The following is a 128,521-nucleotide window of genomic DNA, read 5'->3' as shown; positions in this document are numbered from 1 at the left end:
TTCATCTCCAGATACATCTCCATCAACACTATAGCCGTCCATGGTATCATCATTTGTATAAGGTGCCTCGTCACTTGATCCATCACCCATTGGATCAATTTCATCATCATGTTGAACATGGACATCTTCGTTATCTTCATCATCATCGTCATTGTCTTCATCATCTTCGTTATCTTGATCATCTTCGTTATCTTGTGGCTGGTTACTCCCTTGATAAAAACATTGGCTTTGAGTCAAGCTTAACAACTGGTTTGTAAAAGTAGTCTCGAACTTCACTTCAAATTGCGCTTCACCCAGATGATAAATCATTGCCAAAGTATTATCATCCGTAATTAAATTCCAAAAGGGAACACCCTTAAATTCATACCATAAATATAATTGTAGTTTGAAGTCTTGTTTTGAAACACCAAAACAACTGTAAGTCATATCACAAATTTGTGAATATTTCATTACATGAAACAGAAGAAAACTTCTTCTCGATGGATCTGCATTTTGAAGGATCCCATTTACGAATGATACACAATCATCCCATATTAACTGAACTACAATTGGGTTGAAAGATAAAGAAGATGCCATTTTTTGGAGGTTTTTTTTTGATTATTGGTTTTTGATAATTATTTGAAATAGATTTAGTACTGATAAAATGCTTGGAAAAACATTATCACATCTACATATTATATATATAAATTTATATGACATTAGGTTTCACAAAAGCTGTATTCCCACTGCCGGTCTCGTTCACTTTTTTTTTTAGAAAGAAAGAAAGAGAAAAGAAGGAGAGATGTATCAACAAAAATGCAGTCTTTATCTAAGTTAAGTGTCTTTGTTTGATTTTATTTGTATATATAAGCAAAAAGCAGTAAAAAAAAAAGATTCGAATGCACCCTCTCGTCCTCTTACCTGCACCTCGTCCTCTTCCTTTGTCGTCTTTAAACCGAGGCCGGCAGTGGGAGTGCTGGTCTCGCTAATCAAACTGAGTCCGACATTGCCAACGACGGTCTCGTGTGAGAATAGCGAGTCCGGCATTACCAGAGCCGGATTACCCACTTTGACAAAAAAAAAATTCCAAAAACTGGTTTGACAAAATGTTGATGAAATGACACCATTTCAAGAAATTTTTCGTCTAATAATATGTTTTGATTAGCGTCATACACTCATATTTCAGATTAATATTTCAAGCATTAGATTTTTTTATTTTATTAATCCTCTTAACCCTCATGTGTCCTTAACATGAAATTAACTAATGAAGTTTGTCACTAGACAATTAGTTAACACGTTTAAACTAATAATGCTTCACTTGAATCCTTGTTGATTAGCACTTTTTTTTTTAATGAAGTCTAATATTTTATGTTTAGTTTGTTTGCTTTTTTAATTACTTGAATGTATATACGTATTTATATATATAGAGTGGGAGGGTAATACTATTTACTTCATGCTAATAAGATTGTTTGTATTGTATGTAGTTAATAAAGAATCAATGAGAAATAAAATAAAACCGGTATGATGTACGGGTTTCATCTAGTTTTGATATATACGAGTTTGAAATAGATTTTGATTATATATTAGATAGATATAACATGCATGTGAGTTGGAAAAGGATTATGTTAAAAGGTAATTGAGTTTTTAAAGTCTAGTAAATGAAAAAGAATGTTGAGATTGTCTTACGGAAGCAAATCATATCAAATCATCAAAATAGGTTTATACACGTACTGAAATCAGGATGGTGCCACGTGCACGGTCCATGCATTATTTCATTAATAAAAATTAAAAAGTACTGGTAATAAATATAAGACAGATATTTGTATCCTTTTTTGAATCTAGTACTCCGTCCATCAAACATATATACATCAACCATCTGTATACATTACATACCTTTCCCTCTCTTTTTGTTTCCAAATTAAATTAAAGTAGTAGTATATTACGAGTACATTACATAACTATATATTTTTGTTATTAATCAAAAAGAAGAAAAAAGGAAGACATATATATAGTCTTTAAGTTATTGTTTCTGATCAATCTCTTCGGATTTCAACTACTCCAAGAGAGAGCCGGGGGGATTGATACAAGCGATGACGCAAGCAAAGAAGGTACGTATATCTTTCCATTTCAATAGATGCTAGACATATATATTATGAGAGAATGCGTGACAGAGAGAGAGAGACAGAGAGATATCTAATTTGTAATTTATTGATTTAGGCGGAAGCGGTCGAGAAAAAGGTTACTGCGATGATATTGGAGGTTGATCTGAAATGTTATTCCTGTTACAAGAAGGTCAAGAAACTCCTCAGCAAATACCCCCGTACGTTCTCGATCGATCTTTTCTTTCATATATTTTAATATTTATCTAGCTATCTCTATATATAATTAGTCTATTCATTTCACTACAAATCATATTGCATTTTTTCATACTTTTAAGTAAGTATAAACAAATTAAAAATTTTGTCACACTTTTTAGTGTATAAAAATATATTAGATTAAAAGTGTGTGAAAATTTCTCCACACTAAAAAGTGTGTAGAAATAAAAGTTCACACTTTTTAGTGTGAACTTTCATAATTATTTTATCACACTCCATTTGTACACAGTAACTAAAAAAGTTATCGTGAACAAATGAGGTGTGACAAAATAACTATGGAAGTTTACACTAAAAAGTGTGAACTTTTATTTATACACACTTTTTAGTGTGGAGAAAATTTTCATACATATTTAATTCAATATATTTGTATCCACTAAAAAGCATGACAAAATTTTTAATTTGTTCCCACTCACCAAGTGTAAACAAATGCAATATTGTATATATCGACCTCTCTTTAGTTATTAGATAGAAGTAAAATTATCTAAATGTGAACATGCATCTACTATATACTGTGGAAGACGGTATTTTAACTCGATTGTAACTTGAATTAGTTTTACTTTTACTTTATTTAATTTCTCCACTACTTTTGATCACGTGCCCATAGTATTCCATTCATTCATGCATGTGCATTTTTATACTTATTCTTTAAGATGATCATCATCATGACAATGGATGCATGGTGGTTATGCATGCATGATTATAACATTGAAATGGTGCCATCTAGTTTGGTTTACTATCCGTACACCGTACCACTACAAATTAAGCTCTACTATCCTCGACTTCATTAGAGCCACCTCTGGCAATAATTTATTACATGCATCACCAATAATGTATATATTGAACCAGAGAGTACGTTGTTGTTGTCCATACTCACATAATTAATTAGGAAATATTAAGTATAATCTGGTACTTATATGTGAACGAATTTGTTAGAATATATGAGCATAGTGTCTGCGCGTTGCAGCGGCTAGAAGGCGAGGACAATATAAAAGGGAGGCGGTGGTGGAGATCGAGGGCTGTGGTGGAGAAGGAGGGCGGCGGCGGAGGGTGATAGAAGGCCGAGGAGAGCGTGTAATGATTAGAAAGAAGGTAGGGGTGTAAGGGTATTATGAGAATACTGAAAAAATGCTTAATTTCCAAAAATAAAAAAACCAATATGCTTTATAGAAGAGTATATATATGGGAGATGGTAATATAAGGCTATAGGTTTCTAAGCTTAGGTGTAAAACACTCGTATAATGTTTTTCTAATCCATAAAATTCATGGGGCGCAAACATTTATTCATTAATAAAAAAATATTAAAAAATTTGTATGTAAGGGTTTCACACCTGACCTTAGGTGTCGGACAACCTTATATATTCATTTTTTCTCATATAAATATACATATAATCATATATCATCTAGTAATAACTTTAGATTTTCTCATAATTCTCACAATTAAATGGTTATCATATGAACTTTTTCATATATTAATATATATGTAGGGAGCCAATCAAATAAGAACTTAGTCTTTTACTCCTCTCACATACGATTTCTAAATCGAAAAAACTTTGAGCCATATATCATAATTTAGAGGATGTCGATAATATTGTTTGATAGTAGTGATAAATCTTTGAGAATATGCTAATTCCAAGGAGTCGATAATATGTGTGATATAGTAGTATAAAAACTTTTAGAGATATGGTCATTCGAAAGATGTCGATATTATTGTGTGATAGTAGTAGTGATAAATCTTTGAGAGATATGCTAATTCAAAGGATGTCGATGATATTGTTTGATAGTAGTGATAAAGATGGTGTTATGTGGGACTCTGCAATATATATTTCAATTCATTTTCTTGTGGGTGAAAAAGCCTTTATAAAAAAGTGGTATCTTCTGGTAAACGTCGGCGAAAATAACATATAAAAAAGAGACCAGTAAAGAGGCTAAAGTCTTTATTAGGCAAGTATTAATTTCCTATTTTGTCCCGGTCCTCGGATCATAGATAAATATAAATGGCCAGTTCGCCCGGCCTGGCCCAGTTGTTGAGATATTTTTGTGGGCTTTCTTTTATACCGGCGCGGGCTAGTTCTGTTTCTTTAATACTCGGACTAATTTTCTTTTCGCGATAATAAACCTTTTCGTTTTCTTTTAGTAATAATAGAAAATTTTCATATATACCCTATATTAACAACCTAATTACATATGTAGTGCCACTAAATTGGCTAATTGACAAGTTTGACAAGCTATCGGCGAATCATATACCGCCACGTGTCGTTGCCAAAAACTAGCCAAAAAGTAGACAAAAACTAGTTAAAACATATGGTATAGTATACGAAAAGTAACCAATTTGCCAATTTCAAAACTAAGAAAGGGTTTGCCGGAGAACCGACGCAGCATACAAGACCACAGGAAGAAGCAACAGGAAGCACATCGGAAAACCGGAAACCCCAAAAAGGGATCGCCGGAAAATCGAAGGAACAAGTAGTAACATAGCCAACTACACCCTTGTCAAAGCCAAACATAGTTTCGGCCGTAAAAGTGAACGTTTTTGGCCGTTGACGACCAGAAACCCCAAAAAGGGGTTTCGGATCTCACCGGAGTGGTGATATATCACGTTAGGAGCATCGGCAAGTTTTATCGGCACGTATTCCGACAATAGAAGCCAAGAAAAACGTAAATCGAGCCTCAAAATCGAAAACCCCAAAAAAAAATTTAGGTTTCCGGCGAGCACAAGAACCCAAAAAAAAGACGGTTACAAAGTACACGCTCCCAACGTTCACAAGGATCGGCCAAAACTAGCCGATATATATAGCCAATATTAACCGATTAAACTTACCGATACAAGCCGATGGAGAGATGTTATAGTGTAGCCGATTAGCCGATGCTTGCCGATAGTTTTTGCCGATAAAACTAGCCGACTACACCTCTCCCCCTAATAATGTCATATTTACCCAATTTTAGTATAGATTTTATCATATATATACCAAATAACAAATTATATTAGGATTAAAACTTTTAAATAATCTATATATATCTATTCACTGGTATACTTTTGAGAGATTGGGTTTTTCGAAGTTGATGGAATGGAAGGCAAAACTTATTTTGTTTAGATATACTTACTTCAACATGTTAGACCAAAATGTGATGTCCCAAATTTGGAATAAACATTGATCATAAATAATGTCAATGGTGGTATTTTTTATTGGATTTGGTCATGCCGTTCTTTATCACACATAAGGCTTACTCGCTAGATAAAGAAACTTAATACTCGTGTGCAGTTTTCATGCCCATCTGACGTCGTGAAAAATTTGAACATACTGATAATTATTCTATTTAGGTGGTTCATATGGTGTTGGGTAACTACACAAATTGGAAATTTAAAAATTTTGGGTGAGGTTTGAGTTTTGACACCTACTTACGTAAAAAATTTAACAAGTTATAATCTAAATTTGATCATTATGGCCTTGATTGTTAAATTTGCTTATTGTTTTATTATTTTTTTTAGAAGATTTAATCCGTGCATAAATACATATAAAAGGAACTAGATTTAGACCCGTGTCAAATACAAGGATTGTTTATGACATATCAAAGATAAAATTAAATATATTTAATAATTCAAAAAACACTGGGAAATAGTAAAACAGTTAACTTAAATATAAAGAATGTAACTAAAATCATGAAATAACAAACGGTAAATTCAAATAATAAATAATGTAATGAAAATCAAAGTAACAGAATGTAATATTGTAACATTGATGAAAGAGTTTAACTTATTCGTTTATTAATATCATGTCTTGATGTTGTAAGGATTTTATTAATATTTACCATTAAAGAAAATTTTTGTTGTGGTATTTCTTTTTTATGAAAGTTTTGGATTATATATTTGTTGTTTATTAGATATATTATATATTTTTTTAGATATAATCATTGATAATTTGATAAATTATAATTATAGATGACTTGAATAAGTTATAATTAAAATAAGATGAAGCAAAATTAATTTTTTTATTTATGAAAAAGTTATTTTTTTAATTAGTTAGTTGGATATTTGGGATAAATATGAGTTTTATAAAGTATTTTATTATTTTATTTCAATAAAATTATTATTTTAAGAAATAAGTTCAAAAGGTAAATTGGTGATAAAATATTAAAAATATAGTTAAATTTTATTAAGGATGATTACGTGGGTATATGTATATTGTGGTTTATATTGGGTTTCTTTTATATAGTTTTTATATATAGTTTGATTACAATTATATTTTTTTAAATTATAGCTATAAATTTAAAGATTAATATTAAAAATTATAAAGATGAAGTTATTGATACGTTTGGATAAACATTAATAGATGTTCTTGAATCCAAAGAATTTAATTACGTGAATTGTAAACTATTCATTAATTTTATATACTGTGAAATGTTCATTCGAAAACTAAATTTTCTATGAAAACTAGAAAATTGGTCAAAACACACTGTGATTCGAATTTAACACAATATGTTTTAATTCTGTTTTTATAAAACACAATGTGTTTTTATTGTGTAATCTAAAATACGTTGTGTTTAGTTTTAAATCACAATGTTTTTTTTATAGCGTTGTAAATCAGAAAATTGTTCAAACACACTGTGATATGAACTTAACACAATGTGTTTTCGAAAAACATATTAAAAACACATTGTGTTAATTCAGATCACAGTGTGTTTTGGTCAGTTTTCTAGTTTTCATGAAAATTTTAGTTTTCAGATGATCAAAACCCTTTGTATACTCTTAATGATAAAAAAAAATTGGTCGAATAAGTTGTATTTATATCTATGTTTTTTATTATTAAATAATATAATTTAGTCACATGTTTAATAACTTAACTTTGAGAAATTGAGAGTTGCGATTGGTCAATTAAGGTTAGGTCAGTTGCTTTTGAGAAATTAAGAGTTACGATTGGTCAATTAAGGTTAGGTCAGTTGCTTTTTAGTATATATAAAGATAAAGATTTTGATGAAACATTTGAGAGAAACTTTTTATAATAGATGGAGTGATATGATAAGATCTAGATAAATATTGGGTAGATATATAATTATTAAATTTAATTTAGTATATATATAATTTTTAATTAAATTGGATAAATATGTAATTAAGGTATTAATAAAGGGCATATATGAAATTCTTTCATAAAACATTTACCTTCCATATCAATGGAACATATGCGAATACTAATATCTGACGTAGCAAATTCGAAATTGACCACGACGCACGCTTGGATGTCGTACACGGTTCAATATTCTATATTCGAACTTTTAAGCTTCGTTTTTTTTTCAAAGTTTTTTTCCTTTGTTTCCACGACATTGTTCCATGTTTTGACTTTCGCCATGTCACATCCCGCTTTATTTTTCTTTCGCATTTTTTTCTTTTTCGTTTCAAACTAATATATTGAAAACTTTTATTTAACTTTTTTGTGTTTCCATCGTTTTTAAGCTTTAGTTTTCTTGTCCCACTTCCGCTGCTCGGATTTTGCCACATTACATAATTTTGGTATTGTTTTTAAACATTTATCTTTTACATAGTTTATTTGATGGTTATCAATTGCTATTTATATTGAAAAAAAAAATTTTTTTCCCAACGTTTTTAATTTTTCGTTTTCTTGCACCGAATAAATATATGTATTTGACATAAGAAACATTTAGACGCGGTTGTGTTATTGTTATTAAAATAATATCCATCTTTTTTTTTAACGTCAAACTGATGTTACAAAACATCAATAACAAAAAGTAATCGCATTTATTGAAACTCTGCTACGTGTAGATGAAAACTAATGTGGTATTGCTATTAGATAAATCTATATTTGATATGACAAACTTTTACATAAACATATCCAATGATACACCATCACAAATCATGCATTTAGCCGGCATTAGCAGAAGGATAAAACGTTAATAAATCCAGACCTTGTAAACAAAGACCCAGACAAAGGTGTGTAGGGTCGAGAGTCCCGGTAAGCTTACGGACAGGGTCTGGATGCCGACAAACCGTACATACACTGATTAACGGTACGGACAGAAGGACAGACTTTGTCCCGTGCTAGACACTATAGGGCAAACGTTTAACCCCACTCTCACCGGGTCGTACAAGGGATTGGGGGGGGGGGGTAGTCTCGATCCTATATTTACATAAATAACCGCCCCAAATGACAGTGTTCACACACCCAGAGTACTTGGTGGCGTGGATAATGAGTCCATCATCGTAAGGGAATTGCCAGTAAGTATCTGAACTCTCCACGTCTTATCCTCATTGAGATCTTTTGCTTAAACACTATCCTTGAAAGAATAGTTTTCAATGTTGGTAAATGGCACTTGTGTAAAGTGTTATCACACAAGATGGAAGTTTTTGAGACCATTATGCTACATTAGTAGGATTTGAGCACAACAACTTCTAGCAGCAAGACATTTAGCTTTAGACGTTCAAGTTGACACTTAACATTGTTTATTGCTAGCTAAGCTTACCAATATGTTTCCTAACATTTGAAAACTTCATGTATTACTTAATCTATTAATTCTACAACCTGCAATGTTAGAATCTGAATACCGAGTTGTTGGGATACCAAAGACCCAGATTGAGTATACCCTTGAGGTACCTAAAAATTCTTTTCATTGAAGATGGGATTCCTTTAGACATGTTTGAAATCTAGCACAAATGACTGTCGCACACATGATATCTGTTTTACTACATTCAGATAAAGCAAAGAACTTACCATGCCCTTATCAGTTGTGATTTCAACTGGCTTACCATTGATATCTTCACTCAAATTGGTGGCGGTACCTATAGGTATTTTCATGGGAGACTAATTGTCAATATTAAATTTTTTGAATAGATCATTCACATATTTTTCATAAATTATAAAAATATGAGTTTTAAACTGTGACTTGAAGAGGAAGAAAATAAGTTAATTCTCCCAACAACTCATTCCATAGATATTACTATATTAGACATCATCTTAGATAACTTTCACTTGATTTTTCACTTTAACCAGCCTAGACTGTTCCTTATTATATTTTCCTTTTCATCCAACTTATTCCTGAAGAGCCAATTGGCACCAATGATGATATTACTGGATGGCTTGGGAACCAGTTTTCACTACTTGTTCCTTTTCACTCAGTCCATTTTCAACTCTAGTTAGCTCACTCTTGCTTAAAAAGTTCACAAACATACATTTGTTACTTGTTGCATTTCTCCTCATTTAGATTCTTGCATGAGAATCAACAATAATCTATTACATTAGGTGACTTCTAGACCATTTTGTAGCATAAAAAGGGATCATCAACAACTTCCTCTGTGATCACAACAAGAATCTTAGGCTGATCATCTTGGATGGGTGACTAGTCAGCTTGAGGATCATGAAGATCATGGACCATAGAGTTTGCAGCACTTCGGACATCACCAACTTGAATATGCTCAAAGATGTTGTGGGAGCTTCGTTCTCTTGTTGCTATTGTGACTGAACACGAATCAGAGGCAAATCAGCTTCATCATCCAAATATTTAAAGATATGAATTTTCCTTTCAGCTTGAGCATCCACAGGTTGATTTGTAAGATCGGATACATGCTCATTCTCGGGAATAGTAAGCTCTATAAAATTGAAATCTTCATCTTCTTGGGTTGAGTTGGCTATGCTGGGAGGGGGTTCCCTCAAGTTCCATTACATGACTATGACTAGTCATGTTAGGAAATCTAAACCCTTATATTAGAATCAAAGGTCAAGGTTTAAAAATTATTTTTGAATCTATACTCTTGATTTTAATCTAAGAGTCTAAATTCTTCTAACTTGAACCCTCAAGATGGAAATAACTTGATGGAATCCCTCCTGGCTTACTAATAGAAGATTCAATTATCTTTAAGTGAATGGAAGCTTTGATAGTGTTTGTTCTCTTATTATGTAGTCTATATGACTTCCTGAGAGTAGAGTAACCCAATAAGATTTCTTTATTCACTCTTGAATGAAATTTGGCTAAGTAATCTCATTGATTCCAAATGAAACAAAGCTACTAAACATTCTTAGAAAGCTAATCTCTAGTTTTATGCATTTCAAAAGTTCATAGGTAGTCTTCTAGTGTCTTCTCACAATAGGTGAAACAGGCCATGTGAATGGCCTAAGCCCAAAAGTATGACTAAAACTCATTTTGAGCTAAAATGGACCTTACACCTTTAATAAGAGTTATGTTCCTTTATTAATGCAGAAAGAGTATAGAGTTTGATATCTGAATTCAATCTCCTTGTCACTTCTAAGTTGCATGAATGGCTTTCTATAAAGGACTTCTACATTCTTGATAAAGTTGATGATTGCTTTAAAAACTCCAATCTTGTCCTTGCGGTAGAATAGCCATGTGAATCTTGAATACTCATCTACAATAAACACAATCTCCTTTTCCAAGTAAAGGATGGGTACTTTATGGACCAAAGAGTTCCATATAGGCAATAATCAAAAGTTCAACAAGTACTTGATTTGAAAGTGGCCTAGTGTTGTTTTTCCTTCTCACAAGCACTGTACAGCTTGTCTTTTTCATACTTCATCACTAAAAGCCCAAATGCCAACTCATTTTTTCTTGACTTGTTGGGGTCTTTAAAATCCATATGAGAAAGTCTTTTGTGCCACAACCAGTTTAGTTCATCCTAGGTGTTAGACATGAGGTGTCATTCTGTTTGCAGAGTTGGAGTCATCGTATCAAAAAAGTATGGATTGTCATCCCTTTTGGCTACTAAGCCAACTCCCTTTATTAATAAGAAATCTTGTCTCATAGCCAGCATCACGTAATTCATTCACACTGATCAAATTGTGCTTCAGACCACTGACATATAAGACCCTTTCGAATTTAAAAGGACCATTTGTGAGCACACCATAACCTTTAGTTGTGAATCATCACCAAAGGTGACCATAGGACCAATGCAAAACCTAAATTCACATAGAAAGGATTTACATCCATCGTCCAAATACCAAATAAATGCATTGTGATTTCTCTGCAAAATGAATAGAGTTAGTAATTTTTGGGAACCCATCCTTACTTGAGATGAATGAAGTGTCAAACTTAGCTTTAGTAGAAGAAGAACTCTTATCATTTTATTTGTAGACAAATTGTTGTTTTAAGTGTCCATTTCCACTATTCTTTAACTCAGACTATTTTAATTATACTTTGCCAATCCAGCTTTCTTAGACTCAGCTTGAAGTTCCTTTGATCAATGGATGAAAGATTTGACAGAAAAGGCACTTCTTTTAAGATATCACTAAGTCTATACTTAATAAGTCTAGAAATTAATATTTCTTAACCAGAATTGAGAGGTTTGGAAATTGAGATTTTGTTCATCAAACTGACTCTTCTTTGCTCATTTTTTTTTTTTAACTTGTTAAACCTTGGGTTTGTATTTTTTTTTCTTTGCCGGCTTAGCTATTCTTGGACCTGGAATTAACAATTGACTCAGCAGGAGACACAGTCAGCTTAGAGGGGTCCAAGTTGACTTCAGGGTTTACTAAACTTGAACACTTAGCTGAAGTCTTAATTTTCTCCCACTGGATATATAACTAAGAATACGTGACTAAGATGGATTTTTAACTCGTCATCTGAACGTACAACTAGTGGGGTAATAGGCTGATAACATGTTGCATTGCACAGACCTCATTGATGGCAATTGCAATATCATAGTCCCCTTGAAATATAGCTTAAACTTGCTATGAAATCTATTCATTGGCACACTTGTCATTAGACTCTTTATCTTCTTGTAAAAGTGCAATATTCACTTGTTTTAAAGATTTGATTACTGATCCGAGGTTGTTCACTTACCTCATTTCTTAAAAACACTATTTGAGTTTTGTGTTGCTTATCGAAATGTTTTTTTAAAAAGAATTTCATTACAAAGTTTGTTCAACTTCTTAAGTTTTTCTTAATCAGTTTAAGAAAGGGTTAAGTATCTGGAAGTGTAACTAACTTTTATATTTTTTCTATTGTGTGAATATAACTTTCATTTGGTTCATTGTATGTAACTAACCCGCTAAATTTGAATTATTAATGTAAAATTTTTACGTTGACCAATCAAAAACTTCTACAGCTGCCACGTATACACTTTTACATTAATCGTTCAATTTAGCGAGTTAATTACATATAATGAACCAAATGAAAGTTACATTCACACAATAGAAAAAATGTAAAAGTTACTTACACCCCCAGATACTAAACCCGTGCATGTAGATGTTGCTTGGGTTGACTAGTTGTTTTGCTCTCTTAGCTTAGTCATGCCATTAAGAATTTTTCTATAGCTTCCTTAGCTATAAAGCATTTGGCATCTTCATAAGTTTCATCATCAGATGAAGTTTCATCTTAGGATTTAGTCACAAGACTCTTCTCATTCAGCTTGGCAACATGTGCTTTCAATATATTGTATTTTAGCTTTAGTTACTCATTTTATCTTTGGGAGCGCCTGAAGGAATTCAGGACTCAGCTTGGGAGATTGGTTTAGCTCTGCAACCATTTGTCATATGACCACTTGTAGAAAATGAACTTAGGCATATCCAAATGCTTTCTGGACTTGTCATTTAAGGGTCCTTTCACTTTCCTGTAAAACTTCGAAAACCTCTTCATTCTCAATCTCTTTGCCAACAAGGCACCTCTTTAGCCTACCTCTCAATTTCATCACTGGAGTAGTAAATATTTTCAGAACTATCTTGCTCAGGTTATGTTCACTGCAAATGGAATTTGGCTGGTCAAAGTGAGATGCAACCAGTGTAGAGCCTGAGCCACCCACAACATCACCCATGGTTATAAGCTTTTCTACTTCAGTACATATATGGTTACGGAGTAAACCATAAGACTTGGCAAGTGAAGTTCCATATACGTTGGACTTTATTTGACATTGGCAAGATATTTATTCCATGTAGGAAACAAAGACTCTAGAAATTTTCCTTTGATGAAACCTTGCTCTATATTTATATCAATCGAAGTTAAGTCATTCACTAGTTCATTGAATCGAGTATCAGTGAGGGATTCATTATTAACTAGTCATTGTAGTTTTGGTAGACTCTATAAAAATTGCACAACCCTCAAACATGATAGTCATTGTTTCCTATATTTTCTTAGCACTAGGACAACGTTTGATGGCCTAATAAATGACCATTCTTGTATCATTGCCCACCCAATCAGATTTGGGCTTAAAAAGAATCCTGACATTGGGTGGACCAGGATCCACACATTCTGTTATTACACTCCTTGGTGTTACAACTGTATTAGTTGGGACATAAGGTCCATCCACAAGGATGTCTGGCATATCATTGTCAATATACTTGAGAAAGAAAGACATTCTACCTTTCTAACTGACAAAATTATTTTTTGTCAAATATGAGTGGTCTAGTAGAAGAGCTATTATCTATATCTGAGACATTATAAAACCGCAACTTGATATCACTTGTGACTTGTTGTCATAATGTATCTTTGAGTTGTAGAGAATACTAACTATTTCATACTTTTAAGTATTTAAGGAAGATTTTAAAACCTAAGTTCCAATATTGAGCTTAGTGATTTATATAAATTAAGATTGTAACCGTAAACAGAATATATGAAACATAAAATGCAAAGCAACATCCAAGAACATTAGCTTATATTTAGTTATTACTTATATTGATAAACAACAACAATTACAAGTAGTTGTGCAACAAAAATTCCAATGGAAATTTAACTACTTTGTCGAATACAAGTTAGATTATGTCTCTAATTCTAAGTCTAGATACTAACCTAAGTTGAGGATAAACACACAACATGGATCCAAACTGGCTGCTTTAATCCTTGTGAGAATTAGAAATGATAATGATGCACACACTTTATGATACACTAAGACATGTACATATAAGCACCATACCTTAGATGCCTTTCATTCCTTCCATGCATTTTGAACAGATGGTCTACGTTTGGGACCTAACATGATAGTGGCATCATCCTTCTTGTTTCCCAGATTCCTTCCTATGTATTGTGTAGCCAATGAAACAACGGACACCTTATACAATAAGACAACTACTAACAAAAGCATTTGCAATTGTACCTCGTATCTTGTAAAGTTCTGAGCTCACAATGCAGGAACCAAGCTGACTTCCACCCACCAACTTGGTATTCTATCCATGATCCTCACTTTTTGACTTCCAACCAAGTGCTAATCTTCTTTGTTGATGCAGCATGGAGAGAATCACCTTCTTAAACTTATTTCAACAGAACATAAGGTTTTGAGCTGACTCAGCTTGGACACACCCAAACTGACTCAGTTGAAGAACCAAAGACTAGAGTATTTTGAGTGTGTTTGTCACTTTTAAATATAGCCTGGCTCAACTATACTCCAAATCATATCATGAGTATTTCTTATTTATCATCAAAATTAGTTTCAGTGTGTTTGCCATATTCAAACTAGCAAAAACCTCTTCCAAATTCAATAGGTAGTGGGTTATAAATTCAATTAACCTATGTCATTTACATGCACAATTTCTACTACTAATCCAATTCTGGGTGTGGGAGGAAAGCTTATCTTTAGCACAAGAAAACATATCGTTAAATATTGCATAAGAATCCTAAAATGAACTATAAAGATCAAAAAGCAATGGACATGGTTGATGGCAAATAAAATTCTGCAATTCTAAGAAACATTTCATGAATCAAATTATGGACGTAACAAGATACATCTTTGATTGAATGTTCTAATGAAACCTAATATCTATTATGTGTGAGTCCCATACAATACTAGATTGGGATACATTTTAAGGAATTCAAATTGATTCCTTAAAAGTATGTGTTAAGGTTAAGTGTGAAAGTCATTTGATGTGACGTTTCACACTTTATTCTCAACCTTTTACTCAATCTATCACTCTTTCTTCAGTCTTCAGTGTTCAGTCTTCGACTCTCGAATGAATGTCTTCAGGTTGGGCTGATCTTGATCTAAAGCGAAGCTTCAGTGAACTTATTTTGAATGATTTCAAAATTCTGTACAAGTATTTTTCACTGAATTTCAGTTTTTTCTGAACAAATTATACTTGGTCGATTTTCGACCCAACATTATCTGAGAATATATTAAGGGTGTTCGATCCCAAGAGTATTTGTTGACATCTAAAACTCTTTTGAAATCAAATTCATTACTAATAGTCTAATATAAGTTATATATATATATATATATATTATCAAATAATTGAGAAAGGTAACAGATAATCCAAATCATTAGTGATGAATTATCTGAAATCTTGAAAAGTGACAAGTCAATCTGTTACTAAATGGATTATTAGACCTTAAACTTCTTCAAATATAAACATAAGAGAAGTGGTATGGCTTTCCCTTGAGGCGACTTTCAAATAACTTGTTATCATCATAAATAGATGCTTACTCATAACTATCGTCGCCTAAAATCCCTTGGGCCGAATACCGGGTCATCGTTGAAGTAAAAGCGCATCGATCAATAGCTTGTTTGCCTTGTGTCAATGACGTTGAACCGATCTTCTTCTAATAATTAATCGGGTCACGAGCGTCCACTTCTTCCTTGTTTTCTTCTTGAGCGACTTGTATCATCATAACGGGTCAGCGCAACCGCACTATCGATTGCCTAATCTAAGTTGATAGTACCACTTGAGGAAGAACCGAAACTAGATGATGCTCAAATTTTCAATATCATCCATAGTATATGTATGTGTGTATGTGGTTTTTGTGGTGAAAAGGTATGAATATGTGTATATAAAATGTGTGTGTAAAATAAGTTGTAAATTATGTTTGCATATATAGGGAAATAGAGTTATTAAAAAAAATGTCCCTTTAACTTCTAGTTGGGGAATGGGTTTTTTATGGTCAAAACTGTGAAGCATCTTGAATGGATTGCTCAAAAATAGCGGCCTGGTGAGGGTAGTGTTTCCGGCCACTAGCCAGCGATTAGCGGTGGAACGTCTAAGCTAGCAACCTCAATCCTTTTAGCCTTAAGGCTACATATTTTGTATCTTAAGATAAACTATACTACCTTGAAAATTAATGGAAAGCAAACAAATCATCGATATTAGCTTCTCAAAAATTTTGGTAAATTTTCATACGTGGGTGTCATGACGAAATGAGTGACTCTTCTTCACTCTTATATAATTCAAACTGCCATTCGTCCCTTCTCAACTTTCATTATTTTAAATACCTCAGCTTATTTAATAAATTATATACCTCTTCACATAATATACCTATAATACTCTTAATAAAATTAATTACATCCATCTTTGAAAGAACTACACGACCCCTACTTATATAAATTAATTTTAGATTAATAACTATACCACCCCCTGTCACCTCCACCGCGGTCAGCCGCCACCGCCGCCATCAGCGTTGTTGCATTGCACGGTTATTAATAAAATTGATCGACTGCTTGAGTCTTTCTCGTATTTTACTTTTGTCGATTTTATAATGACTTTCAACTTCAGGCTATAATCTGAGTGGCACGAATAAATAGAGTAGGAAAATACCTTGGTGGATTAAATATAAAGTTGGAGTGATTGTTGATGTTTTTAACTAATTCATTCTTATGAGAAGAAATCTCCTGAGAGTTGATAATTTTTGTAAGTGGCAGCGGATTATAAAGTGTCGAAATGTGCGCATCTATATTGTGTTGTAATCAAGTGTGTCGTTTTCATTTTTTTTATATGTTATATGGATCACTTGATTACTTATGATATTATTAATTGTTCTTAAAAGACGTGTATATATATATATACTAGAAATTTTACCCCGTGCGATGCACGGCTAGTTAAAAAAGTTATTTTATGCATTAGTAAATAGTTAATCTACATGTTTATCTTGTGGAAATCAATTATGTTATAGTTCATGCCTTCATGGTTAATTCCTGAAATATTCTGATTACCTTTTATCTTTTCTGACATCACAATCGATATCACAGTCACTTAACCTTCTTTGGTGAACAATTAATAACTAATAACTCAATTAATCTTAAAATTACATGTTTTTGTTAAATCAATTTGAGAACTTACACAACAGTTAATTCAACCATGATAACGGTTAATAATTAATAAGTCAATTAATCTTAAAATTACATGTTTTTGTTAAATCAATATGAGAACTTACACAGCAACTAATTCAATCATGATATACTTGTAAAAAACAGTTTAAAAAAAATAAATAAATGAATTAAAAACTTACAGATTTCGAGCAAAAAAGAGATACGGAAGGAGAAGATAATTTCAAAAACTCTTGATCGATATATATATAAGATGAACATTGATGTGTTTTTTGCGTAAATGATATCATATTCCTAATTATGAAGATTTGAATTCCTATAATATAAGAGTTTATATAATTTGAAAGATTAGATCTTATGAGAAAAGAGGATATATATGTGATGAATATATACGGGATATAGATCTATGAATATGTATCTATGCAATTAGAATTATATCTATTTTTTTATTTTAATTTAATTTAATTTATGATTATTAATATTGGTACATTGAAAAAGAAAATAATTGCCAAAGAATATGATACAATGTATAAAAATGCTGAACTACTTTGTCGCCTATGGTATACTACTTGTTCGCCGTTTTCTTTTTGGACGGTTTGTTTGTCTTTTGTTATTTTTTAACCTTTTTTTAATATATAATCAAATTTATCACTTTTTTATCATGAAATAATGAGAAAAATGTATTTGAATGACACATAAGTTTTAATCCTAGGTGGCATTTTTATAAAATAGGTTTTATTTTTTAGACCCTTTAGAATCCATAGGATTCTTACTGTTTTAATAATTATATAGATATATATGTGGTTGAGAATATGTAGATGTCATGTACCTAACTTAAGTATTGAACCCCAAACATGATAAATCCATAAAAAAAAAATATATGGAAGATCAATTATTTATTTATTAAACAATAATTACCAAAATATTAGTATGTGATAGGGTTCTAAACATAGCTTAAGTACATGATATACCCTCACTTTTCCCTATATATATATATATATATATATAGGAGAAAGATCAAATAAGAAGGTGTCTTAAAAAGAGAAGAGAGAGAAGATCTTATGAACCAATCAGAACGTGACATGTGGATTTAAAAAAAAAACGCGGTAGCATTTTTGTAAATCAATCAAACTTTTGTCAGCCTGGTTCTGGGTCAGCTTGGGTCTGGGTCAGCTTCGGTTATGATCAGCTTGGTCTGTCAGCTTGGTTGGGTCAGCTTGGTCAGCCTGGGTTATGGGTCAGCTTGGTCAGCCTGGAATATGGGTCAGCTTAGGATCTACATTTGTGTAGATTATGTGTAGTTTTGTGTCAAGCTGACCCAACCTAAGCTGACCCAACCTGACCCAGACCCCAAGCTGACCCAACCCAACCCCAAGCGGACCCAACCCGACCCCAAGCTGACCCAAAACCCATAATCTACATTTGTGTAGATTGTGCCAAGCTGAGCCAACCCAAGCTAACCAAGCTGACCCAACCTGAACCAGACCTCAAGCTGACCCAACCTGACCAAAACCCATAATCTACATTTGTGTAGATTAATCTACATTTGTGTAGATTGTGTCAAGCTGACCCAACCCAACCTGAACCAGACCCCAAGCTGACCCAAAATCCATAATCTACATTTGTGTAGATTGCGTCAAGCTGACCCAACCCAAGCTAACTAAGCTGACCCAACCTGACCCAGACCCCAAGCTGACCCAACCCAACCCCAAGCTGACCCCAAGCTGACCCAACCCCAATCTAACCGAACCTGACCCAACCTGCCCCAAGCTGACCAAACTGATCATGCTGACCAACAAAGCTGATTAGAACCCAAGCTGACCCAGACCAAGCTGACCAACCAAGCTAACCCAGAACCCAAGCTGACCAAACCAAGCTGAAGCTGACCTACCAAGCTGACCCAGAACGCAGGCTGACCAAGTTTCAAAAGAGTTTGATTTATTTACCAAAATGCCACCGCGCATTTGTTTTTTTCATTTTGACACATGTCGCGTTTTAATTGGCCTATAGGACCTTCTCTCCATTTTCTCCTTAAGACACCTTCTTTCAGGATCTCTACCATATATATATATATTGAAAAGTTTGGTAAGGAACCATAAAAACAATAAGATCGTTAGAATTTTTACAAAGCAAGCTCAACCATTGATTATTCTTCATATGGTAATTGTTTTTACAGTAATTTAGGTCCAGTTTTGGATTTTATAATTATGTGGAGACATGAATTTATGAGCATACGTGCATGAGTAGTTTTACGAACATGTGTTGCAAGTCGAGCATGCGTATGCATGTATTTTGTAAATCAATATTATAGAAAAAGGTTCAAGTGAGAGCCATCTCAATCAGAAAAATCATGAGAATATTTAAATTATAACTTGATAATATGACATGTTTATATGTGAATGACATATGTCAACACATTCGTTCATATGAACAGATCAAGCTATACGTAATGTCTTTGACCAATTTTTTTATTCTCATATAAATCTTTATTATGCTTTGACATGTGAACGAAATAGTTTACATATAATTTAATATATAATTTTAATATCCTCACGGTTCTCGTAAATAAAAATGTTTTCACAAGAAACTTCTCATATATACAGGGTAACGGGGGAACCTTAGTCCCGGTACTACAATTGGATACTAATAGACTCACCCCGAGAACCCTAGCCCCGGTACTACAATTGGATACCAATAGACTCACCCCGTATGAGTCATCTTATGCCGGTATAATACATCCATCCTAATCCTCACATGATATGGTCACCCCGAAAAATGGAACCCGAGCCTTTAGAACTTCATATGTGGATATAGGCTTGATTGGTAACAGATACATCAAAGAAACTTATTTTTGTGATCAACGGGGATTGAACCTAAGACTTTTAAGTTCACCAAGTGCTTCCATTACCACTAGGCTAACTCCTTGTATACATATATATATATAATGTTATAATTGTTTGTTGATTTGATAATCCCAACAGAATGTACAGTTGTATTATTTGATGATCGTTTTGATGATGAATGGATAGATTTTATATATGCTTTCAACTCAATTAAATGCTCTTGTGATGCTTATCTTATTCTTTCTTGTATGCAGAAATAAGAGATCAAATGTTTGATGAGGATAAAAATAAGGTGATGATCACTGTTGTATGCTGCAATCCAGAAAAGATTAGAGACGAGCTTTGTTGCAAGGGTGGGAAGGCCATCCAGACCATTGAGATTCTTAAACCTAAACTTAAAAAAAAATCTCATTTCAACGGCTCCTCCCCTCCAACTCAAGATCCTGAAATTGTTGGGAAAAAAACTGGACCTCCACCTGTAGACCCCAACCATGAGAAGATTGAGACAAAAACTGGACCTCTTCCTTTGGATGACAACCGTGAGAAGCTTGAAAGAAAACCAAGTGGGAAAACTGAGAACCCTTCTATTTGTTGTCAAGAGTGCTACGAAGGCCGTGGTGGAGGACCATGTCATTATGGGTACATTGGGCACGGACCCGCTCCTGTTTCAATATGTTGCCTTGAATGCTCCGAAGGTCGTAGTGGAGGTCCATGTCATTATGGGTATGGTAGTGGCGTAACAACCTCACAAGGCCCATACTTCGACACTTATAGGTACCCATACCCCGTAAACATGCCATATTGTATCACTAGATGTGATGATTATTTTAGTGAAGAAAATCCACAAGGCTGCTCAATTAGCTAATCCCAAATGCCCATGATTAAGATCATGGAAAGGTATAAAACTGGGACACGACAGTAAGTTATTCTTTTACATATATATAAATACCATACGTATACATACATATATACATAAAAGTATACTCAACTTTATTCAGTTTGTTATGTGTGTACTCACTCCAAAATTTTGAACCTAAGACTTCTCAGTCTAAGGCTCCACTATATATCAATTTATCTATTGATGATTGGTTGTATTGTTAAGCTCTAATTTTCACTATTTATGTCCCAAACTTAATTACAACCTCTGTTGTATCATTTTTGCTCTTTTTTCACTACTTTTTTAATCTAATTTTGGTCATTTTTGTTATTGTGGGTATCATTTTTTAACCTAGATAACTTGATACATCATTGTGAAAAAGTTAATAGTTGATTACATATTATAGGCATTTACATCTTGATGGCTGGAGGTCTTTATGAAAGTTGTCTCTCTACCTCTAGGTAAAGGTAAGACTGTCTACAGTTCACCTCCCCATACCCCACATAGGGATTGGGTCCTATTGTTGTTGTTGTTGTAGTATATTATAGACATTTTAAAGTTTGAATACATACAACTGGAAATTCATAATATTAAATGTTACGTATGTTGCTATTGTGTGTATTCAACTTTAAAAAAATGTCTACCCTATGTACTCAGATTTATTTTTTCACATTTTTATCTAGGTTTCATAAAAGATGCACTATACACAATACATAGACGGAATATATATATAAAAGAAAAGGTTGAGGGTAAACTTGGCACCCCTTAAAGCTCTTTTCAAGTCTAAAACTCTTTCCTATTTACTCTAGAGCTCTCTCATTTTTTCTAGATATTTTTATTTTTTTAATTGCTTATTAAATAAATAATTATATTTAAAAACTCTATCATAAATTTTTGTTTTCTATCAAAACAAATCTTTTAAATTTTAAAAATATATGATATTTCTTAAATTTCGTCCAATAAATTATTATATATACAAACAAAAATTTTATTAATCATTCTCATTCATATTATTCTCTTTTTTTCATCTTTAATAAATAAATCAAGTTTGAAAAATTCTTCAAAAAAAATAAAACATACAATTTCTTTTATATCACTTTAATTTTATTTATTGTATTTTGTTCATATTTGTTTATTCTTTGATATTGAATTGATATGTTATAATTATTTTTCAACTCTTTTAATTTAGTTTTTTGTCAATTGTAGTTTGATTATGACTTTTTCTTCTACTAAAAAACGGTTTATTCTTTATAATTTGTTTTATTCATGTTTTGTTACTTTTCACCTGTTTTGTTATTTATTATTTTGATATTACTTTTAATATATATATATATATATTTAAACTATCGTCCATTGGACGGGATGAAGACTAGTATCTTTATACTAAATAAAAGAAGATTGTTATTACATCACTATTCTATATAAATAGCTTATTTCGCATGTTCAAATTCATTCTTAAGAAGAATGGTCCCCGTGGTTTGTCAATTTTTGCAACGACAGTCCCTTTCTTGATTTTTTTGCAACCGTGGTCCTTGAAGATATGTTTCAATTGCAACGGCGGTCCCTCACTAACAGAATCGTTAATTAGTGTCGTTAAGTTTCCCATGTGAGTAGCACATGAGGGGTATTATAATGTCCTTCCACCTACACAAACATAGGGGTGTTCAAAAGTATTTGTATCCAAACACTTTATTTAGAATGTCAGATATTCAAGTTTCGATTCAGATTTGGATTTAGATTTAGGTAAAGATTTTTGAAAACTTTGGATATTCAAATATCCAAAAGTCGGATATTCGACTAATTTCAGCTATCCAAAAATCATATCTTGAAAATTTTAGATATTTCGTATATTCAAATCCAATATCCGAAATTTTGAATATATGAAATTTTGAATATCCGAAATTCGGATAGCCGAATTATAAGAAAAAAAATAAGTATCCTAGAAAAAAATACTTCAAGTATCTGAATTTTAGAGAAAAAATAAATATCATAGATATTTTCATATTATTAGATATTGAGACTAACGTTTTGGATACTTTCGGATATTGAAACTAGGATTTTTCGATATCTTTTGATATTTTTGAATTTTAAAAAAATGATATTGAAATTTAACAAAAAAAACAAATTCTAGATATTTTTAGATATTTAACTTTTCAAAAATCACAGAATTTGAATCCAAAATTTATTGTATCCAACTTTTCAAAGAAAATCAGATCGAATTTTGGGATCATGGTTCAGATACGGATAATTTTGAACACCCTTCTGTTTATGTTGGAGGAAGGACATTAATACCTCTCATGTGCTACTCACATGAGAAACTTAACGACACTAATTAACGATTTCGTTAGTGAGGGACCACCGTTGCAACTGAAACATATCTTCAGTGACGAAGATTGCAAAAAAATCAAGAGAAAGACTGCGGTTGCAAAAACTTACAAACCACGGATACCATTCTTGCATTTAACTCTAAAGTTTTTTTTCTATTTTACTTTATTTATTTATGATGGCATAAACACTTTCCATTTTTAAAATTTATTGCCTTTTCATTTTATTTTTTTAATTTTATGATGTTATCTTGTGTTACTTTTTTTAGAAAATATTTTTTATTTTTTTTTAAAAACTCTAATAATTTATACATGGTCTTTTAAGTTCAATCATTGAAATAATTTTGTCATAATAGCTAATTTTAAGATAGACTATTTCGAGGTTATGAGTACTGTTGAATTGTCGCAACTTTAGTGGCGAAGATACGTTTTTTAAAAACTTTTATTAATATGTGCTATTTGAACCAGGTTAATTAGCTAAAGTTGAACATCTATTTTATTTCGAGGTATTATTTTTTTCATTCACTCATACTTTCTGATGAGATCTTACATTTTGGTTCCTTGAGAATCTATTTAAGTTATCATAATACTTTTATGGTGTTGATAATTTCATTGTATTTAGCCTCATTAAATAATTTGATTCATCTCCGTCCTTGATGAATCTATAATTTTAATTTTATATTGATTCAATTTGAACATCTATTTTATTATTGTCACTTGAAATTATACATTTGTTTCATTGTATGTCATTTAAAATGAGTCAACGCTAACTAAGATTAATCCATGCAACGTACGAGTATATGATTAAAAAGGTTATGTATTGGTACAGCTACTGAAGTTCTATATAAAAAACTCTCAAGCTGTTGTACAAACTATAAATTATTGATGTGGTTGTAACTATCTGTCTTGGTGTCTGATTCATTAGCTGCTACTCGGTTCCTATATATTAAAGTCTTTCCAAGTTAAATATCGTTGGGTGTTTCTAAATAACATAAGAATATTAAATCTTTGTCAAATGGTCAAATTTTATTGCTATAGGCCTATTCTAAATTGATCTCCTCGATATGAACTTGAAATATGATAATGTTGCAAGGGGGTAATCTTAGTAGTAGTAGTAGGACTAGAATTAGGGGTCATTCAGAAAAATAAAATGAAATTCAAGTTACTGATAGAATAGTAGGTTTTGTGCTCTAGGCATGGCTGCTTAAACTTGAAGTTTTTTCTATTTTATTAATTGATAGAATGCATTGTGTGATTTAAGACAATAAAAGATCATGACTATTTGAGTTACTCAATGTTTAGGATTTGTGTAATTATGCAAGTAGCATAATTTTATACCTATGGATCTTAGGAGGTATTGGGTATTGTTCACACTCCCGCTAGATGCAAGTAAAATTTAACGGATTATTGTTTTTTATTTAAGTTCCAAGGATTACCATATTCGTTCGGTGAAACAAATTTCGTGTTAAACTAAACTTGAAAATAATATATGATTTATGCAGCCTTAGATGCCCTTTTTGATCAAACACAACTGCATGAACCTAAGAACTATCAAACAAGAATATTTTAAACACTAACATGTTTTTATAATGAAAACATACTTGGATTGTTAATGGTTGGGAATGGTTGGATAGTTCAATATTTACTCCCTCATCCCTAAGTCTGACAACTTTGTTATATGCATCTTGCAGATCTTAAGTTTATGTGGTGTTGATTGGGGCCGTATTTTAGATGTTGTTGTGGCGCAGCTGAGATTGGATATGTATTAGAAACAACATGTAGCTTCTTTTAATAGCTTTGGTATTTTAAGATCATTGAATGTAAATCAAATAAGGTTCGGCTTTGCCAATATATTAGAAGTACATTCATTTTGTGGACATTATCAAATCTGAATTATTTTTATTGTTCAATTCATAAGAACATCTATCTTCATATATATAACTATTCACTTTTCTTTATAACAATTTTTTTGTTTCATGCCATTTAAGATGAATCAAGTAGAAATAAAACAGACCGGTGCAAAGTTTATTAATATGTGCCGTTTGAACCAGGTTAATTAGCTAGTATTAAATTAACATAAATAATATAATTATATATTTTCTATTTCGTTTAAAATAGCATACATGTGTTTATTTTAACTCAATTATTAATAAATTAAAACATGAAATGTGACTTGAACCCGCGCACATCAATTTACGATACCAAACACGTAACCAGTTGATAAGAAAACGGTTTTTGTTTGATTAGTTGCAAACTATATTTGATATTGGTTTTCGTAATCTCATGGATATTCAATTATCCTTCTAAGATAATGGATACTATGATAATAAACTTTACATCAAATTTTATGGAAGTTAAATCTTATAAGCTTTGATGATCAAATTATACTCGATTCTGAATCACACTCTCTCGAAGATCGGCTGGTATTTTTGTTTTATATCAAATGCTTTTTATGTGTTAATTTATTTACTCTGTACGTGGGGTTTACTTTGATCGGTGTTTATTTGTTATCAATATTAACATTATAAATGATTTGTATAATATTAAGTAGTTTGGAATCATAAATATCTACTAATAAACTAAAACAAGATTAACATGTTCTTAAGCGACACGTGGTGTGATAAATATATATTATATTTATTAGTACTTTTTATTATAATTTAACTTCAATCATTGATTTACTTTAACCATAATTTATTTCATATTTTCGAATCATATTCGAGTTTCCTTATAATACAATCTATATAGCTACCGTAGATTGTATACGAGTATTAGAACTAGTCTAATACTATCTTATAAAGCATTTTTCCATTTTTCAAATCTCAATTAAGTAATTGAATTACCTAAATTACCCCTCTTCTTTATTCACTAATATAAACATCTTTACCTAATATACCTATAATACCCTTAAATCTCAACCATTCATTTTTTTCCCTCTCTCCTTTAATGTCAACCACTCATTTTTTCCTTTTCATCCATAAATCATTTTATTCTTTTAATTCATTCAAAATCTTTTATCTCAAAAACCGTATATCGATAAATTATAAAAATTGTATGGATATTCTTAAAATTTCATGCTCTTTCATTAGAGATGTCATTCGATATACTTTTGACGAATTTTTAAATCCGAGAGCAGAGCCCGTACGGGGTACTGTTAAAGCATTTGACTATCATACTCTATGACTTGACCTATCACCCCATCATCTCACCGCCGCAATGCGCAGACACTATTATCTCTCGTAGAAATATAAATAAGAAAAGGCTTATGGGGAATGAATCTCTTATTAGCCGTATCCTGGTGTGTTTGACTGACATTGGATACGATTGAAATCGTTGCAATCATCATGATACCATATCTCGTGCACATCATATGGTGTTCTTTTTGCTCATCAGCATATCAGATGTTGCGGGTACCTTTTTTTGGTAATCATGGGTATCTTACTCGCTTAGTTAGCAGTCAAATCCCAAAAGCTGACTTGTTTTGCGACCCCGTTAAAGCAGGTGAATTCTGTTCAGTTTTACAAGGTGTAGACACTTCTATATATAGAATATTTCCTAACCATTGTGACTCTTCATGGAAGGTTACAACCTTCCATACATAACTTCTATTGTGACTTTTTCCTAAAAGTCACACCCTTACATAAATAAACTACCTATAACCACCAATAACTACCATGCGGTTATTAACTTTAATCTTGACACGTTAGACCCCTTAACTTATACACTTTACATACACGACACTAAATACATAAACTATCAACATAACGACCTTTCACATGGATTAATGAATTATCATTCAACACCCCCGTCCCCCTTAATTTGATAATCCATGCCTTCAACGTCTTCATGTCTTTAACTCGATCGTGTTTTTCTCGAACATGTTGTAGCGGGTCTTGGTCGCATCTTCATCTTCAAATAAATATCAATTAGGCCACTAGCCTTTATTCCCTTTGACAATCAGCCCATTTTTTCATTTTGAACCAAAGGCCCAAAACTCCTTCTCATGTTTTATTATTTATGCCCCTTCCAAATATTGTGGCCTACAAAACAATTTGCACACCCAATAGCTTTTTTCTTCTGGTCTTCGAATAACAAAGTAGGGAAATGGGTTTCCTGTTCTCTCTTTGATATTTCTGGAATCCTGGCACACGATCGATCAAATGGCACCAAGTCACCAACAACCTCTTTTAATCTCCAATTCACGACCACCCAACAACCATGGGTTTGATATTTCGCTGCAAGTGCATCCTGGTGGTGGTTCTTTTCTTCTCTATTGATTGCTCCTGCAATCCATCTTCTCTCTAGTCCGCGTTTCAACAGTAACAAACAGTTTACTTCCTTTTTTTTCTTTTGCTTTTCTGTAATTTATTCTTCTATAATAAATCCAATTTCTGAATCAATTCTCTTCACTGATTTCAAAAACGGGTTGCATCCTTTCTTCTTTCTTTTCTGGCGAGCGCACGCAACGGTGGCGGTTCCTCCTTCGCCCAACGGTATGCCTCTTTTACTTCATTTACGCTTTTATTCAATATTTCTTTGATTGAATGTTTTCTTGAATTTGATCCAATCTGGATGACTGAATCAAAATTGTCTTCGTCTCTTCTTTGAATCGATTTGACTGTAAACCGATTCCGTCTCTTTTGTTAATTGATTCCCTGAATCAATTCCTTCTTGGTCTTTCTCTGATTTCGCTTCTTCTCTTGATTGATTCCCTGAATCAATCGGTTCTTTTTCTGTCCCTAAATCGTCGGTCTTCTTTTGATTGATTCCCTGAATCAATTTATCTCTTTCTCTGAACAATTCCTCTGAATTGTTGGTCTCTGGGTTTCTCTAACCCGCTCTGACCGGACTGCTCATGGTCGCTTCATCTTTCAATTGATTCCCTGAATCCATTTGTCTATCTCTCTATTGATCGTCTCTTGATCAACTCTTCTTTCGACGATTCCCTGAACCGTCTTTCAATTTTTCTCTCTTAAACAATTCCTCTGAATTGTCTATCAATTTGATACTTCTGATCAAATTGTTCTTCTCTTGATTGATTTCTCTAAATCAATCTGTCTCAGTTAATCTTCTCTTGATCAATATCTTGCAGAAACGATTCCCATGAATCTGTTTCTGTCTCTAATCTAACTCGTTCTTGCACTCTTGCAAAACGAATTCTCTTTGTTTGATTCAAGCCCCTGACGCTCTGATACCACTGTTGTCCCATTCGTATCATCTCGGGCTCGAATCAAACATTTCTATGAACAAAACTCACACACACAAACTCACACTTTGTATATATGAATTATGTTCAGTTTTACAAGGTGTAGACACTTATATATATAGACATATTTCCTAACCATTGTGACTCTTAATGAAAGGTCACAACCTTCCATACATAACTTCTATGGTGACTTTTCCTAAAAGTCACACCCTTCCATTAATAACTACCGATAACCACCAATAACTACCATGCAGTTATTAACTTTAATCTTGACACGTTAGACCCCTTAACTTATACATTTTACATACACGACACTAAATACATAAACTATCAAAATAACGACCTTTCACATGGATTAATGAATTACCATTCAACAATGCAAATTTAAAGCAAGTCTTTCCATTGATTTTTACTCCAAAAATCAGTGAACGCCTATGCAACTTACTAACGGTAATATGTTAATGTCGGGTGATATCTGTTATTTGAGATCCTAGTAGGGATATATATTTGGTAAACAAAATTACATTATTTGTGTAATTAAGATGACATTATTTGCGTAGACAAGTTGACATTCTTTGTTCTTACAAGATGACATTATATGTGTTATTTATTTTGTGTGGTGGTTTGTTCATGTGTACAATGATTAGTGTGATTCCATGAGCAAACTTATTGTAAGTAATTTCTATAGCTATCATTTGTAAAGACGCAGAACATGATTTCAAGATCATTAACTTATCAAATCACCAACCTCGTGTAGTCATGTTTGACATATTCTAGTATACTTTTCTAGTAATCAAGTAAATTAAAGGAAACTAGGATTGACTAGGTAGCTAGAGTTTGCTGGATCAATGGCTTGATTTTCCATAGTCTACGACCTGTATACTCCCATATTTGGTGATGGGCATTTGTATTGAAACAGTTGGTAGTAGATTGCCTGTAAAACCTCTGATTTCTCTTTTTAAGTAATTTATTGATGTTTTGGATTGCTTAATATCACCTCATATAGTGTATCTCTAGCCGGGCTTGAATTTTTGGACATTTGGGCCTCTATTTAGTATAATTGTAAGCCTACTCAAAAACAAGAGCCCTCAAACGAAAAAAAATATTTGTTCTTGTTCCCACCAATTCCTTTTACCGAGATAAGGATTCTCTAAAGTTACTTTAACTTTATAGGTAAAGTTGAATCAACTTGAATTATTGGATTAAAATCAATAGTTGAGATTCAAACTTGAACTTTTGATCTCAACCATTGATATTAATCCAATGGTTTAAGTTGTTTCAACTTTACCTATAAAGTTGAAGCAACTTTAGGGAATCCTTTTCCATTTTATTATCTGTTATATTTTCATTTTTTATGATTTTTTTCCTACTAAACACCCTTAAGAGATAGGGCTATCATGGAATTAAGTTTACTGTCGCTCCAATGTGCTTAAATTTGATTAGTCTATTCACTTCCAAAGTTCGATAACTCATTTATGTTCTTAAATTCTTATGCTCAAAAATTTTGTTATGGTGCTCAATTTTCTATAGACTACAAACTAAATCAAACTGTGAACTAGCGACAACACTACCAGTGTAATTTATAATAATTTGTAAATCTGTTTTCTGCGATTCAGTTTTATTTAGTTTACATCTATGATTTCAATTCATTTAAACGACGGTTTTTACATATTTTAAAAGTGTATAAAAAATGTTTTAACTCCACCATTTATATGTTTTAGTTTATTATTAAACGTTTGCAAGCTCGAATAAATGAGTAGCATTTGCTAGAGACTTTAAATAAAACCCTTTAAAAAAGTTCGGCCTAAAGTCACCAACAAATTTAAGCTCGTGTGTATCTTTATATTATTATACGAGAAAAAGGTACCCGCGTGTTGTAGCGGTGATAGAGGTGATGGCGAGGTGGTAATGTAATGTTGGTGGCGGTGATGGGGTGATCTACTTGACGGGCACCGCCCTTAGCCGTACGGGCTCCGTCCTCGTATTTAAAAATTCGTCGAAAGTATATCGAATGACCATTCTAATGAAAGAGCATGAAAATTTAATAACAGCCATATAATTGTTATAATTTATCGATGTACGGTTTTATAGATAAAAGATTTTGAATGAATTAAAGGAATAAAACGATTTATGGAGGATAAGGAAAACAAATGAGTGATTGTAATTTAAGGAGAGAAAAATAGTATTATAGTTATTTTAAATCTATACTATATTATAAAGTAGATTTCCCTTGTCTAAATTTTAAGTTTCAACATTTACTTTCCCAAAATGCTCATTCTATCTATTCTATATTTATCTAAAATAACTATATTACCCTTTTCTCTCTCCTCAAATATCAACCAATCATATTCTTTCTCTCTCCTCCATAAATTATTTATTCCAAATCATTCAAAATATTTTATCTTAAATTAAAATCGTACATCGATAAATTATAAAAATTGTATGGGTGTTCTTAAAATTTCGTGCTCTTTCATTAGAGATGTCATTCGATATACTTTCGACGAATTTTTAAATATGAGGGGGGAGCCCATACGGCTAAGATATTTGGCTATGACTCTCTTTGACCTATAACCTATCACCCCACCATCTCACCGCCACAACGCGTGGGTACTTGCTCTCGTTAATATAAAATGGATAAAATGGGCATTTTAATTGAAAAAATAATTGTTGAAACTTAAAATTTTAGACAAGACCTATTGATTTATAATATAGCATTAACAATATTCATGTCAACATAATTGGATATGACATTTGGTCCTTCTGTAAGGTTGTTACACTAGGGGTGTTTGGTATGATGAATGGAAAGGGGAGTAAGAAATAAGAAACATTTCTTTTGTTTGTTTATAACGTAGAATGAGAATGGAGAAGTGAAAATTATTTTTATTCGCTCAATTCTTTATAAATTGTACAGAATGAGTTATAATGATAAAAAAAATATTTTATTGGAAGATATATGTTATATGTATTATTTTTATTATTATTTAAAGTTATGTAATTTTCTTTTTATATTTATTCTTTATTGGTATCAAATAAGAAAATTCATTTTCTATCTAAATATTCGTTCTCCTTCGGAATTCTATTTAAAATTATATTTTCATTCTTTATAATCACCCTACCAAACACCATCGTGTGAGTATACTGTTCATTACTTTTCCTTGTTACACCAATTAAGTTGACTATCAAGAAATTCTCCCACTACTCTTAAAGATATATTTAATTACTTTGATTATAATAGAATAACCACATCATTGCGAAGAAATGTCCATACCAAAGTTAGCTTCACCGGTAATATTCCTATATTTAATTAAAACCGCGTTACCTAAATATACTATGTAAAATGCTTTTCATAATAAATTATGGTCAAAGGAACCTCAAATTTATACTAGAGATTACTTCAAAAAAATAATAACAAATTCTGAATATAAAAGTATAAATCAATGTAAATTGAAGAGTTTGATAAAATTTAGAAGCTATTTCATTTTTGAGAAATGTTACACTTAAACAAATACTAGCATGATATCTGCACAATGTTGAAACTATAGTGGTGGTGGTAGCAACTGATAATGGTGGTGGAGGTGGTGTCGTGGAGACGAGGGAGAATATTGTATGTAATTTATGTAAAGGGATGGTGTATGTATTTTAAAAGTCAAATAATATATGGTGTAAATATGGGAGAAGCATATATCTGTCATTTCGCACATCTTGAAAGTATTAGTTTTCAACATGGAGTCTATGTATTTTATGTTACTAGAATGGTACAAACACGATGCGGCCTTGTAACGGAGGCAAAGGTTACGGGTGATGATGTGCGGCAATAGCAGTGATGGCGGTGGTGTGCAGTGGTAGCAGTGGTAGGAGTGGTGGTGGTGGCAAAAGTCGTTATGTAATGACAAAGATGGTGGTGGCGATGACAGGTGGTGGCGGCGGCATGCAGCGGTGGTAGTGGCGGCGACGATTGTTGGTGATGGCGGTGGAAGGGACGATTGCTGGTAGTGGTGACGGTGATGGCGAGTAGAGTAGGTTATTGATGTAATTTAGTTTTGACGAATTATTATAACTTAAAACTCAACAAAAAAAAAATATTTGTTTTAGGGGCAAGGGTATAGTGCCACAAATTGGCAAATTGGCAAGTTTGGCAAGTTATCAGCGAATCAAAAATCGCCACGTGTCGTTGCCAAAAACTAGCCAAAAACAAACCAAAACTAACCAAAACTAGTGGTGTAGTAAACAAAAACTAACAAATTTGCCAATTTCAAAACTAAATAAAAGGTAACCGAAATTTATAATCTAGTTGTCAAAAAACTATAAAAAGTGACCGTTTTTTGTAAAAAATAAAACTTGGGCTCAGAATTTGGGGGTCGGAAATTTCGGAAGTCGGAGACGCCATGGCTGCTAACCCGAAAGGTTTACCCCGCCAAGATACGCCCCGGATCATCCGAGTCCCATTTTTACGAACATTTGTATCATCATCGCTCATTTTTACCAGCAACCTAAAAAACTGTTCAACGATATCATCATCGGCTAAAAACTACCTTTTTCTGGCTACCTATTGCTTTAATGGAACAAAATCCGGCAACGCCGCCAAGGAAACATCCGGCAACGCTACCGTAACACTACCAAGGAAAAATCCAGCAATGTAAATATAAATATACATAAATATACGTATATAAGTAGGAACAGTCTAACCGGAAACCCAATAAAGGGCTCGCCGGAGAACAACCCGCAGTAGCAGCAGCAGCAGTAAACCAAGAACCCAAGAAAGGGCTCGCCGGAAAACCACAAGCCGTCGTAGCAACAGCAGCAGCAGTCTCACCGGAAAACCCAAGAAAGGGCTCGCCGGAAAACCGATGCAACATGCAGGAGCAACAGGAAGCACATCGGAAAACCGGAAACCCCAAAAAGGGATCGCCGGAAAACCGAAGGAACAAGTAGTAAAAATAGCCAACTACACCCTTGCAAAGCCAAACAAAGTTTTAGCCGTAAAAAGTGAATGTTTTTGGCCGGTGACGTCCGGAAACCCCAAAAAGGGGTTTCGGATCTCACCGGAAAAGGTGATATCACCTTAGGAGCATCGGCAAGTTTTATCGGCACGTATTCCGGCAATAGAAGCCAAGAAAAACGTAGATCAAGCCTCAAAATCGAAAACCTCCAAAAAAAATTTTAGGTTTCCGGCGAGCACAAGAACCCAAAAAAAAAAGGTCATAAAGTACACGCCCCTAATGTTCACAAGGATCGGCCAAAACTAGCCGATATATATAGCCAATACTAACCGATTAAACTTGCCGATACAAACCGATGGAGATGCTATAGTGTAGTTGATTAGCCGATGCTTGCCGATGGTTTTTGCCGATAAAACTAGCCGACTACACCCTTGCTCCTTATACTCCGGTATAGATCGTATAGATTTACTAATAATCGTTATCTTTATTCCCTTATAAAACAAACCACCCATATCTTATTTTCAACTTTCAGTCTTTAACATAAATAATCTACCCTTCTTCTTTACTCACTAACTTAAATATCTCTACATAATATACCTATAATGTCCTTAAAAGAATTATTTATAAGATATGTTCCTTGGCATTTAAAAATAACTACACTACCCCAATAATAAATTTTACGTACATTGATAACCAAATTGCTACCCCACCGCTACCACCGCCACCAGCAGCCGCCACTGGCACCACCACCACTCACCACGACCGCAACATTGCACAAGTATCTCTCTAGTGCTACAAAAACATATGATATATAAATCAATACAAATATTTTTCCTTTTTCTTTATTCATTATCTCGGTTCACATATCTTTGAAGGAAAATGATAAATCTTCGTAAACAATCCTCTTAAAATTCCTCCTAACTATGAATTATGTCACTTGGTAATATCAAAGGATGTGATAAACAAAAAAAATTATTGGATTACACTTGTCAAATTTAAAAGTTTTATGAAGATTATAAGACTATTTATGGGGATTACACTTCTCATATTTAAAATTATTCGATATATCATCTCCATTTTTTATACATTGTTTATAAGCATTTCTTTGTAAGTCATCATTTTTTTTCTATGAAAAGTGAAGAAAATAGACTTGAACTTTGGTCGAATTCACGGAATAAGAAAAGTACTTTAAAATTTACCTTTTTTGGAAACAATATTTAATATATTCACACAGATAGCACAATTTTGGGTAACCGGCTGACGTGGCAATTTTGATTTTTAATTCATGAAATTAACAATATTATTATTTTTATAATAATAATAATAATAATAATAATAATAATAATAATAATAATAATAATAATAATAATAATAATAATAAGTAATAAATAATACCAATAATAGTCTATCATATAGCTAAAAAAGGATGTTGGAGATACACTTGGCACCCGATCTATCCTTTTTTAGGTATTAGCAAGGTTGTAAAACTCCCCCGAGTTTTAAAAATAAACTCCTGACTCCCCACATCGTCGAGTCGAGTCCGAGTCACGAGTTTTCCAACTATGATACGGGACAGATGATGATGAAGTTTGAACTTATCAACTAATCTAACATTTATTTTTCAAATTTGAATTATTATGTTAATTTTCTTAAACAATTATGATTAAATTTGAAGTTTGGAATATGTTTTCAAAGTTTTATTACATATAATTTCAAAAATGCTTATGTTTCTATATAAAATTCTAATCCGAGTTATCCCCGAGTCGGGTCCAATTCTCCAAAAACTCCTGACTCCCCCCCCCCTTCTCGCCGAGTCGAGTCCGAGTCACGAGTTCCCCAACCTTGATTATTAGATAGAGTAAGTTCGAACTTGATGGTAATCCTGAATACACCTCTATGTTGATAGTAAGTTATTTACAATAAGTTCACTAGAGCTCGATTGTTGCCAGCTTAGTAAGTTATTTACAATAAGTCCACTAGAGCTCGATTGTTGCCAGCTTAGTGAACAGTATACCAGGTCACTTGTCAGATTACTTATACAATAATGTAAATAATTAAAGTAAATTGGTGAGACACTGTGTAAATTTTCAACTGTATTTTAATTTATTAATGTTAAATAAAATACAAGGTTGTTGCAGATTCAAGAAAAATACTAGTCAATGTAAATATCCTAACAACCTATGAAATACTAGTAATCTAATACTTGAAAATTCTCTTTTACAATCCGAACAATTAAAGTTATTAGGTGTTCATTTTTTTGATTAAGATAATATTGCCCAAGTTCATCAAGAGAACAAAGTCTTAGAGTTGCAAAGATAAATTTTTGGCTGTGCGTGGACTTCTAATTATAGGTAAAATAAAGTATTAGGTTGATACTTTAGCCTTACAAATATGGTTGTGAGTATTTAAGGATGTGCATTTAATTGCTTAACATGCTTGTTTAAAGTAAAGAATAAAGTCACATAGAAAGTGACACGTCTTGCCTTTACACACACATATAAACAAAAGATATTGTCCGAATAAAAAAAATGGTAAAAATCTTACTCGTAATAAATGTAAAAATTTGTAAGTACTTTATACTGATGGATACTCGAGTCTTGATATGGGTAAAACATTCATTGGGTTGTGTCGTAGAGAATGTTTTCTTTCTTCCAATCTCTATCTTCGAATTCAATTGGAATGTATTCAGTTTCACTGGTAGATCTCAACTGAAGTGACGTTCCAGTGACATCAACTATACACTGGTCAATGGGCTTCGGATTATATCAGACAAATCTTCTAGGCTCCGGTTTTCACTAGGGCCGGTTCGTTGGACTGGACTAACAGAGAAATTATTATTATTATTATCCCGCGTAATACGCGAGATATCATATTTAATTAATGACATGTTATCATTCTATAATAATGTTAATTGAATACATAAACAAAAGATATTGACAATAAATTAATTAGTATCGTGATGCAAAAAAATGTGAACTAGTATCTTGCTTACAAATAAACATAGTTTCAGTGAAAACTATTGCATTTACAATCAAAGTTTAGATATGTCTCTATATAGAGAAAAAAAAACATAAAATTTCATGATTTCATGTTTTTATACTAAAACTTAAATTTATTGTATCAAGTGATAGTTTAAAATTCAAGATAACCATATTTGTTTAGCGGATTATAATTAAACACTAAATATAGATTTACCTTCTCTTAAGTCGTGTAAATATATTAGTCTTTTTTTATAATCTTTCACGTAGTTTAATGCTTATATAGTTACATAAATAAAGAAAAGCTAATAAAACAAAACTAACCTTATATAAAACATCAAAGCATCATAGCAATTTCTAAGGTGTACATTTACATTTAATATTCATTTGATTACTCTCAAGCGAACTTATAAATACCATTTTTTTTTGCTCGAAGTCGTCGCGAGCCTTACATTTTTAAATTATACTAATTAACTTTTAGATGTGTATTTTTCATTAATTATAATAAAAATTTGTGTACTAATAGAAGCATCTAACTATAGATATAGTTGATATCTATTCAGTTTTTAAATAATTATATATTTTTTGTAATAGATTATGATTTTGTAAATTACTTTTTATGATCTTTTGAGTTCTGAGTAGTACAAAACAATTTTAGTGGTTCGTATTTCCACGCAATACATGAAGTATTACAAGTTCAACATACAAACAAAATTAAAGGTAACAATGTTTGGTTCCTTCTACAACCGGTGACCTATATTGAAAGTCTTAAAATTTAAATTTGATTAATTAGAATTGTCATGTCATGAATTTTCCAAAGTCTAACTGATGTGCAAAATCGAGCTTTAAGTTTATAAACTAAAACTATCCAAAAACTCACTACTACGCACTCACGGTCAGTGGACCCGATCGTTTGTAATATAGTTGAAAGGTAAGTTTGAGTTCGTTCTCAGGGACTGTGAAATGATTAGTTGCTTGTAAAATGATTTGGAAAACGGGTGTTGGTTCGAAATTCCATTTTGACAATTAAATAAATTGGTTTTACAAAATGTTTGCATAAATTTAAAAGAACAGTTCAGACAGTATAATTAAAAGTCATCCACCTTCACTTCCCTTGACTTCAAATGTGATTGCATATGATGAAGAACAAATTCTCTAGAGTTTAAAAGATAATCGTGACAAGATTAAGCTACTCACGTGGTACCACCAACCGTGAACAAATTATCGAATCACCTAACTACTAGTCGAATTACCCAAGCCGGTACCACCAAAACCAAGACAATTCTTCTAACAATCAGTTTTATTGACTATCAAATTATCAGTTGAACCCATGTGACAATAACGTGGTACCACCAACCGATATCAATCACGTTGACAAAATTAATCTTTTCTTAAAATGATATTCACTATCATACCATGAACTAGTGATAATTACTTATAGACAAGTAACCGTTTTAAAATCACATACACATTCAACTGGTACCACCAATGAAGAATCATATGCAACCAATATCGAAATTAATTAATGAAAAGAATTAATATCATCAAGATCTCAGAACAACGATAGTTAAATAAACCCTTTTGAATTAAAAATATTGCAATCACATTATCCGTCTAGTTTCATCAAGGTGGGTGATTAAACAGTTAGCCACTCATGATCAATTCACAATAATTAATAAAATAGAAGAGAAACATGATGTACCAATTGTTTGAAGAAAATAAAATGCTAGACAATAAGTAGATACGATCTAGATGGGTGCCCGTAATATCTTCGATGAGTCCGCCTAAGTGTTTCACTTGATTGGAAAAGGAAGAATCCTGATAGAGCAGCTCCTAGAAAGGATTTTGGATCCCTGATTTTTGACCTAGGGTTTTCTATTTATAGCCCTCAAAAATCTGATGCAGAAACAAGGCAAGGTCAGTTCTCCCGTGCACCCACTGCGGCGCAGTGGGGTTTTGCCTTCCCTCACTGCGGCGCAGTGGGGTATTGGTCGACTTGACTTCGGCTGACTGCGGCGCAGTGGCTTGTGTGACCACCACTGCGGCGCAGTACGAATCCACGACCTCTTCTCTTCTTTACTTGACTGCGGCGAAGTCCTTCTATTGCCATCCCCACTGCGGTGCAGTGGGGGTTTGTCCATTATGTTCCGTGGATCAGGACTGCGGCGCAGTGGGCTTGTGCATCCCCACTGCGGCGCAATCAAGAGCTTGTATAGAACCAACTTGTTTCGGTCTCTATTACTTGCTAAGCTCTGCCGTCTCGTCCATTCAAATCAACTCTTATCAACATAACGTACTTCCTGGCCAATAATCACCCGAAAATGTACCAAATGGACGCGTAACCTGTTTAGAGCCTGTAAACACTAACAAACACCATAAACGCGCCAGATGCATACAAAAACGACTAAAAACATATATTAAAATGGCCAATAACGATGTGGGTAATGGGTATAAATTAGTCACATCAAATCCCCCCACACTTGAGCATTGCTTGTCCTCAAGCAAATCTAGAATTTAAGAAAAAGTAATCCTTGACAACCAAACTATCAAACAAATGACAAGTATCAAAAAGAAGCAACACCAAGCATGTCAAATGACAGAAAATGGGTGAAGCAGTTTTAATCTTAAATGAAAAGTCGAAATGTTTGACAATACCTGAACAATCCGCAAGCCACGATAATCAACTAAGCATAAATGAAAACAAACGATCCTATCAATATCATTCTACTCCAATAAACTCACTTTCGGGTTGAATATATGAAGAATCACTCATAGCTCAGTTGTGATGTATACTCTTTTACCATAGGCTTGAACCAGGATCGTCACTCCACCATTAAGGCGCAAGGATCAAGTACATTGACAAAATAGGCATTAAGGATGAGTGTATAGTTAAACTAAGGCTATGTATATGAATATGTAAAATTGAATTGAGGGATGAAGGTTGATGATAATTGTGAAAAAATGAAAAAGGATATAATGTATATGTTAAGTGTACAAAATAATCTAATATAAACCCATACCATTGATTGCCAACAAACCACCAACCCAAAGCTGCCATCCCGCGAACACAACTCCAAATTAGCCAAGCAAAACCCGACACCATTGTGGTGTATCAACTTCAAACAACTTTAATCCACTAAGTCTTCCATATAAATATACAACAAATCTTCTAAACATATAAAAATTCTAGAAATACTTACTAGTAGCCCAAGTTCTTTTTCTCCCTTTTTTATTTTTTCTGTTTTTTGATTTTTCTCTCTTTTTATTCTTTTTGAACTACTTTTACTCTACTCGCAAGCACCCTCTTACAATGATGAATTATGTCTAATTACTTCACATTCTTTGTTTAAACAATCCAAGATATCTTCAATAACTCGACCAAATGACATATCCTTATAGACAAATATAACCTTCTAGACAATTCATTGAAGCTCTCCCAAATTACCCAAACAAACCAATGACAATCAATGATCCCCCATTAGACTATCGGTATAGTAAGGTATAGTTTACAAGTATAAATGGGAATTTACAATGGAGTTGTTAAGTTACAAAGATGTGTAAGTGTGTAAATGTACAAAGAAAAGTGAAAAATTGTATGTATATGTGTATAAGGTTGTATAAGGGTATGGATATACAAGAGAAAATTGAAAAGAAGGAAGGAAAAAGTATAGGTCAAACCTAAAATGCCAATTCGTCATCCAATGTACTCGTCACGATCACCAGGCCAAGTTCTAGAATCAACACATCACCGGTATACTCTTATCAAGAAAAGAACCCGGAAATGGCTTAGAAATACCTCAAACACGCACATCTTTCGCCCCCTATCTTTCAGGAGACTTTGACTGAGGCCGAGTTGGCAAAAATGCCCATGCGCCGATAGATCATAGTAACAAAGTGCCCCAAAACTAGCTCCGAGTCGGAGTGGTTCCACATCCTATCCATCACAACAATGGGGGCCAAAGAAAACCTCCTAGGCGCCCCCTCAGCAAACAACTTCATCAACCAAAGATCAGTCTGGTACGCCTTGTCCCAGTGAGTGGACCGCTGTACCAGAAACGTTACAATCATGCGATGAAGCATCCTTAATCGCACACTTCTGATCTTAGAAACACTGCCTGACCCCTAGACGATCAAGCTTCACCACCAGTAATCCGAGTCCAGTACTGAGGAATGGACTCGCCATCAAAGGCCTGCTTAACATATAGGCCCTATCTCAACAAACCCCGAAACTCGCTGCTCTTCAACTGGTCCAGAGTGTACATCCCAGTATAATAGCCAAACTGGGCAATAGATATCTTCCTTGCAACACCCCCACAGTAGAAGGCCACATAGCGCTCCTCAAATATATCCTTCACCTTATTCAACTCCTTCGTCACCTTTAGAGTTGAATAGAACTCCAAACACAACTCCCTATACACAGGCTCCCGGTTGTTGAATACATTCTGCCACATATCACTCACAACCAACCTATCCCCAACCTAAGCCTCTATCCTAAACCACCCATTAATGTCGGCTTGAATGCCGAAATGCTGGGCGGCAGTGGGAGCAAGATATCTAGGTGGACAGACCACCTCCTTGTGGATGGAGAACAACTCATTGAGAAAGTTGTTCTAATGGGGTTGTTTAACCCTGCTAAATTCCAACCACGTATGCTTCTCATTCAACTGCCCTGGCCAACACTTGAGTGTTGGCGCTTCTACTGCCTCCCGAGAAGCTTTGGCTTGTTTCTGGGCTGACCCGCTTCCTTAGCCCTCCTCGATTTGCTTCCTCTTGTCGGTTCCAGAAGCATCCTACAAAAAATCATAAGACAAATTGTTAGCTTTATATTTTAAGTGGTGTTTAATTATAATTACCAAGATATGGAAGGGGTATTAATAAAAAATAGGATCAATTTATATATACCCCCTTCCAATCCCATTTGTAAGTGAGGCTTACATATAACAAAATCTAATATATACATTTACCGGTTTTCTCCCAAAACACACAAAAACACACATTACACACATTAATCCGAATTCACAATTGCATCAATCAAGAACAAATATTTAAATAACAATTGGCATCAGAGACCATGGCGCCACATCCAACCTGTTTTCGTGTTTAATTTCATATTTCCAGCGAGTTTTTCCGGCCGCCGTTTTCTGCTTCTTTCCTTCAACTGCTACACTCAAATACCGGTTTTCCATTTTCTTTGATTTGTAGTTTTAATACCGGTTTTTCATACCGGTATTCCTGCTGGTTTTCACTTCTTTTCTTCTTTGAATTTCAGTTGAAATACCAGTATACCTACCGGTTTTCACCTTTCCCATTCAAATACCGGCTTTACTTTCACCATACAAAAATCGGCTTTCATTTTAATCTATACAAATACCGGCTTTCACCTTATTGACATCATAATACCTGGTTTACCCCAAAACCGGTATTAGTTCTTTAATTCTTCATTTTACAGAACGAAACTCTGTCCGTTTGAAATCTCGAAAACCGGTATTACTTCTTCATTTTTCCAAAACCGGCATTAGTTCATTTGTTCCAAAACCGGCATTACTTCATCAAAACCCAAATCAAACCAATTCATTTGCAACCCCTACCTTCATCGATCATCTTGAACCTTGGCTGTTGAGTGTCGTTCTTTTTGTTCTTTTTAATCTGCTGTTCGAGTCTTTTATTATTTTGTGCCATTGTGAAACAAGAATATACAAAAAGAAAGTTGTGAATTATTGTGTCGATTGTTTAGAGAAAAAGATTAACAGATAGATATAAAGAATTCGTGTATTCATATAAGAGTGAGAGAGATCTATATTGATTGTATTGTGTGAGAGAAAGAGGTGAATGGAATTCTAGAAAATGAAATGAGGAAAAGAGTTTTTAATAAAAGAAAGCGTGTAAAGTGTCTCGAATACAACATAAAACACGTTTTTCTTTGATAGTGGGTGACAACTATCACATTCTAAGTGGGCAAAAGGTTTTCAATAAAATAAAGTGTAACGTGTTTTTGTATACTCTGAACACGCGTGATCTTTTTGTTATTGCATAGTCACGTCAATTTTTTTTATTATTGAGCTGTCATCTTAGCTGGCCTCCATAAATTGAATCATCTTGTTTTACTTTTTAAGTATTCACGTGATCACCTTCCTGATCAAAGTTAGTCATATTTTGTTTTATTTTATTTTATTTGAGAATTTTATTCATATTTCTTTTTGATGTTGAATCTAGTTTTGGGCAAAAATTTTAGTTTGGGCTGAATTTGTGTCATTTGACAAATTGTTCATTTGTTATTATTTTTGGGCTAGATAACATTAATTGTTGGGCCTAGATTTTTTTTTTTAAACTAAGGCTGAATATTTGGACTGAATTTTAGTCAAAATGTCGACTCCTTCTGACATTTTCTCGGATGATCCCATTTTGAAAGAGTTATTTTCGAACATGACAATAGAACCTACTTGGGATCAACAGTACCGTCATAAAAATAGGGTGTGCACATGTTGTCAAACTACTTCCGTACAACCTCATACTTTTCCTTGTGCTGTAAAGATTTATTCTACAAAATTTTATGCTTTTAACAAGTTTCATGGGATCAAGACTGAGAATGACAAACTTAAAGAAGAGAATGACAAAATCAAATTATCAAATGATCTTTTCAAGAAAGAGAATGACAAACTCGCAGAAGATTTAGACAAACTCAAATTATCGAATGATCTTAGTCTGGAAAGCATTGAATATCTTGAAAAGGAAAATGATCATTGGTATTCAAAGGTTCGGAGTTTAACAAATAAATTGAAAAATTCTGAGACAAAGCTCAAAGAAAGCATCTCATCTTTGGAATCTAGTCTTGCAGAAAATACCACTCTTGTTTCAAAAATACAATCTCTCGAAGACGAGCTTGCAAAACTTCTGAAACAGTCAAGTGAATCTTCTGTTCCAAAGATTGAGAAACCCCAGAGCTCTCCGAAACCAACACCATCCAAACCAAAAGTCAATATTCCAAAACACCTTGAAAGAAAATTTTCTCAATTCACCAACTATTCCTTGCAAAAGGATAGAAGGTATTCTCCGAAACCAATTTTTGATGGAACCAAGACTCGTATATCTTTCCTTTCATTTGAAGATAATTCACTGTTTATCTCCCGAGCAAAATCTCATTTGACAAAGTCAAAATGGAAGCCTATTCACAATCCCAAGTCATCTAGGTCAAAGTCATTCAAATATTCGTTTTCGAAGTTGTTTGACCTTGCACCAAAACCAGTGCAAAAAGTGAATGACTTTGTTTCACCACTGCTTCCACGAAAACTCTTCTCATATTCAATTCCGAGTTTTCATCCTCCGTGGAATGCATATTCTATTCGTCGACTCGATGAAACTTTTCTCTGGACTGTCAAGCCAAAAACCGTTGGGCCGAAAATCAAATGGGTTCCAAAGGTTGTTTGTAAGTGATTCGATGAAAATGGCTTATACATAACTCAATGTATAACCCGAGCTGCAGCTGTTTATGTAAGACATCAACTTCATAATCAACCTATCCCCGTTTTCGACTTATCATTATGCATGATGAACGTGGTTCTCACATTCATCGTGAGGGGGAGAGATAGAGATAAAATTATTGAAAATATTGTTCATAATGTTCATTTGAGGGGGAACATGGGAGAGCACATAAATTTATATATATATATATATATATATATATTTCTTTTTCCAAATAATTGCTCATTTAAGGGGGAGCACAATGAAAGTTTTGAAGTTTGATTCTTTGCTCCGAAGACTATGCTTAGATCGAGGGGGAGAAAAAGTCTTAAAGATTGATTATCCTTTTGAGAGGGAGCACAATGCATAAGTTAATTCCTTGCTCCGAAGATTATGCTCAACTTGAGGGGGAGCTAAATGACAAATATTTTTAGATCTATTAGTAAGTATTTATTGTATATTTTGAAAGGAGTAATTGATTGAGGGGGAGCAAGATTTAGAGAAGTTTTTGTACATATGACAAGTTGAGGGGGAGCTAAAATGACAAATCATTTTCATACCAAATTTTCACTCAAAGCCAAGCCAGGCTTCCGCACTTTACACCAAGTCAAGCTTCCGCATTTTTCCAGAAACCCCGAGTCTTCGCTTCCACACTATGTTTAAGGATCCAACAAGTCAAAGTTTCAAATTCACTCAACATCAAAGATCCTCAACATAAATGTCCACCAAGTTTTAAAGATCGAAGACGATGCTGCATTTACAATTTAACACCAAGGGGGAGAATGTTAGCCTTATATTTTAAGTGGTGTTTAATTGTAATTAGCTAGATATGGAAGGGGTATTAGTAAAAAATAGGATCAATGTATATATACCCCCTTCCAATCCCATTTGTAAGTGAGGCTTACATATAACAAAATCTAATATATACATTTACCGGTTTTCTCCCAAAACAAACAAAAACACACATTACACACATTAATCCGAATTCACAATTGCATCAATCAAGAACAAATATTTAAATAACACAAATCAACATGTTAAACGTGGAACAAAAACCAGGAACCGTATTAAAAACAAAGAAAAATTCGTTCAGGAGAATGCCCCACTGCGGCGCAGTGGGCATCAATACCTCCTCACTGCGGCGCAGTGAGGCTAAGTCCAAAGTTGGCCGAGGTATACCACTGCGGCGTAGTGGTCTGAAGCAACCCTCACTGCGGCGCAGTGGGGTTCTGAACACGTGCGGGTCACGAGCTAGGGACTGCGGCGCAATGGAACAAACCCACCACCACTGCGGCGCAGTCACCTTGAAGTTCTGGGCAAGTTCATTGTGTTCATCACGACTTTCCAAAAAAAGGGTGCAATAATCCAACTAAATAGCAATCTTTCAACAATTTAGCATTACAAATCCTTCCATTAACCTCCCCCACACTTGTTCATCAAAAAGCCCCAATTTTTTTCAAAACCCTAGGTTTTATTTAGACTCAAATCCGGATGAACAAGTGTTAGATTCGTGAAATTGAACACTACATTATCATCCTTACCCCTTAATTAACAAAACCCACCAACTAATTCAACCATTACACACAAAAATCTAAAAATCAAAATTAAAAGATTAAAAGGAAAATAAACAAGAGAAACTTACATTCTTTCCCATGGTAGTGATGGATAGTTGATAGTCTAAGAAGAGAAAGAAAAAAGAATGCAAGAATTTGGTGGATGAGGGGGGAATTTTCGGATTCAAGGGTGTTCTTGGGGAGGAGTTTTCGTTTTTGCCTTTTAGAGAAAAAGATATGAGAGTTTGAATAAGTATGTGTGGTAGAAATCAACTCCCCCTTTCCTTTTTTACTTTAAACACCTGACCCTCCTCTGACCAGTCAACATGCCCACTGCGGCGCAGTGGGCTAAGGCTTTCCTCACTGCGGCGCAGTGAGGCTTGGAGCCACTGGTGCCGAGCTTTTGGACTGCGGCGCAGTCCTTCCTCGCCGCAGTGGGGAGATGGTCAAGTTAGGCCGTGGAAACGGACTGCGGCGCAGTCGGTTTTACCACCCCCACTGCGGCGCAGTGGGGGACTTTTCCAGAATTTTTTTTTTTCGGTTTTAAACACAAACTTACCTCAATCGCTTCACACCACTTCTGAACCTGCACATTCTTAACAAAACAGATTAGACCTATCTAATGAATAAAAATCAAATTGACAAAACAAAATTAAACACGGGTTACCTCCCGAGAAGCGCTTAATTTATTTACGAGTCGTGAGCTAGACTCGATTACCATTTCAAGCTTGTGAATCAAAAATGGGGATTTCTTCAACCATCCCCTCCTCCTGCTCTTCTTCCAAATACAATTTGAGCCTATGACCATTGACAATGAAAGACCCATTTCCATCCCTTTTAAAAAGTTCGACATACCCGGACGGATACACATGTTTAATTACAAAAGGACCTATCCACCTAGAAGTTAATTTCGGTTGTTTGATTTTAAACTTTGACAAGAATAACAAAACTTTTGCACCAACCTTAAATTCCTTCCTATGGATCCTTTTATCATGGTAAATCTTGGTCTTTTCTTTGTAAAGCCGGGAATTCTCATAAGCTCCCAATCTAAGCTCATCGAGCTCATGAAGTTGCAACAGCCTAAGTTCACCGGCCTCCATCATATCTAGGTTCAAATTCCACAACGCCCAATACGCCTTATGCTCTAATTGAATCGGTAAATGACAATTCTTACCGTAGAGCAACTTATATGGCGTCGTGCCAATAGGCGTCTTAAAAGCGGTCCTAAACGCCCACAAGGCGTCCTCAAACTTTTTTGACCAAACCTTGGGGTTATCCCCGACCGTTTTTTCCAAAATTCTTTTCAAAGCCCTGTTGGTGTTTTCCACTTGACCACTGGTCTGTGGGTGATAAGAAGTTGAAAAGTAATGATGAACACCATACTTTTTAAGAACCTTATCTAGTTGATAATTAGCAAAATGTGTTCCACGATCACTAATTAAGGCTCTAGGGCAACCAAACCTACTGAACAACTGTTTCAAGAACCCAATGACTACCCTCGTGTCGTTTGTAGGCAAAGCCTTGGCTTCGGCCCACTTAGACACGTAGTCAACAACAACTAGGATGTACTAAGACTTGTTAGACGGTGGGAATGGTCCCATGAAGTCTATGCCCCAAATATCAAAAACCTCACATACCTGAATCCCTTGATGTGGCATTTCATCCCGTTTTGTGATGTTTCCTTAGCGTTCGCAAATGTCACAGGTTTCAACCAACGTTTGGGCCTCTTTGAAGATTGTCGGCCAATAGAAACCTGCATCAAAAACCTTTCTACCTGTAACTGGCGGACCATAGTGACCTCCGGTTGGCCCGTAATGGCAAGCATCCAAAATCTCTCTAGTTTCAGCTCCCGCAACACATCTTCTGACCATACCATCTGCACAAATTCGAAACAGATATGGATTATCCCAGAAGTAATGCTTAGCATCCGATATTAGCTTCTTCTTCTGTTGACCCGAGAAATCATTTGGTATTTCACCTGCAACCAAATAATTAGCAATGTCAGCAAACCAAGGACCTTCATCAGAATTAGAAATGACATTTAAATATTCATCGGGGAAGTGATCCTTAATCTCCCCATCCTGAAGCTCCTCCCGGTTTGGGTCCTCCAACCGGCTCAAGTGATCAGCTGCTAAGTTCTCGGCACCTTTCTTATCCTTGATTTCAATATCAAATTCTTGCAACAACAGAATCCATCGTATCAGTCTAGGCTTTTCATCTTGCTTAGAAAACAAATACTTCAAAGCAGAGTGGTCAGTGAAAACAACAGTTTTACTTAGTACTAGATATAACCGAAACTTATCAAATGCAAAGACTACCGCAAGTAACTCCTTCTCTGTAGTAGTGTAATTTTGCTGGGCAGGATTCAAGGTTTTACTAGCATAGTAAATTGGCTTGAAATGCTTATCATCCCTTTGCCCAAGCACAGCTCCAACAGCATAGTCACTAGCATCACACATCAGCTCAAAAGGCAGATTCCAATCCGGTCCAACCATAATGGGGGAGTTGGTCAACTTCTCCTTCAACACCTGAAACGCACTTAAACAAGATTCATCAAAAACAAAAGGGACGTCCTTCTCCAACAAGTGGGTCATCGGACGAGTAATCTTAGAGAAATCCTTAATGAATCTCCGGTAGAAACCGGCATGGCCAAGGAAACTACGTACCCTTTTCACATTGGAAGGCGGGGGTAACTTGTCTATCACATCAATTTTGGCCCTATCATCTTCTATTCCGGCCCTAGACACCTTATGACCTAGAACAATTCCCTTGGTCACCATGAAGTGACACTTCTCCCAATTCAAAACTAGACGAGCCTTTTCACACCTAGTCAACATCTTATCTAGGTTATGCAAACAAGACCTAAAAGAATCCCTGAATACCGAGAAATCATCCATGAAAACCTTCATTGAGGTTTCAAGCATGTCCTGGAAAATAGCTATCATGCACCTTTGGAAGGTGCCCGGGGCGTTACACAAGCCAAAAGGCATTCGCCGGTAAGCAAAGGTACCAAATGGGCATGTGAAAGTGGTTTTTTCTTGGTCTTTTGGGTCGATGGGTATTTGGAAAACCCATCCAAGAAACAAAAATATTCATTTCCGGCAAGTCTTTCCAACATTTGATCAATAAATGGGAGGGGAAAATGATCCTTACGAGTGGAATCATTCAACTTACGGTAATCTATGCAAACCCGCCAAACCGTGACAGTCCTAGTGGCCAAAAGTTCATTATTTTCATTTTCAATGACCGTCATGCCCCCCTTTTTGGGAACACATTGGACGGGACTTACCCAAGAACTATCAGCTATCGGGAAAATGATCCCTGCATCTAAAAGTTTAATCACTTCTTTCTTAACCACCTCCTTCATATTTGGATTAAGCCTCCTTTGTCTCTGGACAACGGGCTTAGCATCATCGACAAAATCTATCTTATGCATGCAAAAATCAGGACTAATACCTGGAATGTCAGTAGTCTTCCAAGCAAAAGCTCGCTTATGAGCTCTAAGCACGGCTAAAAGAAGATTTTTCTCGTCACTCGAAAGTGCGGACGAGATGACAACGGGCAAAGAGGATTTACCTACTAAGTAAGCATACTCCAAATGGGCAGGCAATGGCTTGAGCTCCAGATCAGTAGGGGGTACATCAACCGAATTTGGCACCCTTGAGCTTCCATCAGCAACCACCTTTTCAAAGCTCTCATTTTCTAGAAGTGTCTCATCCATATCAAGCGCCATCACCTCTGCAAATAAATCTTCATCACCAATATCTCTGGCTCCTAAGCAAACGAGCTCCTCATCGACTTCTGTTTCCATGAATTCCTGAAAAACTTGATCCAAAGCATCATCAATTACGTCAATCCTGAAACAAGATTCATCAGTCGAGTAAGAATGCTTAATAGATCGTTCAACATTAAACACTATTCTATCCGTACCCACACCCAACGAAATTTCCTTATCTTTCACCCGGATGATAGCATCCGCGGTGTTAAGGAATGGTCTACCTAAAATCAAGGGTACCTTAGTGTCTTCTTCCATTTCTAGGATCACAAAGTCAACAAGAAAAACTATATGACCTACTTGGACAGTCATGTTCTCAGCAATCCTGATGGGATACTGAAAAGAGTGGTCAGCTAGTCTTATACTCCTACGAGTAGGTCTCAAAATACCGGAAGCCAACTTACTCCACACCGAGTAAGGCATCAAATTGATACTTGCACCTAAATCTGCTAATGCCTTACAAGTCAAAGTACGAATGGAACAAGTTATAAGAAAACTCCCTGGATCCTCAAGCTTAGGCGGAATCTGTTGATTCTGCAAGATAGCAGAACACTCAACATTGAGATATGTTGCCTTCACCTCATCCATCTTTCCTTTGTCTGTAACAAGTTCCTTGATAAATTTTGCATAGTTTGGCATTCCCTGTATCAAATCAACTAAAGGCACATTAATATGAACATTTTTAATCATGTTAACAAATTTATCATATTGTTCCTTTAATTTGGCCTTCTTGAACCGCTGTGGAAATGGAACCTTAGGCTTATATGGCTTAGCCTCGGGTGTCACCGCTGGTTCTGGTGGGATAACCGGAGTCTTCACAGTCGGTTGATCTTCCATCACAATCTCCTCGTCAACATCTTCAGCTTCTTCATTTCCTGTATCCTGCACATCTGAAACAACAACATTAGGATTAGGAGGAGGGGCATAGGATCTACCTGTACGAGTAGTAATAGCCTTCGCTTGCTCCTGACGAACAGGCGGTGGAGTGTACTTCTGACCACTGCTGGATCCTTGATTTTGCTTTGGATTCTGCTGAGTGTTACTAGGTAAAGCACCCTGGGGCCTAGTTAGAGCAGCCATCCTACTTTCAAGATCCTTAAAGTTAATATCCTGATTTTTGGCATTCATCTCCACCTGCCATTAATCCTGTCTAGCCTCTCACTCAACTCCCTAGTATCCTCCCTTATATTCTGGATACTTGTGTTTGTCTCAATCTGATTACTCATCATCTGCTTCATCATCTCTCTCAGCTCGACATTAGGATCGGTAATAGAAGAGGAAGAACCCGATCCTTGACTTTGCTTAGTCTCCTGCTGTTGTGGCTGACTTTGATAATTGCTCTTTTGCAACCTGTTACCAGAAAAACGAGAAGTATTAGCAGGAAAAGAAGAGTTATAAGAATTGATACCTGATGACCGATTCTGAAAACCGGTGTTTCTCTGAAAACCTCCTTGCTGATTCTAAACAAAATTAACATCTTCAGGTCCCCGGTTGGGACACTCTTCGGAATAGTGTGTGTCTCCACAATGATCACATCTATCAGCTAGCACCTTCACATCTCGCTCTAGATATCCAAACCTTGATTCTTGATTAGCAAATCCTTTATCCATCCTTGCTGATAAAGCTTGAATCTCATCAATGACACTAGAGTTGTTGCTTCCATCGGCCCTTGCAACCTTACTTTGCTTGAATCGGCTCTCATTCTTCATAAACCTCTTATCATCCATGGCCGCATTATCCTTCACCATTCGCTCCAAAATGTCAAAACCTTCATTTGGAGTAATCTTGCTAAAACTCCCAACAAAAGCATATCCCATCTCTCTTTTAGAAGCCTTGGTCAATCCATCAAAGAACAATTCAACATACTTCTCCTTGGTCAATTCATGACCCGGACAATTCCTCAACATTTCTTTAAACCGGATCCATGCATCTACCACATCTTCCCCATCTTCTTGCATGAAAGACCTAATCAAGTTTTCCAATTGCCTTTGAGTTCTAACCGAGTAAAACTCACCAATAAAAGCTTCCTTGAGTTGATCCCAAGTTGTAATCGAATTCTCAGGAAGATCATTAAACCAATCTTTGGCTTCCCCGGTAAGAGTGATAGGAAAGGTTTCAAGTTTCACGGCATTCATTTGGTTTTGGCCATATTGGTAGAGCCGTGCCAACTTCTCAAACCTCTCCAAGTGCTTATATGGATCCCACTTCTTCTTTCCATCAAACTTTTGCTCTTCGATGCTCTTTAGATGATTCGGTTTCAAATTAAAGCTTTGATCAACTGCCGGTGTTCTAATGGCGGAACCACGAGCCGAAGGAATATTGCGGGCTCGGTCCCCATATTTGATGTCATTCGGATCTCTTGGTGGATTGTCACCCATCTCTTCTTTTACAAGTGCAAGCTCAAAGAATTCCTCTAGATAGAAGCCTTCTTCGTCCGAATCCGGTGGTGCTGTGTAGTTGATCCTACGTCTAGGTGGAGTTTTTAGTGGACTAAAAAGAGGTCTCCCCGAAGAACGCAAAATCATCAACTATTAAAGTTTCCTGCAAAACACAACTAACACCACACGTCAAATGCACCTGTGATAATTCAATAAACAAGTCTAAACTAATAAAGCAATTAACTTCCTCACGCGTGAGGAAGGATCAAACCACTAAATAAACAACTAAATCGGTACAAAATCCCGGGCAGCGGCACCAAAAACTTGATGTGCAAAATCGAGCATTAAATTTATAAACTAAAACTACCCAAAAACTCACTACTACGCACTCACGGTCAGTGGACCTGATCGTTTGTAATATAGTTGAAAGGTAAGTCTGAGTTCGTTCTCAGGGACTGTGAAATGATTAGTTGCTTGTAAAATGGTTTGGAAAACGGGTGTTGCTTCGAAATTCCTTTTTGACAATTAAATAAATTGGTTTTGCAAAATGTTTGCATAAATTTAAAAGAACAGTTCAGACAGTATAATTAAAAGTCATCCACCTTGACTTCCCTTGACTTCAAATGTGATTGCATATGATGAAGAACAAATTCTCTAGAGTTTAAAAGATAATCGTGACAAGATTAAGCTACTCACGTGGTACCACCAACCGTGAACAAATTATCGAATCACCTAACTACTAGTCGAATTACCCAAGCCGGTACCACCAAAACCAAGACAATTCTTCTAACATTCAGTTTTATTGACTATCAAATTATCAGTTGAACCCATGTGACAATAACGTGGTCCACCAACCGATATCAATCACGTTGACAAAATTAATCTTTTCTTAAAATGATATTCACTATCATACCATGAACTAGTGATAATTACTTATAGACAAGTAACCGTTTTAAAATCACATACACATTCAACTGGTACCACCAACGAAGAATCATATGCAACCAATATCGAAATTAATTAATGAAAAGAATTAATATCATCAAGATCTCAGAACAACGATAATTAAATAAACTCTTTTGAATTAAAAATATTGCAATCACATTATCCGTCTAGTTTCATCAAGGTGGGTGATTAAACAGTTAGCCACTCATGATCAATTCACAATAATGAATAAAATAGAAGAGAAACATGATGTACCAATTGTTTGAAGAAAATAAAATGCTAGACAATAAGTAGATACGATCTAGATGGGTGCCCGTAATATCTTCGATGAGTCCGCCTAAGTTTTTCACTTGATTGGAGAAGGAAGAATCCTGATAGAGGAGCTCCTAGAAAGGATTTTGGATCCCTGATTTTCGACCTAGGGTAGCCCTCAAAAATCTAATGCAGAAACAAGGCAGGGTCTGTTCTCCCGTGCATCCACTACGGCTCAGTGGGGTTTTGTCTTCCCTCACTGCGGCGCAGTGGGGTATTGGTCGACTTGACTTCGGCTGACTGCGGCGCAGTGGCTTGTGTGACCACCACTGCGGCGCAGTACGAATCCACGGCCTCTTCTCTTCTTTACTTGACTGCGGCGAAGTCCTTCTGTTGCCATCCCCATTGCGGCGCAGTGGGGGTTTGTCCATTAATTTCCGTGGTGCAGGACTGCGGCGCAGTGGGCTTGTGCATCCCCACTGTGGTGCAGTCAAGAGTTTGTATAGAACCAACTTGTTTCGGTCTCGATTACTTGCTAAGCTCTGCCGTCTCGTCCATTCAAATCAACTCTCATCAACATAACGTACTTCCTGGCCAATAATCACCCGAAAATGTACCAAATGGACGCATAACCTGTTTAGAGCCTGTAAACACTAACAAACACCATAAACGCGCAAAATGCATACAAAAACGACTAAAAATATATATTAAAATGGCCAATAACGATGTGGGTAATGGGTATAAATTAGTCACATCACTAACTTTTTTAACTTTGATTATATATAACTTTGTTTGTGAATAAAAACTATTTAAATTGATTGTGTTTTAGAAGTATATAGCACAAAAATTTATATTTAAGGTCAGAATTTATCAACAAAGACTTTGAAAATTTAAAATATGAAATTTTGGCCCCATTAGAAATTTCCTACAAACCTATTATTGCTTTTAGATTAAAAATATTACATATCATATCCATCATAAGGTAATTTTTAAATTTATACGAGTATTTTAGTTGTACAATAACTATGTATCATTTTTTTTTAAAACACTTAATGGGTAATATTTAATAACTATGGTTAAAATATTATAACTTTATTACGAATGTCATATTGTTATTGATAAACTCATTATCAAGAATTGGATTCGATGTTTGTAGGTGTACATATATTGTTATTCTTACTAATTATGATTGGAATTTTTAGGTGTACATATTATTATTATAACTATTTGCGCCTCATAATTTTGATGAGTTTTTTTTAATCATATAAGGTATAAGTATTAATATTGTCATTTAATAAAAATGAAATAATTAAATTTGATCTAATGGTTTAAATCAAACATTAAATCTATCTAAGGGTTGCTATCTATTTCGTAACCAGTCTTCAATTCGTATTCGAAGAGAGGACATTCAAGGCCGTATATCTAGAATGTGTCCCATAAATACATTGTTGAAAGAAAACGGTATTAATTAAGTGAAAACTTTGTTACTTAGGCGTATATATATTATTAATCATATAAGGTATAAATATTAATATTGTCATTTAATAAAAATGAAATAGTTAAATTTGATCTAATGGTTTTAAATCAAACATTAAATCTATCTAAGGGTTGCTATCTGATTTGTAACCAGTCTTCAATTCGTATTCGAAGAGCAGACATTCAAGGTCGTATATTTAGAATGTGTCCCATAAATACATTGTTGAAAGAAAACAGTATTAATTAAGTGAAAACTTTGGTGCTTAGGCGTATATATATTATTATTCTTACTATTTACGGTTGAGATATTCTAGGTGTACATATTATTATTATTACTAATTAAGTTAGTAATTTAAAGGATACTATAATAAATAAGAAGAGCATATATTTAAATTATATAAAGTATAAGTATTAATATTGTCATTGTTAAAAGATGAAATAATTAAACATGATCTAATGGTACTAAATCAAAGATGAAATCTATCTAAGGGTCTCTATTTGTTTAAGAATAAATTTAAAACCTTGTCACTATATATAACTAAGAGCGGGTATATTTTTGATTGTGTGACAATTTTTTTTATTTGTTACCTTGGATTTTAGCTTAGGTGTTACTTTTTGGTTTTTTAGCCCTTTTTAAAATAAGATAGTTCTCCACTATCTAACTAAATATAAATATATTATCTATCATCTATTATTAATTAATTAATTAATATATCCTTAAATATAAATTAATTACTACTTTTTTAAATACAAATCTTTATTTTATTATATCAATATTAACTTCACCTTCATTTTAAATTATTTTTTCAATATATTTTAAAAACATAACTGTTATTTAATCAAAGTGTTAACTTTCACGGATAGAAATTATTTTTGTTTAGGATTAAAAATACGATTTTACAAGTAGCTGATACAACCTACGTGTTGTTTACATATTTGTGATAAGCATTTAAATTTATTTATATATGATGTAACTATCTTTAATAAAAAAGTTTACATTTGACGATATTGTTGCTAAAATAATGTAGTTGTATAATTTTAAATTTAAAAAATGTATTTCTTCCGTCCTATTAAACTTTTCCACCTTAAAATTTTCAAAGTCAAAATTTACGAACTTTGACAATAAATATTTCTATTTTTGTGACATGATAGTTGATGAAAGTTATACCAATGAAACACAAATCTAAAATACAATTAATCCATATAACTTTTATCAAATATTATATAACACAAACAAAAACAATTAAAGTCAAAGTTCGTAAAGTTTGACTTTAAAAATTTAAAAGTGAACACTTTTAATGGAACGGATGGAGTACTATTTATTTCTATTACAACAACAATTATTTACCATGCAATGCATAAGTTTAATTTTAACAACTATATTAATGTTAATGTATATAATATAATTGTAAATAATTTTTAATTAAGTTATTATACAATAGAGTTACAATATGAAGCATGAATATATATTGGTTCATTATGTGTGCACTGATCGAATTATCTATGGCTTCCTTCATAATCTCTTAATAATATATTATTATTGAGATGTTATTATTTATGGTATATTAATATAATTAAGAGGGGTATATATTGACAAAATATATAAAATATAAGTATTATTCTTGTCATTAATTAAAGATGAAAAAATTAAATTTGATCTAATGGCTCTAAATCAAAGATGAAATCCATTCAAGGGTTCTTGTTTGTTTAAGAATGAATTTACCACCTTGTTATATATATATTGGGGTTGTTATGCACCCAACTTGGGTTAAAAACCCTTCACATCCCAATATTTTAATATTGTGAATAAATGTTTGGCCCCCCGTGATTTTTATGATTTAAAAAAAGATATGTGAAAGGTTTTTCACCCAACTTAAATGAGTAATTATTATAATTGTTATAAATAAAAACTAAATAAATACTTAAAATGTGTAAATAAAAAAAATTAAATAAAGAATCTTCATTGAATTACTAAATCCTTAGTTAAAAAAGGCATAAATATAACATAATTCTGATAATTTTGTAATAGCATCACAATGTTCTAGTGGAATACGTTAAACATTGAGGAGTTCGAATAACAATATATGTTATTATTATATTATATGTTATTTATATATTAATTAATTATGGTATTTAATAATTAAGAAGGGTATATTTTGACAAATCATATAAAATATAAGTATTAGTATTATCATTAATAAAAGTTGAAATAATAAAATTTGATCTAAGGGTTCTAAATCAAAGTTGGATTAGCTGTAGATATTATATTATATAATATATATATTTCTTATTTACATTAATATATACATTGAAAATATACCTTAACGTAGTGGAAAAGAAATTATGAGTTGGTATTATTTATGGTATATTTCAATACCTCATAAGGATATGTTTTGACAAATAATGTAAAACATAAGTATTTATATCGTCATTTTAGAAAGATGAAATAATCAAATTTGATCTAATGATTCTAAATCAAAGTTGAAACTCATCCAACGGTTCCTATTTGTTTAGAAATGAATTTAAGACCTTGTTATATATATATATTGGTAGATTGATAGATTGTTAGCTTTTGAGTTCATCCATAGTTCAGTTTTTATTTAGTGAATTTAAAATCAAAACTGTCACGTCAGCCGATTACCTGGTCACATGTTGCTATTTATGTGAAAATACGGAAGATCGCTTCTAAAATGATAGGTTTTAATTTACATTTTTATTTATGTGAATTCGATCGACCAAAGTTTATTTTTTTATTATTTGTATTTATCCTTTTTTTTCTTTTCTATTTTGGTTAACTTTTTTATACTAGATTTTGAAAATGAATTCAATGTTCTATACCATTTTATGCAGATTACTTTTTGAGTTTTTGATAAATGTTCAAAGGAAACAATATATATATATGAATTTATTAAGAGAACCATAAATATAAATATAAATATAAATATATTAAAAGACAACTGATCAAATGACTTATCGATCAATCATAATGATTAATTTTATTAAATTGACTTTTGATGATATCATCATTTAACTTAGCAAAACTCTAACTAATTATATATAATAGATTATTGAATTAAAAAAATCGAGTAGATATATTTGGATAAATACAATGTCAAACCCATTATCTATTTCATATCTTTAATTACCTAAACCTAATATCAAAAATATCAAAAAATAAGATTCTCGGAAAACAACACTTGGAGTTTGATTGTGATTTATAAAGTTTAGTTTTTATAATAGTCAGTTTTGTTATTGTTTGAATTCTGTTAGCTTTGTTTTTAAGTTTCTGGTCATACATAAGGTTAGTAATTTATGTTTATTTATTAGGTTGATTATTTTACTTTTTACTTTATATTAGATAGATCAAAGATTAACATTAATATTATGTTGACTAAAATAAAGTTTGTTTGATTGTAATGTTATGAAAACTGTTACAAAAGTAAGTCTTGATAACATGATATTAATAGAAGAAGAAATTAAACGTTTTGGTCAATGTTCTATTAATATCTTATGTTACTTTGATTTTTATTACATTATGTATATTTAATTTATCTGTTTTTTCTTTCATAAATTTAATTACAATCTTTATATTTGAATTCATTGGTTTGTTTTTTCATAGTTTTTTTTGGATTACATGTTTTTAAATTTATTTTTAATATATCATGTAGAGTTCGTGTATTTAACACGGGTCTAAATCTAGTACGTGTTAAAGTTTATTCTTAGACCGTCAATCTAGATTCTAGAAAACATTCGCATCTATCACCTTTGGATAAAAAAATTAAAAGACCCAAAATACATACGTACGTATTTAAATTTGACAAAAGATGATGATGAAAAGTTCCACTCGCTAGATATCAATATTATCATCTATTTTCTCCCACTAATTATATTAGTTAAATTGTTTTTATCTTAATTGATTGCGTCAGTCACGAAGCGTAAGCGTGTGTGACCTCATGGTAGTATGAATCAAGCCTATAAATGATGAAGTTATTATATGGTACCACACACACACAAAATGGAAGGTTTCTATCAATGTGAAGCCAATTATGTACCTTTGTCTCCTATTAGCTTTCTAGAAAGAGCAGCATTTGTATATGGTAATAGTACATCTATTATTTACGAAGATAAGACGTATACATGGAAAGATGTACACGATAGATGTGTCAAGCTTGCTTCTTCTTTCTCAAGTTTAGGCGTTCAGCCTGGAAAAGTGGTAAGTTCACATTTGTTATATCATATCATCATTTATTTGTTCTATTGTGTAGATGTGTAATCAATGATGGATGCAATCTAATAGCTTATTGTGAAATTAGCCTATTTGACATGCATTTAAATTGTTTGAAATAGTTTAAGCATAAGGGGGGGGGGGGGGGGGGGGGGGGGGGGGGAGGGGGTATTTACCATTACCAAAGTAATAACAACCGTCCACAACAATTTTACACAAAATTAATCAAATTTTCCCAAAATATTGGCACCATTTTTTCCAAACTTTACCATAATCTCCACCTTATGATGCACCGAAACACCAAACAGGTAGTCGTACCCGTTTCTGAAACTCCATGGAAACGTTTCTGCGTACGAAACACATATGAAACGTTCCCTTGAATTTTCTACATATACTGAAACGTTTCTTTGAAGTTTTCATACGATTTCTAATTAATATCAAGGTTTTAATGAACTTTTTCTATTCCCCAAACCCAGACAGGTTATATTATATACAATTTGATCAACATTAAATTTTTTCTATTTCAAAACCAATTATTAAACACTAAACATTCAATGAGTGATCACTGATCAAGCATATATTATACAGTTATACATATACAATTATACATAATCTCTCAAGTATCAAGTATTTCTTTATAAAAAATTGATATAATTTATATTTGTATATATTTTTATTGTCGTACCCGTATCTTGATTTTTCAGTTTTGTCGTTCCCCGTTCCCATATCGTTCCCGTACCCGTTTAGGTGCTACATAGTCTCAATCTCTTCATTTTATTTCATTTATTTTAATTCATAAAATCAAAAACTATATAAAATATATATATATAAATAAAAATTTAATAAATAATAAAATAAAATAAAAAGAAAAATAGGGCTGAAATGTAAATAAGATAAAATATATAGTTTTAAATTTTATATAGTATCAAACTATAAGGATGGGCAAAATGTAAATAGTTAAAAAAAAAACTTTTAAAAGAATTATAAAGAACCCTGCAGTTGCTTCTTATTCCCAATATAAAACTATACATACAAACATAAGGGTTGGTTATTATAAAACAAATATTAAAGTAAAATAAATAGGACAAGCTTTTGACCTCAAATCATGATAAAATTGATGCATGGAGATTCACGAAGCACAAATATATGTATTGATGTTTGATGATTTTTATGATGCACAATAATTTTCCGTAAACAAAAACTTATTGTTTATTTATTTTACTTTAATACTTGTTGTATTTTACCTAAAATCTAAAAACATAATATACATATACCTTCATCTCCAATTTGCCACAAATATATATAGAAAAAAAAATTAATTTGGCTATATTCCTTTCTCTAGCCGTTGGAGGCCACGTTCTTCTTCTCTCCTTACTCTCTGTCTTCGGTGAACTTTGCCGAAAACCACACATTTGCTCCTTCGATGTAGCGTAGCAAGAAGCCCCAGATCCTTGATTTGGCCGACGTGCTGCCAATGCTAGTGTATTGTCTGACGCCGACTTAGTGATTAGGTTTATCGATACCCAGTCCCTCCCCACTAAGGTGTAAAAGTATAAAGTATTTTTCGTTTTCTCTGTTACAAAAATGCATTGTTTTTGTTATCATCAAGAAGACACTACACAAAATCTTACTTTAAACGATCAGAAACTTTTAGAGACGACATATTGTCCCTGAATGCGGCTAAACGATTAAATAAATGGGTTGTTTTATGAGTTTTTCTGTCAATAACCTTATCACGACCATGTTTTCCGCAATTGTCAAAAATAATTTCTTTAATGTCAAAAACACTCGATAAATAATAGTAATGGTTGGTAGTTTATGTGTAAATTGGCCATTATAAGTAATGTTTTAAAAACCGGTATTTTATCCGTGCCATAGTGATACCTAATACCGGTTTTACCGTAGGGTTATTTTCATTTTTTATATAGAAAAGCTATCAAACTTGTTATAGTTCAATAAAAACTTAGTCAAAATGTAGTTACAATTTACTCAAAAATAATATAAAATAGATATTTCATAACAAAATATAAGTTTAAAGTTGATAAAAATAAAAAGTAACATTAAAGTATCATAATAGTAAATTGAAAAAGTTTTTTTTTAGAATTAAAAAAAAAAAACAAGAAAGAAGATATCGGTATATATTACTAGACCGGCATTACCGGAAAAACTGGAAAAAGCCAAAAAAATCGACGGTAAAATAAAATGCAAATATTGAACCAAAAACGGAGTTAATTAGTTGTATTGGACGACTGACTAGTGTCTAATATTACAAGTAGAACCCATCAACTTACCGGTATTTAAAATATTGATTGAGAATGAAGTTTTTGACTATATAAGTACAAGTGTACAACCTACAATTAACATATTGAGATACATTTTACCGTCATGTTCTTTTTAGCCTAACAACATTATACCTAAAGATGTCAGTAGATTCATCATATGAATCATGTGAAGTCATATGTATACATATTCATGTCCATATTGATCTTATAGCATGTTTCTAAAAAAAATGGTATAGCATGTTTTTAATTAATGTATGTTCATTGCATATATATATCAAGAAGAACGTAGTTCAACCATATAATCAACGTAAATGGAGTATTGGACATGAAATCACCAATATTTTCCCGTTTTAAGCAAATCACAAAACATTGCACTTTGGAGCTTTCCATTTCTTTCCAGCATTTTCACTTTACCAATTTGTCTCTTTAAAACTCTTTTCTCTTGACTTTGGATAAGTTTGGTCACATTCAGGTCGCTTTTACCTCTTAACGTTGCAAACGGGTTGACAATACATGCTTCGCTTTTACATCAATTTTTATCATTTTTACTTTTTTTTTCGACCGGCTATGTTTCATTAGATTATGTAACAAACAAATTTAAGCTAGATTTGTGCAATTTATGGAGTTTGTGTGTGAAAAGGTGTTTGTGTGTGTATGGAGGTTAGGGATGAAGATTAGAGAGAAAATGTGTGGAATGTGTGTGTTTTTAATTAAGAAATGGTAAAAGTCTTACAAATTAGGCGTGGAAGGGGGTATTTATACCATAAATCTAAGATTTCACTAATACCCCTTCCATCTCTAAAATATTACATTTTAACACCATTTTTAGGTCTAACATTCTTCCCCTTGGTGTTGAAATGTAATTCAACGTCTTTAAATACGAATTTGTTGATGAAGGTCTTCGAAGCTTTCTCATTGTCTTCAAGATCTTCCATCAAACTAATCTTTTCAGAGTAAATGCACTGCGGAAAATGGATTTGGCTCTTGAGCTTTTAAAACACTTTGCGGAAGCTTGATCTTGGCTCTTTTAGATTTGAACATGAAAGCATCTTCTTGACAATCTTAACTTTGTCACACTTCCCCTTGATTAATGAATCTCTCTCTTGAAGCATTTAGACAAACATTCTTCTTCATCACAAACTTCCCCTCGATCAAACAATCATATTTGCGTACCACCAACGCTTACGTATAGAGTGTACCCGCGGCGTACCCACCACGTTAGCGATAACTATCTTCAAAGAATCAATTTGGGGGGTCATCCTTATCAACAATCAATTTGGGGGTTCATCCTTATCAACAATCAATTTTTCTTCCCCTCAACTGATGAATTCTTCTTTCCCCTCATCAAATTTTAATAAAGCACACACACTTGTACACTTGTTCCAACTTCATTGTTCTCTTTCTTCCCCTCATGATGAATGTGTGGCTACATGTTCATCATGTCTCTTTGAAGTCGAAACTGGAGAATCAACCATTATGAAGTAGTAGTTTAATAAACAACATCTTTAGCCCGGGTTATACACTGACATGTGTATAAGCCATCTTCACTGGATCACTTACAAACAACCTTTGGGACCCATTTTGTGTAGGCCCACCGGTTTTTGTCTTGACAGTCCATATGTAAGTATCATCAATCCGGCGAATTGAGTCTGAAGACCACGGAGGATGAAAACTCGAAGTCGTTGAAAAGTTGAGTTTTCGTGGACGCAGTGGAGATGCAAAGACATTCACTTTTTGCACTGCAAAAGGTTTTGGTGCAAGATCATATAACTCCCAAAGTGAATATTTGAATGTCCTTGACTCAATTGACTTAGGCTTATAAACTGACTTTGGCTTAGTCTTTGTCAACTGAGCTTTTGCTTGGGAAATGAATTGAGAGTTGTCTTCAAATGACAAGAATGGAATAAGAGACTGTGTTCCATCAATAGTAGGCTTCGAAGAATACTTTCTATCCTTGAATAAGGCATAGTTAGTAAATTGAGAAGCTTTACGTTCAGCAGGTGATGAAACTTTGATCTTTGAGCTCTTTGGGATGAGCTCTTTGGGATTGACTCAGTGCAAACTTTCTTTGGAGCATCAAGTTCAGTTGGAAATACTGGACTTGTATCATGATACACTGATTCATTATCACTTTCAGTATCATCCATCTCAACTTTGTTAAAGTCTTTGAAGACTTCTCTCTCCTTGCTTAATAAAATAGTTGTCTTATCTTGCAACTCATGTTGAAGATTTGAAATGGTTTGTATCAAGACAACTTCTTTCATTTGACTTTCCACAATGTGTTCATCAAACCTTTGAAGTGAACTTTGCAACTCATTTGTCAATGTAGAAATTTGAGATTGCATCTCATTTGTCTTCAACTTATAACTCTTAACAAGCTTTGAATGTTTTGTTGTTAAATTCACAAAATCATTTAGATGACCAATGCTGCAAGATTCAAGATCGGTATTCGTATCTTGTAGGCTTCTATTCTTATCTTGCAGTTTAGTCATCTCAGCTTGAAGTTGAGCATTCTTTGTTTGAAAAGCAATCACTTCCTTTTGAAGTTTAACATTCTTAGCTTGTAATGTGACTATTTCCTCTTGAAACTTGACATTTTCAGTTGCAGTCGAATGAATCAATGTCTTCATCACTTGACAGGGACTTGGATAAGGTTTCGACGAACAACATGAACACAGTCCATCTTTATGAAGTTTTACTTCGGATAAAGTAGGTGTCTCGGGTGAGGAAGTTAACCACAAGTTGAAGACGAAATCATTTTTGACTGAATTTAAAAACCTTGGATATGACATTTTGTTTAGCAAATGGTGAAATGAAATGAAAGGTTTTTGTGTTTGAAATTGAAATGAAGAATGAAATTTGGGAATTTTTGAATTTCAGGTTTTCCCTCCAAATTTTTCGCACCAAAAAATGTTCTCACGAAACTTTGGATTTCATGTAAACTTTGGATATTATGATCATAGGAGCAAAAAATATTTTTCCCGCCAAAATACTTTTTTTTTTTTTTGAATTGGAATGATCTTGGTTGAAACGATCTAAATGAAGATCGTTTTAAGATTGGAAATGAAACGATCTAAAAGGAATTAGGAAGTGAAACGATCTTGAAAGGAATGAAAGGTAGAACGATCTAAAAAGAGATCGTTTTGGAAACTTGTAGGTGAAACGATCTAATTTAGATCGTTTTGGAATCAAAGAGCTGAAACGATCTAAAAGAGATCGTTTTGGTTTCACCAAAATTGAAACGATCTAAGAGAGATCGTTTTGGTTTCTTATCAGAATTTTCAAGAAATTGAATTGACCAAAACCAATCCAAAGGATCAGTTAGCCACAATCAATTCTTCACAACACAACCACACTTGTCAAAACGATCTAAATTGAATCGTTTTACAAGCTACAATCACTGAAGTAAATATGAAGTATGTAAAACTGAAACGATCTAAATTAGATCGTTTTAATTTCACTTCATCTTCTCCAACAGTTCAGTTTCAACATAAAACTCCATTGATGAACCTTAAAACTTCAATAACTTTTGATTTTCTGGGAATTAGAACATGAAACCACTTGCAAGCTGTTTGTTTTCACCTTAGCAACAATCCGATTAACACAATTCACCTCAAAACATAACAGATTCAAAACCTAAATTTTGAGCAAAAAATCTCAAAATTCAAACTCGCAATTCGGATTGAATTAGAACGTGAAATTTGAGAGGATTATGTTTTTAACTATCAGGAATCTATTGGTGAACAAATAATTGTGATTTCATGTGATTTGTGAGATGATCAAATGATGAACAGTGAAGAAAACGGTTTTGGATAAAAATTCGAATATTGATGAAAAATTGATAGAAATTGCAACAAATTGAGCTCTGGATCGTTAACGTGTAGTTATTTTGCTCTGATATTACATGTAACAAACTAATTTAAGCTAGATTTGTGCAATTTATGGAGTTTGTGTGTGAAAAGGTGTTTGTGTGTGTATGGAGGTTAGGGATGAAGATTAGAGAGAAAATGTGTGGAATGTGTGTGTTTTTAATTAAGAAATGGTAAAAGTCTTACAAATTAGGTATGGAAGGGGGTATTTATACCATAAATCTAAGATTTCACTAATGCCCCTTCCATCTCTAAAATATTACATTTTAACACCATTTTTAGGTCTAACAGATTACAAACTGGCAAAACGCTAGCCGCTTACAAAAGTCACCCATGTGTATATATTATATATATATGTGTAATGATCAATCTTCATAATTGTTTAGCCTAAGAATCCTTCTATTGAATAGGATCGTGACATGTGGAAAATCAGGAAGTGAGATTAGGAAAGAGAACTAGTGGATTACATGTGTTAACAAGTGGATATATTAGGAGGATTTTTAGGAGGATTTATCATTTTCCATTATATATATATATATATATATATTGAAAAGTTATTTTGAGAACCCTTTTTTTTGTGAGAACCTTTGAGAACTTTTCAAATCAAGTCCAACCGATGATTATTCTTTACATGAAAATTGTTTTTTGATTGTAATCTGAATAACTTATATGTAATTTTGAAGTTTATAATTGTGTGGAGGCATGGATTATCATCCGTTATACAATTATGTGGAGCTTTGGATTCTTAATCACATGTGCACGAATATTACTATGATTACATGTGATCGATTTACATACATGTGATCATAGCAATATTCGTCCACATGTGATCAAGTATCCAAATCTTCACATAATTGTATAACGGATGATAATTCATGCTCCACACAATTATAAACTTCAAAATTACACATAAATTATTCAGAAAACAATCAAACAACAATTTTCATGTAAAGAACAATAATCGATTGGGTTTGATTTGAAAAGTTCTCAAAGGTTCTCACAAAAAAGGTCTCTCTTGACTGGGTTTTCTCGTTATGAGGTTTGAACTCGAGACAGTATGTAGGTCCAGGATAACTAGTCCAATATTTCGATGACCTAGCTAGTCTTCCATATCCCTAATCAACTTAATATATCTTGAAGTTATTATTTTAATTGTAGGCTAATTAACTAATACTAATTAAGTAAACAACTAATCACTAGAATTTCGCATGTAATTTGAGTTTTTGAAACTTATTTTATTGTAGAGACTTTTTACAAAAGTATATCTAAATATATATACAAATGAGAATATATCTTAAGTAGAGAAAGAAGAAAATGCTCATTTTTATAATTTTTTTAACTTATTTTTTAGATTTTGTTGTTGTTTTTCTCACTTTTTCATCATATCTTTAATTAACTAATTACATAAAACAAATTAAGAAAAATTTTAAAAGTTTTTTTTTTTCAAATGGCGTAGCCCGTAAGCTATAAGTGTAGCTTCCCAGTCTATGAGGTAGTCATGATGGTTAAAGGCGAAGCCCGTTAGGTAGATCACCCCATCACCAATCTCCCCCTATGACCTATCACTTCTATGACCTATCACTCCCACCAGCTATCCCATATTAATACCCTTATACGTAAAACTGGTCACTAATTCGGGTTAGAAATTTATTTTTTTATCTTTTGAACTGAGTTAACTAAAAAAAAAGTGAATTTTTTTTTTAAAAAAATCAAAGGAACAAGCTAAACAAAAATTAAAAAAAAATGAATCTTCTTTACTCTTTCCTAAAGAAGCTTTCCTTTAGATTTCTAGCCTATGTATATCTATATATCTATATTAAAACAATAAGAATCCTAGCTTTCTAAAGCTCTCACCTCAACTCAAAGCTATATTTAAATGTTGCCACATAGGATTTAACCTATGTGTCATCTCCACCCTTTTTTATATATATTTATTTAAATAGTTTGAATTATTTAGGTAAAGATTATAACAAATAAGATAGTTATAATTTATTTCTTTGAGAGAATAATTCCATATAATCTTTTTAAAGATTATATTCAATAAATCAATCTTTAACATATCTAAATTTTGATAAGCTATTCAAACATATTTATTTTGTTAGTTATTTGCATAACTTGACTTTTATTCACTTCGTAAAACTTTGGTAAGGTACAATATGAATGACTTCTCATAATAATTAATTCTAATATAACATTGAAGAATCTTAGATGAATACGGATATGGACCGATGATATACAGGTCATAAGTTTTATTTTTGTTTCCGACATATTTATAAGTTATGCATTGGTTTGAATCATTATTTGGGTCAGTTACTTCTACTATGTTTTTGCTTTCAGTTATTTTGTTTTAATCATCGACAATGAAAGAAGCATGATGATATTTTTATTGTTTATACTCTTCGTGTGGTATAATAGTTATAAGTGTTTTATAAATTAAATGGTCCATACTATTGTTAAACATATAAATTATTACATGGTCAATTGTATGTTGCTCTTGCTATGCAAAATTTTAGTTTGATAGTATAGTAGTTGTAATATCTTTTATTTTTATTTGTATTGGTGTATCTACATAGTTCATGCATACAATAGAGTAACTGAAAAATTCAAGCACACTATAACTTTTTGATCTTAGTTATTATCAGCATTTTCACGCACTTATCCCTAAAAATAACGATATATTAATATTATGCTAACTAAACTAAATTTTATTAATTATCAATGTCATGTTAAAATATTTGATAAAACAATTAAACAATCGCACATCGTGCGGGTAAAAAACCTAGTATATGTATAAATGACTAAGTTTTTTGATCAAATGACTTGAGTATCCCGGGTCTTTGATAAAAAAAAAAAACATTTAGTTAACTTGTTTTGTGTAATATCACAGGTCATTAAAAAAGACTTTTTAAAACTTCATATGCAAAATTTATAAAAAAAAAAAAAAAAAGTAGAGTAAATTACACAGATTGTAGATTACCCTTGTGGTATAATCTTTTAAATTTCTACTCGAACCAAACCTATATATAGTTTTCAAATCCTATTCTTACGTCTTATGGTACCTAAAACTGACGTTCTTCTATTTCGTTGTTAAGTCCACCATTTGAAGAATATTTTTGTTATTTTCTTACCAAAAGGACCAAAATTGTAATTACTTTTATTAATAAAATTTATTAATTTTTCAGTTATTTATTTTAATTTATTTAACTAACAACTATTATTTCTCCAAAAATATAAGAATAAATCAAAACTAAAAATATATTAGAAATTATTAGTTTATTTTTATATTTAAGCCTATGGCCTATCACCTCCGCCAGCTACTTCTTATTAATACCGTTATTTTTTTTTAAATGAGTTTTTCTTATAAAAACAATATTACTAAAAATAATATGAGGTACGGCATTTATTTTTGTTTTTATTATAAAAATTTATTAAGAATGGAAAATGTGTAGTCTTTTTATTTTTATTAATATTTTTTTAAATTTTTTTTTCATTTACTTTTATAGAAACACCTACCAAAAAAATATTAAAAAAATCTCTTTTGATATATACGGTAAGGGTTTCACCCTTAAGGTATTAATATGAGGTATCTAATGATGATGATATGTCATATAGTTTTTAAACAATTAAGAAAAATTTTAATTTGTTTTTTGTTTTTTGATTTATTTTTCATTTATTATGATTATTTAGAGAAAAGATTGTTATTAGAAAAATAATAATAAAATAAAGTAAACAAATGAAAAAAAACAAAATAAAAAGTAATTAAGTAAAATATGTGTGTATGTATATTTTGTTAATTAATAAAGTTTATTATTATAAAAATAACTTCATTTTTGGTCCTTTTGATAAGAAAATAACAAAAATAGTCCTCAAGTGACCAAATAGACGATTATTAGTTTTAGGTACTATATGAGAAGAATTTGAAAACTTTAGGTATATTCCGAGTAGAGAATCAAAAGATTGTACGAAAAGGATAATCTGAGATATACTTCAGTAACCATCCGTGTTGTTTACTCAAAAAGGTATGATATAGAGGGAAACATAATTAAAACAAGATTAATAAAATTAAATTCTAGCACATTATGATAATTAAATTTCGAACATAAGAATTTAAAATTCTACCACATTCTGATTATTCAAAAAGGAAAAGAAAAGTCGAGCATTTAGTTGGCATATGATATTAGAGAAATTTCACCGTTTAATATAATAGTTAAGTTTTGCGCGTACCCTAAATAATGACATGTTAAACATGATCATTACAAGTATTCGAAAAAAGAAAAAAACCAAGGCTTGTCATCATTGTTCTTCAAAAATTTGTTTTATTTTTTTATATTGGAATTTTAGATTCATAATGTGAAAGGAAAAATATACGGAGTATGTATTTGTAGCAGTGCTTCATGACCCATGCATATTAATGCTTAACTAGTCAGTCTTGTTTTGTCTTTGCGTTGCTTGATCTTCAGTTCCTGATATCATTTTCGTGCCAGCCCTATTCAGCCAGTCAGCCTTGATAAACTTAACATAGTCGTGTTCAAAAAAACTAACTATTAGATTGTAGGGGATTCTCGCTACTGTATTTTATTTTTAACGAACAATATGTTAATTTTATATTTTTGTTATTCATACAATATACGGGTTTAATCTAGTATAAAATATGCATATAATTTATCACGCATATGTTAATACAATTTAGTTAGGGTCTATCTTTAATATAAGACTTCCAGTTTTAATTAAAATGAACAGTTTTTAGCCCTTTTTGAATGAGAAAAAATAGTTTTATTTTGCTTACGACATATTATCGTATCAGTCTTCAGGCTCGTCTGATAGACGGATAATTTCTATATATATATATATATATATAGGGTAACACTCCAGTGAGAACACTTTTAAAATAAGAATGGTGTGAACACTTAAAAATCATAATTTTGATGCATTAAAAGTTCACAAAACTAACATAGTGCATAACTAATTATATTTATTTAAGTGTTTAACAACACATTTAGCAATCAAAATCGAAAAAGTCAAGTTTTTTGTTTTGTGCATCTATCTTGGATGCATATTCATCAAAATTATGCATCCAACAAAAACGTGATTTTTTCGATTTTGACGTATCAATGTGTTGTTAAACACTTAAATAGTTATAATTAGTTATGCACTTTGTCAGTTTTAAGGATTTTTAATGCATTAAAATATAGTTTTTTAAGTGTTCTCATTTGTTCTCATTTTAATTTGGTTCTCATTTGATAATCACCCATACCCTAATATATATATATATATATATATATATCAATGTTAAATATTAAATAACAATACAAACGAAAAAATAACAAAATATGAACAAACAAAATTTGAAAAATAAATTCTTTTGTATTAGAAGAAAAAATCATAATTAAACTACAATTGACAACAAATTAATTTAAAAGAGATGAAAAATAATAATAATATAACAATTCAATATCAAGTAATAAACAAACATAAACAAAATATCAAAAATAAAATAAAGTGATATGACATATGTTTTTTTGGTCGGAAGAAAGAAAAATAATATTAATGAGAATGATTAATAAAACTTTAGGTTGTATATATAATAATTTATTGAGAAAGTTTTAATGATATCATATATCTTTAAAATTTAAAAATCTTTGTTTTGATATAAAAAAATTGTGATAGAGTTTTAAATGTAATTATCTATTTAATAAAAAAATAAAGAAATAAAAAAAGTCTTAAAAAAAAGAAAGTAAGACCTCCAGAGTAATTATGAGAGAATTTTAGGCTCAAAATTGACTTTAAGAGGTGTCAAGTATGTCTTTAACCTTTTTTTAGTTATAGGATAGATACTAAAAATTTACAATAACTTATTTTTATGTGAATGATATTGAAGAGTTTTTTCAGAAATTACACAATATATTCAATAAGGAACTAATGAAAAAAGAAGTATAAATTTATATATTAAGAAAAAAGAAAACGGTATATTTTAATATGAACGCTAAATTCAATTTCTCCAATAAGAAAAGTTTGGATTATTTGTTTTTTTATTTTTTTCTTTCTCAAAAATCATTTTGGATGCAATTTCAATTTTTTAGAGACCATTAAAATTATTTTATCTCTTACTAACATTTTACGTTCACTTATTAGAAAATTCAGGTAAGTATATCACTTTTTTTCCCCTATCTTTTTTTACTTTTCAATAAAATATATATTACTTTTTTTCATAATTTCCATTAATTTAGTACGAGTAAGAGTAAATAGTCAACAACATTTTTGGCGTTTGGGCCCCGTCTATGTATATTGTGTCGAACGTCGTCTAGAAAACGCGTATGAATTGATTTCTTCAACCAAATATAAAATGGCAAATTTATAGAAAACAAATTACAAGTTGAACACGTTATTGCATATGCTGGTAAGCTGCTTTATATATATAATACTTGAAATATATATATAATTGTGATATGATTAAATTTATATATTGGCGTATAAATTACTTACCTCCTTCAAATTTAAAAAAATTACAGTAAATAAACTCAAACAATCATTATCATTTATCATTTCATTTAATTATAATTATTTGTACCTACTATACATCTTAATTTTAATCTTTATCTTTATCTTAATCTTAATATGTATTATAAGACGGTTGAACTAATTACATATTAATTAATCAAATCGTTCAATTTCATCAAATTAACTTTCGCATATGTCATCATTTAAATTAACTATAAATTAAAAATCCTAATAATAATTATCCAAATATATTATTATATTAGTATTTATATTATGTCATCATTTAAATTAACTATAAATTAAAAATACTAATAATAATTATTCAAATACAATATTATATTAGTATTTATATTATTTTGTAGAAAAAATCTCATTAATTTACACTTTTTTGTTTTCTATCAATAATTTACACTTTGTAGCTTTGAAAACTTAATTTATATTTATTTTTAGCCATTAACTTGAAAAAAAAATTTTTAATCTTATAATCATTTAATTAGCTATAAATTAAAAATCCTAATAATAATTATCCAATTATATTATTATATTAGTATTTATATTATGTCATCATTTAGATTAACTATAAACTAAAAATCGTAATAATAATTATCCAAATATATTATTATATTAGTATTTATATTATTTTGTAGAAAAAATCTCATTAATTTATACTTTTTTGTTTTCTATCAATAATTTACACTTTTTAGCCCTGAAAACTTAATTTATTTTTTATTTTTAACCATTAACTTGAGAAAATTTTGTAAATCTTATAATCATTTAATTAGTTAAAAAAAATTTCAATATATTAAATATTGTCTACAAAAAATTATTTCAAAACCTAATGACTTATTAACAAATATTAGATTAGATTTTTATAAACTATAAATATTAATATTTAGCTTAATATTTAATATAAACACAATTTGAACTTTGGATACATATCTCAAACATAATAACATATGACGATATACAACATTCTTATCCTAAACACAATAGGAATCACAAAACATGAGACGGTCACAGAAAAAAACAACATTTACAACTGAGGGTTACTTGAATACTATATCGAAGTTAATATGAACTCCATTCGAGATTCATTATATCTCTCAAATCAAAAAGGTACATAATTTTCTCTTTTTTTATATATTAGGTTTGCGTATTAATGTTTAAAGTTACAATTGTCACTCAAATTAAGAGTCCTAATTGTTACCAAAGAGTATGAAAACAATCCTAATTGTTATCTAATTATCGTAGGACAGGTGATTGAAAATAAACCTTTTTGTGTTATGGGTCCGCATCATAATCAAAAACATATAATTGAATGTCAAATACATGATCAAAAGTGTGTTTATATTTTAATTCTTAATTATCTTTCATAATAATATCATATTATGAGTACAACTGGTTTTAAAAAGTTATATAATAGATTAATTATTATAATATGTGCCTTATGAAATGAATACGATAAACAATTTTATCAATGTCTCTCAGCTAATAATGACAGTGACAAACATATGATTATTGTACTACAACTTGCAAAGTAAGACACTTAGAACCCTATATCTTTAAAATTATATGCTTTTATGACTTAAATGTATGAAAATCTAATATTGATAATATTGTAAACCCGTGTCCAGTATTGGGCACGGGTCTAAAATCTAGTATAAGACTATAATACTTTAATAAAATATATTTACAACATATATCCTTCAATTATTAAAATAAATAAACTACCCCATTTATATCTGTAAGGTCCCGTTGACCCTAGAACATCGAGATCTGTACGAATCCAGGTGTGCGGAATCCACCTGAATTCGATCTTGAGGCTTTTAACAAAATCACACACATATATATAATAAGAACAGGAGATAAACAATAATAATTCCTTTATCATTAGTCGAATGATTACAATAATAAATCCGTTTAAAATACATCTCAATGATTCCGGATTACAATCGATCGAGACGACTCTTGATAATGAATTACATGGTGGATATGTGATATAGATCTCTATCACAACCCGTGAATGACTCTCTGTCTCGACTAAAATCATTAACTGAAAACCCTATACCTATAACACATATATATAGCAGATTACATAACATGTGGGCTGGACTTGGGCTTCTAGGACGTATACTACACTATCATCTCATAGAGATTAGTATAGTATAGATATCATCTCATACAAATAATCACTTTTCACGTATACTAATTATCATCTCATAGAGATTATGATCGTATACACACAATGTAGTATACACATTGTAGCATAGACATTATAGTACAGGTGAAACTCCTATAGTCCATCTCCTGAGTTGCATTGCAGCGGACAATAATAGGTGCACAGAAACTGTACCAACAATATCAATTAGTTTTATATTAATAATCACACCAACACCGCCACCGATATCACCACCGCTGCTACTGCCGCGATTGCCGCCACTACCACAACGCCGCATTACACAGATACATTTTATTAATATAGTAAAAGTAAATGCATTTGATTGTGTTTTCCGTTTCTCAATAATAAAAGAAATACTTGTAATACTTGATATAAAATAAATTTTGTAATGTTGTGTAGTTTTAGGTAACATTTTTCCATCCTATTTTTATTTTCTACTTATCTATCTATATGACTATATTCAATAAATATGTACTTATTACTTTTTTCTACATACTCTTAAATTAATTATTTTTATCATTTTTTAAGTTAATTTATTTAACTTAGGTATATATATGATTAATATATATATATATATATATCTTTATTATAATAAATAGAAAAATGCTAAATAAAGTTCTTAATACTTCACGTGCATAAAAAAATTGTCTTTTTCCACCCTTGAATTTTATGATAAGTATATAACTTTTTAATATACCTTCATGAAAATTTTTAAAGGTTGATTTAGCAAAGTTATAATAATTGAAGAAGGATTTGATTTATTGAAAATAATTAACGTGGCAATTCCATTTTTTTTCTTACATTAGTTATGATGTCATATATTTTTAAACTATATTAAATTCATGCGTTATATGGTAAATAGTTATTGTATAACTATAATATGGTAGTAACGATGTATTAAAATGTAAACTTATTAATTAAAGACAATATATCATAAATGAATATATTTTAATAATGTCTAAATTATATAAACATATAAACATATATAAACATATATAAAGACAATATACCAATAGAACTTACTTTTTTAATAATGTCTAAATTATATAAACATATAACAACACATGAAATTAAAAAATAAAGTATATATACTTTACTTTCGTAAATAAACCATCAACAAAGGTTAAATTTTAATGCATAAAACATAAACTAAAGGGGTTAATTTTCAAAAAGTAAATAATTTACTAAATTTGAGTAAAAAAATTGGATTTTTATCTAATAAATAATAGGTTAAATAAAATCTTCTAATATGCAAAGGATGGAAAGAAAAAACTATACTCCGTATCATATTTAATTCAATGTTACAATTATTCATTATATAATACTAAATAAAATATTTGACTAAGTATTTTTTTAAAATAATGTCACAAAATATTAAAAGAGAATGACAGATAAGTACAAAACTAAGTTGATACTCATAGGCTTAACCACAGCAGCCTAAATTATCCACATTAAATATAAGATATTAAATAAATTTAAAGATTACAAAGAAATTAGTACAATATTTACTTTAATCTACACAAACTTAACAAAAGAAACACACGTCTATTGAAAGTCACACAGAAAGAATTGTCTAAAATATTCTTTCCACAAATACAACCCTCCCTTTTCACGTATTGAAAGAGAATGCGGCCACCAAAACTCTCTTCGTCACGTCATCTTGCGCATTATATTTCATCCCCGCTGCATCACGCAGGTATCATGCTAGTGATTAGTAATCTACATGGCATGCAAAAAATACAAAATATCTGCAAAAATTATAACGAAATAAAAATCTTGTTTGTTATCTCGATAAATGTGTTACGGAAGTTTTTTATATCTTCTCTTGATGATGATGATGATAAAACAGATGACTATTTTATTTTGTTGTAGCAATTTATTTGATATATAATGGATATGGATAGGTACTAAATAAATTATTGACAAAAATGTATTAACGAATACATCTTTGTTAATTAATCTAAACCATAAATTAATCTACAACCATCGCGAAGTGATCTCTATTTCCTTATGTATGTATACGATTATTATTATTATTATTACTATTATTATTATACATGGCATGCAAAATTACAAAATATTTAGAAAAATTACAACTAAGCAATAATCTTTGTTTTCATCTAAATAAATATGCTACATAGGATTTTTTATATTTTCTTAGTTATGTAGAAAGATATTTTTATAAACAGAGATAATTGCATATATTCACACATATACTGACTACACTACAAATATCTTCAATAAAAATAACAATAATCTTTTTATCCATAATATATGACCTAAGAGTCTATGACAAAGCCATATAATAGTTATATAATAATTATATCCTATTAACATACCCCCTATGGTATTCTATTCTATGAGTTATAATTTGCGATATTCCATTTGTTTTTTTTTTTTTTCTAGTAAAAATGGTTATTTTATATAAATTCAATATAAACATGTGCTCAAATATTCCATTGCTTTTGTGGGCTTAGAAATCGAAGTCAACGAAGTGATAGTCAAACATAATCGATGTTATTATTATTATTATTATTATTATTATTATTATTATTATTATTATTATTGGTTTATTCAAGTAAATGAGCAATTTCTACGAATTTCTTTTTTGGAACAAATATTTTAGGAGCTCACTTTGTCAAACAGTTTTTGGGAATTTTTTTTTTATGGAACAAGTAATACGACATTAGAAATGTCAGACTAGTCCAACTCTCACCAATCCAGCATTAACATTGCCAAATTCGCTTTAATTTTGTATATGATATTGCTCTATCTAACTCGATATTGCTCTATCCGACTTTCTATTAGACTCGATATTGTTTAATTCGTCTCGCTTTAATTTTCTAAATTCAAAAATTGAATCAGACATTAGCAATACTGGATTGGAAGAAATATTCTTGTAATGCTTTGAGGGGAGCAAAAGGTGAAACCGACATTTATAATGTCAAATTCACAGTCTAATCTGACATTTATATTGCCAGATTCACCATGCTACCTACAAAGGGGAACTTAATCCCACATTGTAATTGCCAAATTCAACTTATATGGACGAATCCGGTACTTTTAATGTTGGAATTTTCTTTTTTTATATTTTATATTATTGGAAAAACTGGTTTGATAAAATGGACTTCACAAATATCCATTCCAAAAATATGTCAATCCAAATATTTAAATATCAAAATTTCTATATAATATAAAGCTAACACAACCGCCTTTGTTTTGAAATACCTAAAATATCTTTGATTATTCAAGACACATAACAGCTAAGGTACATGATATATCAAATATATCCTTAATGAAATTTATATTTACTACACTTATTTCCCAACTCATAAAAATACTAAATTACCCTTTATATACCAATTACCATTATATCAATATCCTATAATACTTCCCGAGTTCCCGTCGCTGCCACCAAACCGTCGATCGCTACCCCTGCATCACATATGCATTCGGCTAGTATCCAGAATTTGAACTATTGCATATAATTCAATGAAATTACTCAGATTATTGAATAGAAACATTTCATATTCAGAAAGGTTTTTTGTAAAAAGTGTAAGACCGCTTGAGCTCAAAGTTGTAACCTACTAATATCTTTTCATCAAGGTTTTTAGTTGAACCAAAAAATGTTTTAGAGGTTCACTGCTTTTGGCTTTCAAGGCATCAGAAATCATATCGTTGGCCCTCTTAATGTATCAACAAGTTATGTTCTGATCTTATGAGATATGGCATTTTGTCAAAATTATATTACTCATTGCATTTGTTAAGCTACCACGGCAATATCTTTACATATAGGTTGCAACATTGGCTCCAAACATACCTGCCCATTACGAGCTTCACTTTGCGGTTCCAATGGCTGGTGCCATCCTTTCTGCACTCAATACAAGCCTAGATCCACCCACATTAGCAGCCACTCTTCAACTACTAGAACCCGAGATCATATTTTGTGATTGCCAGTTCATTGAAATCGTCGTTGAAGCATTCAAGCTCTTAGCACTAAAAAGCCAGAAACCATCACCACTCCTTGTTCTAATAGGCAGAAAAAGTGGCATTGTTGTACCATCAAACACTCTTAATTATGATGATCTTCTTTCTATTGGGAAATCTGATTTCAAAATTATATACCCAAATAATGAATGTGATCCAATTTCGATAAATTTCACTTCAGGCTCAACTGGGAAGCCAAAGGGGGCTGTATATAGCCATAGAGCGGCGTATTTGAACTCATTGGCAGTTATCTTTAGATATGATATGAGAAAAATGCCGGTGTTTTTATGGACGGTTGATATGTTTCGTTGCAATGGGTGGTGCTTTCCATGGGCAGTGGCAGCATTAGGTGGCACCAATATTTGCCTTAGAGAAGTCACAGCCGATGTGATATTGAAATCGATTGTGGCTCATAAGGTAACACACTTATGTGGCCCTCCTACGATTTTAGACAAAATTGCAAGTTCAGAAACCAGTGAACAATCGGTGATTCCAGCTAAGGTTGATGTAATTGTGGCCGGGCCTTTGCCACCACCTGATGTTATTTTGGAAGTTGAAAGTCTCGGGTTCAGTATTCACCATGGTTATGGAATGACAGAAGCTCTTGGGCCCATGACAGATAGATATCTAAAATCAACAAATGAAGAAAAAAATAAAGATGATCCGGAACTTGTGAAGATAAGATGTCGCGAAGGAGCTCACAACATTCTATTAGAAGATGTTGATGTGAAAGACCCGGAAACAATGAAAAGTGTACCATGTGACGGCAAGACAATTGGTGAGGTTGTGTTCAGGGGTAATGTAGTTATGTTAGGGTACCTTAAAAATTTGGAAATGACAAAAAGTGCCTTTAAGGGCGGATGGTATAGGACAGGTGATCTCGGGGTTAGGAACCCTAACGGTGATATCGTGATGAAGGATCGCGCATTAGATAGCATTATGGTCGAGGGGGAGATTTTGAGCACGATGGATATTGAGCGTGTCATACGAAGTCATCCATTTGTAAAGGATGTTGCAGTCGTTGGAAAACCGGATAAGACCTTTGGTGAATATCCATGTGCTTTTGTGACCTTAAAAGATGAATGTTCGCTAAGTAGCCATGGTATCATCAAGTTTTGTGAAGAAAAATTGATGCCCCGACGTATGATCCCTATAAACGTCTGGTTCGGAATTTTGCCAATGAATTCATCAGGTAAAATCCTGAAATTTGTTCTAAGAGAACAAGCCAAGTCTATCTAGTTCGTGCCATTTACAAACGGGTATTGATCACATATATATATATATGTGGTTGTCATATACTGAGCCCAAATTCGTTGCTCAATTTTTACAATTGTTTACAGGTTGAATTCAATAAAGAAAGGGTGCCAAAAAATGGTCGGCCCTAAAAAGATTGATCCCAAATTCCCAATAGATGTGTGGAAGCCCATTTAATACATAATCCAATGGGCCATACGCCGTGCTAAGCGCTACGGAAGCTTCCCTTTTCTTTTCTTTCTTGTGAAACTGCTACAATGCTTTATAATTTGTGTTAAATAAAAATTGGTATGTATTCCAAATTTTTTGTTTATCCTGGTTAAACATCTATCAACTTATCTTGCAGTAGTGCAGCCGAGAATTTATGTTGAGCAGTTAACTTGTTAACTACTAAAAGAACCAAACAGTTTACAAGATACTTATAAATACAAAATTAGATTACACTAGAAGAAATATAGAGTTTTACGAATGTTGTCGGTGAAGCTATGACCAAGGAGCTTCAATTTAATTTTAACAGTTAAATCTCTAGAAGTGATGACCAAAAGTGATACAAGTTTCAATGATGGATGGTTATATCTTAATGTAAATTATATTACAAGTATGAAGAAAGACGATCTAAAGTGATGGACCAAATGAAATGATAGGTTAGAACTACTTAGAACCGGATGGATAACGTTGGACAAAGTTTACCTGTGATAATGACTAGACAGGATGATATTCCATGTTTCAATTTAGGCTATCTTTAATGGGTGCGTTTAGGCTTCTTTAGGTGCCTTTGGATATCCTTTGCCGTTAAAACTTGTCTAAAACTAAGGATTTTTTGAAAATGTCCTTACATAAAGACATGTTCTTACTTTCTTTACCTAATATATTTTTGTTTTTAGTTGAAGGTAAAAGATATGTAAGGATGTTTGTATGGTTAGAGATAAAATTATAGAACTTGAATTATTTATAAGGATGTATAAGGATTTATAAAGATTTGATGTGTCAGCTCAATGACGCCTAAAAAGGTTCTTAGCATTAGATAGCCTTAGCATTAGATAGCCTTATAACTGTAGATCAAGGATTTTAGCAAGTGTAGTATATGCTACAGTGCCTAAAAATATGTTGCAGCTCAAAATTTTAACAATCCTTATTGTAGTTATAACTTACTTGTTAAAGCTCATCGGGAAAATCATATTAAAAGCGAGACAGATACTCGTACTATTAGATTTCCACTTTTAAAAACACAAGAAGCTATATATTCATTTCATATTTCCATCAACACCGAGATGGAACAAAGTTATACCAATGAAGGTAAACATTTTTGTTTGACGTCTATTAATAGATTGATTGCCTACTCGTATGAATTTGTGCTCGTAAGCGTTTGATATCAATTCTATCTACTGTCAATTATGCGGGGAATGACTTTGGATCGGCATTCCATATTTTGGTTGATTGTGACATTAATCTTATGCCTCATCCGATGACACAATATATCGAAATGATGACAAATCGAAAACCTTCAATACGATATTGAAAACGATTATTGAAACGGTATAGTATTTTTTATGGAGGTTCCGAAATAATTAGGGGTTTGTCCCTAATGAAAAGCGTCATGTTGTTCTTCTTGATTCAATTATTGCTTATTTTTATTTTCATAGTATCGGCATAACATTTTCATGATCAAAAATCCACGTATGTAACTTTTGCTTTTTTTGTTGGTTAAATCTGTTTTCAACCAATTATTAATAAAAAAATATATTTGTTGTTAAAAGAAAAAATCGAAAGTAATAATTATCATGAATCTTAAAATAACATAGACTTGCTATTTTCTTTTCATTTAAAACTTAATCATTATTATATTATAGGTTAATAATATGTTATTTTTATAATGGAAATGATCAATCTTCTTAAATGTTTTTTAACAATTCTCTTAAAACCTTCAAATCATGACATGATTCATTAATTCTCTTTTCTAATCTTGTTTCCTGATTTTCCCACATGTAATTATCTCATAATTAAGAGAATCTTTAGTATATTTAGTTAGAAGGACTAATCATTTCCATATTTATAAACTAGTAAATTAGTTCAAAAACAAAACTTAGACCACATATTTAGGTAAAACTACAAAAAGTGAAACCCACCACCCAAGATCCCAGCGACGCCAAGTCGACCGCTATATCCCATCACGTGGACATTATTAATTTTTAATGTTTTTAGTAAATATAATACAAACACAATCATATATAAATCCAAAATAAATACAATTATTTTAACAATGTACACCCCACTACACTTTTGTTTGATTTCAAGTCTGCTACTTCCTTCCCAATGTCCCAACTACCCACCTCTCTTTACCAAACTTCCATACATACACATTCATGTATCTATCAATTCTTTCAACAACTCAAACTTAAAAAATCTTTCCAGCATTCATCAATCATCACCAAAAGTTTTTACCTTTTTAGCGCTTCTGTAAAATCTTGAATTAACCCAACTTAAAAAAAGGTACGGTACTCCTTTGCTAATGCAAATGTATGCATTGTTTTTTTTTTATTTTTCCTACCAAATGTGTAGCTTACTAAGTGATTCTTGACCAAAATTTCAAGATTGTTAATGGGTTTTTTGTTTATTTTATTTTATGTGTAGAATCATGAACTTGTAAAGTAATGACCTTTTTGTGCTACTTTCTGCAGATATTGATTTGGGTATTTTGTTTTGAGCTTAAAGGTTAAAGCTTTGTGCAAAAATGGTGGTTTCTGGTGCATTAAGTTATGGAATTGGTGGTTTTATAAGTGAAAAAAGGACAATTAGGAGACATTTGGATACTCAAATACTTGCACAAAGGTTTGGGATTAGTCGAATTGGGATTCGGAGTAAGAGATTAAAATTTAAGAATGTAGTCAAGGGATGTGGGTTGATTAGTGATCAAGAGGCTTTGGGGTATGACTTGGGTGCTTCCAAGTTGGAGGAAAGATTAGCCAAAACTCGAGATAGGACGCGAGATAGGCTCATTAACGGCTCGATTGATGAACCAATGTCAGTATTTCAGGGTCTTTGATCATTAGTTCAGTTGCTTATTGAAGTTATATAAGTGATTTAAAATGTGTGATTTTGATAATTTGTTTGTATTTGTTATGCTTTAGTGAATCGGTGGGTACTTTGATTGATGCTAAACCGGCTCCAAGCGTTCAAACTGAGCTCGTGTTACTTGCATTGCCGGCTATTGCAGGGCAGGCGATTGAGCCTTTAGCACAGCTTATGGAGACGGCTTATATCGGTAGACTTGGTAAGCTTTCTTTGGTTATCTATCTATAACGTTGCTTATTTTTAAGTTTAATTGGTTGGGATAATAGTTTGTTGCCTTAGTTATTTCAGTAACTTAGGAGTATTTACGAAAAATAAAAAGAAGTTCAAAGTTTATATGACTTAAAATGGTAATATAATATGCGACTAAAATAATGTCAAAATTGTTGAATGACCTAAATAGTGATATTCTTTCACTAATAGATTAAGTAAGTAAAGACTTGTTTAGAAAACACTTGTAGCTCAATGGCCGACTGCTTTAAGTAGATTTAGAGGTTATTGGTTAGTCTACCAAGGATTGTGTGGGATTGGTTATCATAAATTTATTGCTGTAAGTTTTTTCTGAAAATATCTCCTTTTTTCATAAGTTGTCATCTACATGTTTTTCTCGATAAATTCTTAGTTTTTATAATCTGTTCCTATTAAAGGTGCCTTGGAGCTGGCATCAGCTGGTGTATCTATATCTATTTTCAATATAGTATCGAAGGTGTTCAATATTCCCCTGCTTAGCGTTGCCACTTCATTTGTGGCAGAAGACATAGCTAAGTATGCACAAAGTCATTCGGATTCAGGTATATATTTAAATGTAAAGGTCACTTTTACCTATTTTACAGCAATAGTATACAAGTGATCACTAAACGCACAAGGTTTTTCTATGTTGCATAGTTTATGTCATCTACATGATTTTCTTGATATTACTAAATGACCACATTAGTAAGAAAACCTATATTCTTTCAGAGGAAAGAAGACAATTGCCCTCAGTTTCTACTGCATTAGTTTTGTCTATCGGAATTGGTATGATAGAGGCAGCAGCATTGTATTTTGGAGCCGGAACATTTCTCAATTTGATGGGCATATCATCAGTAAGCGAGATGTCTTACACAATTGTGATGATCCATTTGGAGTTTATGGAATTAACTATTTCAAACATTGATCACTTGACCAGGCTTCATCAATGCGAATTCCAGCACAACGGTTTCTTCAGCTTAGAGCACTTGGTGCTCCTGCTGTTGTGCTTTCTCTGGCCATTCAAGGTGTCTTCCGTGGATTTAAGGATACAAAAACGCCTGTTTTATGTCTAGGTAAGTCGTAGTTTAACTTGTAAGTTACTACATAAGAAGAGTTTTTTCCAGTGTTATGATTTGCATTTTGGAAGTCTAATTCTGATAGCTTAATTGCGCTTTCAAGAACCACATTCAAACACCCTTCGGTATATCAAAATGGCTTATCATGCACATAATGAAATGTGCAGGAATCGGAAATTTGGCAGCTGTTTTCTTCTTTCCTGTCCTTATGTATGTTTTTAAATTGGGTGTCACTGGAGCTGCAATTTCTACCATTGCATCACAGTACGTATTTCTATCACTTTCCCAGGATAATATGTAGAATATTTAACTTATTATCACAGTCTTTGACATGATTTTCTATGTTCAATTTAATGTTTCAGATATATTGTGACATTTGCAATGATATGGCACCTTAATAAGAAGACTGTGCTGAAACTACCAAAAATGGAGGATTTACATTTTGGAGGTTATTTGAAATCTGGTATGTGTTTGATGACTATATTGTCCATTGACAACTCTGTGTAGTCAATATAGTACAAAACTTCTTGACCAATTATGGTTTCTATTCAGGTGGTTTTCTGCTTGGTAGAACTCTGGCTGCCGTGGCAACGGTAACCTTAAGTACATCAATGGCTGCACGGCAAGGTCCAATCGCCATGGCTGCACATCAAATATGCTTGCAAGTATGGTTATCTTCATCACTACTTGCAGATGCTCAGGCTTCAGCTGGTCAGGTAATCAGACTGGGGAATTGGTTTTTATTTAAAAAAAACTTGTCTACCAGACCAACTGATCAAGTATTCTGGTTGCGGTTCCTTTTGGTTTGGTCTTTTTGTGTTATCATATAAATTATGATTTCTAAATTACCAATGGGAAATGGGAACTTGCGATGTCTTAAAAAAACTGTTTATTTTTCAGGCTCTAATTGCAAGTTCTTTCTCGGAGCGCAACTACAGCAGAGTTAAAGAGATCACCTTTTATGCTTTAAAGGTTACCCTCTCTTTTACTTCTTTGATACTTCATGTTCCAAGTTTTGACTTTAAAAGGTTTCACTGTTTTGACAACTTTTGTTTGTTATCTTGTTCTGCAGACCGGATTAATTACCGGGGTCAGCTTAGCCCTTATACTGGGTTTGTCTTTTAGTACCTTAGCCACATTATTCACCAACGATGCAGAAGTTCTAGCCATTGTTAGATCTGGTGTACTGGTATATTCTTGATGTCATAACCTTTCTTGTACTTCACTTTTTTAGTCAGTTACTGCTTGCTAATTTTTTTACAGTTTGTCAGTGCTAGTCAACCAGTTACTGCTCTTGCTTATATTTATGACGGCCTTCATTATGGAGTTTCAGATTTCTCTTTCGCTGCGTGCTCAATGGTAAGAGGCCATTTTTGTATCCTAGTATCAAAAATCCGGAAAAAGGGAAAAGTGCAATTAAAAGGAGTGCATTTTCGGTCACTTTTTATATGAAAAGTCTATGTTATAAGTTTACAATAAAATAAGGTGTCTGGTTACAGGAATGACCTTTAACCAGATAACAGCCTCCTTATTTGATTATACACTAAAAAAACATGTCCCTAAATGGATTTAAAAATTACATTTACTTGAGAAGAATGATACATGCCACTTTCCTTTTAAAAAACTAAGTTTTATGACTAATTAATGGTATATAGATGTTGGTGGGAGCGATGTCGTCTGCTTTTCTACTGTATGCTCCTTCAGTTTTCGGTCTTGCGGGAGTTTGGGCAGGCTTGACGTTGTTCATGGGAATGCGTGCCGTTGCAGGATATATAAGGTAATACCGGACTGGGATTCATGCTTCCTTGATCACACATATTCTTATAACACAGTTAACTGAAACGCAAATGGTTCAAAAGAGACATGAAAAGTTGAACTCATATCTGAATCTTGTGGAGGTCAACCATTATTTTTGATAGAGTTGAAATAGCATACACACGAACACACACTAACATACTCGCGATTTGCATGTTGAGCAATCGTTGTACATATAACTCTTCCGTGCCAGAAAGTTCAAATATCTGGTGCTTGCTGTTCAAATAGGCAGTGAATGTGTACTGACATTTTACAAGTAAATGAGAGAGATTACTTAGCATTGGGAAAATGGGATCAGGTCAACACAAGTAATTTTCAATGTGAGTCGAATGGATCGAGTCAAATTGAATTCACATGTGAACAATTTGTGTGATTTTCTTATCTACTTCCTTATAAATAATAAACACATTAAATATGGTTACAGCTATATCACTATCATAACTATCTAAATTGGTGAGAATACAAAAACCAGATTGTCCTGATGTCCTCACAACAGGTGTGACATTTGACCCTTCCTAAGTAAACATGTTTGGGGTGGCGAGGGATTCGGAAAAGATAACAGGGATACCCCAGTTACTCAAGAAACAATTGGGTTGAAATGCCACTCATGGAAGAAAGTAAAAGAAAGCAACAGTTGGGCGAAGTCCGCTCATTCTACTTTATGCAAGAAATTAATAGATTCCCTTATCCTAATTGTTTTGCAGGTTAGCAGACAAAAATGGACCATGGCGGTTTTTGCAAGAAGTCCCCAACACCAAGGTTAGTCAAATAGCAGGCATAACTTGTAATACCACAAAATTTAGTTATAACTTTTCCAAAATGATGATTCTTATGATTAGGATATGCAGATCACTTAAACTGTGTCATATAAAGCAAAACAAATGATTGTGTCTTAAATCCAGTTATAACTTAATGAATGATTCTTAGGATACTTTGTGTCTATTTTATTCATATACACGATCAACTTTGTTTACTGTCTTTTGGGTCTCATTGTTCTTTCCGGTTGTAAACTTTTTGCAGATGGCTGTTCCACAAAATACTTGATGAAGTAATTTATAGCTGTACCTACAAAATGCAGGAATTCCACACTACTCACATTTGCATGGGGAGACTACCATTAGGAAAAATATTGCGTTTTTGATAAGACGTTTTGGCTGAAGTCCCAGGTTCAATATTATACGGATCCCTCTTGGACGCCTTATTTGGTTGACATGATCGGGTATTGTCAGATAGCTAAAAAACCATGGTAGCTGAAAGTTTTCTCCATAATTTATAGCTATACACAACTACGTGCGTAGATGCTTGTTATTCCTTAGTGCCATCTTATATTCATTTTTATTATGGCTTATTCAGTTTTATTTACTAGTGTAAATAATTATTTGTGTTGATTTGTATGGTAATATAAATGATTCATTTGCCTAATAACGATCTTATTTTTATACGGGTTTAATTTAGTACCTAAAGATCTTATTTTCATTCGCCTAAGAAGTTTGAGATGTGGCACAATCAATGATACATTCATACCGATCATTGAATGGATTAAATAAAAAACGAATTAGGCAAAGCTTAATTAGGTTGATTTTAGACATATGTATGACTTTTTAGGCACATTCGCATAGATAAGTCATATAAATCAAAACAATAAATCAAATTCTCAAATTAAGTAATTGCATTACGAGTTTGAGACGTGTGTTTGGTATTAAACGTTGCATAACACTTGTACATACTGAATTCTGAGAAATAATTGATTCTTACATTCAAGTCAAGATATGCTACCGAGAGCTTTTGCCTTTTCCCTTAGCAAAAACTTTTGCACCTTTCCGGTTGATGTTCTTGGCAGCTCTTCAAAAACAACGGTTTTAGGCGCCATATAACGCGGCATACGATCACGACAATAGTCGATGATCTCTTGACCATCTAGAGTAAATCCATCCTTGAGTTTCACAAACGCACATGGCGTTTGACCCCAGTGGTTGTCAGGTCGTGCAACTACGGCGACCTCTAAAACTGCTGGGTGACTATAAATAACAGTTTCAACCTCGACGGTACTTATATTCTCGCCTCCGGATATAATGATGTCTTTCGACCTATCCTTGACTTCTATGTACCCGTCCGAATGTTTCACGGCTAAATCGCCACTCCTAAACCATCCACCCGAAAACGCTTCTTCGGTTGCTTTCTGGTCCTTCAAGTATCCACTCATGACAGTATTCCCCCGAAACATAATCTCCCCAATCGACTTCCCATCATTCTTAACACTTTCCATCGTGATCGGATCTTTCACATCGACATCTTCCAACCCAAGATGCCTAACACCTTGTCGCGTTTTTAACTTCAACCGTTCTTCCATTGGCAACGAATCCCATTCGGGCTTCCAAGAACACATAGTCCCCGGGCCATAAGTTTCCGTGAGCCCATATAAATGTGACACACCAAAACCCAACTCTTCCATCTTCGAAAGGACTAAAGGAGGCGGAGGTGCACCACCTGTCATAATCTCCACCTTATGAGGTAGTGGCTTACGGTCCGGAGAGTTCACAATCATGTTCAAAACCGTAGGCGCACCACCCATATGTGTCACCTTATGCATAACTATATGATCAAATATATCTTTCGGATCACATTTCCGAATACATACATTTGTCCCCCCAACCGCCGCTAAGCCCCAAGCCACACACCACCCGTTGCAATGAAACATAGGGACGGACCAAAGGTAAGTCGGCATGGAGCCCATTCCATGCATAAAAATAGTTGCTATCGAATTAAGATACGCGCCACGATGGGTATAAACCACCCCTTTCGGCCTAGAAGTCGTGCCAGATGTGTAATTTACACTTATTGGATCCCATTCATCTGATGGTCGAACTACAGAGAACCCATTAACTCCACCTTGTACTAAGCCTTCGTATTCGTAAGCATTTACTGATATGTCAGAAGGAAACTCTTGGTTTTCGGATATGATGACAAGGAGAGGGGGTTTTTGGTGTGTGGTCTTCATCAAATTGACTGCAGCCAAAGCAATGTCGAGAAACTGGTGATCGACGACGAGGATTTTGGTTTCGGAATGCGATAAAAGAGTTGCAACCATGTTGGAATCATGGCGAGTGTTGAGTGTGCAAAGAATGGCTCCGGCCATGGGTACAGCAAAATGTAGTTCTTGCATTGCTGGTACATTTGGTGCTAGTGTCGCTACCTGAGAAAAATGATTAATAAGTAACTAAAAGAACAAAATAGAAGGATAGATATGTGACATGGAAAAGCCAATTCATTGAAACAGCCATTTAAATTTATTGAGAAAAAACAAGATTTGAATAATATTTATTACTCGTACAATGTTGTTTACCATATTTGCTAAAAGCTAAATCTAAACAATTTAAGTTGATATAAGTTTAATAATCAGCCTCAATTGATATTTTTAAAATGTCAATAGTAAGTCCGCAACTTCTCATATAGCAAGTTGTGTATAATTATGAGACGATGTAAAGTAAAGAAAAACATTTTATTGGTAAAAAAGCAATCGTCTATGTTAGGCGAAAATCAAGGTCAAATTATCTATTCACTTATCATCATATAATATACGAATTATCTACTTACTCAAATTGCAATAATATATTATATACTCCAGCGTTGAAAATATGTTACCAATATGTATATATATATTTATATTTATATTTATATTTATACTTTGACTAGTTGCAACTGATAAGAACAACCCAATAAGCGGCAATACAATATTGTTAATTTCCTGTATTTGTTAAACAAATCGACCAAAATGCCGTACATTTTCAACTTAAAAAAAAAAAAAAAACGTTTATCAGAGATTTGATCTGATTAAATATTTCTCCCTTTCAACTTTCAAGTAAGAAAAAGTCATGGGTGGGTAGTTGAGCTGCATAAGTCAATAATCCCTATTTTCTGGCAAAGCTTGAAATACGGTAACTGAAGTTCATCTGATTAAATGCTACTAAATCTATATGTAAAGGGCATGGATGTAGTCGGCAAGTTTTATCAGCAAAATGGATTGGCTACTTTTTGCTCTTTGGCAAGCTACACCACATTTATTGGCAAGTATCGGCAAAAACAATCGACAAGAGTGATTGGCTATATCTGGTCGATGCATGTGAACGTTGGGTATAATCTTTAAGTGTGATATATTATTTATTGAATATAAAACCTGGGGACATTGGTCAAAATAGTGGGACATTTAGCAAATTGTTAGAAAAAAACCGATCGGCACGTTCATGGCTCATATACCCTTAATTTTGATAATTTTTGGTAACTTTTAGTTAGTTTTTGGCATTGCCACGTGTCATTTTGTAATTGGCTAAAAACTTGTCAATTTGTCAAAATCTTGACACTATACCCTTGCCCCTAACAAAGGAAGAAAATATCATATTACAATTCCAAAACTCCATACAATTACGACTCATTCAAAAGTAATAACGAACATACCTGTTCCGCTAAACCTTTTCTAAACTAATAATAATGCAATCGTCTATAGTTTCACGTAGGAACATTTAGCATAAAATAATACCCTCTCTGTCCCACTAGAAGTGTCCAGTTTTAAATTTTCAAAGTCTTTGTTTTTTAACTTTGACTTTAATTACTTTTTATTGCATTATATAATAGTTGATGAAAATTATATTAAATAAAAACATATCTAAAACTTAATCAATTCATATATTTTTCATTAAGTATTATACAATACAAACAAAACAAAAATATTTAAGGTCAAAGTTACAAAAGAAAGACTTTTAAAATTCAAAACTAGACATTTCTAGTAGGACGGAGGGAGTATTACGTATTTGTTAATTGTTATGTTGGTCTAACGGAATACCCACTCCGGCGGTTTCTTTCTTTCCAACGAGATTATATCCGGCCCGGTCTGTTTCATTTTTTAATAATTAAGTATTGAGTATATTAAATGACTGAATGCATAAATGTATTAAAAAAATATATAAAAAATTAACGGTTATATATGTTTATTAGATAAAAAAAACTGAAATTTAATTTTAAGATTAACATAAGTGTTGTTTAACATCTTGCATAAAATGTTGTATTCATGAGACTAGTCATTTCAATGTACCACTAACACACATGCAAACAAAGGTTTGTTCCAAATTTCAATACATCCGCATGATGACATGAAGTGGCATTACGTCTAGACCACATCTTATTACTAGTACGAGAAAATAATGAAACTTTACTTACACCATTTACTATTAACATTTACTGGAAATAAAAAGGAAAATGAAATTTTACTTACAACATCACCACGAGAAATTCCAAGTTGAGATAAAGCAGATGCAAGCTTAACACATCTTGTATATGTTTCATCCCATGTATATTTTAAAGACCCATAAATCACAGATGTTCTGTCTCTATAAACATCAGCTGATCTTTCCAAGAAGCTTATTGGTGACAAAGGAACATAATTAGCCGAGCACCGGACCAGCCCGTCCATCGATCGCCATGATTCTTGCTGCAAATCATTTGTAAGTAATTGATGGTCAGATAATTTTGACACTTGAGAGTATTGACGATGATGATGATATATATTTGTTTGATATGCTTTTGATGATATTGGATGCCTGAGAAGCCAATGTTTTGACTTATTGAAGATTTTGTTCATGGTGATAGAATAGGGACAGAATTAATTGTGTCAAAGGGATTATTGGGGATGTAAATGTGAGAACATGTATAAAATGCTCATATTATATGGATATAGATGAGACTATGACTTGGTATTTCTTTCTTTAGTTAAACAATGATGTTGATATATAACATTTTTTTTTTCTGGTGACAGTGGGACATACAGTATGCATTTTACTCATTTTGATTTCTTTTTAGAAATATGTCATTACCAATTTTTACCTTTATTTTAAGATTCAACTAAAATAATGCTGGATAAATCATATACGGAGGTTAACGGATAAAAATGTGCACATAATGGCCTAACCCAGAAAGGCTCTAGTCCACTTAACTCCACTTTTCGCGGAAAATTTATTATTTATCTGCTCGAAAGCCCACTAGTGATAAAATCCGATCCCCCTTTGGAACGAACCAGAGGTTGAAGCCCCGCATGTCTTTCTTCATCGGACATTATGTAAAAATCAAATAATGTTGATGACAAGAGTTAAACTTTGGCCACTTGTATCAAAGGCTACTCCTTAGCCTTCTCAACCAAATGCCATTAACATTAACAACTTTTTATTGAAAAGAATGCTTGTAGATTGAATTAAAATACTCGTAATAATTTAATTTAGAATATTTTTAGAAATAAGTAGTTTAATAATTGAATACAAATATGTACCATCTTTATTCCAAAATGGGAATTAAGATTTTATCAGTTGGATTAGCGATAGTCGTTGATGAGATACACTAGAGGTTATTGATCTATAATGAAACAATGTGTAAATTAGCTAAAACTAAAAAAAAAAAAAGTTGATAAAAGATTTATAATTGTAGAATGGAACTAGCATCGTTATTAAGATCATCTTATAAATAAAAGTCACCCGTATAAGTTTGATAGGTATATGAAAATATGATTAGTCATTTTGAAAATAACTAGAATTCATCAATTCATATTTAACTATTTGATTAATTACTAATATTATTAAAAAAACTTTTTAGTGATCCTAAGTAATTACAAAACAATAGACAAAAAAGTTTAATTGTATTAAAAAACCATGTGTACATGTGTAAATTTTGGAAGAGATTTCTCTAGTTAATTAGTTATGTTAGTCAAATCTTAACCTTTGGTTTTAAATCAAGATTCAAAGTTCATCTTTAAATTTTAAATTTTGATTTTAATTAAATGATCAAGATGTTTCCAACTTAATAAATCAAGTTGGAAACAACTTGACGGAATCCCTTCCCGTAAACTTTTCATAAAACGAAAACCGTTTTAAAAAGAACAAACTATCTTATCCTTCTTTTATCAAGTTTTCGGTTGTTTATAATAGGGATGAGCCAAAAATCCCAATTTCCGATCCCGTCCCGGTACCGTCCCGATCCCGGTACCGGGAAGTGGTACCGAATCTCGAGCGGGATCGGGATCGGTACCCACTTTTCAAAGTTTGCGGGATCGGTACTAGTCGGTACCGGTATCGGGAAAATCCCGCGAATCCCACTTAATCCCACTTAGTCCTGACTTCACTTAGTCCATATTTAAACCTGAGTTTTTTGGCCCAATGTTTACTCCAGTAGTCCAATTCTTTAGCCTAATGAACTCTTATTATGCATTTTGGTAATAAAACTTTCTGGTAACAAATGTTAATATTGAAAACAAACTTTATAATGAACATATGCTACCTCTACTAAACTTTAAATATGTGATCAGTTACTTTCTATATGATTAATATTAACTTCTAGTATAGCATCGGTTTGTTTCCTAGGCTAGCTGTACAGAATTTGTGTAACAAATGAACTCATCATTTGCGATATGATCAGATGGTTGATTATTATGTATGTGCATTAGCTAGTTAGTTATTATGTCATGTTTGTATGTTAGTAACTTAGTTTTTCGTTTTGTTTCGGGACTAGTCGGGATTTGGTACCGATATCCCGGTCCCGTACCGCTACGGTACCGGTACCGGTACTGATTCAACGGGACCAGGACCAGTACCTAGATTTCGTGAATTTCGGGATCGGTACCGTTGGTACCAGGATCGGTACGGGACGGTACCAGTCTCATGCCCATCCCTAGTTTATAACTTAATTAACATTTGATATTAATCAAAGGATCAAGATGTTTCCAACTTAATCAATCAAGTTGGAAACAACTTGAGAGAATCTCTTCCCGTAAACTTTTCATAAAACAAAAACCGTTTTAAAAAGAAAAAATTATCTTATCCTTCTTTTATCTAGTTTTCGGTTGTTTATAACTTAATGTACTTAGTAAAAATACTTATTTTATTTAGTTAATCTAAAATATTTGTTTTTTGACATAATAAATAAAAAACAACGGTATTAACTTAATTTAACGTATATTACTTATTCGTTTAATCACTTTCTTTACTCAACATTTAGTGGTTAAAACAAATAAACCGAGCGTTAAACTCTGTGATTTGAAAATGCGTCACGCTATTATTCTTATTACTATGTGGACTTCCAGAAACTAAAATGAAAGCCTAAATTTTTCTAGGTTATGAACGAAGTAAAATCTCTATGGCCCTAAGGCCGATCGAGTAAAACCGGAATCTGAACCGGAAAAAATCAGTTCTTGAGGACCTTAATTAATTCGGTTCTTCAAACAGATCGGTTTGGAACCAGTTTCATTTCCGGTCCCAAAAATCGGTTCCAAATCGGTTTGGTTCAGTTCTTGGATAAAAACAAACAAAAAAAAAAAAGTCAAAGTTGACCAAAATCGGTTCTGAACCGATTCCGGTTCTTGGTCAAAACTGATTCACGTTTGTTTACCAAAACCTGTTCCAAGTCCGGTTCTTGAGTAACGGATAATTGGTATGTCTGCTCTAGGCTATCTTTGGGTTAAATACCAAATTGGACTGGTTGAAGTTTGGTGGTGAACTTGAGGTCCTTCACATTTTTTTAGTTATTGCCTTTTGATGTTTGGTTTTATTTTATTTCTTTTGATTATTTTGTTAGACTCTATTTATTTAAACTTTGTATTTAAAATTTATAATCGTCGAAAAATGTAGACTATTTATTTCTACATAATGGAACTCAGCAATCAAATTTATCCATGTTCACCAAATAATTATAAATTTCTTATTGCTGTTTGTTAGAAATAAGCAAATAAAGGTAATATGAATATATAAAGTTATAAAAATGTGCTTAGTTTGGATGCAGTTAACTACATCATTTTCGGATGAAGGTATATTACATCATTCATTCATATGATATGTGTGCGTGACTGCATCTATAAATTTTACAGTCAACTACATATTCGATTTTCCTATATAATTAATTTACTTCATTTTGCGTGTCTAGAAAATATTAACCTAAACCGTTTGGAAAATGTGCAGACATGAGACGCGTAACATGAACAAGGCCTTTAGGCCCACTCTTGTAATCGGCCCAAGGCCCTCTCATGTAACAGTGCTTATATATTAACATAGGTTTAATATTTGCTTCAAAAATCACAATGCCCGTTTGTTCTCAGAAATCACATCAACAACATGTACTAGTGTTACACTCGGCCAGCCGAAGATAACAAATTATATTTTAGGTAAAGTTAATTTTGTGAACTATCTCTAAATATATATAAAAGAGAAACCTTAATTCATAATTGGAAAAATATAAACTTTAGATGAAATTAAACTTTTAATTAGAAACGTTAAATCAAATTATGATGGTATATATCTTATTTAACTTTTTTAGATTTAATTTTATTTCAATAAATTTAATATATTATAATTTCCTTATTTAAATTTGTATGCATTAATAATTAATGTAATTAATGATATAATTATGTAAACTAATATTTTTATATTTTACATCATTTTTTATCTTTAAAATTAATTTTTTATTTTTTAAAATTTATTTTTTAATGTAATATGTTTTTATAAAATTATATTTTCTATATAGGATTCTTATCATATAACGAATAAATTTGGTTATAAGGATTTTTGTATAGATTTTTATCAAATAACGTTTTTATTAAATCAATGTTTTGAAAACCGTACCGGATGTCAAACTGGCATTCTTAATAAAGAACTAAAAAAAATATGGTGCCTATAGTAGGCTATCACAATTATATATCAGAAAAATAATTGTATGGAATGCATAATTTCAAGTTTCCTTTAAGTACATGCAATATATAGATTAATACCTAAATTGCTTAGTAATTTTAATGTATAACTAAGTTATTCGAGCAGAACGTTAAAGCAAAAGTACAATAACATTGCAAGCATATCCGGATGAATAAAAGACATTCAAAGAAACAAAAAACTTACTTAGCGAGACCTCTAATAAATGATGTATCTTTTTTTCAACTGTCTGAATCTAAACGACGACTAATGTAACTTCGTGTTTTTTAGTGGTTTAATTTTTACCAGGTTAAAAATTTGTCAGCTTATGATATTATAAAAATTTAACATGTCATTATATATATGTTTCCTGCATATTACGCGGGTAATAATCTAGTATAATCTACTTCAGATATACCAGAATATGTAAACGGGTTGAAAAGAATATATAGGAAGTAAATGGGTTGAAAAGAATCTAGAACTATAAGGCCAATAACTACGATAATCTAGACTGTGATAGCCAAATTCCTCAGCCGTACGGGCTCCACCCTTGGATTTAAAAATTCGTCGAATGTATATCGAATGACATCTCTAATGAAAGAGCATGAAATTTTAAGAACACCCATATAATTTTTATAATATATCAATGTACAGTTTTTGCGATAAAAGATTTTGATTGAACTAGAGTAATAAAATGATTTATAGATGAGGTAAAAAATTGAGTGGTTGAGATTTGAGGAGAGAGAAAAAAATGAGTGATTGAGATTTCTTCTAATGGTATTATGAATAAGTGACAGAGATAATTTGAGCTTTTCAACTATCTAAAGTTAAGAAAATGAAAGAAACAAATGCTTTACAATATAATTAAAGATTAATACTTTAGTTCAAGCAGGTAAGTACTCATTTATCTATACTACACATTAAAAAGTACCATAACGATTAACGGAGTTAGGAATTTAGGCGAGGAGCGAACATAATTAATAACGTTAAAAAGTTACTGAGACTTTCTAGATGGTAGCCGCTATCCCCACACACAAGTATGTAAAGCTGAAAGTGCACACTAGTAATGGTTATGAGTTTATATATCCCAATTTGGCAGGTTGTTTGTGATCTATATACTAATTTTTAACCGCACTAGCTAACACTAAATATGTTTCACACTATTATACAATAAAATACCTTAATACATATTAATGATATATGGTTAAAAATTGATGGTGTATAAATCATCACTCTATACTTATATAGGATGGTCCCTAAAAGCTTTTGTGATGTTTGACTGCAAAAGACTACTAAAATTACCTTACTTAACATAACACATATACACCATTTCACATTTCACATAACAGAGGATGAAGATTGAGGTTATGTGATATTTAAGTTTAAGTGGGAAACCAATATATTTTAATATTTAAATTTATGAAAAAAGTATAGCACCTTATCATTTATTGATTATAAAAAAACATTAAATTGAAGAGTAACATATAAAGGGTCTACACCTAAGTTTAATTGTCGAACAACTTAATGTTCATTTTTTCTTAATACATACACACATACATGTAAAGTTTCGGGTGAGCCATGGCCACCTAAACCCTCCACACATCTTAGTTCTAATAACGCATTAGATATGGATGCTTTAAAGTTGTACACAACTTTATTAGTGAAGTTTGAGTGATCTTAACCTTCAAATTTAAATCAATGATCAAGATTCAAAGTTTAACTTTGAATTATGACCATTGATTTAATCCAAAAGTCAAGATTTTCAATTTTATTATTTATTAGTATAGTTGTTTTTAACTTTAGATGATTTCAATCATAAAATATTTGTTCTTTCTACTTCTTATTTAATGAAATTAATTAACATTTACTCTTTACTCCTAAAACAACTATATAAACTTTTTACATCAATGACCTACATTCACTACAAACAATATTGCATTTGTTCACACTTTTAGGTGAGTGTGAAGAAATTAAAAATTTTGTCACGCTTTTTAGTGTATAGAAATATATTGAATTAAAAGTGTATAGAAATTTCTCCACACTAAAAAGTGTGTATAAATAAAAGTTCACACTTTTTAGTGTGAACTTTCGTAGTTATTAAGTTACTGTGGACAAATGGAGTGTGACAAAATAATTATGAAAGTTCACACTAAAAACTTTCATTTCTACACACTTTTTAGTGTGGAGAAATTTTCACACACTTTTAATTCAATATATTTCTACACACTAAAAAGCGTGACAAAATTTTTAATTTGTTCATACTCATCTAAACGTGTGAAAAAATGTAATATAATTTGTAGTGATTACTTGCCGCCATTAACACCACCAATCGCATCAGCCTCGCCACCACCACCATATGTCCACCACCACCACCCGTGACCGCTGGCGCATTGTACGGGTCTCTAGCTCTAGGTTTTACAATAAAGCGCTTATAAATAACCAAATAACCAATCTCGTATAAAATCTATCAAATGATGGTGCTAAATATGGAATTGTTTATGATGATGTGATTTCCATATCGTATGTGAAAGTTTATATCAATTATCAAATATATAATGTCTATCTCATTGCATATATACGATGATACAAATTACGAAATGGAGAGAAAACCTGGACACCTGAAGTCGATATAGCTATAAATGATACAATTTCAAGTATTTTTTGCTCGTCAACTGAACTTACAGATAAGGAAGCTCATTTTGAACTTCGTTAAACTTTACCGAATTAAATATTTTCGTTAAGTGTTACAATGATGTAGAAATTAGAGGTTGTATGGTAATTTTTACAAATGAAAGAAATTCGTTAAGATGTTCTAGCCTAACAAGGCACTTCAGCTAGGACATCGGTGACGACATTGAGTTAGATTACGTACCTAAAATTAGGAAAAGAATTGTACCTCTAATATATAATGGTGTTCGACACTGATGGGTGTATCTATCGTGATGGTCGCTTTTGGTTTCATGGTTGAAACATGAAATTTGGAGTGAGTGAAGACTGTAATATGATCCAACTTTGAGCATGAATTGACTTTTTTTGGATTAACTAAACTTGTGATGCTTTGGAACTCCATTTTGAGGAGCGTTTGAACCATACTTGTTTGGGCAACCTAAGAAATTGGAATATTTGGATTTGAGTCTTTCTTGTGTGGGAGGTTTGAAACATCCATGATGTTTAGAGTAAGTAGAAAGTGGGATGATGTATATAATATTATGATATATATATTAAAAATTTATGTGAATTTACGGTTTAACTTTTACACATTTACGGTTTTACTTTTAAACATTCTATTGATTATTGTTATCCGTCTTTTTTATATATATAACATTTTTAAAAGTATAATAACTTTTATCATCGTTACATCTTACATTCATGTAACATTTAATACATTAATATAGTTATTGTTTATATTTTTATATTCTTATTAATCTTTTGGTTTTTTATATACATTGCTACATGTTTAGTTATTTTTTTAAAAAAATCGGGTTCAACTATTTGACATACATTTGGGTGCAAAAGTTTGTTGCGTAAAAAGTGTCAACCACGGCAACGCACGGGTCTAATATCTAGTGTGTGTGTATATATATATATATATAAGTGGGAATATATATGACTGTTAGATACACAAGTTTGGGTGTATAATATTTTACATACGAATTTTTTAACATTTATTATATAATGGATAAATGTTTGCCCCCCTTGTTTTTTGTTATATCAAGATGTAAGAGGTTATACATCCAAACTTAGATACCTAACTGTAACGAAACCAAAAAAATATATATATATAGAAAATAATATTTGTTAGCTAAATATATCTAAATTTAAATAAATTAAGATTTCTTGTATCCAAATGATATCTATAACTTATTTAGTTTTACTAAATTGTTTATGGGTGGGGGTTCCTTAAAGTTATTACAACTTTTCTTAATCAAGTTGGAAAGATTTTGACCTTTAAATGAAAATCAAATGTCAAGATTTAAAACTTATCTTTAAATCTTGATCCTTAATTTTCATATAAGGATCAAGATTGTCATGTTGGGATATCTTTAGAGAATCCTTTTCCATTGTTTATAGGGATTATGGCATTGGAGTGTAATCAACTATGACCCAATGGTTATGTAATGTAGTGACCTTTCAAATTGGCTATCTGATGTAAATACCTTTCATTTTTGTTCTTTTAATGGACTGGTTGACCTGTTGTACCGATAGCCGGTAACAATGTTAATTTTACTTTGAGATTATGGCACTGGAGTGTAACCAACTGTGACCGAATGGTTATTGTAACAACCATCATTTAAAAACAAGGATTTTCAAAAACTTTTGCCTAACGGCGTTAAAAGAAGCGAAATTAACTTTAAAAGTCCAAACCAGTAAAATCTGTTTGATTCATTCATTAAATGGTGTTACTAGCCATATCATCAAAATAAGTCTAAATGGAAATCCATCGGTTGCCCAACATTAAACAACTGGGTACAATATCAATACAAGACTTTATTAGTTAAACATAAGGCAAATGTCTAAAGCGAGCAGCCACTATGGGTAAAGTATAGCCAGCTTCAAGATCATCTACCCATGTCTCACATCTTCTCACATCTACCTGCTCACTATTGTTGGACCTGAGGGCACAACACATTTTAAAAGAGCAAGTGTTAGCTAATGAATTAGCTAAGTAAGATAACACATTTATAAAACGTTTGTCCATTTAAAACATTATATAGAAGTCATATTAAGTCGTTAAGGCACATATCATCGGACATATCATCTCATATACATATCATAGCATCAACATCATTCATATTAGGATGGGTCTTCCTAATGTGCCTAGTCATCTTTTGCATCATCACATATCACATCTGAACATCTTTATAATTGTGACATAAGTCACGCATCTCGTATAACATATACATCATTATAAGTGAGACATAAGTCACACCCGACTAGATGAACAACCTTACGGCTGTACATCAATGTCGTTAAGGAATGGCAAGCCAATTCCAGGAGTAATCCGTATGTTCAAGGACAATGGGGCTGGTAAGACCTCCCGTATTACTCTTCACGTTGTACCTCGTTGCAAGGAGCCACCCGAGCAACCACATCAACGCACTTAACCGGGCTAGGGCAAGTACGGGTTAAGCTTAACACTTTCACATCAAATTTACGAGCTCGATTTCACATCACATATAGTTTAGGTGTTTACACAACCTAAACAATCATCACATATACATCTTTTACGTTTGGGCCCTTAAACGTGCACGTGTCATGGCAACTTAATAAGTCTAGTGAACTAGATGAACAAGCCATGTAATCATGCACATTTCACATATCATCATCATACATCACATTTCATAGCATTTCATTTCATATCATCACATCTCATATCATTGCATAACAAATCGTTACATTTCATATCATAGGGACTGCATTTCAGGCCTCAATAGTCATGTACATAGCCCATATCACCTCCCGTATAACCCCGAATACTCATAAGCAAACAAGTTATTATTAGGGAAGTTATTATATGAAAACCATGTTTATGTTGAACCCTCAGCGTGTCAAAGTAGTGTATATTACCTCGTAGAAGCGTACAACAAATGATAACGTAAGTTACCGAGATTTGCAAGTATTCTTGACTACCTATAATCAACATAGGACTGATTTATGAGTATAACGAAACTAAACTGACCTACAGTCTAAATACGTGTCACATACTCTATAATTACCATCACTCCAGATAATAGTCCCTTTTTGACTATTACCCCTGGTAAGTTGTCTCTTTTTGTCTACTTCGAGACTATTATCCTAGGTAGTTTGTCTCTTTTTGTCTATTTCTAGACTATTACCCAAGGTAGTTAGTCTCTTTTTGTCTATTCTCAACTTTTGTCTATTTCTAGACTACTACCCAAGGTAGTTAGTCTCTTTTTGTCATTTTTTTTTTCCAAAAACGGGATTTTAGTGTTTCTTTCGTTTTGAACCCATCTCAAACCCACACGACCTAAAACTTTCCAGATCACTTCAAGGCATCTTTTAAAACTTAATTAACACCATGAAACCATCAATTGATCCTTGATCCATTACAAACATAAATCACTCATTAATCACCCGAATAACAAGAAATCGGTAAACGTTTAATCAATTAACCTAACCCAAACCCTATGGCCTCGATTGAATACTCATCTATAACTCGATTAATCAGACTCCAAAAGAATATTACCTATAATACCTGTAGATGATCATAAGGATGAAAGATCTTAATCAAATCTTGCTCGAAACACCACGAAGCGAATAGATCTTGGAGAGAATAGCTTTTAGAGAGGGGAGGGGCTGCTATGAGGTTAAAATCAGATTGTGAGGCTGTAACTCACGTTCCTAACCTAAACCCCTGCTGTACCATCTTTCAAATTAGGCCCCTCAACTTTACATCTTCACATCTATGGCTTACACGACTAATCAGAAATACTTACCGACACATATAACACAACTCAATCATCTTTGACATCTTAAACACATTACATCATTAAGGCATTGAAGCCTTCCGCATATAGCACATTAATCACGTATAAACATTAAATCCAATAGAGACTTAACGGGCACGTTGTGCTGACTTAACGACTCAAGTCAACCGTTAATTAAAAAGTTCGGGATGTTACAGTTATGTTATGTAGTGATCTTTAAAACTGGCTATCTGATGTAAGAACCTCTCATTTTTGTTCTATTCATGTTACGGTTGACCCGTTGTACGTCATGGTAACGGTTGTGGGTTGTGAACTTCGACGAGATGGATGGTGGATGGTCTTAGACTCCGACGAGGTTGTAGTGGGCGGTCTTGGACTCTTGGTCTCAATGTTTCTTCTATTCAAGAGGTGTGACCATCTTTCCACTCTCTCCACATCCGGACACGTATCACCGCCGACTGCCAAAAATAAAATAAACAAATGTCAGTCACTACCCAAACAACTACCGTCGTCATCCTCTATCAAAATCACCCCCTTTTACCCCACTGTAAACCAACGTTGTTGGATCTTGATGATGGTGGGGATGAGATGGCCGGATCTTTATGGTTAACGATGATGGGGCGATCATAACACAATCCGATTTGAGGATTAGGGTTTGTCACTATCAAAAAGTGAAAGATGGAAAAATGATTGTTATTATCATTAACACTTTCGCATACATCGAGTGAACAAAATAGAGAGGTTCTTACATCAATTTAACACTTTCGTAGGTCATTACATTACATAACCATTTACTCATAGGTGGTTACACTCTGGTGCCTTAATCCCTATTCCTTTTTACGTCCAACGTGGCATTACCGGTTACAAATACAATGTTACCCAGTAGGATGCAATAAAAAAACAAAAATAGAAGATACTTACATCAGATTTCCAGTTTGAAAGGTAACTACACTACATAATCATTGAGTCATAGTTGGTTACACTCTAGTGCCATAATCCCTTGTTTATATAGTTATGAGATAAAGATTTAATAAAGTGGATTTTTTCATGACTCTGTAAACGAAAAAAAATAATACAAAAGATTAAATTGGCTTTGGGGATTGCAAGACATACAGCCGAGAGCACAAAGAATTTTGGTTTTCATTATACCCAAACAAATAAAATATAATAATAATTAAAAAAAGAAGTTCTTCAACCTACATACTAGTAGATTTCGTTCGTGACGGCCGAGAACCACAAAGAAGAGGTATTCATTGTAGTTAAACAATTAATTCATACGGTTTTCAATAGGATAAGTATATTTGATTCTATACAATCAAATCTTTGGGGTTCATGCGACAAAAGTTAATAAACAGTTTCAATTCAAGATTTATTTGGAGGGCGATTATTAGTGGATCTTAGCTTTACTCATCATATGAGGTACGTATTTCTATTTTAAATTATTTTTGTTATATTATATATTACAGATTTTTGTTTTAAACTTATATATATATATATTGAAACTCTGATTTGAATTCCGTTTGTTCATTCTGTGTTACTTCGTTGTTAAATTGATTTTGATGTCTTTTAAGGCCTCAAAACTATTTTGCTCGATTCGTTTATATGTTACTTATGTTTAAAGGATCTATCTAAATTATGATTTTAGAAGTGTTATAGATATGAAAGAGTTTTTTTGGCACACAAAGTATATATATGATGAAATTATGATTTGAAATATGAAAGCTTTTGAAACATTATACGATAAGATTATTTTTGAAAAACAAATTATCAATTTGGTTTGATATATGAGAATTTGATATTAAAACACGAGCTAAACACCTATGGGGCTACCATAGGTGCATCATTTGGGGGCACCGATGATGTGACACTACCGTGACGGTGTGATGCATTCACGGCGTCTCAACTTGTAGGATTGCTATAAGAGCATTGACCATTTTTGTTTAGGAGGCGTATGAGTCGACTCTAGGAATTTGTAGGATTTGTAGGGTGGATGGTAGTGTTGTGCTCGACACGCCATTGCACATTTGTAGGGTACACTTGGATCTACAGTCCAATGTGCATCTATCTGACATTTGTTTTATCGATATGCAAAGGTATGCGTTTTTGTTGCAGGAGCTCGTTCGCCTTTGAAAATATAGAACTTTGAAGTGTAGGCTTTTTGATAATGTTGGATGCGAAAGTATGAAGCTTTTTTCGGCTTTTTGATATTGTGGGATATTGAAATATTCTTTTGATAATACTAAAATGTGAATTTGATGATATGAGTATATTTGTTTCGCATTAATATTATCTTTTTAAAATGTGTCTTTGGTTAGTCAAAAATATCTTTTAAATCTTTGTATGAGTTTACATAATTTTTGTTTGAAAAACATCTTGTCTACTTTTAAATATTATTATATGTATTCTTATATCCGCGCACTAGACAATTGGCTCAACCGCAGTTTTTCTTTCCCTGCGGCAGGTATTAAGAAAGAGTAGAGAAATGGACTGTTAGGTAGCTTCCACGCATAATGGATTTGTTGAAGATCAAAGTTGAGGATTACATTAGACTACAAGAGAATTGTAAAAATATTAAGATAATTTATTGGTATAACATTCCTGTATTATTGTTTTAAGTTCGAAAATAACTCTTCATATTTGAGTTTAGAAGTGAGGTGTTACACTAATAGTCACATTTTCTCATTCGTATCTGTATATATTATTTAGGGTCTTTACAACGACCTCGTCCATCAGTCGTCCTTTGCTAGCCCTCCACTAGGTTCCAGTTAAAACCATTAGGTTCAACTCGTCACTTGTTCATCCAAACCCGACTCGTCACTTGTTCATCCAAACCCGACTCGTCCCCCACGAACGAGTTAAATATATGGATATGCAAGATGGTTATGGGATTAGTGGTATAAATAGTAGGTCCTAAAGACTATTCCTTGCAATGGAAATGTTTAGGGAATAATCCTTCGCAGTCCTTATGTAACACCTGTCATTTTAAAATCTGGATTTTTCAAAACTTAAGCCATACGACGTTTAAACATAGCGGAAAAAGATCACTTAAAAATTGTTTCATCCGTAACGGATGGTACCTTTCATTAAAGTTGGTGTTACTAATAGCATCATCGTAATAGTCAAAAAATCCAAGTTATGGGACAAACATAAATGTCATCAACACTACAAGAGACATAAATCATAAATAAAGTAGCCGAACATATGGCTATGGGTAAAGTCTAATCATAAGGAGACTACTGCTAATCTTCCTTTGTTCTTCTACCCATCTAACGAGCTAAACCTTTCTCTAGCTCAAATCTGCTTATCTTAAAGGACACAACATTACATTAAAGCAAGTGTTAGCTAATAAAATTAGCTAAGTAAGATACACACATTTTACAAAACGTTCTTCATTTTACTTTCACAAAAGTTCTTCATATTTAACTTATTAAAACATGATCACATTACACTACTTCCCCTATCATAAATGAACACATACTTCCCTTTTTCCCACATTTCATATCACATCAATGAGTACATACAACTTAATCAACATCTCATAACCTATGAACATATCTTACAACTTGGTCAACATCTCATATCATATCATCGTATACTTTCAACATAATCAACATCTTATAACTTAGCATAATACACGTAAACATATCCCACGTATACATATTAGCACATGTAGAGTATATACTCCTAATTGTGCCTATCAACGATACATCATACTTATCACACCTCTCAACATATCTTATTAAATCTCACGCCACAATGTAATCCCACGTCTTAAATTACATGTACATCATTCCCACATATTCTCATGTCTTAGATCTTTAATCAACTTGTTCTTATTCAACTTATATATATTACGAATTAGTTTTACAACTAGCACGATTTCCTACGTCTTACGCACTAGCGTTACAACTAGCACAATTTCCCACGTCTTAACTTTCAGGAAAGGCAATGTCATTTCCATAGTATCCCGTCATGCTTTTAACATTGGTGGTTAGTCATTCCACCTGGAAATACTAGTCCCACGTAACTATGGCGCAAGGAGCCACTCAAGCGACCACATACGTACTAGCTTTTCAACTAGCACGGGTTAAGCTTAACACTTCCCACGTCATTTCTCACGTATTTAGCTATAACATTTCCCACGTATTTATAACTTTCTTACTTTTTACGCACTAACGCTAAGGTTAGAATGGTTTCCCACTTCACACATTTTGCCTTAACATTTGGTACAATCATCACTTAATTAGTCCCACATCTACTTTAGTGTTTAATCCCACTAACGTGCACAACACAACAATTCCTACGTGTATCTAATGAACTAGACATAACATACTTAAGTCCCACATATAAGTCATCACATATTAACATTTAGGCATCTCAACGACATTATCAACATCACAACACATATCTTAAACATATCATAGCAACGTCATTTTACTCATCATACGTTATATGCATATAATTACTTCAACTTTAAACGTTATCATATCAACATAAGTCATTTCAACATTCATTCATTTCCATATAACCTCCCGCATAACCCGGAAAACCCCACACATATAAGATAATCTGATTAAGAGGTTAATTATAGAAAACTGCATTTTGTTGTGCCTCCAGTGTGAGAAAAGTCATGTATCATACCTCAATGGAGTACTCAACAATCACAATAGAGTTTACCGTGCTTGACAAGTGTTCCCAACAACCTATGATACAATAATGATTGAAATATAAGTCAACTAGACACTTAAACGTACTTTGAACCACTCTGATGTATGATATCGTGGTGTATATCAAAGGTATTGTGTTCTTATACAAAAGACCAAACAGTGGTCACAAAGCTACCATGGTGCATACCGGCGGTATCGCGGGCCAGACTACCCAGATTTCAGATTTCAACTCTCAACGACTCCCAAACAAATTTAACACATCTCCAGGTCTTATGAACATCAAATACACTTAAAATAAGACCGTAATGACTTATTGAAAACACCTATTGATCCTTAAATCATTTACCATCATCATACAATCGATTAATCACGCGAATGACTTGAAATCGATTAGCGGATTTCAATGAAACCAACCCAAACCCTAAGACCAGATTTGAATCTAATTAATTGACTAGTATTATCAAAAATCAAAGGGAAATAATCTATATTACCTGCATATAATCACAAGGATGAAAGATTTTGATCAAACTTCAATCAAACACCAAGAAACGTAGGTTTTTGAGGGAATTTGCTTTGGAAGAGAGGGATGGGCGGCTTAGGCTCGAACATACATAAGATACAGATTTTTGAGAATTAGGGAAACCTAACTAACTCTTAAACCACTGGCCATCACTTTCCTTTTGTCATCTTAAGTCCCTTAATTTCTAAAAAATGCATTCTAAGCTTAACATACTAACCGGGACACTTATCAACCTAACAAGCACTTGACTATCATAACTTTACTTTTAATTATTTTCATTCGACTTAGTTAATCATCACATATTAAACACATAAGCATTTAATCACATCATCCAATTAAGGCACATAAACTTGACGGAACCTATCGTTAACCAACGGATAGGTCAACAAGTCAAACATGAAAAGTTTGGGATGTTACACCTTAACTAATTTGACACTTATATATTTAGTTTTTTCTAAAAACGAATGTTGGCGCTATGAGGCCCCTTATGGACTGCATTAGAAGTTAAGGATAATGGATTAACATCCTCTTCCATTGGTGTTGATAAAATAGGGTTTCCAATGTATCTTTACAATGTAAAAACATGTTGGTGTAACGGTGATTAAACCTGATAATATGCACCAATAACATCCTTAAATGTTGAAAAAACCACAAAGACAAGGATAGAGACACTTCAATGTTATAAATAAGTAATAGACAAAGATCAACCAAGAATGACAAACGAGACTCATTTTTCACATGTGTAGGAGTGGATTAATAGTGATATTTTTGATAGTTTTGGGTTTAATCTCAGACATACGTGTAATTAAGAGTAGATTTAGATTAAAAATATTGTAAAAAAAAACGCATGCAAGGAGATGGCGGCGGTGTAGACGCTTAGTTGCCCCTACTCATGACGTCTGAACCCGGCCGTGTGGGCATGGCCACGCCCACCATCATACCTACATCAAAAAGTGCGCTACTTATACTTAAAATAAACTACTATAAAATAAAAAATATACTAAAAAACAATATCTCTTATATTAATAAAACAAGATTGTTTTCATAAGCTATTTCTCTACTCTTTAATAAAGTAAATCCCTACCCCCTATTAGATATTTTTGTCTTTGAAATACCTTATTTGCCTTTAGACGTTTTTTGTTTTTTTTTACGTAACTACCCAAAATCCCTAATAAAGCAGACCGCCTTCCCCACTACTGTCGTCGCATTGCGTGGGTACCATACTCGTTTAGAAAAAAACTAATGTGTCAATTCAATATTTATTTTTAATTGTCTTTTCTATAAAATTATGACATCATGGGATGTTTTGCATTATAAATTTTCTTTTTTAATATTTCATCTCCTTATTTTCTCATTTCTTTTTTAACCTTAAATTTTTTATTTTTTTTTATAATATCTTTTTAATGTGTATATAATATTTTTATGTCTTTTTTTCAAAACTAGAATGGTGTCCGCATGTTGCAACGTTATCTCTTAAAAGCGACAGTTAAATGACGGTGTTATTTGGAATGTTTGTGTTTTTTGTTGTGTGTGAGATAATGCTAGGTTAGTAGATAAGGAGGTAAAGGTATTTTGGGACATTCAATGGATTAATGGATAGTGATGGTTATTAAAGTCAGGGAATATTTGATAAATCAAAGGCTAAAAAGTTAAAAGAAACAATGGGCATTTCTTTATAAGGGAGTTTAGATATAAGAAAAGATGGTTAGTCTCATAAAAGTGGCAACATTAACCCATTAATCATTCTTAAGTCTATGCGAGTTATACACATATCAAGTAAATATTAGCAAAAGTTTATATTAAAATACTCGGGTTGAACCCGGGTTGATTAGCTAGTAACTTTATACATGAAATTGTATTTAGATTATGAACACATCACCCATCTTACATCAAGTTCCAATCGTTCAACGCGGGCGAATAAATCAATATCCATGAATTTGAAGTTAATTTGAAGTCATCAAAGCCACGAAAACCATAACTCTAAGTATATGATCAAGTCCACGTCTATATATACTCCAAGCTCACAAAAAGTGCTATCGAATATTTGTTCCAATGTTTAGTTGTTACAAGCGTCTTATGTTGAAAGCACGTTAGTTTGACTGTTATTGATCATGTATCAATCCTGATATGATAATTGACGATAACTTGTTAAATTATACAAGTTTATGGTTAAAGAGTTACTTATTACATTGTTTAGTATCTGCAAGATTAATTCTACTCATAGAAGTCTGGATAAGGGCTAAAGATGTCAAGTATTGAAGTTATAGCTGGAAATGAAGAGAAGCTAAAGAGGAGGGACTAAACAATTCAATTGATCATTATTTTCTCTTTGGCTGCTTACATTCGATATTTTTTTTCATATATTCATATATATCATTCTGTATAATCTGTATCATCAACTTTGTGATATTAGATCTTGTTCTTATTATATCTTTAATTCTGTAATAATAATCTCTAAAGATATTAATCTGTATCTTAATAATAATTCTCTACTTGTTCGTATTCTAAATCTGATTATAAATCAGGTTAGATTTGTTATTGATTCTGGTTTCTTACATGGTATCAAAGCCACAACATCGATTCCGGTGTTGATCGATTCGGTTTATTGTTTTTCCTCTTTGAATCTTGGGCGGCTTCCACTTTGGAACCCTAGATTTCAATTTGGGATTCGTTCGTTAGATCCGGGTTAGGGTTTCTTCTGGTAACCTTTATTATTGTTCTTCTGCTGCTGATTCTGGTTATTTGCCCTTAAATTTTTTTTTCCCAGATCCTGACTCTTTCTCTTGACTAAGTGAATCAAGAGAGAAGTTAGGGTTCATCTTCCATCGGCTATTGCACTGTTTGTCTTCTTTTCCATTTTTCTTAATATTTGTGTGTTTCTACTTACATTTTTCTTCTCAAATTCAAAATTCTTATATATATATATATATATATATATATATAGGGGAAAGATAATTTGAGACCACTTCTTATTTTAGGACCAACTAGGACCATTGATTTTTGTACACCATCATGATCTACTACGATATACAAGACTTTTTTGTAAAAACACTAAGACTTTCCGGCGATGGATCCATAGAAAATCAGTGTAAGTTACTTACACATGTGTAAGTGTGTAAGTTAACTTACACATGATTTTTCTGTGGACCCGTCGCTTGAAAGTCTTAGTTTTTTTACAAAAAAGTCTTGTATATCATAGTAGATCATGATGGTGGTGTGTAACTTACGAAAATCAATGGTCCTTTTTTGGACTTTTTTTAGTTGGTCTCAAATTATCTTTCCCCTATATATATATATATATATATCTTTCTTTTCATCTTCATCACACGAAACCAATTGAGTTAATACTTGATCTGCCATCATACGAGTGGTTAGGAATCCTGTCACTGACTTTTTTGGGTGGTGGAGTTTTATTTTTTAATTTTTTTTATTTATTTAAGAAGAAAGTATTTGTGGTATCTTTGTCTGTTTAATTGTGATATTGCTATTTGTGTTTCTCTGCTATCTGTTTCTTATTTGATTGATTCTGTTATCTGTTTAGTTCTGTTTTTTAGTTGAGATTCATTTGTTTTTGGTTATTGTTTGTTAGTGTTTAAAATTAGTTAATAATGGTGAATACTCCACCTGGTTTTGTTCATGGTAATACACCACCTCATTCTATGCATAATGAAGAATCTGATCATGAAACTGATTTTGAGTTTACTAAAATAAGCAAATTGGACTTTGGTGATCCTTTGTACTTGCATGCTAGTGATACTGTTAGTACTCCTTTGATTGGTTTCAAGTTACTTGGTACTGATAATTATAAAGTGTGGTCATGTGCTATGGAACTTACTCTGCAAACTAAAAATAAAATTGGTTTTATTAATGGTACTTGCTTGAAATCTGTTGATAATCCTGTGCTTGCTAGTCAATGGGATAGATGTAATGCAGTTGTGCTTAATTGGATTTTAGGATGTGTATCTCAAGAATTGTATATAGGTCAAATTTTCTCAAAAAATGCTACTGCTGTTTAGCAGGAGTTAAAAGATACTTATGATAAAATGGATGGTTCTGTGATATTTAATTTGCATCATAAAATTAACTCTTTTACTCAAAATGGTGTTTCTCTTTCTGAATATTATCATACACTTTCTTCTCTGTGGAGACAATATGATTCTATGGTTGTCATTCCTACTTGTACTTGTGCTGCTACTGCTATTAAAAGTCATAATGATTTAATGAGATTAATGCAGTTCTTAATGGGTTTAGATGATGTTTATATGAATGTTAGGTCTTCAATTCTTACTAAAGAACCTCTTCCTTCTGTTAAAACTGTTTTTGCTATTATATCTAAAGAAGAGTCTCATAGAGGAGGTTTATCTGATAAAACTGTGAAAACGTGTTTCAGCACGTTCCCGGATCGATTAACACGAGATCTAACAATCATAGATGTGCGGAATCCGTCTATGATCGTCTTTAGGGTTAATTAATGATTATCATGATAAACACACACGAAGATAATAAGAACAGGAGATAAACACAAAAATACTATCATTAATCATATGATTACAAGATGAATCCGTATGAACAACATCTACAATGATTACGGATTACAATCATTGAGACGAATCGTGATAGTTTGGGCGGTATCTCGAGGTATAGATCTCTACCTCGAGAACCTAGTGAATGACTTTATGTTGCAACTAAATCATCAACCTAAATTCGTGACCTAAGACTTATATTTATAGGTTGTACAAACAGACTGGGCTGTCAAATTCGTACAAACGGGCTGGGCCTTACTAACTTAATAGTTCTTACGAACTTAAACTTCGTAAGCATAATTGTACGAATTTCTCAGCCTTTTAGAATTATTGCATCGGACAACAAATTGTGCACTTTATGTGCTCTAACAAAAACTAATACTGCTAGTGCTTTTGTTGCTAAAACCAATTTTAAAAATGGGTCTGCGAAGAATTTCTCTTCTAAATCTAATAATTCTGATTCAAAAAGGACTTTTGATAATAACTTTGAAGCTAGGAAAACTTTTGATTCTTCTGCAAGAACTTTCAGACCACCTAATCCTAATCTTCATTGTACTAATTGTAATAGAATTGGTCATGCTATTGAAAGATGTTTTCAGTTGGGACATAAAAGAAATTTCTCTCAAAATAATACAAGGTTTTCTAATAATAATGTTACTGCTAATAAAGTTTTGTCATCTCCTTCTACTTCTAATCATGTGCATGATGCTCTTTCTTCTTTAACCACTGATCAAATTTCTAAGTTGATGAGTTTGTTAGATACAAAACCGGGTTCTTCTGCACCTACCTCTGGTCTGCATGCTAACATGGCAGGTATGCCATTATTTAGTAGTTCTTGGTTCTTTAGTTGTAATGCTTTCATGCTTAAAGCTATTTTAGCTTGGATTTTAGATTCTTGAGCAAATCAACATATGACTAATTCTGAGAAAAATCTTTCACAAGTTGTTGATATTTCAGACTTAAATCTTAAAATTGGTCACCCTAATGGAACAAATGCTCTTGTAACTAAAATTGGTAACTTACATTTACAAAATGGGATTATCTTGTTTGATGTTCTTGTTGTACCTGATTATTCTGTGAATCTTATTTCTGTTCATAAGTTAGCAAAAGATAATAAGTTGTTTATTGGGTTTGATGAGGATAAATGTTACATTCAGGATTTACCTCAAAGGAATCTTCTGGGGGACTAGTAGTCAACATGGTGGTTTATATGTTTATGATGATATGCCTATGTGCTCTAATGTAGTGTGTAATTCCTCTTGTCTTCCTTTTGATTCTAAGTTACTTTGGCATTTAAGACTTGGTCATCCTGCTGACCAAGCCTTATCAAGGTTTTATACTAAATTAAAAATTTCTTCTACTAATTCTTTGGGTCCTTGTGAAGTTTGTCACAAGGCTAAACAAGTTAGGGAACTATTCCCTTTGAGTGAACATAAGTCTAAACAGCTTGGTGAGTTAATTTATTTAGATGTTTGGGGACCTTACAATGTCTCTAGTAAAGAAGGTCATAAATATTATCTAACTATTGTTGATGATTATACTAGAGCAGTTTGGACTTTTATGTTGAAAAATAAAACTGAAGTATGTCATCACATTGCATACTTTATTACTATAATAGATACTCAGTTTTCTATGAAAGTAAAAGTTGTTAGGAGTGATTCAGTGATAATGGTACAGAGTTTGTCAACAGTAATCTAAAGTCTTTGTTTCACTCAAAAGGGATTGTTCACCAAACTACCATTTCTTACACACCTCAACAAAATGGGGTGGCTGAAGGAAACACAAACACCTTCTTAATGTTGCTAGGTCTCTTATGTTTCAGGGGGGAATTCTTTTGTATCTGGATTGATTGTGTGTTAACTGCTACTTATTTGATTAATAGAACTCCTTCCTCTGTGTTAAAGGGTAAAACTCCTTATGAAATGGTGTATGGTTTTGAACCTGAGTTAAAGTCATTTAAGGGTTTTGGGTTGTTTATGTTTTGCAACTAAGCTGAATTTATCTGACAAGTTTGAATCCTAAGTGGATAAATGTGTTTTAGGTGGGTATTCAAATGAGAAAAAAGGTTATAAATTGTTTTGCATTGAATCTAGAACTTATATATTTTCAAGGGATGTAAAATTTTATGAAAATATTTTTCCTTACACTATGAATAATAGTGAAGTTTTAAAATATGTTCAAAACTCTACTAATCATCTTAATTTCTTTAATACTTACGATACACCTATTTCAAATGAGAATATCCCTTATGTAAGTCCCAATGATGATGAGGAAGATAAAAATAAAGATTCAAAATTAGGCAGTCAGTCTCAATGTCCACTTGGCAGTCCTTTCAGAGCTACCAATGATCATTTACTTGATTATTCAAGTGATCAATCATTTGGCAGTACATCAAGGTCTACCAGTGACATTGAACATTCTACCAATTATGATATGATGAATGAGAATTCTGAGGGTAGTAATGTTGGTGTATCAAATGTTTATGAAAAACCTTCTAAATCTTTAAAACTTCCTCAAAGATTACAGGATTTTCAAATTGAAGGAAAAGTGAAATTTCCTTTAAACAAAGTTGTTAATTATGCTCATCTTTCCCATGAAATGTTCTGTTTTACTACTAGTCTTAATAAAAGTGTTGAACCAAACTCTTATTTTGAGGCTGCTAAAGATATAAACTGGATAAATACCATGAATGAGGAAATGAAAGCTTTAAATAGAAACAATACTTGCACTATTACTTCTTTACCTCCTAACAGAAATCCTATTGATTGTAAATGGATTTATAAAATTAAGTATAAATCCAATGGTGAGATAGAAAGATATAAGGCTAGATTAGTAGCTAAAGGTTTCAGTCAAAGAGCTGGTATTGATTATGATGAAACATTTTCACCTGTTGTGAAAATGGTTACTGTTAGATGTCTTCTGTTTGTGACTGTTTCTTGTAAATGGCCTTTGTATCAAATGGATGTAAATAATGCTTTCTTGTATGGTGATCTTATTGAAGATGTGTATATGAAACTTCCTCAAGGATACTTTAATAAAGATGATATTATGGTTTGCAAGCTAAATATGTCTTTATATGGGCTTAAACAAGCTCCAAGACAATGGAATGCTAAGTTATGTAGTGCTTTGTTTGAACTTGGTTTTGTTCAAAGTAAATCAGATTACTCTTTGTTTACTAGAACAAAAGATGATGCTTTTGTTGCTTTATTGATCTATGTTGATGATATTGTGCTTACTGGTAATAGTGAAATTGACATTGAAAAAGTTAAAGGCTTAATGAGTTCTAAATTCAAGATATAAGATTTAGGTGATTTGAAGTATTTTTTAGGAATAGAGGTAATAAATTGTGATGATGGTATTTGTCTTTCTCAAAGAAAGTATTGCTTAGAATTGCTAAATGAATATGGTCTATTAGGGTGTAAACTTATTAACACTCCTTTAGAGATGAATTTGACTTTTAAGAATGACAAATCTAAATTGATAGACAATATCACTGCTTATCAAAAGCTAATTGGGAAACTGATTTACTTGACCTTAACAAGGCCTGATATAAGTCATGCAGTTCAGTGTTTGTCTCAGTTTATGCATGCACCTACTCAACAGCATCTTAATGCTGGTTTCAGAATTCTAAGGTATTTAAAGTCTTCTTCAGCTAATGGTTTACATATTAGACATTCTGATAGTCTCAATCTTAGAGGTTATGTAGATGCTGATTGGGCAAGATGACTTATTACTAAAAGGTCAATTACTGGATATACTGTCTTCCTTGGTAACAATTTGATTTCATGGAAATCTAAGAAACAAACCACTGTAGCCAAATCCTCAGCTGAAGCTGAATATAGGGCATTGGCTGCTGTGACTTGTGAGATTACTTGGCTTGTGAATTTATTAAATGATGTTGGTATTCAAACTTCTTTGCCTGCTGATTTATATTGTGACAGTAAAGCTACTCTGCAAATAGCAGCTAATCCTGTGTTTCATGAGAGAACTAAGCATTTTGAAATTGATCTTCATTTTGTTAGAGAAAAAATCTGTGCAGGAGTTATAAAAACCAACAAAATCAAATCTGAGCTTAATATTGCAGATTTGTTTACTAAAAGTCTTAGTTCCAAGCAACATATGTTTTTATGCAACAAGCTAGGTATGAAAGATATTTTTAAACCATGAACTTGAGGGGGGATGTTAAATTATACAAGTTTATGGTTAAAGAGTTACTTATTACATTGTTTAGTATCTGCAGAATTAATTCTATTCATAGAATTCTGGATAAGGGCTAAAGATGTCAAGTATTGAAGTTATAGCTGAAAATGAAGAGAAGATAAAGAGGAGGGACTAAAGTGAACTTGGAGATATATATACACCCTTATATCAATTTAGCCATAAACAATTTAATTGATCATTATTTTCTCTTTGGTTGCTTACATTCGATATTTCTCTTCATATATTCATATATATCATTCTGTATAATTTGTATCATCAACTTGGTGATATTAGATCTTGTTCTTATTATATCTTTAATTCTGTAATAATAATCTCTAAAGATATTAATCTGTATCTTAATAATAATTCTCTACTTGTTCGTATTCTAAATTTGATTATAAATCAGGTTAGATTTGTTATTGATTCTGGTTTCTTACATAACTGAAATCCTTATGTCTAGTAAATATATAATGGACATATTTACTCTTAGATATATACTATAGGGTTTCCCATTAGGTGATTTTAACTAGGAGGACTAATGATACACACATTAAACACCAGAGGGGTTTAAAGTATAAATACTCTCCTTATATATAAAGAGTCATTAACCTTAAGTTAAGGTTAATCCATACACACATAATACCCTAATTTTCGTGTGTCTCTCCTCTCTAAATTCGTGCATCAAGTTACAGCCGAATTACTCATCTCATTATTACTCAATCACTTTGTTATGGGAACCCAAAATCAATAGCAATCATGCTTTATGCTCTTACAGGTTCCACATGAAGATCTGAGATTTTTATCACTCGAATCGAATCATGTTTATTCCAACATCTTAACATTAGGGATTTATATCGTTAACCATAAAAATCAACACATTATTAAGCTTTTTATAAAAATAAAATAAAATTTAATATAACTATTTAGAAAATCGGACATTGAATGTTTCAATATATAAAATCATTTTTCAATGTGACGTGCTTTATTCGGTTTATATAACCATGCTAAAACAAAAAATTTATAATAATGTCATATCAGGACGAATCATATTTATTCATTGTTTTTTCAATTAATTAATTATTTTTAAGGCAATCAATTATAATAGGGTCGAAAGAGATCTAGATATGTAATCTGAAAGGGAGGGTAAGTTTTCTTCGGGATCAAGAGATGCAATAGTTACGCCCCTACAAGTTTTAAATTCGTCGCTGGTCTATTAAGTGGAAACAAGAGAGATGCAATTGATGCAATAGTGACGCAATAGATACACCCCCACAATAGAGATGCAGTAGTGCTCTTTTGAACCAAACGTGAAAGTTGTTTTCAATGCTATAACATTATTCCTTCTTAAAATCGGAACAAACTTGTATGAATGTTAGGCCAACGATATAATGGAAGCTAGGTGACGCTTTATAAAGGAAGCTTTCAAACGCCCCCTAGTTTTAAAGTTTTTATTCAGTCACCTAATATTGACCCAAGGAGAAGATAAGCTTTTATAACTTTTCCAAAAACAATATCAAGGAACAAAGTTTTCGTTTTGTCGAGAAAAAGAAAGAAATGCTAAATACCTTATAATCCACTAGTCATATGCATGTGCGATGCGGCGATGCGGTGATGGTGGCGGCGGCGGGTGACGATGGTGATGGTGGCGGCAACATTGATAGTGGCGTGATTATTAATATAAAAATAATTGATGCAAGTATAAAATGAGTTATTGTAGTTATATTAAGGTTTGAGAATGGATGTTGTAAATAATTTCATTAAAAGTACTATAGGTATATTAGGAGTATATATTAAATTAATAAATATAAAAGATGAGTAGTTTGAATAGATCAAGTTCTTTTTTAAAAAAACGAGAGATATTTTCCGCGCGTTGCGGCGGTGAGATGGTGGGGGTGATAGGTCAAGTCATAGAGTATGATAGCCAAATGCCTTAACCGTACGGGCCCCGTCCTCGGATTTAAAAATTCGTCGAAAGTATATGGAATGACATTTCTAATGAAAGAGAATGAAAGTTAAAGAACACCCATACAATTTTTATAATTTATTGATATACGGTATTTTAGATAAAAGATTTTGAATGAATTAAAGGAATCAAATGATTTATAGATGAGAGAAAAAAAAAATGAGTGGTTGAGATTTGAGGAGAGAAAAAAAATTAGCGGTTTAGATTGAAGGTTATTATATATATATTAGGTAAAGATGTTTAAATTAGTGAATAAAGAATATAGGTATTTGGATAGTTCAAATCATATTTTCTTTTAAAAAAAATGACAAAATGCTTTATACGATATTATTAGATTAAAAAGGTCAAATGTTTTATATGGTAGTTAAAATAAGATTAAGATAATAAATAAATACACAAGAAGTTCATGAAAAAGCCATATCCAAACACAATTGCAAAGGCCAAAACAATTTTCAGTCCATATTCAAATGGACACATAAAAAAAACATACATCCAATCCAAAACACAAACCATTAGGCTATCCGGAGTGGAACATATTCAGAGGGTGGGGATATCCGTCATGTAGTGTCATGTCATCATCAAGAATATGTTATAAAAAGAGAGGGTGGTGTAGTGGGCGAAATAGGGGCAAATCTAGTCTTTTGATTGGACACACGGAAAACAAGGCACACCCATAAAGAAATTTTTGGGCGAAATATATTTTCCGCCTGAAGGGGGCAAGGGGCGCAATTAGATGAGGGGTGGTGTTCCAGACAAGTTTTTGGGCGAAATGGGGGGAGATCTGCCCCACTCCGTATAGCCTTAGTAACTCTAGCATTATGAATCAGTCATTTTTAGTGTGATTGTTGACTTGACGTTAAAGAATTTCTAATCAAAGTCGACTACGACTTAGAAAATTTTCTTGTACGCTCGTTTGTAAATGTTATGGTTTTCATTTACAGTAACAATTTACTTTTTTTTTTTTTGAAAAGTATATGTTATTCACTATAATCCACCATCCCGTAATTGCGGAATAGGGCAATAATTACAAAGATTAAGTTACATTAAAACAAATCCAATTCTTCCAATTAATTGAATCCTTAGTTACTCTATTAGAATACCAAAGTAACAATTTACCTAATAAACTTTTTTATTGATCACAAATAAAAATATGTAATTACAAATTTACAAAGTGAAAGTATATATAACTGATTCATTAATTACCTCTCGAAGCTCGAAGGTAAAAATAACAATAGCTACTGTGCGCTACGTACAATTTCAGTAGGTGCTGGATGGCCGGCCTACTTGCTGTAATCCGTCCATCTTCACATAATCGACACTTGTGGGGGAAAAAAAATAAAATTTACAGCTTTTATATATGAGTCCATTATTAATTAGACGCCTTTTCTTTAAAATTAAAATCCTCAAGTCTTTTATCCAAACAAGATTCTTTCCAAAAATAAAAAGATTATTTTTCAAAAAGCTTAAACACTAAACTCAAAAAGGCCAATACCAAATAGCCGAGCTCATAACCTGAATTATGGAAACGATGGAAGGTAAGAATTGATTACGAGTATTATTTAGTTAAAAAAATCACGACAATAGCCAATTTTCGTTGCGATCGTACCAAAATAGCTAAGGTTTTTCGGATTATCACAAAATAGTCAACAAAATCGCAACAAAAAACCAAAATCGCAACTAAAAACGCGAAATCGCAACAAAAAATGCCAAAATCGCAACAAAAAATGCCAAAATCGCAACAAAAAACGCGAAATCGCAACTCGCAGTTCGCAACACTTTGACTTTGACCTTTTTTTTTTAAAGGATACTAAGTTTATTATATAAGACATGAATACAAAACTTCAAATAAACCCTAAACTTTCATTAATTTTAAAAACACAATACAACTAAATAAAACATAACATTTATTTAAAATATAAAACATTAAGAAATTAAAACACACAAAACATTAACTTACAACACAAACACATAAGAAACATACTAATAATCCCCTAAGTTAACAGTACCGAAAGGAGATGATTGTGAAGTCGAATTTGATTTCCCTTTTGATTTTGATGAAGATACATACTCTTTCGGTGGAGGAAAAGATGTTTGTGATGGCATCGGTGCACCACAAGTCAGCCTTGTATGACCACTTTCCTTACAACGACTGCATGTTGTTGTCTTCCTCTCTTCACCCTTTGACGGTATACGATCACGATTTTTGGGTCGCCCAGGTAGCCTTTTGTCCATGATTGGTGGCAAAACTGTTTGTAAGTCATCTGGTATCTCCCATTAAGAAGGATGTGGTATGGGATAGACAATCTCGGCATAAGTCTGTCGATATATTTATGAAGTGTAGCAGTCCATAGCGTATACAATTGAATCATCTTGGTTTAGATGAAAAGCAACTTTTATAACATGGCCACATGGAAAACCAGAAATTTGCCATTTCCCACAAGTACACGTCTTTGCATCAAGATCGACAAGTCCATTTAGCTTATGATCTATAACTTGAAACAGTGTGTTTGAACATGGTTCAACTTTCCATGATGTTGACTTCACAACACGTTTTGCAATCTTTTTTTCTATCCATGGTGTAACAAGATGTTCCAATGTTTCTCTACATTAAAAGATGTAATTTATAAACAGTAGTAGTAATAATAAGCGAGATTATTAAACAAATAATACCTGCAACATTTCTTTTCCTATAATACCACTCTTGAAGAGATGTACGGAAAAACTCCATTAACATAGTAATGGGTAATTTTCTTGAATGACGACTTAGAGAGTTGATAGATTCTACACTATTAGATGTCATGAAACCATACCTTGCTCCAAGTGCGTGTACTCTTGACCATTTTTCAAACCCAACATCTTGTAGTGTTTGAGCACACTGAGGGATAACATGTGTCAAACGACTTATATGCCTATTAAAGTCCACTTCTCGATAAGTTTTCACCCCTTTCCAGTATGTCCATTTGGGATGTTTTATATTAGCAGACCTTGCTTTTAGATTTCTAAACAAATGAACAGCACAAAGACCATGAAAAGCATCTTGAAAACACCTTCTTATAGCCATATCAATTGAGTTCGCCCTATGAGAAATGATTGTCAAATTGCTAACATTACCTATGCAATTACTAAGATGCCCCATAAACCATGTCCATGATTAAGAGGTTTCAGATTTTCCAACCCCGTAAGCTATTGGTAGTATCCCATTATTAGCATCCATGCCTACTACTAATAAGTTTGTTCCAAGATATCGACCTTTTAGATGTGCCCCATCAACTATAATAACCGGTCGCAAGAAAGAAACAAACGAACGTATCTACATTGAATAGATTAAAGATGTGAGAAATACTTTCAAATTAAATGAATAGTGTGAAAAATTATATTGGTTTACTCACCGCTGCACCAATGGCGATAAACAACAATTCAAAACGTCCATCTCTATCTGTTTTGATATGAGTTACCGACCTGGGATTTTTCAGCTTCAAATTGTGACAATATGCTGGTAGTTGGGCAAATGAATCTTCTAGTGACCCCCTCAACAATTCCAAGGCATAACACTTGGCTCTCCAAGCTTGAGAATACGAGATATTAATCTTGAACTAGGCATTCATGTCGGTCATCATCTCATGACCCCTATATACTCTTCCTTTCACAAACATCAACAACCAAAAATCCACCCAACACTTTTTTGTTTGCCTGTCTATGGTGAGGATAAAGTTGGGTTCTTGAACAAGTATGTTGATCAATGAAAGTCCTTACTTCAAACGTTTCACAATCTTTTATCCTCTTTGCAATCATACGCCACGTACATTTCTTATCATGTCTACACTTTGTTTCAAAACAATCTTTAGTTGATTTGTCAACAACTAGCTGATAGCCATCTTCCACACACTTCGTATACAATGCTATCTTCAAATCTTCCTTTGTATCAAAACAATCACCCTTCTTTACACGAAGAAATTTTGTGTAACAATCGACAGGTTTCTTTACCAATTCTTCTCCTGGTATTGGAAGTAATTCTGGCATATTCCAGTTATACTCTCGTGGCTCTTTCTTCTTCTTCTTGTCACAGATTTTCTCTTCTCATTCATCATCATCATCATCATCATCATCATCATCATCTTTTTCTTCTTCTACTTCTCCTTCGTTGTATGAATTAAAGAATGAGTGTTCAACAGTTTCTTTCACCAACATATCTTCATCATCATCATCATCATCATCATCATCCTCCTCCTCTTCTCCTCTTCTTCTCCTCTTTCATCACCGTCGTCATCTTCTTCTTCTTCTTCTTCTTCTTTACATTGACCCCAAACATCATCCGAGTTATCGTTCAAATCTTCTTCTTCTTCTTCTTCTTTACATTGACCCCAAACATCATCCGTGTCATTTTCAAAATCAGAGTATATAGGATTCTCATACAAAAAATGACAACTCATACTAGCACTAAAAAAAACTAACTCACCCACAACAAGAAAGGGTTCAACCTTCATGTCCATAGCATATAGCATTTTCTTTCCATCTTAGCCAAGATATATTTTGCTTTTTACTTCGGTTTGTTATCCAAATATAAGAGATCGAAACTATAGAATTGAAGACATCCTCACCTTTATCCCGGATGCCATTGTGAATGAAGTTATTTCTAGCTTTCCAAATGAACCACCACCAAACGAATATAATTGCCTTCAATCTCGAACGAATAATGTGAGGTAGGTGCCGATCGTCAATCCAATTAAGCACAACTTTTGGTGACATCTTTGGAAAATCAATTCTAGTCCATTGTCTAATTCTCATACCCGTATCAATGACCAGGCGACAGTTTTTAAACACATGAAGGAGCGTCTCAATACCATTTTGACATTGAAGACATACATAAAATTTATTTTGTAACTTCATTGTTATTTTTCAATTCAATATTAATAAAGTATAAGTTTAAATAATTGGTGAGATATTGTCTATATATAAGACTTTAAAGTTACTTTTGGGTGTGTTTAATTTTAAATCCTGTTGGTAAGGCTTGTTATTCGAAAAAATGTTAACAGGAACGATTTGTTTAAGAAAGATAACTATAATATATATTATTTTTGTCATATTTTTTTCATATTTTGTTCATATAGAAAACATTTATTATTGTAATAATATGATTTTATTGTTTAAGGGCCAATCTTCTATCTTCGAGTCAGACCCCGAATTATTTTTACATTTTCAAAGACGACATTGTATAATATATTGGTTAAATTATACCATACTACCGATGAATGGTTTTCCAAACTAAATATTAATAAAAAAAATTTAAAATCGTACTCGTAAATTTCAGGTCGAAAACATAGCAAAAGGTGATGGCAACTCATCTGTAACATCAAAGTGTCTCTTTTATCTTTTTTTTTTAAGGGATAAAGACATGAGAATGTAATGAACTATGCAGAAATGTTTATGTTGTGCAATGAACTATTTGAATGTTTATTGTATATAATGAACTTTTAAATCCAGGTTATTGGATGTATCAGACCAATCAAATACTTACAAGTGGCAGCTTATGTGGTTGCCACATATACCCGTGTACATCCAATAACCAGGATTTGAAAGTTCATTAGATACAATTAACATCAAACTAGTTCATTACACAATATAAACATTCGTGAATAGTTCATTACATTCCCAGGTATATATCCCTTTTTTGAAAGGTGAATTTCACTGTAAATTTCGTGTCGTGATTCGATAGTGAGAGATTTAGCATACGTTGTTTTAACCGGTTCTGTATTAGAGAGTTTTCTCGAAGTAGAATTGTCTATTTCAAATACTCGATAAGGAAAAAGCCCTAACTAATCCGCCCGAAGGCACGACGATTAATAGGGTAAAGTGGTTATTTTCGGGGTATGTTTTGCGGGGGTAGTTTCCCCATCCTTGTCCCACCGACATGAGAGGTAGGTGCTTATTTTCGGGGTATGTTTCGAGGGCCCCTACTCCTTATACTTGAACCTGAGTTTATCTAAGTCAAACCCTCATAAAAGGACTTTTTATGTCCTTCCTAAGACTTGAACCTATGACCTTTTGAATGAAGGGATAACCTTTCAAACCATTGAGATAATGGTCAAAAACAAGTGTCTCTTTTATCTACATAAGATCTCTAATTTATTGCCACTTCCTAATTTTTTTTGAACAATGAGTTAGTAATTAATTAGTAGTTAGTAGTTAGCATTCAAGACACCACAATGACATCCAATTGAGTACCTGAGATAAAACTCACGACTCTCGAACCCCCCCCCCCCCTTCCCCCTAATAATCCACACCTACAACTGTAGGAAGTGAGATTTGAACCGTGGTGGATATTCCCAAGGTCAAAGACCTTACCAATTGGTCACCAACCCATTGATGCCACCTCCTAATTAATTAAGATATAAAATCTTATATATATCATTTCTTTATTTATTCCCATTTAATATATGTAATTATGTTATTTACTACAATGTAAATGTAATAAATACAAGTAAATTATGAATAAAATATCAAATTTTATTTTTTTCTAATAAAACTTTTTTTTTACTAACTAGCATTGTATCCGCGTAATGTGACGATAGTTGTGGTCTCGACAGTGTGACTGTCAATGGTGGAGACGACTTTGAGTGGGGTTGATGATTGATATAAAAGTAATGATTTAAAGAGTTAATAGAAATATTTTAAAAGATAAATGATTGATACTGTTATTTAATGATTAATGTTAAGGTGAAAGTATATGTGAAAATATTTCAAGGGGTGTTAGGTAAAAAAATATTACATAGTATAAATAAGGGAGGACATTTTAAACATTTCTCTCATATAAATTTTAACAAAGAGGTTTTTTTTGTAATAAGTAGTATAGATATATTTTCATCCAATTTAATTAAATAATTTAACTACAATTAAACATTATAAATAACATATTACAATTTATCATAAGTTAGAAATTATAATAAACTATATTATGCCCCATGCGATGCATGGTAATATACACATAACATTAAATTGATTATATAAACATAATAACTTAAGTAATATTACTTGAATACAATGATTAACATATATACGTTAAGAGTATTAATAAATTTTATATAATAATAATAACTAAAAGAATTTTTAATGCTATTATACATTTATTATACATGTAAAATCAGAAAGAAACATATATAAAGCAAAATATAGAAAGAGAAAAAGAAAAAGGAGGAAAAAGAAGATATAAAGGTAAATTAAATCGAGTATAAAACCAAATATCAAATATATGTATGTGAAATTGACAAAATAAATATCTAATTAGTTTTATTATTATATTAAAGTAAATTATATTACACGTACAAAAATAATTAAATACAAAGAAAAATAGAAACAGATAAGTTACAAAGATAGACAATTACATTATCAATGTCTTTTAATTAGTTTTAATATTCACTAAATATCTACCGTAGTTTTGCAAAAAATAAACAAATAATAATTTAGATCAAATGGTTTGTGCATAATGTAAAAAGTTGGAGGTCATAAGTTCTAATCTTGTATTTGGCTATTTTATTTGCTATCTAAAATTGATTTAAAAAAAAAAGAAGAAGCAAATTTCCATGAAGACAAATGATGACATGTCAATTGAAGTGCCACATGAGCACTAAAAAACTAGATCTATACCCGGTCGTTGACCGGGTTCGAAACAATAAAGTATATTGTTAAGCATACAAAACACGATCAACTTTATCTCATAAAAAAACTTAAACAAATAATCTAAAATTAAAATCATAATTGGTATAGGATGGCATTGTAAAATCTGCAAATAGATTTAAATTTAATTGTCCTAACCAGATCCTCCTTAGTGAGTTACTCGAATTTAATGATTTTGATATATATTAAAATTGTCAATACTCGATCTTACCCGAATTTTGACTTGAAACCAACTCGCAAAATTGGGTTAGGATTGTGAAATCTCGATTTGGTAACCCGTCAACTTGATTTTTTTGGGTTGGGGCCAGGTTGACTTTTGGGGTTAATAATTCAACTTGCCAACCCAAAAATATTTAAATTTAAATAATGTTTTTTTAAAGGTCGACCTACCAACTCATTTTATCCCACAACCCATTTGACTTGGAATCAACCTGTCAACCTACCAACACACATGACTCGGGATCAAACTGCCAACCTGTAACACCCCACCGTTGGCGGAAATATGAGGTGTCATGAAAAGTACAGCACGACATGGAATTACATAGATACTACTATATGAAATAGAATATAATTAATATATTCCCAAAACATGAGTTCAAAGTCATGACAATGCTAGGAAAGCTTATTACAAGTACATCCATAAAGGAATAAACCAAGGCATGCAGCCTTAAAGTCTGACAAAAGTAAAAGAGCTCTAGTCTCCAAAGTCCAGTCCTAGCATGAAAGTCCTTATCCCAGAATAGCTTGAGCACCTGAAAAGTATACTAAAACGTGTCAACACAAAGGTTGGTGAGTTAGTAGGTTTTAGTCAAAAAGTCTAGTCAAAGAAATAAATCTTTTGTCGATTCTTTAAAGTCTAAAAAAGTATTAGTTCAATACATAATGAGCAGAGTTACGCCATAATATGTCCAAAGTCTCAAGTCTTAAGTCTCATGTCTCAAAGTCTCGATGTCTCAAAGACTCAATGTCTCGAAGACCCAATGTCTCAAAGTCTCAATGTCTTAAAGTCCAGCCTTACGGTACCTGCCTTAGTCCAAGTCTCAAGTTTCATGTCCAAGTCTCAAACTCATATAATAAGCATATCCAAACCATAAATCACAATAGTAAACACATAAATCACACACATATAAACAAAATCAAGCACGTCAAATGGCAAAAGTAACTCTATACGCGCAGGCTCCGTATTGAACATAAACAGGAATCGACAAAACTATTTGAAAAATAAGTATACTTTCCACCCCAGAACTTGTAAAAAGAGGGGCTACGAAACTCACCTGAAAAGTGTTATGAAAGTATAACGAACGAGCACGACAAGCACAATCAAAGTCCACGACAATCAACACCTACCAATAATACATGACAAGTCACAATGAAAGTCTTTGTTCTTAAGTCTTAGCCTATTAGAAATGCCTTTAAGTGCACATGTCTTTATTTAACTTCTAAAACGACGTTTGACAAAATTCGAATAAACCGAACAAGAGTCTAGATTTGACACCAATGTCCTTTCTTAAGTTCAAAATAAATTATTTTATCAATAAAACCTGATTTGAAATCATTTTGTAGCCCAAAATAAGTTTTACTCGAATTTTAATCAAAACTAGACGAAACCGGAGATTTTAACCGAAAAGCTTACGAAACTGAAACGAGTAGAGGTTGAGCTCAACCTAATGGTTGAACTCGACCAACTAAAGCCCAAATATGTTATTTTAAAATCTTTTATTCATATGTTAGCCAATTGGACCAAAACCACACCTTTTGAGAAAACTAGTCAAGTTTAAGAACCGATTAAGCGCGTATGGACACGAAAGGCCAAAGAAATCGATTATATGAGTAGGGAAGTGGTTGGAATCGACCATGACAGGTTTAGTTTGACCTGGAAAGATGTCAAAATGATTCTTTTCTAAGTCTTAAAGGTCCGAGAGTTAAAACAAGTCATTTCGGGTCAAACTAGGAACCTTACGAGCCGTTTAAGCGACAAAAGTCAACAGAGGGTCAACCTAGACCACCAGAGGTCGAGCTTGACCAGGTAGAGGTCGAGCTAGACCTTCCTAGGTCGGGCTAGACCAGCCTAGGTCGAGCTAGGCCTGGCCGGGGTCGGATTCATACGCGATTTAAGCAAAAACGAACGATTTTGACGCGATTTTGTTAAAATAACGAGATCTAAGGCTAGCCAATTCATACCCATGAGTCTTGATTGCACAAAAGTGTCACAAATCAGTACAAAAAGGGTGAAGTTCGACCGATTTCCTACATCATGTGATCGACAATTGCACAACCTTAATCTTGGATACGGAATCGACTAGTTTTAGAGTCTTTTAGCCAAGTAAAGGACGTCTTCAATTTTTGTAGTTGCACAAAATCCAAATTATATGAGTGCATAATGTATCAAATCAAAGCCTTAATCAAGGTTCAATTCGTTTCTTACACACAATTATAACCGAAATTTCACAATCAACAATCAAAAACATGATTCGCTTAGCTTTTGATAAGAACCGAAAAAGTAAACATATATATACATATAAAAACGAATTGGAGAGATTAAGAACAGAACTTACACAAGTTTTTGATGAAGAGAATGATAATATTTACGTGTTTCTTGATCAAAGATTGAAGCCTTGATTGATTGAAAGTGTTTAGAACCGAAATCGAGAGAATGATTTAAGAGAGGATTTGAAAGACAAACTCTTTTCTCTTCTTGTCTATGAAATCTGGATTTTTGTGATGAAAAGTTTTTTTCAAAGATAACCTTAGAGAGAAATCTTATGTGTGTAAAACCTTTTTGATGGAATGAAAGAACAAACTATATATAGGCATGAATATGGTGGAATTCAACCATGGTCGAACTCAACCAGGTCTAACTCGACCAAGTCGACCTCAACCAGGTTGAGCTCGACCCATATCTGTAAACTAGACTCTTTTACGAAATTGTGGCCGCTTGAATCGTCAAAAACGGAGTTACGGTTTGAAAGTTATGACCAAAACAAAATCAATACGTTTTTCTGTTGTCGCCTCGTTTAATTAATTAAAACGACGCCATATACGGCAAAGGTAAATGATATCCGTTGATTCGCTTAATTTTTTGAAAGTTCATTTTAACTTTATTTGGCATTTCTATGAGGCAACTAGTCTTTCTCAATCATTTGCTCCAAGTCTTAAAAAGTTAAAGGCACTAGTACTCAATAAACATGTCTTGTCTTATTCATACTCTAATCCATATAGCCACACGTCTAAAGACTTAAATTGATAGTTAATGACCTTCTACAAACGGAAAAGTATAGTCAGACGAACGCTCAGGTGATGGTTATCACACAACCCATTTAACCTGCCTACCTACCTTTATTGACCCATGTGACATGAATTCAACCCACTAACCCACCTGAAATAAACATATTAATTGGATCGCTTAGGTAGATCCTTACTCAGGTCCGAGTTGAAGTTACTGTCTTAAAACTTTTATTAGCTTAAGTTGGGGTCATAAAGTTTCAATCCGCCAACCGTATGCAAATCAACCTGATTAATAGGCCTACTACAAAGTATATGATTTGTCTTAGTTTTAAACCGCTAAGTATAGCAATTATACCATAGTAAGTCTCTATCTTATAGCTTTAATATTTATATTATGTATATATATATATATATATAATTATTCAACTTAACTATTTATTTTTTAAACATTCCACCAGTAAATAATAATCAAAGTTCAAAATGGATGATTGACAAAGCTGGTCACCATTACCTCGTTACCGCATATAGTACCGAACTAATATGTTTGTTTTGGTATAAACATGACATAAAATGGGGGAAAAAAAAGAAAAAAAACTTGTATATAAAGTTTTAAAATGTAAACTCAAATAATTGTTATTTCTTATGACTTTAAACTTAGATTCAAGAAAGTAACACTTTTAACATATTTACTTGACATATGAACTCCTAATTAAACTTCCATATTATAACTTATCACAATGGGATTCAAACAATTTTATTTACTTGACATGTGATC

General features: G+C 32.5%; 3 protein-coding genes and 2 long non-coding RNA genes across 5 annotated transcripts; 2 read left to right on the top strand and 3 right to left on the bottom strand.

The window, feature by feature from the left end:
- Positions 1–40,004: 40,004 nt before the first annotated feature.
- Positions 40,005–41,826, bottom strand: LOC122580241. Its single transcript, XR_006320761.1, has 2 exons — positions 41,588–41,826; positions 40,005–41,289 (listed from the first exon to the last, which is right to left on the bottom strand). It is a non-coding gene; the product is annotated as an uncharacterized LOC122580241 (long non-coding RNA).
- A 16,510-nt stretch (positions 41,827–58,336) lies between these two features.
- On the top strand, positions 58,337–78,943 carry LOC122609847 (butanoate--CoA ligase AAE1-like). Its single transcript, XM_043782794.1, has 2 exons — positions 58,337–58,549; positions 77,185–78,943. Exons 1-2 carry the CDS (start codon positions 58,352–58,354, stop codon positions 78,613–78,615), a joined length of 1,629 nt encoding a protein of 542 aa, XP_043638729.1. The 5' UTR covers positions 58,337–58,351; the 3' UTR covers positions 78,616–78,943.
- On the bottom strand, positions 74,841–77,300 carry LOC122609848. Its single transcript, XR_006325403.1, has 3 exons — positions 77,210–77,300; positions 76,757–76,824; positions 74,841–75,072 (listed from the first exon to the last, which is right to left on the bottom strand). It is a non-coding gene; the product is annotated as an uncharacterized LOC122609848 (long non-coding RNA).
- A 2,007-nt stretch (positions 78,944–80,950) lies between the features above and the next one.
- On the top strand, positions 80,951–86,240 carry LOC122578785 (protein DETOXIFICATION 45, chloroplastic-like). Its single transcript, XM_043750821.1, has 15 exons — positions 80,951–81,120; positions 81,309–81,651; positions 81,759–81,901; positions 82,347–82,490; positions 82,657–82,781; positions 82,865–83,000; positions 83,171–83,267; positions 83,366–83,466; positions 83,556–83,719; positions 83,904–83,975; positions 84,076–84,192; positions 84,267–84,362; positions 84,659–84,780; positions 85,523–85,577; positions 85,839–86,240. The coding sequence occupies exons 2-15, from the start codon at positions 81,362–81,364 to the stop codon at positions 85,860–85,862; spliced, it is 1,686 nt and encodes a 561-aa protein (XP_043606756.1). The 5' UTR covers positions 80,951–81,120; positions 81,309–81,361; the 3' UTR covers positions 85,863–86,240.
- A 207-nt stretch (positions 86,241–86,447) lies between these two features.
- On the bottom strand, positions 86,448–90,408 carry LOC122578166 (isovalerate--CoA ligase AAE2-like). Its single transcript, XM_043750068.1, is given in 3 exon segments — positions 86,448–88,011; positions 90,085–90,278; positions 90,281–90,408. Coding segments are annotated over 3 exon segments (1,656 nt in total). The 5' UTR covers positions 90,312–90,408; the 3' UTR covers positions 86,448–86,580.
- Positions 90,409–128,521: the final 38,113 nt, after the last annotated feature.

The sequence above is a fragment of the Erigeron canadensis genome, chromosome 8 (genome assembly GCF_010389155.1).
Source record: "Erigeron canadensis isolate Cc75 chromosome 8, C_canadensis_v1, whole genome shotgun sequence".
Classification (NCBI taxonomy): domain Eukaryota; kingdom Viridiplantae; phylum Streptophyta; class Magnoliopsida; order Asterales; family Asteraceae; genus Erigeron; species Erigeron canadensis.
This window is presented reverse-complemented; position numbering and strand designations above follow the sequence as displayed.

Coding starts and splice junctions, on each gene's coding strand:
- LOC122609847 (XM_043782794.1), top strand. CDS start 58,352: ATGGAAGGTTTCTATCAATGTGAAGCCAATTATGTACCTTTGTCTCCT. Junction 58,550..77,184: donor GCGTTCAGCCTGGAAAAGTG/GTAAGTTCACAT, acceptor CTTTACATATAG/GTTGCAACATTGGCTCCAAA.
- LOC122578785 (XM_043750821.1), top strand. CDS start 81,362: ATGGTGGTTTCTGGTGCATTAAGTTATGGAATTGGTGGTTTTATAAGT. Junction 81,652..81,758: donor GGCTCGATTGATGAACCAAT/GTCAGTATTTCA, acceptor GTTATGCTTTAG/TGAATCGGTGGGTACTTTGA. Junction 82,782..82,864: donor ATTTGATGGGCATATCATCA/GTAAGCGAGATG, acceptor TCACTTGACCAG/GCTTCATCAATGCGAATTCC.